The sequence below is a fragment of the Eumetopias jubatus genome, unplaced genomic scaffold (assembly GCF_037043125.1).
Source record: "Eumetopias jubatus isolate StellerSeaLion01/CBP00866 unplaced genomic scaffold, mEumJub1_p1.0 scaffold_11, whole genome shotgun sequence".
Lineage (NCBI taxonomy): Eukaryota > Metazoa > Chordata > Mammalia > Carnivora > Otariidae > Eumetopias > Eumetopias jubatus.
Genome location: NW_028274817.1, coordinates 69610487 through 69750074, shown reverse-complemented (window position 1 = coordinate 69750074; position 139588 = coordinate 69610487). Strand labels below are relative to the sequence as shown.

Genomic DNA, 139588 nt, shown 5'->3' with positions numbered 1-139588 from the left:
TCATTTTGCAATATACACAAATATGGGATCATTATATTGTATACCTGAAACTAATATAATGTTACATGTCAATTACATCTCAATTTTAAAAATTAAATTAAATTTTAAAAAGTAATGCATTGATGCTATATGTAGCAAAATGATAAAAATGTCCAAAGTAATATTATGCAAAAGAGGAAGCTGCAAATGTGTATAAAATGTAGTTTGTGCCGTATTATAAAAATTATATAAAAATACATATATAGGCAAAATTTTGGAAGACTTACACTAAATTCTTGGCAGTGGTTATCTCAGAGTGATAGGATTACGAGAGCCTTATAATCTCTAGGTTGTAGGTTTATGTTATGAAGCAAATCTTTTATAATACACATTACTTTTAAAATAATTAGAGCACATGTTTTGGGAAAAAATGGAGGGGTTATGGATCTGAAGGGCAATTACAAAAGGACTAAGGTAGTGAGAAAACTCGGACAATCCAAAGTTGAGGACAGAGAATGAAAGAATAGAATTTTATACTTTCAGTAGAGTAATTCTGGGAAATGACCAAATCCAGTATCCGGTGGAAAAATTTTGCTGCAGGAGTAGCATGGACGAGAAGAGCACTAGCTGCTCAGGGAACCGAGAAGCTAGAGCATTGCTCGGCCAATCCAACCACAGAGCACTGTGATTGGCTAGCAGGTGAAGGGCAGGAGTTTGGGTAGAAGGGAGAAAACAAGCCAGATGCCCAAGTCCTCAAAGAATATAAGGAAATAAAGAAGAAGTTAATAAGTGACTACATCAAGAAGAAATAAAAGGTAATACTGCCAGAAGGCATGAGCCTCAAAGGAGAAACTTTTCATCTGAGGGTAAAAATGATGATGACGTCTTCTGTAAAACAAATAAAAATGACTAATGACTAAAAAAAAATTAGTAACTGCAATATTGGTGAGGTATGACTATGGGCACTCTCATTTATGGTTGGTAAGAATGCACGTAAGAACAAACTTTCTGGATAAAAATTTGGCAGTACTTAACAATTGGTTCATGCCATCTGATTCAGCAGGTCCAATTCCATAAATCTATCCTACAAATACATTAACACATACACAAACATACATGTAAGGATGTTCACTGTGGCATTGTTTGTAATAGCAAAAAAAACCTGGAAACCTAAACCTTCATCAGTAAGTAACATCGGTTAAATAAATGATGTGAGGCCCTCACTCAAGAGCCATAGCAGTAAGGGAGGCATATGTTTGGGGAAAAGTAAGGCTTCAGTTAAAAAAAAAAAACGTAGAGGGATACTTTGGGGAGGAAATCTAGGGTACAGTAGAGTTTGTTTACAATGGAATTAGTTTTCCAGGAAACAGTGCAAAGAACTGGCACGAGAGACAACAGTGGGTGGATGAATGGGCGTAAAGGAAGGCACAGAAGGGTAGCAGGAAGCCCAAAGGGGTTCAAGAAAGAGTGAATACACAGGCAAATGATCAAAGGGGCTTTGCAGGATAAACTGGCTTTCAGGTTAACTGGACCCTTCAGCCTAAAATGCCCTTCTCCCACACTTGATAGTCTAGGAAACCCCTATTCAATCATTATGTGTCAGACCAAAAATCATCTTTCTTTTTTTAAAGATTTTATTTATTTATTTGACAGAGCGAGAGAGCACAAGCAGGGGGAACAGCAGAGGGAGAGGGAAAAGCTGCAGGGAGCCTCATGCGGGGCTTGATCCCGGGGAATCTGGGAAATGAGCTGAAGGCAGATGCTTAACCATCTGAGCCACCCAGGCGCCCCCACAAATTATCTTTCAATGAGGCTTTCCTTGATACCCTGTGGTAGATTTAATGAAATCCTTCCCTCAAGTTCCATGGCAATTTATACAACCATTCCTTTTTTTTTAAGATCTTATTTTATTTATTTATTTGACAGAGAGAGACATCGAGAGAGGGAACACAAGCAGGGGGAGTGGGAAAGGGAGAAGCAGGCTCCCCGCTGAGCAGGGAGCCCAATGTGGGGCTCCATCCCAGGACCCTGGGATCATGACCTGAGCCGAAGGCAGACACTTAACCGACTGAGCCACCCAGGCACCCCTTTAAGATTTTATTTATTCATGAGAGACAGAAAGACAGAGAGAGAGAGGCAGAGGGAGAAGCAGGCTCCCCAAGGAGCAGGGAGCCCGATGTGGGACTCGATCCCAGGACCCTGGGATCATGACCTGAGCCGAAGACAGCCACTTAACCGACTGAGCCACCCAGGCACCCTTATACAACCATTCTTATAGGATTTATCACCTCTGATTAGGAGTACTTAACATGAAGTTTATGGATAGTCGTCAGGGAGAGTGTCCACATATCCCTTTGAACTTTATGTAAAATTCTGTGTATTTCTGTGCATTTGGCTGGGGGGGATGTCCACAGTTTGTTTTTTTAAGTTTTTTCTTTCCTTTTTTTTTAAAGTAATCTCTACCCACAACGTGGCACTCGAACTCACTACCCCAAGATCAACTGTACCAACTGAGCCAGCCGGGTGCCCCTCAAAGTCTGCAGTTTTTAATCAAATTCTTAAACAATTACTGTAATGTAACTTGTTCGTCATTTATTGAGCAGTCTAGTATATGCCAGGCACTATACTACAGACATGAAACAAAGGATTACAAAATAGTATGAAACATAAAAGAAGCCTAAATAAAAAGACACACACCATTAATGAAGACCTACATAAATGGAGAGATACACCATGTTCCTGGTTGGGAAAACTCAATAATGTAAAGACATCAACTCTTTCCAAATTAAGTTGAAAGTTCAATGTAATCTCAACTAAAATCTCAACAAGATCTTCTGTGGAATTTATTGACTGATTCTAGAAATTTTTGTGGAAGGAAAAATGAGCTAGATTAGCCAAGAAATATTTTAAATACAACAAGGAAAAACTTGCCCTATCACATCTAAATGTATGATAAAGCCATAGCAGAAATTTTGTTTTATTTTTTTTTAGAGACTGAGAGAGAGTGGGGAGGGGCAGAGGGAGCAGGAGAGACCAAGAATCTTAAGCAGGCTCCACACACAGCACAGAGCCCAATGCAGGACTCAGTCTCACGACCCTGAGATCATGTCCTGAGCCAAAATCAAGAGTCGAATGCTTAACCGACTGAGCCACCCAGGCACCCCCATAGTAGTAATTTTAATATTGATATGATATTAATATTGACATTGATGTAGGTACAAACACATCAGTGAAACAAAAGAGATGGTTCAGAAACAGGCTCATGTGTTTAAGGGAATTTTGTATGTGATAAAGGTATTTCAAATCACTGGAGAAAGTCAATAAATAGTGGGACAACTAGCTATCTGGGAAAAATTCAGAGCAATATCTCACACTACTCACAAAAATAAATTCTAGACAGTTTAAATAATAAAATCTTTTAAAATAACAACTCAGAAACAACCTGTGTTGGACAAAGATTTCTTAGATCTGAAACAAAAGCATGAGTCATAAAAGAAAAAATTAAGAAATTGAATTTCAACAAAATTATGAACTTCTGCTCTTCTAAAGATCCTGGTAAGAGAACAAAAAGACATGCTACAGACTGAGAGAAAATATTTGCAAACCACACATCTGATAAAGGATTTGTACTTGGAATTCTAAAAACTTGACAATAACAAAACAAACAATCCAGTTTTTTAAGTGGGCCAAAGATTTGAACAGACACTATACCAAAGATGCTCAACGTCACTAGTTACTAGGAAAATATAAATTTAAAAAATGAGATACTATTACACCTACTCCAACATCTTTTTTTTTTTAAGATTTTATTTATTTATTTGAGAGAGAACACAGAGGGGGAGTGAGCTGGAGAAGCAGACTCCCTGCTGAGTGGACAGCCGGACACGGGGCTCAATCCCAGAACTCTGGCATCATGACCTGAGCAGAAGGCAGATGCTTAACTGACTGAGCCACCCAGGCGCCGCCCTACTCCAACATCTTAAGAAAAAACTGACACTACCAAGTGCTGGGGAACTAGAAGTAACTAGATCTCTCATATGTTGCTGAAACGAATGTAAAATTGGACAGCCACTTTGGAAAACAGTTTGGCAGTTAGTGTCTTATAAAGTTAAACATACATTGACTATACAACCCAGCAATCCCAGTACTAGGCATTCACCCGAGTGAAATGAAATCTTAGCTTCACACAAGAACCTGATGCTGATGTTTAGTGACTATATTTATAATCACCAAACACTGGAAACAACCCAAATAACTGAAACCTCAACTGGGGAATGAAAAAACAAACTGTGGTACGTCCATACACTGGAATCTACTCAGCAATGAAAAGGAACAAACTATTGATACAAGCAACAACATGGATATTGTATGATTTCATTTATATGGCAGCTTTGAAGAGCAAAACTATAACATCAGGAAACAGGCAGTGAGTGCTAGGAGGTAAAGGGGAGGAGTTGACTCTAAAGAGGAACTAGTGAATTTCTTGAAGTGATGGAACTATTTTATATCTTGATTGTAGCTGTTGTTACACAACTGTATGCATTTGTCAAAACTTGCAGAAATGTACATTAAAAAGGGTGAATTTACTATATATAAATGGTAACTTAATAAAAATATGAAAAATATAATCCTAGCACACACATGCGTCCATGCACACACACACACATACAAGCTTAGAAATATATGAGAACAATAGGACACAAAGAAACTTTTGGGGGTGATGGACATATTCATTACTTTGGTGGTGGCGATAGTTTCATGGGTGTGAACATACGTCAAAACTCATCAACTTATATCCTTTAAATACGTAGAGTTTATTGTACATCAATTATACCTCAATAAAGCTGTAAAAAAAGAAGAAGAAATGTATGAGAAGAAAATATAAGTGAATATGTTTAAAACCTTGGAGTGGTGACAACCTTCTTAAATAAGACAGTAAAAGCAAAAGCCATAAAGGAAAAGAATGATATATTTGACTACATCAAAATTTTAAGTTTCTATTCTAAAGACATTGTAAATAAATATAAAAGAAGGGTAGATTAGAAGAAAATATTTGTAACATATATAGACAATGGCTAATTAATGTTAATATAAAGAACTCCTACACATCAATAAGAAAAAAACAACCCAATAGAAACAGGAGAAAAAGATATAACAAACAACCAATAATGGGAAATGCAAATTTTTAGAGATTTATTTTATTTTTAAAGATTTTCTTTATTTATTCATGAGAGACAGAGACAGAGAGAGAGAGAGAGAGAGACGCAGAGGGAGAAGCAGGTTCCCCACGGAGCAGGGAGCCTGATGCGGAACTCAATTCCAGGACCCCAGGATCACGACCCGAGCCAAAGGCAGATGCTTAACCAACCAAGCAACCCAGGCACCCCAGAGATTTATTTTATTTTAGAGAGAGAGAAGGAGAGTATGAGTGGGGGGAGGGGCAGAGGGAGAGAATCTTCAAGGAGACTCCTCACCCAACCTGGAGCCCAACGTGGGGCTCGATCCCACGACCCATGACATCATGACCTGAGCTGAAGCCAAGAGTTGACACTTAACCCACTGAGCCAGCCAGGTGCCCCAGGAAATGCAAATATTAATAAACACAGGAAAGGAGGATACATAAATTTGACTAGTAATCAAAAAACTATGAATTAAAAGATCACTTTTTGCTTAACAGATCGACAAAATGTTAAGAAGATCAATAGCAAGTGTTGGCAGGGGGCCTAGAGAAATGGGTGCTCTCACATACTATTGTTGTTGGAAGTAGTCGGTCTTTGGTGAGCAATTTTGTATGATCTGTTAAAATCTAAAATGTGCATACCCTTCAACCCAGTAGTTCTGTTCTTCATTACCCATCCTAGAGAAACACTTATGTATGTCACACAAAAAGAGTTAATGGGAAAAAAACAAAAACCTAAAAATTGTCCCTCAAGGATTCTCAAACTATATGTGGTAAAGAACCAGGATTTGGGGATTTTTTTTTTTTTTTTTTGGTAAATTTCCAATCTGTTACATACTGATACCTTTGTAAAGTAGAGAAAAAGGAATTACTAGAAAAATAACCACGTACTTGGATGTCACAGCAACATAAAACTGGAACAAATGTGGGTTTTTTAAGATTTTATTTATTTATTTGACACAGAGAGAGCACAAGCAGGGAGAGTGGCAGAGGCAGAGGGAGAAGCAGACTACCCGCTGAGCAGGGAGCTGGATGCAGGGCTTGATCCCAGGACCCTGGGATCATGACCTGAGCTGAAGGCAGTTGCTTACCTGACTAAGCCACCCAGGTGCCCTGGTATAGATGTTTTATAAATGCTTACTCTCAACTTCTGTCCTTATCTCATTGTGGACTTGTAGTGGTTCACGATCAGCACCAGTCCGTGGAATACAGTTTGAGTACTACTGACCTAAATGTCCATCAAAAGGGAAATGGGAATTGCCATGTGACCCAGCAATTCCACTCTCTCTATATATGCCCAAAAGAATCAGAGGGACTTGAACAGATATTTGTACACCCATGCTCACGGCAGCACTGTTCACAACAGCCAAAAGGTGGAAGCAACCCAAGTGTTCACTGACAGATAGCTAGATAAACAAAAGGTAGTATATACATACAATGGAATATCATTCAACCTTAAAAAGGAAGGAAACTCTGACACATGCTACAACCTGGATAAACCTTGAAGACATTATGCTAAGTGAAATAAGCCAGCCACAATAAAACAAATTCTGTATGATTCCACTAACATGACGTACCAAGAATAGTCAAATTTATAGAGACAGAAACTAGAACAGTGGTTGCCAGCGGCTGGGGAGGGGAGATAGTAGGAGTTATGGTTTAAAAGGTATGGAATTTTAGTTTGGGAAGATGAAAAAAGTCCTGCAGATGGATGGTGGTGATGATTACGCCACAGTGTACTTATTAACGCTGAACTGTACACTTAAAAATTCTTTTTTGTTTTTAGAGACAGAAAGAGAGAGAGAGAGCAAGAGAGCACAAGCAGGGGGAGGTGGAGAGAGAGAGAAAGAGAGAGAGAATCTTCAAGCACACTCCACGACCAGTGCGGAGCCTGACGCAGGGCTCAATCCCACGACCCTGAGACCATGACCTGAGCCAAAATAAAGAGTCAGCTGCTCAAGTGACTGAGCCACTCAGGTGACCCTTAAAACTTCCTAAAATGGTAAATTTTATATCATGTTTATTTTGCCACATTTATTTTTTTAAAGATTTTATTTATTTATAATTTGAGAGAGAGATTCAGAGAATGAGTGGGAAGAGGGGCAGAGGGAGAAACAGACTCCCTGTGGAGCAGGGAGCCCAATGTGGGACCTGATCCCAGGACCCCAGGATCATGAGCTGAGCTGAAGGCAGACACCGAACCGACTGAGCCACCCAGGCGCCCCTATTTTGCCACAATTTAAAAAAGGGAAATGGGAAATGGTATATGCATTCTGTAGAATACTGTGCAGCATGTTCTACGTCACAACCACTACCTCATTCTCTCAGGCATATTGCAAGCTGCAGAACAATACAGAGTACAGTATCATTTACAAGCAAAAGAAACAAACAAAAACTATATTTCTATTTTTTAAAAGATTTTATTTATTTATTTGAGAGACAGAGAGCAGAGGGGTGGGGGCAGAGGGAGAGGGAGAAGCAAGCTCCCCACTGAGCAGGGAGCCCAACGCAGAGCTCAATCCCAGGACCCCAGGATCATGACCTGAGCCGAAGGCAGACGCTTAACTGACTGAGGCACCCAGGCGCCCTTATACTTCTATTTTTAAATACAAAGAAAATGATCTGGAAGAACAAATACCAACCTGATAACATTAGTTTCCTCTCGGACAGGGACCTGCCTCAGGGGGTTGGAAAGGAGAACTGTGTTTGACTCGAGCAACAAAAAAACATACTCATGTATCGCCTGAATATTTAAAATGCTTTTTACAGAAAATTAAAAGAATGGGTCAACCACAGAAAATATGTAGTATGGTAACTAAAGGCAGCACAGGTCCTGTGGGGATACAGGGTATCCAAGAAAGTACACGTGCCAGGAACATACCATACCGAGAGGTATCTAATCCCAGCCTAGGAAAAACAAAGAGGCATCCCAGAGGAAGTAGAAAGGAAAGCCTGAAATGAGTCTTGAAAGATGAGTAGAAATTAGCCAAGAAAAATGTGAGTGGGAACAAAACAATGGGGAGCGTGTTATTTTTTTTTAAAGATTTTATTTATTTATTTGTCAGAGAGAGAGCACAAGCAGGGGGAGTGGCAGGCAGAGGGAGAAGCAGGCTCCCCGCTGAGCAAGGAGCCGGATGCTGGTCCCAGGATCCTGGGATCATGACCTAAACTGAAGACAGCTGTTTAACCGACTGAGCCACCTAGGTGTCCCTGGAGAGGGTGTTAGAGGCAGCGGGAACTGTATGTGTGAAGGCATGGAGGTACGAGAGAACATAGTTTTCTCTGAGAACCGGAAATAGTTCTCCAGGCTTGAAGCATAGAATCTACGTAGATGAGTACAGAATCCAGCTTTTACACTGAAAACAACAGGAAATTTTTAAAGCTTATAGAGGTCATCTGCCTGTATGTTTTATTTTTTTTTAAAGATTTTATTTATTTATTTATTTGAGAGAGCAAGAGAGAGAGAGAGCACATGAGAGGGGGGAGGGTCAGAGGGAGAAGCAGACTCCCTGCTGAGCAGGGAGCCCGATGTGGGACTCGATCCCGGGATTCCAGGATCATGACCTGAGCCGAAGGCAGTCGCCCAACCAAGTGAGCCACCCAGGTGCCCCTGCCTGTATGTTTTAGAAAGATCACTCTAGCTGCTGTGCAGAAAATGAATGGGTAAGTATAGGCACAAAAAGGCCACTTTGAAAGCTACTTGAGTAATCCAGAAGAGAAATGATGAAAGGGGTGGGGGCTGATGAAGGAGGGGCAGGCGAGGAACAAGAGAGGGTTAATATTGGACATTTTAAGTTTGAGAAGGATTTCCAAGTGGACATGTTCAATAGGGAGTTGGATTATACAGGTCTGGAACTTGGAAGAGATGTCCGATTAGAATCACGCATTTGGGGGATCAAGTTACTGAAACCACAAGAATTCAAAGTCTCTTCCATATCATAAACTTTACCCTCTCAACTGGCTCAACTATCGCTCAACTTTAAGGGGGGGAAAGTCCTTTCTCAAATCCATCCTGCCATTCTCTGTTCCTTCATAGAAAAATTTAGAATATTCTTTTTTTTTCCTCATAGGCTCTAGGCCCCACATGGGGCTTAAGTGGGGCTTGAACTCATGACCCCAAGATCAAGAGTCACATGCTCTACTGACTGAGCCAGCCAGGCGCCCCTAGAATATTCTTTTTTTTTTCTTTTAGAATATTCTTGTAGGAGCTGTGTACTCAGTGTTCTTCCCACTTCCCATCACTCTACAAAAATAGCTATTGCAAAGGTCACTAAATCTAACAGATGCCTTTCAGGCCTCATCTTACTTTGGTGTCTCAGCAGCATTTAATACAATATTAAATGTACTCCTTCTTTCCTTCTGTTAATACTGTTCCCTTGGCTTTCAGGATATCTCATTCTGCTTTTCCTCCTTCAACTCTTCACATTCCTCGGCTTCCTTTATGAACTTTTGCTCTTCTACCTCCTACTTCCTCTTATAATCTAACCAAAGGCAGATAGAATATTAGGAAATTATTATGGAAGAGTTACCAATTCTATTGCAAATAATCCTGCAAATGTAAAACAAAGATACTTCTCTCTCCACTGTGAATCAAGATTGAATGAATAAGCATAGCCTTCTGCTGAAGTAACCCACTGTGGTAGGCTCAACAGCAAAAGATGTCCATGTCTTAATCCCCAGAACCTGTGAATCAATATCTTACTTTGCATGGCAAAAGAGACTTTGCAGAAGAAAAATAAGACTTTGAAGAGATGATTAAGTTAAAGAACTTGCGATAGGGAGATTATCCTGGTGGACTCAACATAAGCACAAGGGTCCTTGAGAGGGAGGCAGGAGAGTCAGAGGACAAGTGAAGACAGAAGTAGATTGGAGCAGAGATTGCTGGCTTTAAGGTGGAAGGGGACTGTGAGCTAAGGAATGCAGGCAGCCTTTAGAAGCAGGAAAAGACAAGGAATAGTCTCCCCTAGAGCCTCCAGAAGGAACACGGCCCTGCCAACATGTTGATTTTAGTCCATAAGGCCTATTTTGGGCTTCTGACCACCAGAGCTGTAACATAAATATATCTGTGGGGTTTTTTTAAAAAGATTTTATTTATTTATTTGACAGAGAAAGACAGCGAGAGAGGGAACACAGCAGGGGGAGTGGGAGAGGGAGAAGCAGGCTTCCCGCCGAGCAGGGAGCCCGATGTGGGGCTCGATCCCAGGACCTTGGGATCATGACCTGAGCCAAAGGCAGACGCTTAACGACTGAGCCACCCAGGCGCCCCTTATCTGTGTTGTTTTAAGCCACTAAATTTGTGGTAATTTGTTACAGCAGCAACAGAAAACTAATATATGCACTTTAAAAGGAAAAAAAAAAAGGAGAAACAAACCAAACCTTAAGGAAAATATGGTTGGCCCCAAGAAAACTCTCAGGACTCCCCATCATAACAAGAGAGGGCTCAAGGAAGCTCTTCACCAGAGTTAAGTCTAGAGAGACCACCTAGTGATTTTTCTGCTCTCTTGCCTCAAGGGCTGTTTGTCTAGATGGGCTAGGTGATTCTCCCACTCCCACCCTCCAGAAGATAATTCCGTCAGCTTCTTCCCTTCTCCTTGATCAATCCAGTGGAGGATTTCTCTAGGAAGATATTAAGCTCACCTACAGGCCTCCTCTTCCCCACATGGGGGCGGAGGCCAAGAAAAAGCCAGCGTTATCTAGGAAATTCTTACTGATTGGTGGATGAGAGCTGGGTGTGTGGATGCTGGGCTCTGACTGGGATCCTTCTTTATAGGAAATGCGCTCCTCATCAGGTGTGTCCCATTGAATGCAGACAACTACTAAGGTCTGAAAACATCATGAACAAGACTTCAATTGAGAAGTCCCAGAGATTCACTATCCTAAGGTCTCTCTATTCTCTGCTGTGTTCCAAGACAGTCCTTTGAAAACAAAGAACCAAAAAATATAGATCACTCACACCATCCATGAAAATAAATTCTAGCTGCATTGCAAATGTAAGCAAACACACAGAAACTGCTATACAAGTATTAGAGAAGAATGCTCATGACCTTGGTATTTGGAAGACCTTATTAAATAAAATACAAAAATCAAAAGCCAAAAAAAAAGACTGATTAATCCAACCTCAAAGCTTACAACCTCTCTTCAGTAAGATATCATAAACAAAATTAAAAGGCAAGAGATAGACTAGGAGAAAATATGTGCAATATGTAAAACAAAAGACTAATATTTTCTTTTTTGAAGATTTGAGAGAGAAAGTGTGAGAGAGAGAGAGAGAGAGAGAGAGAGAGCACATGAGCAGGGGAAGAGGGAGAGGGAGAAGCAGACTGCCCTGCTGAGCGGCAGCCCAACGCGGGGGCTTGATCCCAGGACCCTGGGATCACGACCTGAGCCAAAGGCAGACGCTTAACTGACTGAGCCACCCAGGCGTCCCCAAAAGACTAATATTTTCCCTTAATTATCCTGGCTAAGAGACCACCAAGGCTAAGAGAAAAACAGGTAAAGGATATGAGCAAGCATATCACAGAAAAAACACAAATGGCCAGTAAACATATGAATGGATGCTCAACTTCTCTATTCACCAGAGTACTAAAAATGAAACAATGAGATTCTATTTTCTACCTATCATAATTGCAAAATTTAAAGTTTGATAACATTCAGTGTTGGGAAGAGTAAGGAGAAATGAGAACTTACAACCTGCTGGGGAGAACATAAACTAGTACAGCCGTGTTGGAAGGGCACTGGGCAGTACCTACTAAGATTACAAATACACAGTTTACGACACCACTCTCAGGCACATGCCCTAGAGATGTTCAGATGTTCTCGGAACGTGGTCCATAGTTTCCCGGGGGTTCCCAAGACCCTTTCAGGGGGTCCTTGAGATTCAAAACTATCTTCATAATAGTATTAAGATGTTGTTTGCCTTTTGGGGCACCTGGGTGGCTCAGTCAGTTAAGTGCCCGACTCTTGATTTCAGCTCAGGTCATGATTTCAGGGTTGTGAGACTGAGCCCCACATCGGCCTCTGCACTCAGCGGGGAGTATGTTCAAGATCCTCTCTCCCTCTGCGCCTGCCACACACCCCCTGCCCTGTGCACTTGCACTCATTCTCTCTCTAAAAATAAATGATTAAAAAAAAAAGATGTTGTTTGCCTTTTTTTTTTTTTTACTGTGTTGACATTTGCACTGTTAATGCAAAAGGAAAGGTGGAAGGGGAAAAAAACCAAAGATGTGTAAAACTGCTGGTGCCCTAAAGCTCATCAAAAGGAGTGGCACCAAACTGTACCGTGTCACTGTATTTTTTCATCATCATACACGTAAGAATGTCCTCGATAAAGCAGTAAGTTATTAAAATCTCCATGCCTAAATACATGGCTTTCTAATATTCTGTATACTAAAGTACAATGATTGTCCCAAGGAAAAACACTTGTCAGATTGAGTTGTGAGCTGAAGTCACTGTTTTCATGGAACACCATTTTTCTTGAAATAACGACTGACTGATAAACTATGGCTATTCAGACTTGGATATTCTGGCAGGCATTTTCTCAGAAATAAACAAAGTTAGCCTGTCACTTCAAGAACAACAACTGATAGTATCTGGTGCTAATGGTAAAATTTGAGCTTTCAAGCAAAAATTAGAACTTTGGAAAACTTGCACCGCCACCACAGGCTTGGCGGCTGTCCAATACTTTAAGACTTTTCTGATAAGAGCAGTGGTGATATTAATGTAATTTTGACACCGTATGAGGAACTGTGTCAACATGTGGAAGATCTGCATAACTCAGTGAACCAATATTTTCCAAATTGCCAATGCGCTATGTTATAAAATCCTGCACAGGTTAAAAAAAAAAAAACATGTTAAAGTACAAGGCAGACCAGTGGATTTTAAATGTAACAAAGCACGAAAAGTTTATTTATATGATTAATATGGTTTCTAAATTCACATTAAAAGTAATCTTTAAGAAACTACCACTTGTTGAGGACCGATGTAAAAAATATCCACAATTACCTGAAAAGGCTATTAAACTACTCCTTGTTTTTCTAATTACACATCTGTGTGACATATACTTCATCCAAAACACTGTGATAGATCAAATGCAGAAGCAGGTATGAGAACCCAGAGGTCTCCTATTAAGCCTATTAAAGAGACCTTCAGAGAATGTAATGCAATTTTACTGTTCTCACTAATATTTTTTGCTTTGGAAAAGTTATTTTTCATTTTAAAATATTATTTATGTTAACACGTAATGGGTTTACTGCTGTTACTTTTAATGAATAGCTAAATTTTTTAAAATTTCTAATACACTGAATAGTGGTAGATATAAACCTACATAAACAAATTGTCGTAGGAGTGTAAAGGGGTCCTGAGATCAAAAAGTTTGAGAACCACTGCCCTAGAGAAACTCTGATAAGGAGTTGTGATCAGGAAAATTCATAGCAGTAATGCTTATAAAAGCAAAAAACTGGAAAAATGTAGTAGTCTATCAATAAGGAATGGCTAAATAAGCCAGTTTATAGCCATACTACGGCATATTATGCCACTTACAAATGAAGTAAATTTAGATGTAGTGAAACAAAAATGTTTCCAAAATATTTAATAAAATATTTGCAGGATATGTACAGTATGGTATAGTTTTGGTAGAAATAAAAACACAACACGATGTGTTTTCTAAACAAACAACTAAGACCTGGAAAGCTACCAGGATACACAGCAAACTGTAAAGAGCAGCTACCTTTCGAAAGGGAAAGGTGGACTAGGATTGTGGGTAATGGCCAAAGTATACTTCAGCCCCATCTATGTGTAATGTTTTGAGGGTCGGTTTGTTTTTGTTTTTTGTTTTTGTTTTACAAGGACACTATACTAGTGCAATTAAAAATAATGAGGAAAAAAAAGAATAAAGCAACAAGGTCAAGCCCAGACATTGAGGAAGGATGGGGACTCGCTTTGAGTCCAGGCTGAGAGGACCCAGTGTATTTGCTGCAGCGGTTCTGCAGCTGTGGAGTCTAGGAAGGAGCCAGGAGAGGTGAAATCAGGTGATGGAGGGTATGGCTGGCTGAAAGGGTGATGGCCACCTGGATGGCACAACTTTCTGGGTCAGACACCTCCCACTTCCAACCCGGGATTTAATACAAAGAAGGCCTTCACGGCCGCAGAGGTCAGCCTTTCCCGCTTCCGCCGTAATTTATCTCGCCCAGATGCCCGCCAACTCTTACCCTATTCCCGGCCCCCGATCCCCCCACTCCCCCGGCCCTAGGACCTCAGCGGCCACATCTGGGCAGGCTAAGATGACTACAGCCTGAATCGCCGCGGCACACCCGATGACAATGAGACACCGAAAGTGTGACCGAGCGACAGGAGGCTGAGGGTAGCCAGTAGCTACGTAGCGGGAGGACGCAGTTACCAAATAATCCACAGGAGCTCCGAGACAACCGGCTGACTCTTCCAGGTGCCGTTGGGCAGGCTTCGCTTTCGAAAGCAGCGCCACAGCGATCCCATTGGTCTTCCATTCCAGCCCAACCAGCCGCTCTCCCTATGGCCTGCCCCTCGATTAAGAGGCCAATCAGAGGAGGGTTTTGTGTTTCCCATTGCATAGGACCAACAAAAAGCTTGCTCACTTCTGACTGACGTGTTGGACAGCCAACCAGAAGAGCCGAGGCCTGGTGATTCGGCCTCCTAGTGCAGTCGCCATCTCGGTCTAGGTCCCTGTCCTTGTCCCGTCCCCGGCTGGAATCTAAGCTTTTGATCTGAGAGAAATAACCAAGAAGGAGGTCCACGCTGGAGAGATGGTGGCTCAAGAGGCAAAATACTACTTCCCAGAGTTTGGTTGGCTCTGAGGTCAGATGATTTTGTAGTTGAGGTGTCAAAGCTACTCTGGGGTTGGCCTTGAGGAGTGACCACCCGAGAAAAGTATTGGTCGAGAGAGCGCCTCAGATAATGTTGCTTTGCCACCATGCTGTTTCACTTCCCCCCAGGGTCAGGTGGGAAGAAGCCTAGGAACATCAGGGCCTTTAATTAAGTGTTGGTCTATCTATAGTGAGGAGTGTTAGGGATGCTCAATTAGCAATAAATACTACTTCAAGAATGACTAAAATGAAATGTGCGGGGAAAATTTTAAAAACCTGATAGCGGCATCATTACAGCTAAAGGTATCATTAAATACCAATGCTAATTAAAACTAAGAAATAGCATTTTCACCAAATTCTTTGGATAATTATCAGTTGTTTAATATTGTGCCACTTTGGGCAAAGAAACTTGCAGGGCAGGGATGGCAATTTTTCCACTTCCGGTAAGAAAACACATTTTCATTTGCTGTATGCGGGAGCCTAAACTGCACACTTTAAGAGGGTAACTTAGTAGTACCTATCAAAATGTAATACACATCCTTTGATCCAGCAATTCCTTCTTTCAAAATCTATCCTACAGAAAGACTTAAAACACATGAATGAGCAAGGTATGTGTAGCATTACTTGTAATAGTGAAGGATTGGAGACAAACTGGAATCAATCGTTTTACAACCATACCACGAAATGTCATGCCACCATTTTTAAAAATGAGGTAAATTTCCATATACTAATGTGAAAGGAAGTCCACAATACATTGCAAAGTGTAAAAATTAAGTTGCAAAATAGTGCACATAATATCCCATTTTGTTAAAAAAAAACACCCTACATATGAGTGTGTGGGTATTCATACGTGTACATGTGTAAATGAATATGTGTATATTCATACATACATTCATGTATGTATATTCACATACACATATCTATGCATAGGAAAAGGTCTGGGAAGACACATACCAAATTAAATTATTCTTGGAGAATGGGCATAGGGAGAGGGAATAAAGAGAAATCTCTTTTTACACATTTAGGTTTTGTTTGAATTTTGTCAACTAGCATTAAGTACTTTTTGAATTTTTATCACCACAATAAAACATTTTAGCAAAATAGGCACTTTTGTAATAGGAACAATCAGCAAAACTATCATTTCTGCATTTTAAATAAGAATAATTCCAGATAGGAATGAGGTGACCATTTCATTCAAAAATTTTAGCTAGAAGACCTAGGATAAAATTGGGACAACCGTAAATCAATTCAACACTGAGCTTCAGTGTAGTACTCATGACTTGATACAACAGGATGTGGGCAAACAAAATCTAATCAGAATAAGTGAAGAGTTGTTCATTTCTGGGAGAGAAAACTACACAATGGCAAACTCCATCCAGTGGAAAAAACTTTGCTTTCACCTTTTTGGTAGCATCACCTCCAGGGTTTACTCAACTCCTTAGGGCAAGGGTTGGAAATCATAAGAATTAGAGATTTAAGATACCTCAGATATCATTCAGTCAAATCCCCTCATTTTACAGTTGAGAAAACAGGCCCAGATTGGTGAAGCAATTTGCCTGTAGGTGCTATAACCAGCTAAATAGCATAGCCAGCTCTGGAATCCAGGTTTCTATTCCAGGCCTACTATTCCTTTCTACTTCTCAGATCTTCCTGAGTCTTCACTCTGATGACATGTTAGGAAATATTTTAAAGTCTTATGAATATTAGACTCCCCTATATTTAAATTGTAGAGTAAAAATGCATAGCAAAAGAAAAATCTATTAGCACAGATGATCAAAAGTTGGCTGTATTTGGACAAAAAACATTATTGGTAAAATAACATTTTCTTGAAAAGTAATGTATAAATTTCTGCGACTCTAACTGTATTTTGCTATTCACTTAAGAACTACTGTTTTGGGGTGCCTGGGTGGCTCAGTCGGTTAAGCGTCTGCCTTTGGCTCAGGTCATGATCCCCGGGGCCTGGGATAGAGCCCAGCATTGGGCTGGGGGAGGTGGTCCTTGCTCATCAGGGAGTCTGCTTCTCCCTCTCCTCTACCCCTCCCCCCAGCTCATGCTCTCTCTCTCTCTCAAATAAATGAAATAACATCTTTAAAAAAAAAAAAGAACTACTGTTTTACCTAATTTCTGACTGATCTTCAACTGGCAGTGCCTCTTAATCCTTTACCTTCAGTTTCTCTATATCACGTAGTTGATGATCTATATACATTAAAACCACTGCAGGAAACACCTATTTAAAGAAAACCTGCTGTAATTTAAAGAATACTTTATTCTGTGTAAGGTTAATAATTACCCCAATTTGTTCTGTAAAGAATGAGTTCTGTTCTCAAGAGGATGGATGGACAGATAGGCAGGCAGGAGGCAGAGAGAAAATAAAAGTAAAATAGGGAACAATTATTTTTTTGGACAAGCAAAGCAAAAGATAAGAGGAATGAAGGGTGTTGGGTGGTCGGGAAGGGAGTGGCAGAGAACCACAAGCTAAATTAGTCACAAAGTGTTTATATTTTAAAAGTAAATGTATAAATGGACTAACAACCACCTAACCTGCAGGCTATAATTAAAGTGGTGTCCAGTTTTAGACTCTATGACTTAGGGACATGTAAGGACCTTGGAGAGATTTCAGAATAATAAAGGTAAAAGGGTAAAAAAAAAAAATGAGCCAAGTGAGGAAAAATTAGAACTGTTATTGTGCCTAAGAAGAGAAGACCAGGGGTGACTCAAAAGTCCTCAGGATATGAAGAAATATCCATTTCAGTGACAGTTGGTCTACATTTCCACAGTAGAAAGTAATTTTACTTAAATTATGACAGTATGTATTTGAAGATGAAAGTGTCTCACCTAGGACGTCTCACTAAACAAAAACTCCAGAGAAGGCTGAATGCTGTTCACCTCTCCCACCCTTTACTAGCTCAACTCCTCATCTCAAAGAATGGGTTAAAGGGTAGATAAGGCATCTCCAGAATGTGAAGATTTAGACTTCGTTGGCGTCTAGCTACTACGTTTAAAATTTTTCGTTAGCCTCTGTCCCCCAGATCCCAGTGTAAGGTTGAGCTGCTTCTGTGCTATGGGTAAAAGGGATTAATTAGTAATAAATACTTAGATGCATACATAACCTTGAACTCCTTATAAAAAAAAATGCTTCTCCTCGGTGTTGATGGGTAAGAGGGCTTGGATTTGGGGTTCTTTCGGGACCCAGTTACTGTGCTAACATGACCCACTCGACTCCAAAGAGGGAATTTACCTGACCTGATATTAAACAGAAAAAAAAAAAAAACTGGACAACTAGATGTGCCTGGACCTCTAATTTTGTCTCTAGCATTTTGTCTTATTTAGACATCTCCTGCAATAAGGAATAAGTATAAAGTCTACGAAGAAAGAGAATGTAATGTTTTATTTGTACCACGACCACCCCACCCCACCCCAGTCCAGCTTTTAGCATAAGGCTGGGCACACAGAAGGCTAAGAACCAGTGCTTGTTAAATGACTGTCATGTGTCCAAAATTTTGATATTTTACTCTATAGCTGCTTTTTCTAGTTATCCTCTAATTCATTCTCTAATGCTGCTGCCTACGAAGGCTGCATTTGTCTCCTTACTCTTCCTTCCTCTTATCTCACAGAAACTTCTATTCTTCCCTATCCCCTCAGATATCTTTAGTCATCTAATTCCTGAACTACCAAAACCTCCTAACTTCGATTCAGCCCCCACTCTTCTACTCACCCCCAAGTACATTGTTGTCACCTTAATTCATGTTTTGACATTACTTTCTATACCTTCTTTCCATGCTCAACTACATGATTAAAACAAGCTTTGACTTCCCAAATAACAAGACTCCTAGCTCCTCTTATTCCAAACTTTTACTAAATCCACTTTGTGTAGGAAGCCATTTCAGAACACATTGGTCAGATGAAAATATCCACCCATCAAAAGTTCTCAGAGTTAAGAAAAAAAAAAGTTCTCAGAGGTCAATCACCTTTCTGTCTGTATCCCATCTATTTGAAAGAAAATCCTCTCGGGGTGCCTGGGTGGCTCAGGAGGTTAAGCATCTGCCTTTGGCTCAGGTCATGATTCCAGGGTTCTGGGATGGAGCCACACATAGGGCTCCCTGCTCAGTGGGGAGTCTGCTTCTCCCTGTCCCTCTGCCCCTCCCCCTAACTCGTGCTCTCTCTCGCTCGCTCTGCTCTCTCTCTCTCTCAAATAAATAATCTTAAAAAAAGAAAATAGTCTCAGCTGAGGTATAAAAAAAAAACCTATGAAAGATATAGTGTTCACAAATGGAATGTTGGAGGATGAGCGCATGCACACACGTGTTTATGTGCACATACAGCATATGCATATACATGTACATACACACACACACTATATATTCTGCCCAAATTAGCAGAAACCCACAGGCTTAAAAACCAAATCTGCTAAATCTGACCCAAACCATAGGTATTAAGCCCTATGGCTACTTCCTGCAAGCAGATGCATTACCTCTGTGACAAAGTCAATTGGGAGTTGCAAGTATAGGTAAATATCGCTACAGGCAGCTAGGATTCTGGTTTTTTTTTTTTTATACTTAAATGTAAAACTTAACTTATCACCTCAGGACACTGACCATGTTATATGATTTCTGCACAATACCAAGAATATCCTAGACACTAAAAAATACTATATTTACAACTTAAGCAGGAAAACAGAGGCTTGCTTCACAGTGGTTTAATATGAACAGAGTTGAATATGACATTGTCTGACAGAAGAATGAACAGTTTGCTGAATAAAAGCCCCGAGTCAGGATATATACACAGCAGAAATGGGGCCTCAGGCTTTCAGCACTTGTGCACAATGAAAGAAGAACTCTTTTAAAAAAAAGTCAATAACAGAGAATACAAATCAAAAAGGCAGCAACAACACCAACACTGGGGAGGTGGGAAAGGGAGCAGAGCCTCTCTCTAGGGGCTGCTCAGCCCCTGGTACAGGCTCAGCAGCTGGAGAGCTGATCTGTCTCAGGGAACGTCAACATTTAGAAGGACTCCAAATCCCATGTCAAAATGCAATCCTAATCTCTCTGATCAGGGTCTTGTCAGACTCTATAATCCTTTTCCCCAAGACCCTGCATAGAGAATTCCAATCCTTCCATGATGGACAGTCTAAGCAAAGAGTCCCCACTTTTGACATGACAACAGTTAACTTGCTCCCATCCCACCACTGGAGATAGATTATCGGGCCCCAGCAAACAAACCACTACCTCCCAGACAGAAGCCCAGGAAAGCTGCTTCAGACTCTAAGATTTGGGACATCCATACCCAGCTGTTATCTCTAGCTGAAATTCTGGGGATAATGCTGGAATTCCATGGAAAAGGAGTGCAGGCAGTTCAAAAACCCTGTGACCAAGCTGGGGAGGGCAGCGGCAACTCTTGCCCCTGAGCCCCATTCAAAAGCTCAAAGTGCTTAGAAGTCAGAGACTGTGTGGTTTGTTCATGTGCTTCTGCCCTATGGCAGCACTAAATGGGATGGGGGGAAGGGAGGATGGAAGGGGGAGGGTAGTGATGCCCTTCCCCACCACTGGGAGGTACCTAGAAAATGATCCACTCCCACCCTTTAGGGAGTTACCTGGCAGTGGTGAGTTGCCCCCACCCCTCAAGCCATCAAACCTGCAAAGCTAACCTATAAAGTACCAAGGGCTTGGGGAGGGAGAACTGCTGGCCCATACTGGCTCACCTCCTGATGAGCAAGAACAGGCAGCCAGAGTGGGGAGCCACAAAAGAGGGGCTAGACAACAAGAGTTCTCCTACTGCCCTATGGCTTTCTTCTGACTCTGAAGCAGCCATGATGAGGGGCCCAGAAAACCCACACGCCTTGCTCCACACAACAGACTGCTTAGACTCTAGGATTTACTGCCATGAAAAGCAACAAGGGAGAGAGAAAGTAACAAAAGAAACTGTTGAGAAAACTGGGAAGCAGGCCTAGAGAAAACAAGAACGTTTGGGTCTCTACCACCTTCCCCAAAAGGAAAAAGTTCATGCAGGTAGGAAATGCAGGGCTGTTCCCTGCTCAGCGTTCCTGGTTAAACCTAAGAGTAAGAAAATCCCCTGGACTTGCAGCATCAGTATGTATCCAAGTGCCCCACCAGCACAAGACCCGCCCCCCCAAAAAGATTAGCCTTCTGGCATGGGTAAATGCCCAAGAAATTGCCTTCCAGTCCAATCCCCCCACCCGCACCCCAAGCAAAGGGCATCTGCCTGTGGTTCCCACCTCTCCTTAGAGAAGAGGATCCTAGCAGAGTGCCCACGGTGTAGTCAGGTACCAAGGAACACAATGCCAGCCAGTCTATCGGGCCAGGGGATGGGCAGCCAACTTCAGATCAAAGAGAGAGAGAGAGGCTTAGTGTAAAAACCAATGTCATTTTCAGCAGGAAAGTAGAGGGCAAGTGGTGAGAGGGGCTCCTACTGGCGCACCTTCCCGGGGACGTAGTTCCTGTCAATTGCCTCCTCCTGCAGGAACATGTGTAGGCAGCGTTCGTTCTGAGCCAGTGGGTGCCCAGCAATTCTATAAAGAGACCAAGATGGTTATCAGTAGTATTTGGGATCAGAGAGAATTTGCAGAGCAATGGGGGTGTGGACAGGGGAGAAAGGGCCAGGGTAGCTCCTCCAGGGGTTCAAGCAAGTAGAGGACAGCAACGGGGCACCATTCTAACCCTAACATTATAGAGGAGAAGGGGGAGAGAGGGGTATGGTACAGCGAAATCCCCAAACACATCCGCCATGCGGTGCTTCCTCAGGCCCTGAGGCACAGGATCAGAATTCGGCTCAAAGGAACAGAGTTTTACTGGCCAGTGTCAGCTCACCGCACAACTGGCATCACATCTCGTTCCAGAAGAAGAGACAGACAAAGCGTAGAAAGACCATGATGGCAAAAGCCGCAAGAAGAGTCCCCAGGAACTTGGCTTACTTGTTAATAAACTGTTCGAGGCCCTGCCTCCTTTCTTCAATGAAGGACTCCTCAAAGATCCCTTCATCTCCTCGAAAAGGGAGCTGACGCTTCAAGGCTTTCCCAGGCAGTGGCGGTACTACAATCTGCAGGCAGATGCAAAATAGCAGCCACGTGAGAGAGGATGAAGAGGGTATGAGAGGGTGAAGCACTGTATATCCCATTTCCTATCAGGCAGGGTCTATCTTATCCCATGGCCAGCAACCTGCAAGAACTGAGGCCATAAGAACAGTCAAGATGGCTCAGGTCAAAAACGAACCCAACTGATTTTATGGAAGGACAGGTTTACCACCTCAAAAGAAAGGAAATAAACTCCAAACATTCCTCACTTTCTTTCACAATCCACCAGCATCCAGTAATTTAGCTAGGCCTTTCCTGACACTATACTGTACATTTTCAGCACCTACAGAGTTAAGCTGTATGACTTTCCTAGCCACTAATTCAAGTGATACTTTTTCTTTAAAATTTGTCCCGGACTTACCACTTTAAAGTTTCAAAGGGTATCACCCAGATCCAGTGTGTTGGGATTGGATAGTGTTCAGCTGCTCCACTGCCTTAAAATTTTATAGATTATGATCTCATGCCCTCTAAGCCCATGTAGATCTCCTCCTCCAAGGGTCCCACACAGGGAATGGGGTCATACCTTACTATCTCGCTCCAGCTCATTTTTTAGCCACTCAAAGTCACTGTAGCGTCGCCGTACACAGGACTCCTTCAGTTTGAAGATAGGTAGGTTTGTCTACAGGGAAGGAAAAATGAGAGACGAGAGATGGTAACTAATGTTCAGCCTGTGGTAGCCACCTGTCAGAACCACTTAGACAGGGCCCAGTGAAGAAATAACTCCTGCAAACCATGTTCCTATAACTCCTTTAAAATACCACCAGGTAAATACCGATCCTTACCACATCCAGCCTTGTCACAGTTGGAGATTAGAAGTCCCTTGCTGTTTAGAGTGTATCCTATAAATAAATTTGAAGTTGTATGCAAATATGTATGCACAAGGGGTTTCACTGTACTTTATTTGTAATAATTAGTAAATGTCCATCAATAGGTAATTGGTTAAATAAATTATGGTATGCCTATACAGTAGAATTACTGTATAGCTATGAAAAGAATGTGAAATATATATGAGCCAGTCTGGAAATATATTAAGCATTAAAATTAAGGTACAGAACAGTACATAGAGCTTGCCTCTATTTGTTGTTTTTTTTTTTCTATTTGGTTTTAAAAAGGGATATGTGGGGCGCCTGGGTGGCTCAGTTGTTAAGCATCTGCCTTCGGCTAGGGTCATGATCCCAGGGTCCTGGGATCGAGCCCCGCATCGGGCTCCCTGCTCGGCAGGAGGCCTGCTTCTCCCTCTCCCACTCCCCCTGCTTGTGTTCCCTCTCTCGCTGTGTCTCTCTCTCTCTGTCAAATAAAATCTTAAAAAAAATAAAAAGGGATATGTATATTTACCTAAAGAAAATAAAAACACTAATTCAAAAAGATACATGCACCCCTTCGTTTACTGAAGCATTATTTACAATAACGAAGAAATGGAAGCAACCCAAGTGTCCATCAAAAGACAAATGGATAAAGAAGATGTGCTACACACACACACACACACACACACAGGAATATTACTCAGCCATAAAAAAGGATGAGATCTTGCCAGTTGCAACAACATGGACTGACGTAGAGGGTATTATGCTAAGTGAAATGAGTCGGACAGAGAAAGACAAACATCATTTAATTCACTTATATGTGGAATCTAAAAAACAAAACAAACAAAAAGTAGAAACAGACCCATAAATATAGAGAACAAACTGTTGGTTGCCAGAGGGGAGGTGGGTGGAGGTATGGGCAAAATGGGTGAATGGGATGGGAGATACAGGCTTCCAGTTATGGAATGAGTAAGTCAGGAGGATAACAGCATAGGGAATATAGTCAATGGTATTGTAATAGTAGTGAATGGTGACAGATGGTAGCTACACTTGTGGTGAGCACAGCGTCATGTATAATCTTGTCAAATAACTATGTTGAACACCTGAAACCAATGTAACACTGCGTGTCAACTATACTTCAACTAAAAAGGGAATATGTGGGGCGCCTGGGTGGCTCAGTGTGTTGAGCATCCGACTCTTGATCTTGGCTCAGGTCTTGATCTCATAGTTATGAGTTTGAGCCCCGTGTTGGGCTCTGTGCTGGCTGTGGAGACTGTTTTAAAAAGGGGGGGGGGGACATGTATATGTGTATATATTTATAGTTATGAATAAAATGTTTATTCATAATAACAGTGATTGACTTTAGAGTATAAGACTAAACAACGGGAATGGGAAGGCCACATTCTTCATTGAACAATTTGAATTTATCACATGCACGTATTGTATTTTCAGTTGAAAAGTGAATTTAAGTTCCTGTAAAGAATAAGAGAAAAGCACCTCCAAGGTATGCCTTCCTCAGCTTTTCCCATCCAAATCCTCTCCGTTCTGCAAGTCCCAGATCAAGTCCCATTTCATCCAGGAAATCCTTTCTGAGAACACCAGCTTAATTTACTGGTCTTCCTCTCCTCTACACTCCTATAACATTCATACTTTAGTAGTGCCTGACACACTATTGTTTTATGTATCATGTTAGTCTTGCTACTTAGCTAAACTCTAATCTCATTGAAATCAGGAGCCATGACTACTTTTGCATCGCCCTAAATGCAGACTGCGAGTTACTCAGTAAATACTCAATTGATTAATAGAGGCCCCATGTATTTGTTTACCCTCTCCTGGTCTAGAAAGTACAGCAGAAATAGCAATTACATTAAGTTGGCTTACTATCGCCCGCTCCCTGACATAAATCAGCTTATTCCCACATCTTAATCATTAGGCTCTAATGGCGACATGAACTACCAACAAACAAAATGCCCTGATCCTCACTCTTGTCTACAGATTCTAAATAGAAATGGCCGACCACATGTATTAATACTGACTCTACTTCCCACCAGCCAATTCATATCAGCAGATGGAAATAAAAGGAACTAGTTTCTCTCCTTTCCCCACAACTGCCTCAGGGCAGGAAAAGAATATCTTCGAGCTATACTAGTGCTTCACACAGTCCTCACTACATCGTGCTTTTGGAAATTGTCTTTCCAGGATCCAGTTCTAGGAAGAGGTCATCAAAAGCTAAATAACTAACCAGCTTATATTAGTTACAACTCTACCCAGGATCAAGGTCCAAGGAATGTCAATAAGTTGAAGGAGAGTGAGATACAGGTAAAGTAGTATTTCATTACAACCTGTTCTTTAGGAGAATAAATAAAAAAACTGGAAACAGTGGTTTCTTTGGAAAAGGGAACCTCTAGAAGGGCAGAGGAAGGAAGACTTAAGTTTTTACAGTGTATCTTTTGAATTTTGTACCATGTGCATGTATTAACCATTCAAAATAAAACATTAAGAGCATTCCCAGAATCCTGCAAGAAATCTGCATGAGTATCAAATCATCGCATTATACACCTTAAACTTATACAATATTATATGTCAATAACATCTCAATAAAGCTGGGGGGGAATAATCTTGCAAGAAAAAAAGTGCTTTCGTATCACGTGATTCTAGGTTTCCACCAGACTTCATTACAAATAACGTGATCCCCAAACAGCAGAACCTTAACTAGTACAGAAGCAAACAGAAGGACCAAAGAAAAGGGGGAAAAATGCTGAGTAGATTCTTCCAAGACACAGTGAAACCACCCACTACCATTTTGTGGACTTCCTCCCTTGACTCACAAAAATCCTATTCTTCCCCTACCCCCACAGGATGATGACAATAATGACCTTTTATCTCAGCACCTAGCCATCTAAGGAAGGGGCTACTGTGTACTAAGTAAGATAGTCTCCTAGCTCCAACCTATAAATCATATGAGGAAGACAGGATTGTGTAGTACAGGATACAGAGAGTCCTTTGGCTCTGATCAACACAAAGTCAAGGGAAAGGAGAGAAGGAAACAAAGTTCAAGTCCACAGGACAACTGACATTTGAAAGTTCCACACACATCATGTGAAGTCACCAGGAAACCTCTCCAGACTCCTCATTTCTTAGGAGGGTGGGAGGGGGGAATTCTTTCCTGAGCAAAATAAAAGAGAACAGCTTCAGAAATATTTAACTACTATACGAAGAAAAAAAAGTCAGTGCCATCTGCTAATACCATACATGATGCCTAACTCCCAAAGCCCATTCTTTCAGTCTCATGCTTCCTATAATGCCTACCATGATCAACCACCTAAAATAGCAATTAAAAACCAATTATTTCGACTTTTCTCCAAAACTGAATTCAATTACAATATTAAAAGCCAAGCTAGCCATACAAATTAACATAAACAATACAAATTAACTCAAACCTACAGAACTAGGAACTGCCATCAACCCCATCATCACTGTACAATTAAAAATTGTGAAAAGGACGGATTAAAAGCTTAATGGTAAAAAAAAAAAATGGTACAAAAAATTTTGCACACTAAAGTTTTGCAACTAAGCACAGCCAAAGAGACTAAAGTGTAGTGGAAAGAGTATGATGGGCTTTGGGGTCAGACAGACCTGGGTTCAAATCCCAGCCCCACTTATTAGCTCTGTGTACTTGGGAAAGTTACTCAAACTGCATTCCTCCTCAGTTTCCTACCTGTAAAATGTCATTTTTGTAAGGATTTAGAAACTAAAACCTAGTTCAGTACATGGCACATAGTAGGCACTAGATGAACAGTCTCTGTTGTTATTAGAATGCCTTAAGACGAGAGCTATTTCAGGGCGCCTGGGTGGCTCTGTTGGTTAAGTGTCTTGACTCTTCTTGGTTCCGGCTCAGGTCATGATCTCAGCGTCTTGAGATCAAGCCCCAGGTCAGGCTCTACACTCAGCGTGGAGTCTGCTTGGGACTCTCTCTCCCTCTTCCTCTGCCCCTCCCCACTGGGCACCCACATGCTCTCTCTTTCTCTCTCTCAAATAAATAAATCTAAATAAATAAAGAGAGCTATTTCATTCATAGTCCCTAAGGCTCTTGGGTAATGCATGGAGACATTGCCTCTAAAACCCCACAGTAGAGAATCCTTACACTGAACAAGTTATGCCCAGTCTTCCTCAAGTAATTAAGTTTTCTACCACTAATTAGCAGTTCCCAGCTTTTATTGTATTTTCAGGGATCTAACTTCCATCCTTCCCCAAAGAGATGGTTCCAAGTAGTTCTTATAAAGGAGAGTTTTTTTCCAATCTTTGCTTCGATTTTCTTTCTTCAGTTTGGACTTGGCCAAACTTGGAATTTGGAGAGCATCATTTCTCAATTAAATTTCAAAGCCCAGGCAGGAGACACACTCTCATTTAATTCATTCATTCATTCAAAAATGAAAGCACATACACTCTTTTACGTCTTCAAATGCTGTTTGAGCAGCATGCTGTCCATAGAGAATATTCTGGCCCTCTAGTCTGAGAAAAAAACATAAGGAAAATTAGAAAATGGTTCTCCAACTTTTTTGCCTGTAACCACTTCAACTGGGCAAAAGAACCTGCAAACCACTACTGTATCCACACATTCCATCCTTGCAGTGTGGACTAAGAACTAGAGAATAAAGTCCTCTGCAGTGCACGTCGGAAGAAGCCACTCCTGAAATGTCATATATTAAATTAACCACAGACCTCGGTCTTAACCCAAAAAGTTAATCTAGAACAGAAAGGGCAAATGACCATATGTATACAGAAGCTCAAATGGGAGCCAATACTGAAACAAACATCCTGGATACTTCAAATCTAAAGGATCAGCACAGGATGAGAGCACCGACTGACAATCCACCAATCCCGGTGCAAGGCCAGGCTTCACCATGAGACACAGCATGTGGTACCTGAGAAAACTTAAGCACAAAACATTTCTCTTTCAGATGCTAATTTTACACAAGTCTGGGGAGCACTCAATCTCAAGGAGACTCCCTTTCTTACTTCTGCTCTACCAAGCCCACTATCTCCCTTTCCTGGAGTCTATCTCCCCTTTAATCCAGGCTTTGCTTAACTCCATCATCTCAGGGAGACCTCATTAGGAAGAAATCGGGGCGTCCTGCCCTCCCTCTTCAGACACTTCCCACAACCTAGTTTAGTTATGGGACCCAGAGATGTATCACCTTGGCTTTCCATCCCCCCAGCCCTCTGCCACTTTTCCTTCCCTCCTTCTGTCGCTACAGTCAGGATTCCTATTTCCTTTTATTCCTCACCGTAATCTTCTCCATCGTCCCCACCCTTATCCAGCCATGCTTCACTTCTTGCTCATAGGTACTTATTTTCCCTCGCCCCGTTCCGATGTCCCCCTCAGGAGTTTTCCGTATCCTAGGGCCACAACCTAGTCTGGAGACCTCTCTCCAAACCTATGAAGCCCCTAACCCCCAAATGACCCCTCCAAGCGTCTCGGCCAATGTTAGTCGTCCCCATGGCAGCCCCCCCCCCCCGTCCTCCCCGCCCAGCCGCCTGGTCCTCCCTCAGCTGTCTCCCTCACCCCGTGACTCACCCGCATGCGAACCTCATAGGTGGTGAAGCGCGCGCGGCCCACGCCCACCGTCTGTGGATTAAAGATGTCGATCTCCAGGAAGTTACTTGGCGGCCCGTAAGCGTCAGTCAGGTCCTGCGGCTTCGAGTTAAGGCGCCGAGTGTCAGCCACTGCCGTGTCCGACATCTTTCCGAAGGAGAGACCGGGACCGGGGAAGGGGGTGGGGGACAGAGGCCGGAGGCAGGAGCGCGCACAGCCCCTCCCGTTTGCAAAATAACCAGCCAACCCACAGACAGCTGCGCCGCGCACGCGCGCCCACGCACGCACGCACGCACGCACGCGCACGTTCCCCTGGCCCCGGGCCCGGCACCCTGAATAGCGGCCACGCTGAGGGTTGTGAGTCCCGTATATTGGAGGCCTCATTCAGGCTTCCGGGCGGTGTTTGTGGCCGCCCCGGAACCTGCATCTCCGATACGCAGCGCCCCGTATCCTGGAAGCACCACAGGCGGAATCCGCCAATCGTTGCTCCCCAAACCCAAGAAATGGTCTTATACCGTGTATCTATCGGCTGCGGGCACTGCCCCGCAAACTGGGACCTTGCAGTGATAGGCCGAAGCCCCGTGACCTGAATAAGTCAGGGTTTTGCGCGAAAATAGAAGGGTGTTCTCCGGAGGGTGGGGTTCCAACAATAATACTAAGAATCTAGAACGCAGCCCTGCCACTTGGTGCCACTGATGGTTTCAATTCGTTCCACATGCAACGGAGCATTCAGCACCACGGTGCCAGGGGAGCAGCAAGGGTGGGGTAAACGTGATTGCTCATTCTCACTTTTCAGGAAAATTGGGGTATATCTTCATCCTGCACTTGTTACCACATAAAGCTCACCCCAGGTGTACTCAGATATATTTCTTAGAAAATTGAGGGCATTTATTTCATACTTCTGCCTCTACTCTGCAGAACTCCATACTTGACATTGCTCGGAGGTTGCTTGCAGCCCATAATGGAGATAGAATACGTGTCTAAATGAGAAAATATCTATAGACAAATTGATATTTATGTGACTAATTTACGCATGGCCCACATGAAGGGTGGTGATTTTAGGTCATCCCTTCTCCCCCCTGCACCTGCCTCTTCAGCTATTTCCGATGTCACTGATGCCTGAAATCCTTTTTTTTTTTTTTTAAGATTTTATTTATTTATTTGACAGAGAGAGACACAGCCAGAGAGGGAACACAAGCAGGGGGAGTGGGAGAGGGAGAAGCAGACTTCCCGCCCAGCAGGGAGCCCGATGTGGGACTCGATCCCAGGACCCTGGGATCATGACCTGAGCCGAAGGCAGACGCTTAACGACTGAGCCACCCAGGCGCCCTGCCTGAAATCCTTTTGACAGAGTACGAGACCCTAGAATTTCACAGTTAGGTTATTTAATTCAATTTAACTGATAGCTACTAAGCAACCACTTATGTGCCAAGCACCATGCTAAACACTAAAGACCTAGAGTTGAATAAGGGAGTCTCTGCCCTCAAAGAGTTAACATTCTTTACTAAAAGAATGGGAGACAAGTAAATAAAACTAATGACAAATACAAAATAAGTGAGTGTTCCAAGCAGCACATAGGACATGAATAATTGGAGGAATTAGGGAAGGCTTCCTGGAGGAGGAAACATCTGAGTTTGACAGAAATGAAAAGGCATTAAGGGGGGCGCCTGGGTAGCTCAGTCGTTAAGTGTCTGCCTTCTGCTCAGGTCATGATCCTGGGGTCCTGGGATTGAGCCCCACATCAGGCTCTCTGCTCTGCGGGAAGCCTGCTTCTCCCTCTCCCACTCTCCCTGCTTGTGTTCCCTCTCTTGCTGTGTCTCTCTCGGTCAAATAAATAAATAAAATATTTTTTTTAAAAAGGCATAAAGGACAAATAGAAGTGGAAATGGGAAAAGGCAATCTCTTGCAGAGGGAATAGCATAAGCAAAGTCATCATGATAAGAAAGAGCATATTTTTAGGCAGGTGTCACCAACTCAGATTGCATAAAGAAAATGCCTTGAGAAGTAGACTGGCTGGGGACAGGCAATGACGGTGATCCTTCTTTATGAAGTGAAGGATCTCTGGCTTTATGAAGTAGGTGATAGGAAGCCACAGAAGGATTTTTTAAAATATTTATTTATTTATTTGAGAGAGAGCACATGAACACAAGTGGGGGGGCAGAGGGAGAGGGACAAGCAGGCTCCCCGCTGAGCAGGGAGCCCCACGTGGGACTCCATCCCAGGACTCTGGGATGGTGACCTGAGCCGAAGGCAGACGCTTAACTGACTGAGCCACCTAGGCATCCCTGATCATGTCTTTTTTCCTGTCAATAAAAATCCTTCAGTGTAGGGACACCTGGGTGGCTCAGTCGGTTAAGCGTCTGCCTTCGGCTCAGGTCATGATTCCCAGGGTCCTGGGATCGAGTCCCACATTGAGCTCCTCGCTCATCTGGGGAGCCTGCTTCTCCCTCTGCCTGTCGCTTTCTCTCTCTCTCTCTCTGACAAATAAATAAATAAATAAAATCTTTTTTTTATAAATAAAATCTTAAAAAAATAGACATGATCATATTTGTGTGTTAGAAGGATTATTTTTCAGGCAACATGGAAGATATATTTCAATTGAATGAGGCTAATTATGAGAGTATCAACAATATGATTTGGAATCAGGTGGTGATAGTGGGAATGAATGAAGAAAAGGAAAGAGATAGGACTGAGATTGAGGAAATAGGCCAAACTTGTGTCTGATTAAATATGGTGGTAGTATAGAATAGGGCTTAAGCATGTGAGCTAGGGACTTAAGCTGCCCGGGGTTTAAATCCCTGTTTCCTAGCTGTATGGCCTTGAGCAAGTTATCCAGTTTTCCTCATCTGTAAAATAGAAATGATAAGACTAAAAGCCACCTCTGGGGCTTTTGTGAGAATTAAATGAAACAAAATATGTGCGAATAGTAAGTGTTCAGTAACTATTTGCTATTATTACTATTTGAGGGGAGGGGAAAGAAAATGAAAATGACTTCTAGGTTTCTGATTTAGGTAACTAGGTGGATGCTGGTACCACCGATCAAAACTGGAATTACAGAAAGAAGAGTAAGTTTGGGAGGGAAGACCAAGTTCCATTTAGAAAAACCTGGGGTGTCTGTAGGACACCCAGGTGGAGATGTCTAGCAGGCAGCTGGAAATACTGGCCTGGAGCTCGAGGGTGGGGCAAGAGTTAGAGATAGAGATTTGGGAGTCATTAGCATATAATGCAGAAAGAAAAATGTGAAGAGGCAAGGGCAGAAGATTTAAAAATTGGTGAAAGCGGGGGTGCCTAGGTGGCTCAGTGCGTTAAGCGTCTGCCTTCTGCTCAGGTCATGATCCCAGGGTCCTGGGATGGAGCCCCACATCAGGCTCCCTGCTCAGCAGGAAGTCTGCTTCTCCCTTTCACTCTCCCTCTGTGTTCTCTCTCTCTCTCAAGTAAATATATAAAATCTTTTTTAAAATTGGTGAAAGCAGGCAGTGTTGATGAGAGTGTAAATCCATGCAATTTTTCTGGGAGGCACATTGGCAGTAGGAATTAAAAAAAAACTTTGACCTCAAGAAACTTGTAATACTGGTTGTCTCTGGAGAACAGGAGTCAGGGACGGCAGAGAGAGTTGTTTTTCATTTTCATTGCATTTGTGTTTAAGTACTTTTGTATTTTAAAAAGTTGTAATGTTATTTACGGAAATTGTTGACTCAAAAACTTCACTTCCAATAATTTATCCTGAGAAAATAATCAGTGACATAAAGATACCAGTATATGAAGCTTATCTTTAAGAGTAAATAATTGTCCATTTTATGCAATGCAATATTTTTGTAGCCATGTATTTCCAACTTGCAAATGGGTTTATATGGCGAGTCTCACATAGGAGTAGTGGGTCCTATATTTTACAGACTTTGTGTCTCAGTCACTTCCTGCATAAAACACAGTCTTGTATAAATGGCCAAATTCAGGGTTCTCTTTTGTATCCATTTAAAATGATGTTTTATACTCATTGATATGGAATGGTGCCCACGAAAAAGTGAAGAAAACTGGTAGAATATATTGTAATGTGATACCATTTGTATTACTGGATACGATATATATAATTCTTAAAGACTGGAAGGATATAAATCAAAATGTTAGCAGTGGTTACCTCTGTGCGGTGAGGTTTCAGTTGGAATTTATGTTTTTATTTCTAATTTTCTAAAGGGTCTGATTTTTACATAATGAACATATATTCTTTTTTTAAGCAGAAAAAAGAATTTCATTTGGGAAAAATATTAAAGGGCAGGCACAGGAAGAGAAGCTCGTGAAGGAGACCAGGAAGAAGTAGTCTGAGAGGTAGAAAGAGAACCAGGAGACAATAGTGATCTGAAGGGGAGGGATAAGAAATTTTCCAAAAGGAGCAAGCAAGTAGTTACCAGCATTTAATACAGTGCAACGGTCAAATAATATAAGGCCTGGGAGCTGTCCACTAAATACGACAATTGCTTAAATGAGAGAAGTTTCAGTAGAGCACAAGGCATAGAGCCCAGATGGCTTTGGACTGAGAATCCGATCAGAGCTGGAGAAGTGGAAACATTTAGTAGAGACTCTTCTTTTGAGAAGCTGGCCTAAGAAAGAAATGTGGTAGCTAGAGGGCAATGCACTGTCAAGAAAGGGTTTGTTTAAAGGCAGAAGAGACTTGAGTATGTTTAACAGCTGGGGGATAGGGATTTCATAGTAAAGTGGGAAGTTGAAAATACAGGTAAGTGAAGGGATAAGGCTTAAAATCAAATAGCCCTAGGAGACTTGTACAAGTTCATAATGAGGTGTAAATACATGGTCTTTTTTTTTTTTTTTAAAGAAAAAGATTTGATGGCGGGGAGAGGAGAAGGTCCTGGGCTAATTAAATCCTTTGCAGTAATAACAGATAACAGCTGTTACCAGCTGGCGTGCGAGCGCACGTGAGCGCGCGCGCACACACAATTTTTTGCTTTTCGTGAGGGGCACAGAGCTTCACAGTTACCAAGTGATGTTGAACAAGGCACAGTTATCCTCTGTACCTCAATTATCACACCAAGAAAAAAAATAGCCCAGTCAAATGTCTTGGCAAACAGGTGACATGAAAACTCAATGTGAGCAATACCCATTTTTCTCTCTCTTGGGTTTCCTTGACCACACTCATTCTTTGCCAGACGGAGTCCAGAGTTGGGGGTGGGGAACACAAAAGACAGAGATTTAGGATCCTTAAATTGGAAGGAATCTCATTAGTTCATCCTCTTACCCATGAGGAATACTGTACCTTAAAACCCCTATCCATCTTCCTGCTCGGAAATTTTTCCAAAGGGAGATTGCACAATCTCCAAGTCTGTGTTATGCAATCATACTGACAAGAAGTTCTCTCTAGTCTTTATTCAGACTGTCCGGAGGAAACGGCAACTCAAAAGCCCTTATAATTCGGGGTGTTTGTGTTCTTGGGAACACGGGTCTGGAACTGCAAGGAGGGCGTAGGGGTAAGGTCTGGGTGTAAAAGAAGTAATGCAGTGAGGAAAACCAGAGAACAGCCCTCATGACGCACAATTTGTACTTCAGGGAATGTGGATCCAGAGTTTAGCCTTTCTGTAGAGCCCTGCTCTCTTTCCACACACACCTATCTAGCTGCCTACTAGCATTATTGACTTCTCCCCTTCCAGAAGTTCATTTAACCCTAAGTTCACCTGGCACCTCCCTAAGGGCTAAGTCTCTATTTTAAATCCCTTCTGAAAGTTGTCAGTTCCCTCCCTATGTTGACAAAAGAAGTGTCCTTTAAATACTCAGCTTGTCTACTTAAGTTGGTTGATTGTATTTACTTTACTAAAATCTCTCTGGATCGCCTAGGGGTGAGGGCAATTTGGGGAAAAAGTGATGAGGCCTGAGTGTGTGAGCATCTATGCAGGTTTATCCAGGGTCGCCCAAGACCTAACTCTAGCCGACATGGGTCTGTCCTCCAGCTTCTGTACAGATGCTTGTTAATTATCTAATGAATTATCCAACAACAATAAGACCTGGAAAGATCATCGTGTTGTGGCTAGTTAGCCTTCTTCCCTTAATAAAAGCTAACATTTATCGAACACTTACTGCCAGACACTCTTTTATGTACTTTAGATACCTTAACTCTTATAATCCTCAAAACAAGCTTATGACATAGGTGCTATCTTTATATCTGCATTTTATTGATGATGCACAGATTAAGGAACTTGCCCAAAATCACACAGCTAATAAGTGGTAAAGCTAGGACTTGAACCCAGACAGCCTGGTTTTGGAGCCCAGGTCTTTAACCAGCCTCTCAAAGAAGATTCTTTTAGCCCTGTATGGCACCACAAAGGGAATAATATGAAAAAAAAAAAAAAACTAGAAAAGGAAAAAGGAGAGAAAGAAAAAAAGTGCATATGGTGGGAAGGGGTAAAATGTCACTAACAACTGCTCAATAACATTCTGGTGTAAGCTGCTGCCTTACTCCTGCCTAGATGTTGTTCTTCATCTGTTTGGTCTTTAGCCTGAAACTTTTTGTGTTGAATTCTATTTTCTTAATAACTATGAGAACTTCAAGCCTATTTAATTCCTGCCCATCCTTCAAAGCCAAGTGCAGGTCCTACCTCCTCCATAAAGCCTCCTTACTGTCCAGTCTACAGTAAATTTTAAAATTTTTACAGACTTATTTTTTTTACAGACTTATTGTCTGTAATGTTCATTTGGCTCTGAGTCACATTCTTAATTAGTCTTGTGTGCATTTATGTCTCATCTTACCAACCATACTGTAAACTCCCTAAGGGAAGAGACTTCTACTTCTCTTGTATCTTGCATCCCCCATAATGTCTAGCACGGTGTCTTGCAACTAATAGACACAGTAAATATTTGTTGATTGACTGAATGATTGAAAAATGTCAGAGTCTGTATCAAATCTTGGTTAACCTATGCACCATTTAGTGAAGAGCTATGCACTTAATGTGTACTCAGTAAACATTAACAGTGATTACAAAATCATTCAAGAAGTCTTTATGGAGTTTCTACAACGTGTAGAGAACAGTGCTGTGAGGACAGAAATGAAATAAAGGAACACAGCTTCTACCTTCAAAGAGTTTAGTTTTCTCTTACTACCTCAATGCATACTATCTCCCTTCTCTGAATTCCCGCTGCATTTGAAGTCAGGATTAGTGATCACTCACTTGTTGTCTCCCCCAATTCATTTGTGAGCTCCTTGAAGGAAATGTATAGCACTGTGCTGGGAACATAATAGAATCACAGAATTGAAAGGGACATTAGAGCTTTCCTATTGTCAAACTTCCCATCCAGCACAAGAACCCCTTTTGCAACAGCCCTGATCCAGCTTTTATTTAATCATATGCTTCCAGTATCAGGAATTAACCTATATAGGAAACACAGGAGGAAGATCAGTTTCAGGGGCTAGATAATGAGTTGGATTTTTGACTACGTGCAGCCTAATGGGATTGTTAGGCAACCAGGTGGAGACAAATAGCTGAAATTCAAGTCTCAATCTCAGGAGAGAGGTCAGGGCTGAAGATAGAGATTTAGGAGTCTTGGCATGCATGTACATTGCAGTTGAAACACTAAGATTGAGTAAGACTGCCAAGGACAAGAGAAGAAAGGCACCAAGGACAAAGTCTCTGAGAATTCCTCTACCTGGAAAATGAGAGGAAAAATCAATGAGGTGGAAGAACTGGAAGACAAAGGAGAGAGTTGTAAGGAGAGGCTGGTCACCAGAGTCAACGGAGGATGGAGCAATGAAGTTGGAGAGGATAAGACTGAGATACATTTATTTGATCTGGTAATTAAGAAAAGAGACCTTTGGGGTGCCTGGGTGGCTCAGCCGGTTAAGCATCTGCCTTCGACTCAGGTCATGATCCCAGAGTCCTGGGATCAAGCCCCATGACCAGTGAGTGGCTCCTTGCTCGGCAGGGAACTTGCTTCTCCCTCTCTCTCTGCCTGCTGCTCCCCCTGCTTGTGCGCTCTCTCTCTCTCTCTGTCAAATAAATAAATAAAATCTTTAAAAAAAAATAGATAGACCTTTGATAACCCTAAAGAGAGCAGTCTTAGTGAAGTAGGTTCTATTTTTACTTACTCTTGTTGCTCCTAATGCCTGGCTTAATGCATATTTGTTGAATAACCGAATGAATAGATGGATGAGTTGTAGTTCCTGCCAAAAACAGGAGGTGATGGGAAAAAGAGAAAAAGTAAACAAGTTACCCCGTTTTTCCCTGAAGAGGAGTGATAATTTAGAGAAATGTTAAGGTGAAAAAGAGAGAAGGTGAGGGCTATGATTTTCCCCCCAAAATATGAAGTAAGCTCATCTGAGAATCACAGATTCCATTCTCAGTTTGATGGAGTAAACTCTCAACAGATAGCAACTATAAACTCTGAATAAAACACACACACACACACACACACACACACACACACACACACACACACCTGAAAATTCCAGATAGTGAGCAAAGGCAGGCAGTTATTGGAGGGAGGTTGGAACAAGGGAACAGCATAGGACAAGTTTCCCATTTTTATGGCTTTAGCCTGAGGGCAGACAGCAGTCACCAGCCACACCACTAAAACTATATTAGGAAACCCTCATTTTTCTAGCCTGAAGAACCAGAGGACTGGGCCTGGGGCAACCACAGTGTCTAGGAAGTGAGGGGATATTTCAGAAAGAGATCCTGAGAAAAGGAGCCCTAAATTATCTGTATGAATTCTTCCTAAGACTTATCCTGAACCACACATGCATAGATAGGGCAGGCTCAAAGCAACTTCTATCTACAACTAACATGAACAGAACTGATATTTGAGCTGCCACCCGTGACAGGCAAGGCAGAGTTTTCAGTTAGGATCTAACCAGGCTAATTGCCTGCTGAAACAAATATATCCACACTCTTCAGAGGAATGTAACAGAATCCAGAGTCTCCACAACATAACATTCACAAAGTCCTGGAAACCCTGTAAAATCACTCAATATATAAAGAATCAGGAAAATGTGACCCATTCTCAGGGAAAAGATAATTGATGGAAGCTCACCTGGAGATGATAATGCTTGATGAGGAGAGAAAAATACCCCAGTGATGAATGAAAAGATAGGAAACCTCAGCAGAAAAATAGAAAATATAAAAAAGGACTGAATGGAAATTCTAGAACTGAAAAACACAATATCTGAAATAAAAAACTAACTAGATGGACTTAAAAGCAGAGTTAGATAACAGAGGAAAGAGTCAGTGAACTTGAAGATATAGTAATAGAAAGTATCTAACCTGAAGATGAGAGAGGATTGAAAAAAAGTGCACGGAGCCTTACAGACCTGTGGCACAACATAAGAGGTTTCAAATATGTATGATTAGAGTCCCTGAAGAAGGGGAAAGAGAGAATGGGGTCAGAAACATTATTAGAAGAAATAATGGTTGAATACTTCCCAAATTTGGCAAAACAAAACAAAAACAAAAACACCCATATACATTTACAGATTCAAGCTCAGCAAAGCCCCAATAGGATAAATATGGAGAAAACTGCACCTATGTGTAACATAGTCAAGCTGCTGAATAACCAAAGATCATGAGAAAATCTTGAAAGCAGTGAGAGAGAAAAAATGCATACTTTAATCATTATAATGATTCCAATAGCAATGGACATAATCATTATTATGATTCCAATAGCAATGGACTTCTCAGAAACTATGGATGCTAGAAGACAGTAGAAAACATCTGTAAGTCGCTGCGGGAAAAATCACTGTCAACCACAATTCTATGTTCAGTAAAAACATTCTTCAAGGACAAAGGCAAAATAAAGACATCTTCAGGTAAAAGAGAGTCTGTCTCATGCTCATAAGCCTTTATTCTTGGTGTTCCCTGTGTCTAGAACACACAGTTTCTGCCCCAGTCCCTTCCCTATCTTCAGCTTGCCTCACAGAATCCATCCTGGTCCCCCAAGTCCAAGTTTGATGCCCCTCTTTTTTTATACACCTATAGCCCCTCATATTTCCCCAATTTTAGTATTTATCCTGCTGTACGTAATTGCTTGTTTAATTGCCTGTGAACTCCACTAGACTATGTGCTTCGTGAGGGCAAGCATTTTGTTTTTCTGTCCCTGGCATGGAATAGGCCCTCAATTAGTATTTATTGAATAAAGGGAAAAAAAAGTCTGATTCCAAAGAATTTTTTTCTACCACATGAGGCTGTTATCGTGGAGAGAAAGGTCCTGACACTACTATAAGATTCACTATTACTGTACTCTCTTAAACTTTACAGGGAAATATACTGTTCTCTGAAAAACTGCAGCTCTCATTGAACAATCATTAGCCTATGATTACATGGGCAGTTATTGTTAGGGACAATCTATATGTACTTAACATAGATCCTTGCAATAAAGAGTTGTGAAAATCCTCATTTTAATACTACTTCAACAAATGGCTGGCAATATGGAAATGATTAAACTATCGTACATCCAACTGATAGAATATTATGCAGATTCTAAAATTATATTTATCAACCTATGTAATCATTTGAAAACATCCTTATATGTTAGGTGAGGGGGAAATCCTGAAATACAAAATTATACATATAGTGTGATTATAACAATGTCTTTTAAAAAATCTACATGGGGCACCTGGGTGGCTCAGTCAGTTAAGCATCTGTCTTCGGCTCAGGTCATGATCCTGGGGTCCTGGGATCGAGCCCCGCATCAGGCTCCTTGCTCAGCGGGAGCCTGCTTCTCCCCCTCCCTCTGCCTGCTGCTCCCCCTCCCTCTGCCTGCTGCTCCCCCTGCTTGAGCTCTCTCTCTCTTTCAAATAAATAAATAAAATCTTTTTAAAGAATAAAAAATTAAAAAATCTACATAGAACAGGGACACCTGCCTGGCTCAGTCAGTAGAGCGTGCAACTCTTTATCTTGGGGTCCTGAGTTCAAGCCCCACGTTGGCGGTAGAGTTTACTTTAAAAAAAAAAACTATGTAGAAGGAAAAAAATAACACTGGAAAGAAATATAGCAAAAATTACTGTAGCTTTCACTGGGTGATGGAACCATGGGTACTTTAAATATTTTTCTCTGTATTTTACATTTTTTCTTGAATAAACAGGCATTACTTCCATAGTGGGTGGGGGAGTCTCGAGGGAGGGAGAAGTCCCCTGGTACACCAGACCGCAATCACAAGGAAAACAGGACTGTGTTTAAGCCTTCTTTCTCTTTAACTTATATCTTAATGGCCTGATACCACTTACAGATTAACTGAGTGCATGACCCTATTGAAGGATGCTATAAGACTGGCCCCAGGAAAAGCAGAAAGGGGATCAACAGTGGAAACTGCCAGAGGCAGGAGAAAGAGACTAAGCAAAGAGATCAGAGAAAGTAAACATAAAAGAACAGGAAACGGAAGGGGGAAGGGAAAGACAAGAGGCTAGGTATACTTTCATACATTGGCATCCATATGAAAAAGAGGAGTTAGTTGTGGATTTTTATGACAGGCATAGCTAGCATATTTTCATGTTATTTTATTATTGTCTGTATTAAAAATTTGTGTATTTGTGCTTTGTGCCTCACTATTCCTTCCAGGGTCAGGCTGTGTATTTCTTCACCCCACACGTGCTGTCATATCTGCCTGATGTTGCCAGGGAAGATCAGCTAGACACTAGATCTGGACATTCTGGAGCCTACTCTGGGAGCAAATTGCATAACCACGTGCCTATCTATGTGAGCTATAGATTTAGCAAGCTCTATGGGACAGTCAGGAACCTTCTGGGCGATAAAGGAGATCTGGATGGGGATTCATGGTATCCCAGAGGCATTTGTGGAAAACAAGAAAGTAGATAGTTCTCTCTGGGTCTAAACCCCGTTTATGACACACAACTCAACTAACCAAACAATGCTGGCTCATAGCCAAGACTGTTTTTGTAAGATGTTTGTAGTATTCTGTTGATTTCTATGTACTACTTCTGTCATTTTTGAAGCTTTTACTGGGCTAGTGGGATGACTGATGGGGTATTTTAGCTTATTAAATGTCAAGTGAGAGTGTTGAGATTAGAAATGAATTTCTACATGGTTTGGCATGAGTATAGTCATTCCCAGAAAGGCAGACTTTCTGGCAACCTTGTTTTTTCCGTTTGATAATCCATCTTGTAACCCATCTGGGAACTAGGAACATGGAGACTTAACCTTAAAAGAAGGACAAATACAAGATCTTAGCATCATCCATTGACCTTTGGAGGGTGGACGCGATGGTCTTAAAGCTCCTGATCATGTAATTTGTAGTGTGAAGGATTGTGGCTTCCATTATCCTATGCAAGAGTCTTGCACCATCCAATACAGTCTCCACTAGCCACATGTGACCAAGTTTAAATTAAAGTTAAATAAAATTAAAACTCAGCTCCTCAGTTTCCTGGCCACATTTCAAATATTGAATAGGCTACCATATTGGACAGTGCAGAGATAGAACATTTCTATCATCCCGGGGAGTTCTACTGGACAGCACTGTGAATCAAGGCTCCCAAAATGGTGATACCTGGGGACCAAGCATCTCTGTGTTTGCAGGTAAAGTCACTTATTTTTTCTTACTTCAGGTTGTCTCTTTGTATTGATATGCTCAGAGTAACTAGGGAAGTTGAGGCAGTTTAGCAGACTTGTTAGCCCTCTTCACACACACACACACACACACACACACAGATGAGAATTCTCCTTTAGGGAATGGCTAAATAAATGGGGCACAGTCATTAAATGGAATATCATACAACTGTTAAAAGGAATGAACTCCATGTATCAATAAGGATAAATCTCAAAAACCTTTTTCATGTGAAAAAAGCCAGTTGCCAAACATAACCATTTACTGCACACAAAACAATACTACATTTTTCCTACATAAGAGCATTTTTTTTTAAGATCTGGAAGAATACCTATCAAACTCATGACAGTGGTAACTTCAGGGAGGAGTAAGAGTAAATGGAATAAGGGACCAAAGGGACTTTTAACTGTTTCTGTAATGTTCTAAATTTTTTTTGAAGATTGTAAGTAATCTCTACAGGCAACATGGGGCTCAAACTTACAACCTCAAGATCAAGAGTCCCATGCTCTACTGACAGCCAGCCAGGTGCCCCTTTAATGTTCTAAATTTTTAAAGGAAAACATTCATGTATTACTTGTATAATTACAATTATTAAGAGAGGACACAAATTTATATACAAATACAAATGTAAATATGTAAAAATACAGTCGTGAAAAAAATAAGGGAAGTACACAAAACTCTAATGATAATTGTGTTGAGATGGTGGGTTCATGGGTAGTTATTTTCTTCTATTTCTCTATTTTCACAAGTTTGTTTGTCTTGTGGCTGTAATGTTAATACAATAAAAATTTTAAGATAAAAAATGAGTCCACCCTTACGCTGCAGACAGAGTATTATCACATATCAGGTGTAGCTCTTAAGAGGCAACTGGCTCTTGTACATAATTAGAGCCAGAAATAACAGCTCAACATCATTTATGTAAAGAAATTTAATTATCCTTGGTGGCAGCCTCCAAAATTCAATTGGTCAATGTAAAACCCCATTCTGCAGCAAATTCACAGTGGTAGGCACCCTGGGACCCTTCAGTTCCTCAAACCAGAGGTTCCACTGGAATATTTATGAGGCTTCCCTTCGTATGCCCAGGCCACCTGACTGGTTATAGGCTTTGAAAATTGCTCAAATCAAAAATCCCTCCTCTGTGGTGTGCAACTCAGATCAAAAAGCTGCTTCCGGCAAAAAATCCGGCTTCACCCGCACCCTACCTCCATGAGGACGTGAGGTAAACTTCCATGCAACAACAATGCTGGCCAAGCTTCTCGACTTTCAAGCCAGAATGTAAACCCTGTCACCCAAACACCTGTTCATCTGGCTTCCAAAACATATGGATCCTGCCTCAATTGACAACAGAGCATACTAACACTTCTGGCCTTCACCAGAGAAGTGTAGTCAGCCTCTGAGGTCCTGTCAAAAGTCTGGCTGTGAGAAGAGATATTTATGGAATATATTGTAAGGGACATTTTATCCATCCACTCCTTTAGGTGGCATTTTAAGTTGTGTCCCCAGATCAAGTTAAGGCACCAGAAGGTTACATGCCTGAACCATATTAGCTCAGCCCCTGCAGAAATGCTTTAATGTTACACCCTTGGCTTTTAGCCAGGGTAGTTATGAGCAAGTAATATGAAAATCTCTTGTGTGTGTGTTATGAAACTGTTACTGAGGACATTGTCCTTTATGTTAATCCCACATGAGAGATTTCTTATGGAATTTAGTGTCAGCAGTGAACCATTATGTAGCTGTTAAAAATTATAATTCTGGAAGACTAAATATGAAAGTGTGTTTATGATATGTTCATTGTAAAAAAACAAGAACACAAAATGGCATATAGACTCTCATTGCAGCCATGTAAAAATTATTTGTGTCTGTAGAAGAGGACTAAAAGCTGCTAGGCAAAGATGAAAATTGTATGAGGGCAATGGGATTGTAAAAATGTTTTGTATTTTCAAAAATTTTTGTTTGCTGTACGGGCGCCTGGGTGGCTCAGTCGTTAAGTGTCTGCCTTCCGGTCAGGTCATGATCCCAGGGTCCTGGGATCGAGCCCCACATCAGGCTCCCTGCTCAGCGGGAAGCCTGCTTCTCCCTCTCCCACTGCCCCTGCTTGTGTTCCCTCTCTTGCTGTGTCTCTCTCTGTCAAATAAATAAATAAAATCTTTCAAAAAAAATTGTCTGCTATAGCCCTGTCTTTTCAACTGGGAGAAAAAAAAGAATTTAGTGACAGGGAAATCTCTGTCCCTCCTGAGGAGTTGCTATGTGTCTTTCCAATAATGAGAATTGTCACATTCCCCCTTTCCCCTGGCTGCCCCCAAAAGGTGGACTTCACGTTTGGTCATTGCACGTTAGCTCCTCCTTCCTTTCTATGCCTCTGATGTTCTATTTCTATAATCTTATGACATTTGTACTTTTGGCGGGGGGTAAAGTGCTCCACATCCCTTATAGAAAGCGGCAAAATGGGGCACCTGGGTGGCTCAGTGGTTGAGCATCTGCCTTCGGCTCAGGTCATGATACCGAGGTCCTGGGATCAAGCCCCGCATCGGGCTCCCTGCTTGGCGGGAGGCCTGCTTCTCCCTCTCGCATCCCCCTGCTTGAGTTCCCTCTCTCACTGTGTCTCTCTCTGTCAAATAAATAAATAAAATCTTTAAAAAAAAAAAGAAAGCAGCAAAATATAAAGCATTTTTCCCATTTTAAAAGTTATCCACAGTCATAATAAACTGGAAATATGTGAGAAAGTAAAAACAAAAAAGATAACCACTGTTAACAGTTTTTGGCATTTCTTCCTATTTTTTCTCAATGTATTTTAAACAAAATTATGAGCATATAGCATGTAAAGTATCACATCCTGCTCTTTTCATGTAACTTTAAATTATAAGCATGTAAAAGATAAATAAAATAAAATATAAGCATGTTTCCTATACTGGAAACTCTTCTGGTTGAAAACCCCGGTAAATATCATGCCAGGAGGACTTTCTTTTTTTTCCAGTAGGACTTTCAAAGGTTGAAACCACTGAGACCTGCAGGAAGGGTTAAAGACGAAGCTGGAAAGTCAGTTCAGGTGAGCCCAAAAGCTAAGAGATGAAGCTTTGTGGACCTTATTCCAACCGGGGGGGGGGTGGTTTGGGGGGGGTGGGCAGAACCGAATTGCATGGGTGTGAAGTGTAAGCTCAGGGAAGCCTAAGGCCAGAAGGGCAATCTGGGGTCTTATATCCAGATTGGAGATCACAAGAAATAGGATTTTAGAGCTGGGACAGACGTTAGCTATCATCTAATATAATATGCTCATTTACAACTGCAGAAACCAAAGCCAGAGGAGGCAAATTGACTTGTGTAGGCTCTGGAGTCAGAATGCCTGGATTTGTCTCTCTGCTCTGCTACTTAGTAACACCGGACCGTAAGTAGATGCCTTACCCACTCCAAGTCTCATTTTCCTCTCTGAAAGGGAAAAACAGCATTTAACTTACATGCTTCTTGTGTGGATCAAATCAGATAATCCACATAAAGCACCTAGCACAGTACTTAACACATAATAAAAGCTCAATAAATGTTACTTTTTGATAGTACTGTAATTATTATTATGACTGAACTAGTTAGTGACAGAGCTATGACAAGGTCTCAGATCTCCTGACTCAAGCTAGTGCTCTTTTCACTGTATTGGACTAACTTTCAGGGTCCAGAAAGACTGAGAGTTGCCTTGAACTTAGTAGGGGTAACAACTCAAATCTACTTGGGGCTAAACCTAAAGACTTTAGTCTGGGGTCCACTTTATGTAAAAGCACCCAGCCCGGTGTCTGGAAAACAGTAGGCTCTTTTTTTTTTTTTTCTTTTAAGATTTTATTTATTTGACAGAGAGAGAGAGAACGAGAGCACAAGCAGGGGGAGCTGCAGAGGAAGAGAGAGAAGCCGACTCCCCACTGAGCAGGGAGCCTGCCACACCACGGGGCTCGCTCCGGGGCTCCATCCCAGGACCCTGGGATCATAACCTGAGCCGAAGGCAGATGCTTAACCTACTGAGCCCCCCAGGTGCCCCTAAAACAGTAGGCTCCTAAGAAAGGTTTATTAACTGAGAAGATTTTTAAAAACCAACGACAGGATTGGGAGGGTGGTGCTGGCTTCTAAGAGAAGGACTAGAAATCTTTCACAGAGTCACATAAAGAAGGACTTAAGGAAGAGGGCTACCAAAACTATGTACATTCCATGCATGTCTGTGAAGACCAGAGACAAGTAGAGGTGGTGCTCTCTGAGATTCCTGGAACTTTCTCATTGTCATTTTTGTTAACCCTTTCTTCTTTCCCCGTAGTTACTGGCAAAAACTCCTATACAGACACTAGGGAGGGTTGGGTGATTTTTCAGAGCTGGGCAGGATAAGAAAAAAGTGGGGAAATAGCTATCCCGATTCAAATTAATAAAGCCGATTTGGCAGCAGGGTTGGGGGGGTGGCACCCAGGTAGAAAAGTGGGTGGTGGCAGTGAAGGAGGCAAGAGAGTCAGACCCCTCTACGGTCTTGAAGAGGAAAAAAAGAAAAACATGTTGTGAATGGGAAGCCAGTTAAGACCATGAACTCTGGGGTTGCAACTGGGGAAAAAGCCTGCCTCCCCACCCCACCCATATCTTGCCATATCTGTTCATAATTTATTACTACAGTCTGTTTTTTGGGGGCCTCCTGTTAGTCCTTTTTTCTGACCAATATCTTTTTTATTTTCCAAGGCTACCTTGCTAACTCTGTCCCTTGACTAATGTATATTCTAACACGCCCACAGTAATAAAGTGAATAACCTTGACCTCTCCGGATACGTGTTTTAAAGTAGCAGTGTTTTTACTATTCCACAGATCCTTTAACTCACCCTCCTAAATCATCTGGTCCTATGGGTTATGGTCATTTTCGTCTTTCTAGGATTTCAAGGTATACTCTCATCTCAACACTAAAGACTCAATAAGTATTTGTTGATTGATTTCAGAGTTTGTAATCTAGTTGGGGAGACAATATGCCCTCATGAAATGAAAAGCTATGTAACCGCCAGCACAAAATTAAAGAATACAAACTGAGTTCATAGAGGTTCAAGAGACGGAAAGCAGATGAGTGATCTGTCAGGTTGGGCTAGTCAGGGAAAGCTTCCAAGAGCACCTAAGATTCGAGCTTTGAATTGGAAATTTAAGGAGGTGATGGACATGAGTTGGTGGAGAGGTGGACCTTTTGAAAGAAATGCACAAGGGAGACAATGCAAGATATCATTCAAGCCAGGACAGGTGCCTGCCCCACCCTGCCATTTCTCTGCCTCAGCAGCTCTGCATGATCTGTCACCACACCTATTTCAGTTCAAAGAGAGCTCCTTGTGACCTAGTGCCCACCAGGCGCTCTCTTGTATCAGATTCACTTACCATGCACACCAGGCTGTGCTGCAGGACGAAGAGGCATATATGCAGGAAATGTTTGTAGGCATTGTGAGCAACGATGCCCCATCTCTCAAGTCTGGACCTCAGGTAGGAATACATGGTCTTCTATTTACCCTCTTCATGACAGATGGAGCACACATGCAGTCTGGAGGAGAAGGAGGCAGGAATGTGTAGCACCAAGATGGTTATGTTACCATGAGCAGACTAATATCACTTTGAAGGCCCAGTGTCCTGCCACCTCTGAAAAATGCCGAGTTGTATAGCTGTCCTTCCTGACAAGGAGGAAGGCATCACCATCACGTAGCACATATCAAGCCACACTGCTAGGCACTATACAGAGAAGTTAAATTATAGTCCCTGCCCCTAGGAGTTCGCTGTCTAACAGGAAAACCGAGGCACGGCCAGACAGAAAGTACCCACCATACGTTTACTAAAAAGTTGTCAAATGTACAAATGTAATGCCATTCAATTCCTGATCCCATTCATTCTACCAGCATTTCTCGAGTCGGACCTCAGGCTAGGGTCACAGAGATACGTAAACCTTGCCCCTGTCCCCAAGGAGTTCGGTTTAGTGGAGGAGACATACATGTAAAGAAATCATTACAGTACCATATGGTTTATGCTGTATAACACAAGCCTGCACAAAGTTCTTGGAAACGCAGAAAAGGGAGAAGTCCACCTAAGGGGAACAAGAAAGGCTGAATAGGAATGTTCCAAGATAAGAGGCTTGGGGAGGGGATGATGAGAGGGAGGACATCCCAGGAGGTGGAGGGAAAGGTAGAAAAGGGCACGACATTTCCCGGAAATAGTACAAAACTCTGACTGGTTGGAATTTAGTGTGCCTAGTGAAAGATGAAGCAGGAAAGGTGGGAAGTGGCCTGAACCTGAAGAGATGCGTGTACCTTGCTAGAGAGTCTGAACTTTATCACATAGGCAATAGGGAAAATCAAAGGACGTTTCAAGCAGGGAAATTCTCTGGTCACATGTAAGTGATATGATCCCAGTTCTCCTGCCTCCTAGCTGTGACTCTGGGAATGGCACTGAATTTCTGAGCATTCGTGTTTTCATGCATAAAATGGGGTTGATAGCAGTACCTACCGTACCCGGTTGATTTGAGGAGTAAATGAGCTAATGTATGTAAGGCAATCGGCACAGCGCCGGGCACATAATAAGTGCTCCATACGTTTTAGCCTCTATTACCAGGAGTGTTTCTTAGAAGGGTAACTTTGTTGGCAGCACGGAACATAAACCACGGTGAGGAAAAGACTGATGGCAGGAGGTCCGACTAAGATGATATTGCAACTTAATCCAGTGATAAATAAAGTCTGGACTGGGATCTGGACGGGAGAAGCTAAAGAGATGAAAAGGCGAGGGGGAAGTCTAGCTTGGAGGACTGGGCAGATCAGGACAACTGGTAACCAAAATCAAGATAAGGATAGCCAGAGTATAGGGGTGTGGGTGCAAGAGCAGATAATGCGCTCCGTTTGGGACCTGTTGAATGAGAAGCGAAGCCGCCCAAGATGGGAACCTGGAGAATATCAGTATTTCAGGGGAGGCCAGAGGAGCCAGTGGAGAAAACTGATTGGTCAGCGATCGCACTGTCACCGTGAATTGCGTACGGGGGCTTGAGGTGGGTAGAGGAGACACTATCGCCAGCATTTGTTTATGTTGCACAAGCCCTTCACCCAACTCCCGAACCTGCATACAGCCTATTTTCTAGTCCGTTCTCGGCTTCTTGCCTCTCGGTTTTCTGCTTCTTGTAAGAGACCGCATTTTCCCCTCCTGCCCGCCGTTCACGGAAAGACGGAGAAAGGTCTAGCGCCTCTCAACACGGTCACCGAGGCGTCCCGGAGTCACACGGGAGGAGGTGGGAAAGGGGGGGGGAAGGAGGAAAATGACTTTTAAAGAAAAGAAAAAGTCCGCGACGACCTCTAATAATTAAAGTTCCACCTCCCTATATCCTGCCACGCCGCTCTCCAGCCGCCCTTATCGGGCTCCTGGCCGCGAAGTAGGACGGGAAATGTAGTCCCCTAAGGCGGACCAGGGTGGCACGACTGAAGAACTCGGTTTCCCAACTGGCTCTCCAGGCGCGTGCGCAGATGGCTGCCCCGGCGAGTGGTAAACAGAGACGTCAGGCGGGGGCTGCTGCTCGGAGCAAAACAAAAAGGGAACCCGGGGGTGGGGGGTGGGGGGGGGCCGATAGGGGAATTGGTGCGGGAATAAGGGAGGCTGGGGCCGCGGGGCCGCGGGGCCTATTAAGAGTGGAGTGCAGGGAAGAGGCGGGGGGAGGGGCAGCTAGGGGAGGGGCAAGTGACGCGGGGGAGCGGGGCGTGGGGGAGGGCAGTGATCCGGGTGGAGGAAATTTGGGAGGAGTGTCCGGGGGGCAGCAACTTAAAAGGGGGAGGGAACTGCGGCTAAGGAGACGTTCGGTGATGGGAGCGCAATGTATGAGGGGATACCGTGCCTCAGGTTTAAAAGAGCAGGAAGCTGAGTGAGAGGTTGGAGAAAAAGTGTCTTCGCTAGGCGGAGGTTACAGGTGGTGTCTCGGAAAGAGCTCCGAGGCTGTCCGCTTGTAGTCGAGAAGAGGATCAGAGAACTGTGTGGAAGGGACAGCCTGGGGGCTAGCGTCCTGGGGCGAGGGGGAAGTTCGCGACTTTCTGAGGACTGGCAGGAATGTGCCTCCTGGCCCTCGGTGCTTCCCCCCTGGGGGGAGGCATCGCGAGGGACGGTGGCAGGCTCCTCTGAAAGCTGAGCGGCGGAGGTCCAACTCCACGTATGGATCCAAGGAATGAGAATTCAGCCACAGAGGCTGCCGCGATCATAGACCTCGATCCCGACTTCGAACCCCAGAGCCGTCCCCGCTCCTGCACCTGGCCCCTTCCCCGACCAGAGCTCGCTACTGAGCCGTCTGAGCCGCCCGAGCCGCCCGAGGTGGAGCCAGGTCTGGGAGAGAAGGTACACACGGAGGGGCACTCAGAGCCGACCCTGTTGCCCTCCCAGCTCCCAGAGCCGGCAGGGGGCCCCCAGCCCGGGATCCTGGGGGCTGTAACAGGTCCTCGGAAGGGAGGCTCCCGCCGGAATGCCTGGGGAAATCAGTCATATGCAGAACTCATCAGCCAGGCCATTGAAAGCGCCCCCGAGAAGCGACTGACACTCGCCCAGATCTATGAGTGGATGGTCCGCACTGTGCCCTACTTCAAGGACAAGGGTGACAGCAACAGCTCAGCAGGATGGAAGGTAACTATGACCCCCTTACCTCTGTCCCAATACCATCTGCCCCTTGGGCCCCCTAGCCTCCTTACTGCCGTTCTGGGGCCACCTTTTATGCCCCTACCCCAGAGATCCACCTTCAAATCATCAATTACACAAACATTTACTTAGGACATAGTATATGCCACTGCTCAGTGCTTGATGCTGGAGGATCACAGATGAATAAGACACTGTCCTTGCCTTGGAGAAAATTGAATTCTCTGCTCACTGCTCAACACTCCCAGCACTTTGGCTTGAGCTGCCCCAGACACTTATTTCCACAGAGAGGTCTTTATCCTATGTACAGCAGGAACTGTGTGGATTCCCCACATGAACCTAGCCTTCCTTCCTCCCCCACCTCCCACCCCAACACCTTTTCTCCCATTCCTGTGGGATTACTTGGATTCCCCACTTGCCTCTCAATACCTCAGGGTAGAGGTACTGTGCTAGAACGGCTCTACCCAAGAAGAGGGGGTAGAGTGGCAGAGGTGAGAAAAGGTGATATTCCTGGGGTAAAGTAGCTGCTCTTATGGACCAGGAGGAAAAAAAGGGCCATGAGCTGCTACCTGCCTCAGTTTACCCTGTAGTGCTAGGAAACTCTCCCTAGCAAGGGGCTATCTAAGTCTGGGGTGGCAGGGGCCAGGGGAGAGTTTTCATTTACTGTTGAGGAATAATAGTTACGAAAAAAAGAGCTAGGGATCTGACTTTGGAGCACAAGGTTGGGAGTTCCCTTTGCCTTCCATGAAGAAACTGGGAAGAAAGATCTTGCTAGATGCTCTGAAAACTTGTCCTGAGGAATATGGAACTCTAATCACAAAATGGGGAGCTTCAGCCCCTTGGCATCTTGCACCCCCGTGGGTGGTGAGATCAGCGTACAAGGAAGTAGAGAGGGTTGAATGAGCAGAGGGTCCTCCCCTAGGTCTAGGAGATCGAGTGATCAGATCTGCAGTATCCCCAGGAGCTGGGCCGGACCGAAAACAGGACAGCTGACTGAGACCCTTGGCACTATTTCTGGGTAGACTGCCACGCCACAGTCTCAGCTCATAAAGAGCTCCCCTCCTTGGACCCAGCCTACACAGCTGTTTTTTTCTTTTGCCTTAGGTTCATTTTCCAGGGTAGAAGAAATAATCGTGAGTTGTTAGTTATGCAGTGGGAGTGTAGTCCCTCCTTATAATTTACACTTATTTGCGGAGTTTTTGTCTACAAAGTAGTTTTTAAGTTTTGTTTTGTTTTGTTTTATTAATCGTCACAGCAATTGTGAGACTTCACATTTTACGTGTTGGGAAATTAAGGTACAGAAAGGACAGGAAACTCTCCTGGTATCTGTAGAGCAAGGACCTGAACTCAGGTCTACCTAGAAATCATATCCTCTTTCTGCTAGTCCATGCTGCCAAATTCTCTTCACTTGAATGATGGCGAAGCCAAATCAAGCTGAGCTTAGGGCCTCCCAGCCTCTCATCCCCCATCCCCACCCCCGCCCCACTCCAAGGGGTAAGCCTTGGGGGGCCCTGAACTGGCTCCTCTGGTGGTGGGCCAGAAGTACTCCCACCCCACCAGGGGGTGGCACTCACTAAGAACAAGAAAGCTTTGTTTTAGGTGGCTTGGGGGGACAATTAGGAGTCACCCCCCCCCCCGGCTTCCAACAGGTAGGCATTATAGGCTTCTAGGGAGCTGACCTCTCCAGGTAGGACGTTGTACTATGTACTAGTTCTGAGGTCTAAAGAAGAGGGGTTAACCAAATGGGCCCCTTGGGGTATTGAGTGTAGAGAGAGGAATGGAGCTTCTCAGTAGAGCCAGAGCTGACGGATGAACGGGGGTGGGGGGGTGGGGGGGTGGGAATCTCAGTGCCAGAAGTCACGGGGGCGCTCAGTTACTGAGGTTGGACAGTTACTGTCTAGATGGACAAGTTTCCATTCCCTTCAAGGAACGAGGAGTACCAATGCAGCCAGGGTAGTAGCCGTTACTGAAGGGTCCCAGGGAGACAAGGAATTCTCTGGCTAAAGAACTCTGGAACAAGAAGCTACTTGAGCATCTTTCCCCAGGCAGAGGGTCTCCTTATCTGGAGCACCAGTCAGAGCCTCAGCCAAGTAGTTCCGAGCCCTCCTGGGCTCCTCCCAAGTTTCTAAACACCAAAGAGCTCCTTGTGGGAGGTCAAATGCCCCTAAGGTTGGAGATCTTAGGCACAAATTCCTGAGGGGAAGTAGGGGAAAGGAGGTAGGACAGGGAAGGGATGTGGGGGGGGGACGACACAAAAGGATGGTGTAACTAGCCTGGGGCAACCAGTAGAAAGAAGCTGCTCTGGGGGCTCAAGAAGCTGCCAATCTCAGCTCCTTGGGCCCCTGGGAAAAAACTTATCTCTAGCGGAATATCAGCAATGAGGGAGGAAGGGAGAACAGAGGGAGGGAAGGAGGAAGGGAGGGAGGACACGGAGTTTCCAATACCCAAGGCGCTTCAAAGCTGATAGAGCCTCAAGGGCAGGCTCACTATTGTCACCCCAGGGCCACTCACCAATAAGGCGACAAAGTACTGATTATGTCCTGGGAGCTTGGCACTCCGAGGGGGCGCCGTTGAGGGCTGCCTGACTGGACAACATGATCTGTGCCATGGGCGCTTATACTCGATGAGACCAATTACGTGAAATTGTAAATAATACAATATAGATTGGGTCAGATTGTGTGGAACAGATTAAAAATACCATATGAGAGATTTGGCCGCAGAAGTCAGGCAACCACTTAATAGAAGGGAGGGAACTTACGCTTGGTCTTGAGGAACTAGCAGAATTTACAGAAGGGAGACCCTTCCTAGGACGAGGAGGGAGGGAGAAAGGAACGTGCCTTGTGTATCTGAGGCACAGCGAGGCACCTGGCCTGAATGTAGTTGAGCGTGTCTGCCCAAGGACTGGGAGGAATCAGGAAAAAAAAAAAGAGAGAGATCTTCAAATCCTCCGGAGAGCTGGGGCTCAAATGCCCCATGCGGAGTAGAGCGCTCTCTCTGCTGAGGTTCCAGCCCCTCAGCCTAGTCAGAGAACTGGCTCAAGACAGGGTGGGCCAGTCTTGGGCTGGCGTCATACCACTGTCCCGTAAACTCCACCCAAGCCTACACTCAAGGAAAGAGGCTGGAGCCATGGAATTCTTTCCCACCTAATCCTAGTTCTTGTGGAATCAGGAGTGTGTCTCCCCAGTAAATGCCCACCAGCCCCAGACAGCCCCCCAGAGACCTGGGAGGAGTGCAGTGCTGTGAGCTTTTCCAGAACGGGCCCAGTGCCCTCGGCAGTAGGTTGTTACTCGGCTTGTGTCCTGGGCCCTTGTGCAGAGACGTCTGGAGCAGCAGAGGCTGAGCATCTCGTCTTTGGGTGGGAACTGTGTATGGTCTTTCCCCCCACACCCCGCTCCAATCCCCACCCCTACCTTTGCCTGTTACCCCCCCCCGGGGGGGTTGATAGCTCTGGGTTTCTAGGAATGCCCCTGCTCTGTCCCAGCGTCCTTCGAGGTGGGGCTGCTGGCCACTGGCCTCCCCTGCACGGAGCTCATGCCCCTTTCCCACTGCCTCTGCCCCCTCCAGAACTCCATCCGCCACAACCTGTCCCTGCACAGCAAGTTCATCAAGGTTCACAACGAAGCTACTGGCAAGAGCTCTTGGTGGATGCTGAATCCTGAAGGAGGCAAGAGTGGCAAGGCTCCCCGCCGCCGGGCAGCCTCCATGGATAGCAGCAGCAAGCTGCTTCGGGGCCGCAGCAAGGCCCCCAAGAAGAAACCTGCCGTGCTGCCGGCTCCACCCGAAGGCGCCACTCCAACGAGCCCGGTGGGCCACTTTCCCAAGTGGCCAGGCAGCCCTTGCTCGCGAAACCGCGAAGAGGCCGATGTGTGGACCACGTTCCGTCCACGAAGCAGTTCTAACGCCAGCACCATCAGCACTCGGCACTCCCCCATGAGGCCAGAGTCTGAGGTGCTGGCCGAGGAAGAGATGCCAGCCTCAGTCAGCAGCTATGCAGGGGGTGTCCCTCCCACCCTAAACGAAGATCTCGAGCTGTTAGATGGGCTCAATCTCACCTCGTCCCATTCCCTGCTCTCTCGGAGTAGTCTCTCTGGCTTCTCTTTGCAGCATCCTGGGGTCCCGGGTCCCTTACACACCTACAGCACCTCCCTCTTCAGCTCAGCAGAGGGGTCCCTGGCAGCAGGAGAAGGGTGCTTTGCTAGCCCCCAGTCTCTGGAGGCCCTGCTCACCTCTGATACGCCACCACCCCCTGCCGATGTGCTCATGACCCAGGTAGACCCCATTCTGTCCCAGGCTCCAACACTTCTGTTGCTGGGGGGGCTACCTTCCTCCAGCAAGCTAGCCACAGGAGTCGGCCTCTGTCCCAAGCCGCTAGAGGCCCCGGGCCCCAGCAGTCTGGTCCCCACCCTTTCTATGATAGCACCACCTCCAGTCATGGCAGGGGCTCCCATCCCCAAGCCCCTGGGGGCTCCTGTGCTCACACCTGGTACTGAAGCTGCAAGCCAAGACCGAATGCCTCAGGATCTGGATCTTGACATGTATATGGAGAACCTGGAGTGTGACGTGGATAACATCATCAGCGACCTCATGGATGGGGGCGAGGGACTGGACTTCAACTTCGAGCCAGGTAGGACACCTCTTCATCCACAGTAGCATCTCACAACTTACAGCCACTCCTAGGTGCCCAGCTGGTGCCATGATCTGAGCAAGAGGGAGCTTTAGAACTGGAGGCCAGGGAGGAGGGCGGTGGCTGGAGCCCCTGGGGAATGGGAGGGAGGGCGTCGTATTAGAGGGGCGTAGCTCCCCGATGGGACCTCCAGGCCCCTCAGCAGTGCCCGCCCCTAGCAGCAGCACAGGCAAGGTAGGGGGAAGGGCTGTCTCTGTTTTTTGTGGGGGGTTTTTTGGGGCGGGTGGACCTTAATGGTGGAAAGTTGTCATGCCCCAGATGAGCCTCTTACTTTGTCTTCCATTTCTTCTTCCCACAGATCCCTGAGCCATGGCTGGAAGCTTTGTCCCCTGCTTCAGCGGTGGAGCCAGGCGTGCCCATATCCACTCTTTACCCTTGACCCCTCCCTGGGAATTCAGGACCCTGCTTTAGAGCTAGGGTGGGGTCTGCTCACACGGGGGCTTTGAGGAAATTCTAAAGATAAAGCTGCCCCATATGGGAACTGTGGAGGGAGGGAGGGAAAGGGGTGGGGGGAAAGGGAAAGGGTTTCTTCTCACTGTGCCAATTAGGGGGTGAGGCCCCCTCTTGGGAGCCATCCTTGGCTCTCTCCATTCCCGCCCCCTGGGTTTCAGAGCAGGGGTGGGCAATGCTGTTGGAAATGTGAAGTCACCAGTGGCCTTACCCCTGCCTTTGGGAGCAGGATCTTTTGTAGTCTTACCTGAGCTGGTCCGGGCTAGCTTGAGCCTGGGATTTTTATGCAGTGGCCCCCTAGGCCAGTGGGGTGGGGTGGGTAGGGTGGGGTAGTAGGGACCTGGAAGGGCCAAGGTCTGAGCACTGGAGGGGCTCACCAGGCCAAATCACCCTTGGAAGGCTGCAGATAACAGAAAGGCTTTTTATAAACTTTTAAAGAGATATAAACACAAATATAGAGATTTTTAACAGTGGCAAGGTGCTAGTGATGGGGAGAATGCTTTTTTTTTTCTTTCTGAAGGCTTTGTCATAGTGACATGATGCAAACACTACAGACATTACCTGGGGAAACATGGGGGGGGGGGGAGAGAGAGCGAGCTCCAGGCCGCCAGAGAGCAGGGGGCAGGGGAGCAGCAGTGGAGAGTTGTACTGAGCAAGGGGGAAAGCTCTGCCGTGGAGATGTCTGGAACAAGGTCTGCGCCGACCTAGCTTAGAGTTTCCCTACGGAAAAAGCTAAGCCAGGCCCCCTGGTTCACCTTGTGTCTGGGAGTGTGTGGTGTTGGGGGTGCAGCCACACTCTCGCATGACCCACTGCGGGTTAGCGCTATGGTGGGAGAGTGCACTGAAGGCCTGGAATTAGCTTGTGGCCTGCAAAGGGGTGGGAGGGGGTGGGGGAGAAGAGGAGGGAAGGATTTAGGGTGGTAAAGTTAGGCACAGAGACCTCCCTGTTCCAGGCCCCTGACAGCTGTCCCTGCCCTTCTTCCCCTTGCCTGACTACAGGGGTTATGTGGAAGTGTGTGTGGTGGCAAGCAGGGGGGGAGGGGTGGAACAGGGCAGGGGGAGCTGGGGAGCTTGGCCGAGGGTCTGGGAAACAAGCGGGGATGGAGGGGAATGTGGATCAGGTTTACTAGCACCTGCCAGGGTGGCCATCTGGGGCTCCTTCCCCACCCCAGCCCCCAGAGCAGCCCCTCCCCCAGTCCCCTTTGCATTGTCCCCTCCCCCGCCCCTGCTGTGGGTTCCCATCATTTCCTGTGTCAGCGCCTGGCCTACCCAGATTGTATCATGTGCTAGATTGGAGTGGGGAAGTGTGTCAAATCAATAAATGAATAAATTCAATAAATGCCTATAACCAGCTCCGGTTTCTGCCGCCTTGCTGCTCCCCTCAGATAAGGGGTGGGGGAGGCAGAGGACTGGCGGGAGGGACTACTCCGAGGCGGAGGAGAGGTGGGGGGCTGGGGGAATTTCAGCAGAGGGAGTTGGTGGATCATCGTGGTGGGGGGGGAGGGAAGATGCCCATCCTTCACGGAACCTCAGCAGTAGTGGGCGGGCTGTGATAGGCCTCTCAAGGGGAGGTAGTCTGGTTGGAGAGGACCCCACCCCCTACTCTGTCCCTCAAAGGCTCATTGTACCAGACTTCACAGTCTTGCCTCACTCCCACCCATGCGCTCACCCCAGCCCTCTCCTGCCACTCCTACCCACCCTCAGAGCCTCCATGGTGCCCAGGGCACACTTAGGCCTTGGTGCAGATATTGGGAGAAGGAGTCTTTCTTGAAGAAGGGACCTCACGTTGAATTCCAGTAATTTCATACCTCGTATTATTGCTCTCACCTGGGCACTTTATTTAGTTAGCAATGTTTATCTCTTCTACTGAGAAAGTCCGCTCTGGTCCTAAAGATCGGACCCCTGCGAGTGGACCCCTCTTCATCTGATCGTCCCATTGATTTGGACTGGAAAAGGAAAGGATCCATAAGTAGATAAAGAGGCCCCTGCAGGGAAGCTTTCTACAAACTAGGGCCCGTGGCAGGCCAAGAGAGGTTGGAGGCAGGTCTTGGGCATGGATATTGGATTTGGAAAGGAAATTCATCCCGGGGGTGGGGGACAGGGGGCAGGAGCCTCGGGTTGGGTGGTAGGAAAGGGGGGTGCAGGAACAGACTACATTTGGGGAGTCTTACTGGGAGGTTCACAGAGGATTCAATTGGAATGACTTTCTTGGCTTCTGGGCTTCTAAGCAATCTCACTCGGCTCCTCTCCAGAAGATCACATTGTGTGCACAAGGTGTCTGAGAACTAGGAAAAGGCACCCCTACCCCGACCTCTGAGGATCAGAGACCTTTACCTACCCACCCCATCCGTCCCATCATTCCAGCAATCACTTGGAATAACTGGGCCCAAAGCTAGGCTGAGGAGTGATCTGAAGGTGCCTAAGTTTTGCTCTTTTCGGTGGGAATTGGGACACCGAGACTCCAAGAGAAAAGGATAAAGGGAAAGATGGGAACGATGGGGTGGTGATAGGGAGATTATATCAAGACAGTGCCCGAGAAATGGGGGTGAGGAGTAGGGGTGAGTGACACACGCCACTCCAGCCGGTTGGAGTGAAACACCCATCCTAAAGTGGACCTAGGCCGTAGTCCCCTTTTCCTAGGATCCTGCCTCATTCCACAATTCTCACTCCATATAGAGAATGTACTCTATCACCTGGCTATGTACAGTCCTCTCCATGTTCCTCCTTCCTCCATCGCGCTCCTTACCAATTAGCTCGGGTTCTGGATTCTTCAGGAGAGGCACAAAAGCTCTGTGGGCATTCTCCAGTCAGGTTCCTGTGAACACAGCAGTGTGCTATCTCCAGCCCCTGTCACCCCGTCTCCCCCCTTCCAAAGCCCAAGATTTCAGGAACCTAACCCCCGATGCTACTGTGAGCTGATATTCCTGATTTCATCCCCCTCAGGTCCAACCCTAGGATCAGGTGGGGGGAGCATAATATGCATAAACCTACCCTATTGTTGTAGAGGCGGTGCCCTTTCTTAGGCTGACTGGAGATGGTCAGTTTGGACCTGGTTGAGGGTCAAGGTTCACAATCCATTTTGAGGGCCCTGCCCTATCTTTCAGGAATGCTCCCAAGCCTCTACCTGGTGCTCCAGGCTCCACCTTACAAATATAGTAGGTGTTTCGAGCAGTAAGGAATTTGCTGGCATAGTCTCCAGGGGTCTTCGTCAGGAAAAGCAACTTCGTTGTCCCCGTTTCGTCACACACATCGATGGTGTCTGGAGGGAGGCCAGGGGTTATTGGGGCAGCTAAGGAAGGAGAGTGGGAGCAAAAGGGGCAGTGATCCTATCCTGAAGGGATTGGAGGAAGCTGTTGGATTCAAAGAGCTCTCTTCTTGCCTGTCAGAGGGCTTGGAGTCTCGAAATGACCCCGCGGACTTCCAACCCTTGGCCTTTACTCCCCTCCGCCTAACTCCTCACCTGTTTTAGGCAACCCTACTTTATTGCGGGTGTAATGCGGCAACAGAAGGACAGAGCAATTGGTATTGACCAGAAACTGGTGATTATCTGAGAAGACATGGGATGGGGCATGTGGCCCTTCTGTAGGTATACCATCCCTGTGACCACCTCCCCCCCACTGCCCTCAAACCTCCCCAGCCCTACATACAGACTCCAGTTCTGTGATGCCCCTCACCTCCATGTTTGATGAAAATGAACATGCTCTCAAGATCTTCTCACTCTTCAGATGAAGGCCTGATGAGTCATTCGGAAGGAGAATGTTCTAGAGGTCCGGGGCGGGGGGGGGGGGGTGAGCAGAAGTGGGCTCATAGGATTGGGGGTCTGGAGAGGTCAGCGGATCTCATAGGCTGAAGAGGCCCAGACAGGGCAGATGGGAGAGAGCTACCAGCAGTGGATAGCCAACATCCCTAGGGGTGGGGCCTGAAGCTGAGGTTGAGGGATTATGAGGTCAGAAGTGGTATATGCAGCAGAAGGTGGAGTATGGATAAGGAGAGAAGAACCCGGGTGGGAGTCTGTGAAAGATTTGCTGGGGATGGGGGCAACACGGTAAATCTAATTCTAAAATGCATCCTGTGGGGCGCCTGCGTGGCTCAGTGGGTTAAGCCTCTGGCTCTTGGTTTTGGCTCAGGTCGTGATCTCAGGGTCCTGGGATTGATCCCTGCACGTCGGGCTCCTCCACGTTAAGTGCAGAGTCTGCTTGTCCTCTCCCTCTGCTCCTCCCCGCCCAATAAATAAATAAAATCTTGTAAAAAATAAAATAAGGGGCACAGGGGTGGCTCAGTCAGTTGGGGGTCTGCCTTCGGCTGGGTCCTAATTCCGGGGGCCTGGGATCAAGCCCTGCGTCGGGCTCCCTGCTCAGCAGGGACCCTGCTTCTCCCTCTCCCTCTGCCATTCCCCCTGCTTGTGCTCTCTATCTCTCTGTCAAATAAATAAATAAAATCTTTAAAAAAAATAAAATAAAATGCATGCTGGTAGGAGTGCAGGGCACCTAGAGAAAAGCCAAGTTTCTCGAACGCTGCTCTTCTCTAGTTAATTTGTGGTACTACTCCTTGCACATCATGAGTCTACTACTCCTTTTTCCTCCTGTCAGCACCATGATTCGCACCCTCCTTGCACCCCACATTTCCCTTGCTCCCCGCCCCAACAACAGACATTCTTGATGATCATCAACAGAAGCTTTATTTCTCATTGCTTGGAGCATAATTGAAGGATAGATGGAAGGAGGGAGGGAAGGACGGAGGGACTGCGGGAGAAGGAATCCTGCAAGGAGGAAGAGGGGCTGGATCTGGGAAGATGAGCCGCGTGCTCAGGGCAAAGGGGCAATTGGACGATAGCAGATATTGAATGGGGGGGCGTGGAGGGGGAGGGAAGTTACAGGGGGCATAAAATTCAGAATCAGCCACAGGGGGGCGAGGTGAGCATGGGACCCAGGCTGGGTAGAGGGGAAGTTAGTTCAACTTAGGAATACAGGGCTCTGGGATTCTGTCAGGGTATCAGGGCTCCAGTTTCAGGTTTCAGGGTGTAGCATGGGGGAGCCCAGTAGGGGCTATGCTGGCTGCAGGGGGAGCCCCCAGGCCCCTCCCCTGGAGCCCCTCCTTTTGGGGGAATCTCACTGACGTGGCAGAGCCATTCACTGTAGTCTGGCTGCAAACTCTCGGCCAGGCCCTTAGACACTCCGCTCCAGGCCTAAAGACAGATATCTCCAGGTCAGGGGTCAATTAGGCGCAGGGAGTAAAAGACCCGGGCTCTGTACCAAGGGAGCTCTTACAAGGTCTGCAGCGCCTGTGATTACAGAAGGGACACACAGACTCCCGGGGCCCCCCATACCGCTGTTGCCATCTGCCCCACCTGATCTATATAATCAGTTCTTCGGTGTGTTACTCTCCATCTAGCCCAACCTCCCACTGGCCAGCCACATCCTGACAGTTAGTGCAGGCCCCCTCCCCTTCCCCTCTGGCCCCCACACTCTGGCTGACTTTCGGGCAGAGGCAGTCAGTGGTCGACAAACTGCAGTCTGCCTGTGACAATGTTCTCACCGAAAAGTTCCCGTGGTATTCGGTGACCAGATCCTCGAGGTTCTTGAGGGTAGGAATGCGGGGCAACATCCTGAACGGAGGAGAAAGAGGGAGCAGGAGCATGTTGGTTACACTCGTCTAGTACCCTTCTCCCAGTTCTCCCAGACGGAATGAAGGGATTCTGCTGTCTGTGTGCCTGCAGCTTCCTTCCGTCACCATGCCCCCCTTGAGTGATCCCTCATTCCTTACTGTCCCGCTCTCTACTCCTGGAGACCCTGTGATAATCCTCCTCTACTATTTCTTCCCAGCCACCCCACTTCATTTTCCCAGGATATCTGAAATCTCACCGTTCCAGCCAGCAGTACACACAGATAAGGGTAATAATCAATCCCATGGAGCCAAGGGGGATAAGCACAGCTTCCCAAGCAAACAACAAAGGATTCTCTACAAAAAAAAAGAAGAAGAAGAAGAAAGAGAAAGTGACCTAACATCTATAGTGCCCCAACTTTGGTGCCAGGCACCGTGCTAGACACTTCCCATACCCTTAATCCTCACAACTCCTGAGAGTGGCGGGGGGTGGGGGGGACAATCATTATCTCCATCTTACAGATGAGGAAACAGAATCAAAGAGGTTAGCGATGTGCCCGAGGTCAAAGAGGTGGGGAGTAAGCAGCAGAGCCAGTTTTAAAACCCTACATCGGTCTGGTTCCAAAGCTATCTTTGCCATGCAGGCTTTCCGGAAATGCTGTAGGGGAATCTTAAACATTCTATCTCCCCTCTGCCTCCTTCTCGACCACCCCCCCCGCCCACTCTAACAACATACTGACCTAACCCAACACAGAAAAACCCTGCAACCTGGGGGTTGAGGTTGAACAGTGAGGGGAGATGGGCCACCAAGTCTGGGGGACTTAGGGGTCGAGAGGTAGAGCAAAAGAGAGCAATGCTTGAAAGGGTTGGGGTGCCGGGCTCATGGGTCACGGTGAGGTCTTAGGCCCATTTTACCCTTGGAAGTATTGCTGCCCCAGTAGATAGGGCGGCTCCATTCACTCCAAAGCTGAGCGCTTCCACAGAGTGGGTTATAGCGGCTCCGGACACGGAACGTGTAGAATTTCTGCCCATCCACGCTCGGCAGAGAGAAGCTATTTCGGTGGTCCACTGATTGTTCCTTGGGGAGAAAGAGAGTGAGGGAGAGATGGGTGTCTAAAGAAGAAGGGAGAATTAAAACCGCGGCCCCTCCCCCCCATCATCCAGTCCTTCCCAGCTCTTCCCTCCTCTCTTGACCACTCAAGCCACCCTGCTCCCTTCACCAACTAGAATCTAATGCCTCCTCACCAGATCCCCTGGAAGGCTCCCTTTTGTTTACTTGGCTATCAGGTATTGGGAAGAGTACGGGTAGGGAAACGTTAATGGGAAGTCCACTGGTCATTATAGGCAAAGGAGCTGGATGAGGGGAGAGACAGAGCAGAGGAACCAGGAAGCAGAGAACAGGAGCTTGAGATCAGGCCCTCCTACTTGGCCGATTGAATCCTCTATCCCCATTTGCTTGGCCTTAGAGCTGCTACATTCATGACCCCGGTCACTCACAGTCCAGCTGCGGTCCCAGTCACTCCGGTACTGCACAAGGTGCTCCAAACAGTGGTCCAAGTGTCTGTTGCTCCAGCTCAGTTCTAGCTGCGATTCGCTCAGGTTTCGAAGGGTCAGGTTCTCCGGAGCCCAGGGGATCACTGGAGATATGTGTGTTTGTGTGTGTGTGTGTGTGTGTGTGTGTGTGTGTGTGTGTGTGGTCATTGCCCTGGCCTAGATGAATTAGGATCCTGAAGGTAGTGCCCCTAATCCCTCTGCCCCTCCCGATCCCGATCCCTCACCTCGTCCTTCCTGCCTAAGTACCCTCAAGGTGAAAGAACACCACTCCCTATACTCCAGTGCCCCACAATATATTCCAGGACTCTTGGCGCCCTTTCCAAATTACCCAGATTCTGCAGTTTTAGCATCTGTATGGACCGCCTCCTGGGCTCCCCCGGGTCCTGGAGCTGGACAACAAATGTTTCGTAGAGATGGATCTCCTCCTTTTGCAGCCAACAGCCCGCAGTGGTCTCTCTGGAGAATAGATAGTGGCCACACTCCTGGACTTTATCATCATTGGAGTTCTTGTACCTGGAGAAGGGTTGGGAGGAAGAGGAACGGAGGCATAAACTTGGGTACTACGGATACCACAGCCCAGCCCCATCTCCTCTGAACTGACTTACCCCATGAGAAAATGGTGGGGAGGCTCGGATGCTGGCTTACCCTCTTTCTTGGTCCAGCCCACCCCCCTCTTACTCCCTTGTGCTGTCCCCTCTTCCTTTTTCATACCAGTAGTGCAGAGTCAGGTTGGTGGGCTGGGGCTCAGAGCTGCTGTTCCAAGTGCAATTCATGTACTCAACATTGAACACAAAGCACTGGACCTCTGGGAGGGGCAGGGTGGGAACGCTGATGGTCCCAGGGGGTGTAGCGGTCAGGGAGAAATCTAGGTTGGAGAGAAGACGAGGGGGGGGGAGGGGAAGACCAGAAATGATGGTCAGAAGAAGCAGCGGCAGGGGGCAGAGAACCCTTCCCCTTTTCCTTCTCCACAGTACTCTTCAGTTCTGCCCGCATCCTTCCAATGCCCCGTGGCAGGTTCGAGATTTCTGTACGGCCCCTTCCCACAGGCTCCCCTCTCACCAACCCCCTTCAGTCCCACGTTTCCCACCAGCTGCGACGTCTTCATTCCCATTGGGCATGGGGACCGTCAAGTCCAGCCCCACCCCCAGCAGAGGCAGCTGCAGGAATAAGAGGGATCTGAGTGGCAAGGGTGGCCTCAACATGGCGCTTGCTCTTCGTTCCCTGGGTGTAGACTGTCAGGAACCTGGGCCCCTCACCCATTACCCCTCCCCACCCACGCATTTCCTTCTGTCATAGCTTCCGGTGGAAAGAACCTTAGAAGCCAGGGCTTTACAGAGGGTGTGGCAAAAGTGTGCTATGACACAGGCTAAATCCTCCGGGAGATTAAGTGTTAATCTAATCTGTAGGTGTAATACCACCACTGTAAAGTGCTGTTAAGTGGAGACCGAGGCTGGGCACACGATACTGTCACAGACTCAAGAATCTTCAGGCCACCCGGATCCTGGGAAGGATCTGTTCGCCGCCACCACCACCAAAACTCCCAACCACCCACCTTCTCATCTAAGTCATTTTATCCTGTGGAGTGGAGGGTCTGGAACTCCCTCCCCATCCTGTGCTATGCTTCTTCCTGGGCTCAGTCACCCTGAAACCTCTGTCAAAGCCCTACTCTCTTGGGTGGAAAGTACAATCTTGACGCCTGTGGGCACACGTATAGCCATCTTCCTTCCGACCTAATCCAAACCAGAATATCCATCCACCCTTAGCTGCTGCCTGAGCTGGGTCCCTGTTGAGACAGGTTAGGAGGTCTGACTTAGAAGTAGATTCTGGAAAAGGAGGAACAACAATACTGGCTTCAAACTCCTCGTCTTCCCGTAAATCTGCTTCTCTTCCTGTGTTCCCTATCTCAGTTAATGTATCACCACCCTCTCAGTCACCCAGACTTGAAACCTCAAAGTCATCATCAATTCCTCCCTCTCTCTCATTCCTGAGAATCCAATCAGCTCTACGTCTGTGGTGTTTTCTCTCAGCAGTGTCCTCCTTTCCACGAGCACAGCCACTGTGCTAAATCAGCCTTTCATTCCCTCTAGTCATGATTATTCCTCGAACCCACTAACTGGCCTCCCTTTCTTTTTCTTTCTTACTTTCTTTTCTTTCCTTTTGTCTTTCTTTCTTTTCTTTCTTTCTTTCTTTCTTTCTTTCTTTCTTTCTTTCTTTCTTTCTTTCTTTCTCTTTCTTTCTTTCTTTTTCTTCCTTCCTTCCTTCCTTCCTTTCTTCTTTCTTTCTTTTTTCTTTTTCTTTCTTTCTTTCTTTCTTTCTTTCTTTCTTTCTTTCTTTCTTTCTTTCTTTTCTTTCTTTCTCTCTTTCTCTCTTTCTCTCTTTCTTTCTATGGGGGCTGCAGAGAGAATTTTAAGTTGGCTCTACCCCCAGCACAGAGCCCCCCGCGTGGCTTGATCTCAGGACCCTGAGATCATGACCTGAGCCAAAATCAAGAGTCAGATGCTCAACTGACTGAGCCACCCAAGTGTCCCCTGGCCTCACTTTCTTTCCTTCTTTCTTTCTTTCTTTTTTTTTCTTTCTTTCTTTCTTTCTTTTTCTTTCTTTCTTTCTTTCTTTCTTTCTTTCTTTCTTTCTTTCTTTCTTCCTTTCTTTCTTCCTTTCTTTCAAATATTTTATTTCTTTATTTGAGAGAGAGGGAGAGCAAGAGTGGGCGGGAGGGGGGAGAGGGGGAAGGGGCAGAGGGAGAAGAAGACTCCCCGCTGAGCAGGGAGCCCAACTCAGGGCCCGATCCCAGGACCCTGAGATCAAGACCTGAGCCGAAAGCAGATGCTTAACCTACTGAGCCACCCAGGTGCCCCTGACCTTCCTTTCCGAAGGCCCGGGCTCTCTAACCTACGTTCTTCATCTTACTGCCAGATTTGTCTTCCCCCAAACACAGAGCTGATTGGTGACACTTTGTAGAAATTGTTTATTCAGCAGACATTTATTGAGCCTTAAATATGTGCCAGGTGCTGTGCTTACGTTCTAACCCACCCTAATGTTCTGTGGGTTACAATTTCTTAGGGTTAGCTCAAATGTTACCTTCTCCAATATGTTTTCCTCTCCCCAATCAGAATTAATTTGTCTTCCTATTGTGATTCAATAGCATTTTGTTAGTGTTATTTTTGCTATTTGCTATTTTTATTAGTTTTTGTTATTTACTGTTATCTGTTACTCTTATTATAGCACTCCATCTTTTCTCTAAAGAGCAATCTGCCATCATAGAAAGGCCCAAGAGTCCAGAAAAAAATCTTAACCTCAGCTCTGTTTCTCAGTACCTGAATGACATCGGGCAAGTAAGTGAACTTTCACTCTTTGAAAATCAGCTTCCTCATCCACAAAATGGAGACAATTATAATCTCGAACTCATGGGGCTGTTTGCAGGTTAAAGGAGATGCTGTCTGGAAAGCATCTGACACAGTAGGTGCCTCTTTCTCAAGCTGGAGTTCAGGAACACTTAGGGGATACATTGTTGACCTTTAGGGGCTCTAAGAATTTCCCTGGAAAGTATGTAACATTTCGTTTGCTTCTGTAACTTTCCTGGGAAGGCCCATAGCGCCCATCAGCATCTTAAAGGGGCTGCGAATCAAAAAAGGTTAAGAACCTCAGGGCCAGACCATAAAGACCTTGAGGGATTAGAGCTGGCCTTTCAGGGGTTTAATAGGTGCTTTCTTATGCAGACAGTTTCTAATCTTCACAACAGCCCTTTGAAGGAGGTAACAGTACACCCATTTTTCAGATGCAGAAACTCAGAAAGGAAGAAGTGGTTTAGGGTAAAAGACAGAGTTCCTAACCGAGGCAAATACCCTTGAGCACCGATTCCAGGCCGAGAACCGAGCGAGGCACTGCGGACCCGGTTTCAGCTTAGAGCTCGGCGCCGCGGCTGCCTCCCGCCTCGCGGGGTCGCACCCCCCGCCTCCCCCGGGCACCCCGGACCGCTCGAGGACGTTTCGCAGATACTTGGGGAGTGAGATCCGTCTTCAGCCGCGCGGGCCCGAAAGCTCCGCGGCCGCGGAGCTCCGCCCCACGCCGGGCTGGGCCCCGCCCCCGCTGCGGTCGGTATTGTCCGACGGTTCCCGGCGTCCCTCGGTTCCCCTCGGTAGTTTCCGGCAACGATCGAGAGTTTCTAACGTGCCCCTTGTTGTCTCTCGGCTGCCGTCCTCGCAACCGCCGCCCCCCTTTTCGGTTCCCTCTCCCCCTCCCCCCCTCAGCCGGCCCCGGCTGGCGCCTCTGGCGCTACGGGCTGGGCAAGATGGCGGCCTTCGGGATCTTGAGCTACGAACACCGGCCCCTGAAGCGGCCGCGGCTGGGCCCTCCCGATGTGTACCCTCAAGATCCCAAACAGAAGGAGGTGCGTTCAAAAATCGGGGCTCCCAAGGGGCCTGAGGCAAGCGATCGGCAGAGGAGGAAGCATTGATGGTTTGGGGAGGGGGGGCGGGGCGGTTTGGTGGGAGCCAAAGTCCCAAAAGGGTAAGAGTAAAGTGGGCTGGTGTCCGAGAGTGGGACCTGGGGGCGGGGGGCTCCCGGGTGTGAATAGGGAATGATGTAGGGGCCACGCTGGAGGCGCCCCCCCCTCCACACACACACACACACACACACACACCTCAGAAAGTTGTCGAGGCAGCTTGGTGAGCTACGGCTGCTTGCAAGCTTGCAAGGAAGAGTGATGTTGAGCGAGCGCTGGCTGATTGGAAATCTTAGTGACTGTGGGGGTGAGGGTGGGGTCCAAATGAATATAAGGGCCTAGCTTTAAATAACAATCTGTTCTACTCAGAATCCTCCTCCAACCTCCCCCCCCCCGTTTGTTCCCTTCTCTTCTCCTGCCCTCCTCCCCCACCACCACCACCCCCAGGGGAGGGGGGGGAAAGCTAAAATATCGTTTTTCTGCCTCAGGATGAACTGACGGCCTTGAATGTAAAACAAGGTTTCAATAACCAGCCTGCTGTCTCTGGGGATGAACATGGCAGTGCCAAGAACGTCAACTTCAATCCTGCCAAGGTGAGACAACCCTGCCAGGCTAAAGGAAAAGCCTGGAAGAATCTGAGAAGGAGCAAAGGCCCTGGGTTGGGAAGACCTAAAGGGACAACCTGAATGGCTGAGTTTTCCGTCATAACCTAATGCTACCACATTGGTATTAGCCCATCAGAGGCATGACCACCTCTCTGCCTCGTCTTCCCATCCTGAGGGGTAGTTTTCTTCCCTCAGATCAGTTCCAACTTCAGCAGCATCATTGCAGAGAAGTTACGTTGTAACACCCTCCCTGACACTGGTCGAAGAAAGCCCCAAGTGAACCAGAAGGACAACTTCTGGCTGGTGACTGCACGATCCCAGAGTGCCATTAACACCTGGTTCACTGACCTGGCTGGCACCAAGCCACTCACGCAACTAGCCAAAAAGGTGAGGTGCTCATTCCTGGTCTCCAGGCCAAGGTGGGGAGCATGGGTGTGAAGTACTCTCCTATCCCCAGATTAAGCTACGTGGGTGCCAGCTTGTAGGGGTGATAGAGGTCTCATTATTTGTGATGTCCGTCCAGGTCCCCATTTTCAGTAAAAAGGAAGAAGTGTTTGGGTACTTAGCCAAATACACAGTGCCTGTGATGCGGGCCGCCTGGCTCATTAAGATGACCTGTGCCTACTATGCAGCAATCAGTGAGACCAAGGTGAAGAAGAGACATGTCATTGACCCCTTCATGGGTGAGTAACTCCTCATACCAGGGGTCCCACCACTGATCGCATCAAGGAGTGATGACAGAGAGACCCTTGGACTTATTCTCCTTCCTCGTCTGTATTCCTTGCTTCTGCATGTGTCTTGCATTCACTCCGTTGGTAAACATTGAGTGTCTTCAGTATCTACTGTGTGCATGTACCGGGCTGTCAAGGGGACTGGTCCCTTTTTCCCGCCCTTGGGATGCTTGTAATCTGCTAGGGATGCTAAGGCATATGTACGAATCACGTAATTAGAGAAAGTATGTGTACGCATGCGTACGTGTGTGTGTGTGTGTGTCTCAAAAGAGAAAGTGAAAGGTTTTCTGAGACTTCAGTGGACAGAAAGATTACTTTCTTTGGGGGACACCCGGGAAGGCTTTGAGCAGGTGTTATTATAGGACCAGAGCCTGAGAGGATGAATAGGGTTTAGAAGTATGGTGACTGGGGGTGTGGGCGTGGGGCGGGGACAGAAGATGTTCTAAGCAGAGGGACGGTGTGAAATAGCCCTCTCTCCACCTTTCTCCTAGAATGGACTCAGATCATCACCAAATACTTATGGGAGCAGTTGCAAAAGATGGCTGAGTACTACCGGCCAGGGCCTGCAGGCAGCGGGGGCTGTGGGTCCACTATAGGGCCCTTGCCCCATGACGTAGAGGTGGCAATCCGGCAGTGGGACTACAACGAGAAGCTGGCCATGTTCATGTTTCAGGTAGGAAGAAGGGCATGTCACGTGGCACCTCGGTGGAGCGTGGCGTCACATTCTGCCAGGACAGGACAGGACAGAATCTGCCTGCCAGCTTGCTCCAGCTGCGGTTCTCTTCCTCCTTCCATTTACTTTATCTGCCTTATTAATAGTCTCCGGGGAAACTAATAACTCTTCCCGCCCCTTGGACCCATAGGATGGAATGCTGGACAGACATGAGTTCCTGACCTGGGTCCTTGAGTGTTTTGAGAAAATCCGCCCTGGAGAGGATGAATTGCTTAAACTGCTGCTGCCCCTGCTGCTTCGAGTAAGACCTAGGATTTGGCGGGGGTGGGAGGTGGGGTTGTCTAGGGAGGATCTGGGGAGGAATAAGACGTGAGTGCCCTGTCCCTCGGGGAGACCTGGGGCTTTTGATGGGCATGTCTTCACAGTACTCGGGGGAATTCGTTCAGTCTGCGTACCTCTCCCGCCGCCTTGCCTACTTCTGTACCCGGAGACTGGCCTTGCAACTGGATGGCGTGAGCAGTCACTCATCTCACGTTATGTCTGCTCAGTCGACAAGCACACTGCCCGCCACCCCTGCTCCTCAGCCCCCAACCAGCAGCGCACCCTCTACGCCCTTTAGCGACCTGCTGATGTGCCCTCAGCACCGGCCCCTGGTTTTTGGCCTCAGCTGTATCCTTCAGGTAGGTACCAGGTGGGCCCAAGGAAGCATGAAGAAGCATCGCGAGACAACTTGGATGCCCGTCCTGGAGAATGGGGGTGATTCTCAGTGGGAGGTGGGAGCAGGCACTGAGTACTTGCTTGGAGATTGTTGCTTCTCGTTCCTGGGACGTTAGTTCCTTTCCAGGACTGAATGGTAGGCCCAGAGCCTTTTAGGAGAGGGGATGAGGGGAGGGGCTTAGAGACGGAGAGGTGCTACGCCAGGGACTCAGAATAACGTTGGACCAGAAAGCTCAAGCTGGGGTCTTATAATGGGGTTCTAGAGAGGTAGCCATGGGAACTGAGCCTGACTTAGCTCTTCCTGTCTGGCAGACCATCCTCCTGTGCTGCCCTAGTGCCCTGGTTTGGCACTACTCGCTGACTGATAGCCGCATAAAGACTGGCTCACCACTTGACCACCTGCCTATTGCCCCCTCCAACCTGCCCATGCCAGAGGGCAACAGTGCCTTTACTCAGCAGGTAAGTCCCACCAGAAGCCAGCCTGGTGGGCTCTGGATTGAGATGGGAAGCTGAGTTGCTCTTTCAGAAGTAGTGACTTTAGAGGGGCGCCTGGGTGGCTCAGTCGGTTATGCGTCTGTCTTTGGTTCAGGTCATGATCACAGGGTTCCTTCATCGAGCTCCACACCGGGCACCCTGCTCAGCAAGGAGTCTGCTTCTCCCTCTCCCTCTGCCTCTCCCCCTGGCTCATGCTCTCTCCCTCTCCCTCTCTCTCTCTTTCTGTCAAATAAGTAAATAAAATCTTAAAAAAAAAAAAAGAAATAGTGCCTTGGAGTCTGGTACTGTCCTTTGCGCCTAGGCCCTGGCCTTCTGTACACCTTGGTGCATCTTTAATCAAAGCCCTCCTTTTCCCATACTGCAGGTCCGTGCAAAATTGCGCGAGATTGAGCAGCAGATCAAGGAGCGAGGACAGGCGGTTGAGGTTCGCTGGTCTTTCGATAAGTGCCAGGAAGCCACTGCAGGTGGGTGCCAGAGGACAGAGAGTAAGAAGGATGTTCGAGGAAGGGATGGTAAGGACCTAGCAACCTGAGAGTCGGAACACGTTGGGCCTCTTGTTAAGTCCCCTTTACCGCTTTTACCTCCCAAGGCTTCACCATTGGACGGGTGCTCCATACTTTGGAAGTGTTGGACAGCCACAGTTTTGAGCGCTCTGACTTCAGCAACTCTCTCGACTCCCTTTGTAACCGAATCTTTGGGTTGGGCCCTAGCAAGGATGGGCACGAGGTAAGCAAGAAGGGGAACAGAAGGAGCAAAACACGTGGCAAGAGCAACAGTATGCCTGAGGGGAAGGCATGGCGAGGCACAGACCCCGGGGATGTGTGAAGAGATGATCTTCCTGGGCCTGGGATGTTTTAAGATGGGGCCCGGTCTTGAAGAAATTGGAGCTCGGTACTCTACCCTGCTCACCCCGTCTTCCTTTGGTCTCCAGATCTCCTCGGATGACGACGCTGTAGTATCATTACTGTGTGAATGGGCTGTCAGCTGCAAGCGTTCTGGTCGGCATCGTGCTATGGTGGTAGCCAAGCTGCTGGAGAAGAGACAGGCCGAGATTGAGGCCGAGGTCAGGGGGCAGAGATAAGAGAACGCGGTTGGCCGATGGGGCAGTGGCATCTGGGGCTGGAGACAGATGGAGCTGAGTAGCGGAACCCAAGTTCAAGTTGTGAGAATACAGAAGGGGTACGGAACCGAAAGGGAAAGTTGAGGACCTAAGGCAACAGTAGGAAGGAGTAGATGGATCTTGGAGTTAGGGAAGCGGGCAGGGCTTCAGTTGGGAGGCGGTAAAGAAAACGGAGGTCAGTGGGGCGCCTGGGTGTCTCAGTCAGTAAGCGTCTGCCTTCGGCTCAGGTCATGATCCCAGGGTCATGGGATCGAGCCCCACCTTGGGCTCCCTGCCCAGTGGGGGGCCTGCTTCTCCCTCTGCCTGCCACTCCCCCTGCTTGTGCGCACTCTTGCTCTGTGTCAGATAAATAGTTTTTTTTAAAAAAAGAAAACGGAGGTTAAAGCAGGGATGGAGGCGAAGAGCTTGGGGGTGGAGGTGAAACGGGTGACAGTTCAAGCATTGTGCGTGGAGAGGTGAAGAAGCAGGGCAAAACCGATGTTAGGGTTTCTTCTCTCGTCTTACAGCGTTGTGGAGAATCAGAAGCCGCAGATGAGAAGGGTTCCATTGCCTCTGGCTCCCTTTCTGCTCCCAGTGCTCCCATTTTCCAGGATGTCCTCCTGCAGTTTCTGGATACCCAGGCTCCCATGCTGAGTATGGACCCCTGCCACCCTCCGCTTACCTCTGCCTAGACTCAGTTACCCACCGCTGTCGCTGGGAAGCATAGCGAAGGGCCTTCTGGTGTCTCGTTCTGTCTTGGGCTTTGTGCAGACTGGGTTTTGGGTATGATTCTAGCCTCTGATCATCTTACGGTTGAGCAGAATAAAGGAATAAAAAGAAGGATAAAAACAAGACCTCACGCCGGAAGCATTTGCACACACAGAGAGCCTCAAGGATGCTCTCTTCCTTTCCGAGATGGTGTGTGGGGCAGGAGGGGGGGCGGCAAAACAACCACACTTTGTCCCGCAGCGGTTTGGTGGGGGGTCGCTCCTTGTCTAGCCTACCTCAGGTACTGTAGGAGCACTGCGCCTCAGGTGTGCTTCCCTCCCTTGCTGCCCGTGTCTTGTGCTCTCCCTAAGCCCTCTTTTCTCATTCCCTCCATGCAGCGGACCCCCGAAGTGAGAGTGAGCGAGTGGAGTTCTTTAACCTGGTCCTGCTCTTCTGTGAACTGATTCGACACGATGTTTTCTCCCACAACATGTACACTTGCACCCTCATCTCCCGGGGGGACCTCGCCTTTGGAGCTCCTGGCCCCCGGCCTCCGTCTCCTTTTGACGACCCTGCTGATGACTCGGAGCGCAAGGAGGCTGAGGGCAGCAGCAGTAGCAAGCTGGAGGTGAGCGGGCTTTGTCTTGCCCTCGCTGTTTCCTTCAGACGGCCCCATCTTCCTGGCTCGCAGAGTCCTCTGGGTACCCCTTCCCTAATAAGGAGAGTGGTATTGGCTCGGTGCTCCGGGGCCGGCCCAGCCCTGTCACATCCGAGGTCGGCATTTGCTCCTCACAGTGGGGTGAAGTGTTCCGATTCCCCACTTTGAAGCTGAAGGGAATGAGGCGCGAGGTAGGTACGTGACCTGTCAAAGCTCGACTCCAGATCCGGTGCTTTGCCCAACATGGTCTCCTCCCTCCAGCTTCGACCTTTCCAGGTGGTGGGGAGCAACTCCCTGGGGCTAAAGCCACTTGGCTTATGTTCTGTGTCCTCAGGACCCAGGGCTCTCGGAGTCGATGGACATTGACCCTAGTTCCAGTGTGCTCTTCGAGGACATGGAGAAGCCTGATTTCTCAGTAAGTCAGATCCCGGTGTGGAAGAATCCAGCTCCCAAGGTCCTCCCGTTATGCTTCTTTGGGGAATTTCTTTGTGCCCCTGACCCCCTTTTCACCCTCTAAATGTTCTGCCCTTTCGCCTTTTCTTAGTTGTTCTCCCCTACCATGCCCTGTGAGGGGAAGGGCAGTCCATCCCCCGAGAAACCAGATGTTGAGAAGGAGGTGAAGCCCCCACCCAAGGAGAAGATAGAAGGGACCCTTGGGGTTCTTTATGACCAGCCGCGGCATGTGCAGTATGCCACGCACTTTCCCATCCCCCAGGTACTGTTCCGCGAGCTCCTCAAGACCTCGGTTTTGGGCCGAGGTTTCTGTCCAAGGACTGTGCTGAGGGGTTGGAGCTGTTCTTGCGGGTGTGGCACGCTGGGAAGGGCTTGAGCCCTGGGATGCTGAGGGGCATGGAGCATGCTTTTGAGAGGAGGGAGCGAGACCCGGGCCGGAGTCTGATGGTGCTGCTGGGATGCAGGAGGAGTCATGCAGCCATGAGTGCAACCAGCGGTTGGTCGTACTGTTTGGGGTGGGAAAGCAGCGAGATGATGCCCGCCATGCCATCAAGAAAATTACCAAGGATATCCTGAAGGTTCTGAACCGCAAGGGGACAGCGGAAACTGGTGGGTTTGAGGCTCCTGAAACAGATCTCCCCCTAGGAGTGCCCTAGTCAGTGTCCCCTTCCCCAGCACAGGGAACCCCCAGTCATGTCCCCATGTCCTGTCTCTTGGAGTCTCCTGAGAGCTCTAGTCCTTTTGAAACTTCCCCCCTCATTCCCCCCCTCTGCAGACCAGCTTGCTCCTATTGTGCCTCTGAATCCTGGAGACCTGACATTCTTAGGTACCTCACAGTAAGCCCCATACTGCCCGCCCTCCCCCCTCCCCTCCCTCGACCTAGCACCTCCCTGTATGTATTCCTCTAAGGTCCACGTAGTCTGTGGTCCTCCAAACCTTTGCTTCACTGACCCCTTCCCTTCATCCCTCCCCCACCCCCTCCTCGACCCTCCCTTCCCTTCTCCCTTTCTCCCTCCCACCCTTCCTCCCTGCCTTCCTTCCCCGGTCCCTCCCTCCCTCCCCCCCCACCCATAGCCTTCTCTCCATACCCCCCTCCTGACCCCTCAGACAACTAGTTCTCTTCCCCATCCCGACTGCTCCCTTTCCACTGTCCCCTTAGGTGGGGAGGACGGGCAGAAGCGGCGACGCAACCGGCCTGAAGCCTTCCCCACTGCTGAGGATATCTTTGCTAAGTTCCAGCACCTTTCACATTATGACCAGCACCAGGTCACAGCTCAGGTGTGGGCCTAAGTCCTGTCCCTTCCCCAACGTTCTGCCGTCCTGCCCTGTTTTCCTTTCCTCCTTATCTTTTTTTTCTGCCCCCACCCCCCCTTGGCAGGCTAAGCCTCCCGGTCTCATCCCTGTCCGCCATCCTCCTTTTCTTCCCTGGTTTGTCCTGCCTCTCTCCACTCCCGTCTCACTCCCACTGCCCTTATCAGGTCTCCCGGAATGTTCTGGAGCAGATCACGAGCTTTGCGCTTGGCATGTCATACCACTTGCCTCTGGTGCAGCATGTGCAGTTCATCTTCGACCTCATGGAATATTCCCTCAGCATCAGTGGCCTCATCGACTTTGCCATTCAGGTGGGGAAGTTGGGGAAATGAGGGTGGAGGAAGGCATTTGTGCTGTATAGGGTCACGAGGTCGAGACTTGGGGCTCAAGCCCGTGTCCCGGGCTGCTTGGGCTGGGCAGGAAGGCTAGCCCAGTGGGGGCCAGAGGGTCAAGTGGAACACGAGCTAAGAAGGCCAGACTAGAGGCTCACGTGCTCCGCAGGGAGGCCCAAGAGATAGATGAGAGCGCTGGGTACGGACTGTGCTCCCGCTGTGGAGTTCATAGAATTGTATCCTAGAGACGGGTTAGATCGTCAACGTGGCTTGTGGCATTAATAGAATAAAGGACGGTGGCGTATGGCAACAGGGCCCTTCTAGACTGAGGCGGCGCCAGCGGGAAGGGGCTCGGGCCTGCCTCGCGGGAAGGGGGGTTATATAGAACACGCGGGCCTTTTCTCATGTCTCACCTCCCCCGCCCAACACACACGCTTGCTCTGCTAGCTCCTGAATGAACTGAGCGTAGTCGAGGCCGAGCTGCTCCTCAAGTCCTCGGACCTGGTGGGCAGCTACACTACCAGCCTGTGCCTGTGCATCGTGGCCGTCCTGAGGCACTACCACGCCTGCCTCATCCTCAACCAGGACCAGATGGCCCAGGTCTTTGAGGGGTAAGCGGGGGCTGCGGAATAAGCGGACGGCCCGGGACTCCGGCGAATGCCGGGGGAAGTGGGCCCCTGAAGGACACCGGGGGTTCTCACCGTGGGAAAGAGCCTGCCATCTGGGTGGGAAGGGGAGACTAGTGCCAAGAGTCATAAGCCTGTGTCTGGGGACCTCTGTGCCTTGGCCCACGCATGGCACCCACTGACTGTCTCGACCTTGGCCCCTCGGGACAGGCTGTGTGGCGTAGTGAAGCATGGGATGAACCGGTCGGACGGCTCCTCTGCGGAACGCTGTATCCTTGCTTATCTCTATGATCTGTACACCTCCTGTAGCCATTTAAAGAGCAAATTTGGGGAGCTCTTCAGGTGAGAGAGGTGGGAGGTACGGGTAGAGAGTGGGACCTCGGCCCATCTCCTTCCCATTACCACTCAACTCAGGAGCAGAGCACAGCCCAGGACCCTGTTGTCTCTGCCTGGCCATCTGGGAGCTCTGGCCTTCGTGTGTTCTTGGTTCCAGAGAGTAGGCCTGCCTGCTTCTCTTCCTCATCAGCTTGGCCTCCAGCCCATCTCTACAGGGGCCCACACTCCTCCTCCTCCTCCCGGCCTCCAGAGGCCCCCGCGCCTTGTTCTCACTGGGTCCCTGTCCCGCCCACTCTGCTTGGTCCCATCTCCCTTTCGCTTGTCCCAAGGTCCCCGGGGCCTCCCTTTTTTTCTCCTCTCCCCCTTCCCAACCACTCCTCCGCCTCACCAGATCCTCTCCAACACTACCATGTCCCTTTTCCCACCCCTGCAGCGACTTCTGCTCCAAGGTGAAAAACACCATCTACTGCAACGTGGAGCCCTCAGAATCCAACATGCGCTGGGCGCCCGAGTTCATGATTGACACTCTGGAGAACCCCGCAGCTCACACCTTCACCTACACGGGGCTAGGCAAGAGTCTTAGTGAGAACCCCGCTAACCGCTACAGCTTTGTCTGCAATGCCCTTATGCACGTCTGTGTGGGGCACCATGATCCCGATAGGTATGGGGCGTACTGAGTGGGGAACGGGCACCACGCTCCTGCCTGAGTTTGGGAGGGATGAGATGCCCGGGAGGTACGGCAACCTTGGTTATTTTTGGGGTGGAGATGAGAAGTTAATGAGTCTGAGGTTTTGTGGAACGAGGTTTTTCCTGAGGGCGCTTGTACTTCTCCCCAGGGTGAATGACATCGCCATCCTGTGTGCGGAGCTGACCGGCTACTGCAAGTCACTGAGCGCTGAGTGGCTGGGGGTCCTGAAGGCCTTGTGCTGCTCCTCTAACAATGGCACTTGTGGCTTCAACGACCTTCTTTGCAATGTAGATGTGAGACTTGGGCCGGGGTCCTGCTGGGCCATGGGGCAGTTCCCAGGGCCCAGGGGTGGGGGGTGGGGGGGTGGGGGGTGGGGGTGGGGTGGGGCAGGGGCTGGTCCCGGTGGTCGAGGTAGCAGGACAGAGGCCTGTGGAGCGAGGGCCTACCGCTTTGCGTTGGCAGCCTCTTTGCACACTGAGGCGGGGATGTCTTGTCTGCTTTTTCCTCCAGGTCAGTGACCTGTCTTTTCACGACTCCCTGGCTACTTTTGTTGCCATCCTCATCGCTCGGCAGTGTCTGCTCCTCGAGGACCTGATTCGCTGTGCCGCCATCCCTTCGCTCCTTAATGCCGGTGAACCGCCAATCCGTAACCCCTCAAATTTCTGGATCCCAAGTTTGACTAGACACCCGATGGCCACACTCTCACTGTTCAGTGCGGGGCTCCCTGGTACCGCCAGAGGCCAGTCTGGTGGCATGCCTCGGGCTGGGAGCGGCCTCTTTCTAACCCGGCATTGACCGCCCCAATTTTTCCTGTCTTTCTGTGTTTTGACCCTCTGAGGGACTCCCCTCGCCCTGCAAGACAGTTGGCTGCCCCACCTCTCCTCCAGCATTATCTTGTCATTTCTCCTTTTCCCTGACCTCGCTGTCCCTTGCAGCCCTTCGCCACCCACAAACCCACATACAGCCTCCTTTGGTCCTGTCCAATTTGCTTCCTTTTCCTTTTTTTTTTTTTTTTTTTTTCAGCTTGCAGTGAACAGGACTCTGAGCCGGGGGCCCGGCTTACCTGTCGCATCCTCCTCCACCTTTTCAAGACACCTCAGCTCAATCCTTGCCAGTCGGATGGAAGTAAGTGACCCCGATGTGAGCCAGCCAGCAGTAGAAAGTGTGGCTGACCCCTTCCCCACCCCACCCCACCCCCCCCCCGCGCCCGCCGTTTCTACTTTTGCTTCCCCTGACTTCAGCTCCTTCCCCAGACAAGCCTACAGTAGGAATCCGTTCCTCCTGTGACCGCCACCTGCTGGCTGCCTCCCAGAACCGCATAGTGGATGGAGCTGTGTTTGCTGTTCTCAAGGCTGTGTTTGTCCTTGGTATGGGGGTAGGAAGGGAGTGGTGCCAGAAGTGTGTGTGGGGTGGAGTGCCGGCTAAACTACAAGGGACAGTCTTTCTCCCTCCCGAAGGTGGTCTCTCTGACCTCTGGGGAGGAGAGGAGGGAGGGAAGTATATTTCTGTCCTGTAGGGCAGGATTTAGGGAGTTGCTGCCTCTGTGGGTCCGGGCTGGGTCTCTACACTGTGTTCAGATCTCACTCTGCCCTCCCTATCTCCCGCCCGTGAACCACAGGGGATGCGGAACTGAAGGGTTCGGGCTTCACTGTGACAGGAGGAACAGAAGAACTTCCAGAGGAGGAGGGAGGAGGTGGCAGTGGCGGTCGGAGGCAGGGTGGCCGCAACATCTCTGTGGAGACAGCCAGTCTGGATGTCTATGCCAAGTACGTGCTACGCAGCATCTGCCAACAGGTCAGTCTCACCTTCCCCCCACACCTCCTAAATGCCTTTATATAATATAGTCCTGTTTCCAGCCACGATCACGCCACCTTCCTCCTATACATCATGTCCCTCATCAACCCCCAGCCCATCCCCCTTATTCCTTACTCCCCTCACTGGTTGCCCCAGTGCCCTGATGATCAGCTTCCTCAGGAATGGGTAGGAGAGCGTTGCCTTAAATCACTGTGTGAGGACAGCAACGACCTGCAAGACCCAGTGTTGAGTAGCGCCCAGGCCCAGCGCCTCATGCAGCTCATCTGCTACCCATATCGATTGCTGGACAATGAGGATGGGGAAAACCCCCAGCGGCAGCGCATTAAGCGCATTCTCCAGGTAGGCCACGGTGATGGAGGTCTTGGAGGAAGCGGGGCGGGGGGGGGGTGGTGGTGCCCAGGCCCGGGGTGAAACAATGGGGACCCTGAGAGAAAAAGAGGGGGGTGGTCAAGTAGGAAGACGGACAAGGATGTGGGCAAAAGGTGGTGAGAGAAACAGCTCCAACGTAGGTTTAGAAGTCAAGCCAACATGGTCTAGACCCTAGAGTCAACTGTTGGGTGAGGGCACGGCTATCGGGAGTGGGACTGTAGCTTATCAGTGGGAGGCACAACCTCTGGGAAGCCTAGGTTGGGGTCTTGCTTGTTTGGCGTTTGCTCCTGGCCCAGTAACGAACAGCGGGACTACCGAATAGCTCCCAGCTACTGAGCGTCTGCTTTGTGCCGAGTGTTGCGCTCAGCACTCTGTGTACGTCTCCTCATTTAATCTGTCCAACCCCGTAAAGTAGGTGGGGGTGTCTGTGTTTGACCAACAAGGACTTCAAGCCTTGAAGAGCTTAAGTAATTTGCCCAAGGTCACACAGCTAGTAAGTTTAGAGTCAGCGTGTGAACCCAGGCAGGCCCGTGCCCTCCCCCCACTCCCTGCTTCACCATGCTGCTGCAGACATTCGGGTAACTGGAGGGAGGGTGGAGAAAGAAAGCCATTAGGAAGAGGTACAGGAATGAGGTCTCTTCAGCCCGGAGGAGGTAATGTCACAGAGAGATTAACTCACAGAGTAGCCTTCAGGTCCGTGAAGGACTTTGAGCAGCTGGTTTCAAACAGGAGAAGCAGGCTTCGACTTTAACATCAAGGATTTAGGGTAGGCGTTAAGGAGAACGTCCCCTTGCGAAGGAATGTGAGGCTCTGGAACAGGAGACTGGGGAAAGGTGAAGTTTGCCTGAACCACTTTTAAAATAGGGTAGATTTTTCAACCATTTGGGGTCATGTCGGTGGAGTCTTGCCTAAAGTGAGAGACACGGAGGTTCCTTTCAGACCTGTAGTCATAGGTGTTTCAAGGTTGTGAGAGATCAGGAACTGGCCTTGGGGTGGTAAGTGGCTGGGGACGGGGGACATGATGATGACGAGCTTGGGGGCGGCATCTCTATCACAGAACTTGGACCAGTGGACCATGCGCCAGTCTTCTTTGGAGCTGCAGCTCATGATCAAGCAAACCCCTAACAATGTGAGTGGTGCCCGGCCCTCTCTTTCCCATACTCATTTCCAGCTCCATGCCTCAGGAGGGCGGGTCACCATAGAAGAACCTGCGTCCTCCCTTCGGGTTCTTGAGCTGAGAGAGATAAGAGAGGATGGGAAGATGGCAGATGTGTGGGGCTGAGGAATAGGGAGGTGGGCCAGGAGTGTTGGGGCTCTGTGGCTTGAGGGAAGATTGGCGGCGGCAGCAGAGGCTGTTTCTGTGTTCACAACGGTAAGGAGCTGTGTGAGGAGAAGACAGTGGGGAATTGGAGAAATAGGGAGGTGCTGGAGGACGCGGCTCCCAGCAGAGTTGTGTCTCTCCCCTCTCATTACCCTCCAGATGCCTTTCTCCACCCTCATCTCCTGTGACCCCTACCGTCTGTTTTCCTTCACCCCCAGTTACCTAGTTAGCACCCTGTGTGCCTTTCATACCCCGCCCCCCACCCAGGAGATGAACTCCCTCTTAGAGAACATCGCCAAGGCCACAATCGAGGTTTTCCAACAGTCAGCGGAGACGGGGTCATCTTCTGGAAGCACTGCCAGCAACATGCCCAGCAGCAGCAAGACCAAGCCAGTGCTCAGGTTGGGTAGAAACGTGTTTGGACCCCTCCCCTTATGAGTTGCTCTTCTGCTAGTGTAAATGATTTCAGCCTCGCGGAGATGCTAGGCCTGTCCATCAGGCAAGGAGCAGAGGGATTGTTCTACCTTTGCCTGGCTCCTCTGGAACCCTGTGTACTCCATCTGTCCTCCAGCTCTCTAGAGCGCTCTGGTGTGTGGCTGGTGGCCCCCCTCATTGCTAAACTGCCCACCTCAGTCCAGGGGCATGTGTTAAAGGCGGCTGGGGAGGAACTGGAGAAGGGCCAGCACCTGGGTTCCTCTTCCCGCAAAGAACGGGACCGACAAAAGCAGAAGAGGTAAAGCGGCTGTGGGGGGACCAGGATTGAGGGGTAGAAGGGAGAGGTGGCAGGGCCGGGAAAGAAGAAAAGTTGGGACAGAGGGGTGGGGATAAAAAATTCACAGGAAAAAAAATCACAGGAAAGTGGAAAATCGGAGGTTAGGCGTGGGCACAGTTGAGCAAGAGGCTAGATCTTTTTTTTTTCTTGTTAATTTTATTTATTTATTTGAGAGAGCGAGCATGCCCATGGGCAGGGGGAGGGGTAGAGGGAGAAGCAGACTCCCCGCTGAGCAGGGAGCCCGATGCGGGGCTCGATCCCAGGACCCCGGGATCACGACCTGAGCCCAAGGCAGACGCTTAACCGACTGAGCCACGCAGGCGCCCCAAGAGGCTAGATCTTGAGGGAGTAGAGTCTGGGGCTTGGAATAATGAGGTTGGAAGCTGCCTGACTCGCATCCCATGGTCCCGTTCTTGTTTTTTTCCTCTTTCTCCCTTCTCTAGCATGTCCCTGTTGAGCCAGCAGCCGTTCTTATCCCTGGTGCTGACGTGTCTGAAAGGGCAGGACGAACAGCGTGAGGGCCTTCTCACCTCCCTCTACAGCCAGGTGCACCAGGTACAGGTCTCTGGGCCACCGAGCGGGGCCGGAGGGCAGAGACGGGTGCCCCCGAGGCCACTGCTTCCCCCAGAACCTTCGGTACTTTCCGGTCAGCACCTTGGGTGTTCGGGGATGGACATGAGAAGATGCCCCGAGCTGTGTGTTACGCTTGTTTCTATCTCAGATTGTGAATAACTGGCGTGACAACCAGTACTTGGATGACTGCAAACCAAAGCAGCTCATGCACGAGGCTCTCAAGCTGCGGCTCAACCTGGTGAGAGGGGGACCCGGGGAGAAGAAAGATGTGGGTGGGACTAGAACTGTGCCACAGAGAAGCCCGTGCCCACCCCCCGCCCCCGCCCCGTGGGCCGGGGCGGGTGGGGGGCCGAGACGGAGGGCCCAATTTCCACTGGTCTTCAAGTACGGACCCGGCTCTCCTCCACAAGATGCAGGACCTAAAAGTGGTTGAGGGCCTGGATCCTTGCAGAGACCCTGCCTCAGTATCCTAGATTCTGGCTGGGCCCTCAGAGCCCTAGAAACCTGCTGTGGAACATTGAGTGGAATCCTGGACATCCCTTAGTCCAGCTCCCATCAGTTCCTAATTCAGGAAACCGAGGCCCAGAGGTGCCAAGAATTAAGTCATTGGCCTGGAATCACATAGTAGATCATGGGTCCGACTGGCGCGTGGCCTGAGCTGTGCGAGGCGGCAGCCAGGCCGGGTTCTACTGTAAGCTTTCCCAAGCTGCTAGACTTGGCCCCCGAGCCATCTGACGGGCTCGTTGTGGCCGTGGCAGGTCGGGGGCATGTTTGACACGGTGCAGCGCAGCACCCAGCAGACCACTGAGTGGGCCATGCTCCTCCTGGAGATCATCATCAGCGGCACCGTCGACATGCAGTCCAACAAGTAAAGCACCCCCACTCCTTCCTTTCTGTTTTGTACCCGAGAGGAACCCCCTCCCCCACACTGGGTGCGCAACCCCCTGTGGCTGGCCTGGCCCCACCCTGAGGCCGGCATCTGTCCTAGCCTCTTTCCTCTCTGGTTTCCGCCCCCCCCCCGGGCTCCTCCTCGCAGCGAGCTCTTCACCACCGTGCTCGACATGCTGAGCGTGCTCATCAACGGGACCCTGGCCGCGGACATGTCTAGCATCTCTCAGGGCAGCATGGAGGAGAATAAGCGCGCCTACATGAACTTGGTGAAGAAGCTGCGGGTGAGCAGAGGAGGCGAGGGCGTGGCTCGGGGGGGCGGCGGTGGGGGGCACCGGCCCCTCTGCTCCCTCTCCCCTGACCTTGCTCACGCTGTCCAGCCTCAGGGACTTCGTTCCGGCCAGAGCTGCCTCCCCTCCCCGTCCACGTCCGCTTCTTCTTTGATTTTGTACAGTGAGGGTTTACCGAGTGTCGTCTTCGTGCCCGGTTCTCTGCTGTCCCCTGAGACTTCCCATCCCTCCTTTGCTGTGTCCTTGAACCCTTGCCCCATCTTCCTGTGCCCACAGAAAGAGCTGGGGGAGCGCCAGTCAGACAGTCTGGAAAAAGTTCTCCAGCTGCTGCCACTGCCCAAGCCGACCCGAGATGTCATCACATGTGAGCCGCAGGGCTCCCTCATTGACACCAAGGGCAACAAGATTGCAGGCTTCGATTCCATCTTCAAGAAGGAGGCACGTCCCCTTTCCTTCCCATCCCCCGTTCCTATCAAGGCACCGATCCCCCCCCCGACCCACCCAGCTTTTCCCCCCCTTGGGCAGGAACTTTCTCTGCATGAACCTTGTGGCTACGACAGGGCTCAGCAGGCCGGGGAACCCATGGGACTCTGCTGGTGAGAGCCGTCTCTGGGGTGTGGAGCTGATCGCTGAACTTTTTTTTTTTTTACATTTCGGCTCCCCATTTTGGGAGTCTCATCCTTTTTCCTTGGTCTGTCCTTCCACCTCTCCCCACCTCTCCCCCCCTTCCCCCACCCACACCCACCTTCAAACAGACCACCCGGTTCTCAGCACCCTGTCCTCCTCCACCCTGGCCGGTACCCCACCCATCTGTTTGGCTGACTGCTGGATCTCTGTTATCCCCGCATTCCTCTGCCCCAGCGCACCCATCTCTACGAAGCTTTCTCTGCGCTTTGTCTCTGTCAGCTGCCGTATTTGTTGAGTAACCCGAGTCACTGTGGAGAGCGGAGGGAGGGGAGGGAAAAGACCAGGCCGAGTCTAAGATCTAGAGTCCAACCCAGTCGTACATACGTTGTCTTCACTTCTTTGCCTGGCCCATCTGTCTGTCTGCTGAATCTCTCTCTCTCTCTGCCTGACTCTCACTTGGCCTTTCTCTGTGTCTCTCCGCTGGCCTCTTTGTCTCTGTCTTCCTGTTTTTCTCGCTCTCCCTGTGTCTGTCCCGCTCTCTGTGTCTTTGCCGGTCTTCAGTCTCTCCCCACCTTCCTGTTTCTGTCTGTGTCTGTCTCTGCTCCCCCTGCCCGTCACCCTCTCCCCTCTGAACCGTGTCTGCTCTGTGTGTATGTGTGGCGGCATGCACGTGTGTTCGCGTCCGTCTGTCTCCCTCTCACCGTCTCCCTGGAACCTACCCGGGCCTGGTTTTTGTTTTTTCTTTTCTTTTTCTTTTCTTGCCAACAGCTCCTTCCCCCCACCCCCACCCCCAACAAGTCCTCGAGGTCTGTCTTCTGTTTTCCCAATCTCAGCGGCTCACTGCATCTCGTTTTCTGGAGCAGGGTCTGCAGGTTTCCACCAAACAAAAGATCTCTCCCTGGGATCTTTTTGAGGGCTTGAAGCCATCTGCACCACTCTCTTGGGGCTGGTTTGGAACAGTCCGGGTCGACCGGCGAGTGGCCCGAGGAGAGGAACAACAGAGGTTGCTGCTCTATCACACGCACCTGCGGCCCCGGCCCCGGGCCTATTACCTGGAGCCGCTCCCGCTGCCCCCGGAAGATGAGGAGCCCCCTGCTCCCACCCTGCTAGAGCCTGAGAAAAAGGCTCCAGAGCCCCCGAAAACTGACAAACCTGGGGCCGCTCCACCCAGTACCGAGGAGCGCAAGAAGAAGTCCACCAAGGGCAAGAAACGCAGCCAGCCAGCCACCAAGACAGAGGTCAGTGTTGCCCCCAGCACCCGCCCCCCGCCCCCATGATTCTGTGCGGTCTCTGGTTTCCGGGGGAGGGGGTGGGGAAAAGGTACCGTTTGGATTACAAGAATGAGCCACATAGGTCTAGCTCCTCTGCAGCCCTTGTAGCCCACCTCACTGCAGCGCACCCCACCGAGCTACGGTCCGCTCACCTTCCTCCTCCGCTCTTCACACAGGACTATGGAATGGGCCCGGGAAGGAGTGGCCCCTATGGCGTGACGGTGCCTCCAGACCTCCTGCACCATACTAACCCCAGTTCCATATCCCATCTTAGCTACAGGCAGGGCTCCATAGGCCTGTACACCCAGAACCAGCCACTACCTGCAGGTGAGAGCCCGCCCCCCGGAAGGAGAGTTACCTGAACGTCCCTCCTGCCCGAGGGCCAATGCCCCATCTCTGAGGATCTGTGGATGAGGGGGACACTGAGCAGGGATGGGGGGTGGGAGGGGGACAAGGAGAGGTCAGCCCGCTCCCCTTTCCAGGGGGCCCTCGCGTGGACTCGTACCGCCCCGTGCGGTTACCGATGCAGAAGCTGCCCACCCGACCACCTTACCCTGGAGTGCTGCCCACGACCATGACTGGAGTCATGGGACTAGAACCTTCCTACAAGACCTCTGTGTACCGACAGCAGCAGCCCGCGGTGCCCCAAGGACAGCGCCTTCGCCAACAGCTCCAGGCAAAGATAGTGAGAGGGGCAGTAGGGAGGGCCGTCAGGGAGAGGGGCTCTGGAGGGTCACGGGACTGAGGAGACACTTGGGATCCTCGCAAGGACTTGAAGAGCGGGAGATGTGAGAACCGGGATGGCAGAAAGCGTTTTCCCGAGTTTGAGTTTGTCTCCTTTTTCTCTCTAGCAGAGTCAGGGGATGTTGGGACAGTCATCTGTCCATCAGATGACTCCCAGCTCTTCCTACGGTTTGCAGACCTCCCAGGTGAGGGCACGAGAGGGTGAGAATTGGTGGGGGGCGGGGGCAGCTTGAGGCCAGCTGCCCTGCACAGCCTTGGCCCTGACCCCCTCTGTCCTCCTTTCCAGGGCTATACTCCTTATGTTTCTCATGTGGGATTGCAGCAACACACAGGCCCCGCAGGTACCATGGTGCCCCCCAGCTACTCCAGCCAGCCTTACCAGAGCACCCACCCTTCTACCAATCCTACTCTTGTAGATCCTACTCGCCACCTGCAACAGCGGCCCAGTGGCTATGTGCACCAGCAGGCCCCAACCTACGGACATGGGCTGGCCTCCACTCAAAGGTACCCAAGGCATCTGGGGGGCTGTGAAGACACGCTGGGCTGCGAGGGCGCATCTGGTGGGGGAAAACCCGTGCCAGGAGGTGATGGCACTAGTCAGAACTTTTGGAGAGGTGAAGAACGCTTAGCTGGCCGCAAAATGCCAGAGCCGGGAGGGACCCCGGTGACCGGTAGTCTTCCGTCCGCTTGTCTGACATTTCTTCGAGGCCCAGGGAGGGGAAAATCCCTCCTACAGCTACGCTAAGGAAAGCGCTGGGGTTCTTTTTTTTTTTTTCTTTAAAGATTTTTATTTATTTCTTTGACAGAGAGATAGAGTACAGGTAGGCAGAGCGGCAGGCAGAGGCAGAGGGAGAAGCAGACTCCCCGCTGAGCAGGGAGCCCGATGCGGGGCCCGATCCCAGCACCCTGGGATCATGACCTGAGCCGAAGGCAGACACTTAACGACTGAGCCACCCAGGTGCCCCAAGAGCCGGGGTTCTTAGATGTACTGTGTGGTAAGGAGTCATCCAGCCGGTCGTAGAGCAGTTGCATGCTGGAGCGGACTAGCCACCGAGCCGTCCTACCATGCCGAATGCTAGTCAGGCCTCCGTAAGACTCGGGAACCATGTCTTGAGGCTCTGCAGTTTAGGTTTCAGAACGCTGGGGAGTGAACCAGAGGAAAAGCCTTTCCTTAGACGTATGGGTCAGCTGCTAATTGTGTGGCCAGCACTACACTAGCACGGGGTAGGGTGAGGAGAGATTTTAGAAAATACGGAGTCCCCCGCCACAGAGAATTTTTCGTCCGGTTGGGGAGATGAAGAGACTTACACAGAAAAACATTTAAAGAACAGGGTGAGGAGAGGTACAATCAGGTGTGCAGTTGTGCAGCGTGAAGTAAATGGGAATTCAGAAAAAGTATGGGATGATGTCATCGTGGGCCTGAGTCAGCAGAGGAAGTTTCCCGAAGGAGGTGAGATTTGAGGTGGCCTTCGAAGGATAGCTGTAATTTGAATTTGTGGAGTGGAGGATGAGAGAGGGGAGTCCGGGTAGACGACATAGCGTGAATGAAGACGTAGGGACCAGAGTGAGGAGGGTGACTGGTGGGGGGCGGGGGAGGGGGGAGAAGAGCGTGGACAGCAGCGTGTAAAATTCACCCCGGGGCAGTAGCCGGAGACAGGCCAGGGTTGGGCGGGCTGGCACGGGGCTTTGAGCCCTCGGTGCAGAGTTGAGACACAGCCCCACAAAGAGCTCTTTTGATCAGGAAAGCCATGTATGGCGAGTTGACATGTTGACAGATGAATATGGGGTGCAGGGATAAGGGTGCATGGGGAAGGAGAAGGAAGACTTGAGACAGAGGGTCCGGCCGGGAGCTAGCCTGTGGCTGTGCCCTACGTGGGAAGGCGGAAGAGCGGGAGAACTCCGTGAAATGTTCCCCGGGGACCACCACCCCCAACAGCAGAAAGCACCTCAGTGGGTGTTCCTAGAACGCCTCTCCTGTGCTAAGACTCGTTTTCGTTCTCGTAAGAGCAAAACGGCGAAAACAGGATTGGAAGATGCCTCGCCATGAAGGTTATGAGCCACTAAAATGGGGTGTCATCTTTGCCCCTTATTCCCCAACCGAGAAATCTGTCAGAACCCAGAAGGGCCCTTCTGGTTATAGTGCCAGGAGGAATGAGTGAAGCGACTTGTCCAGGTTTCCTTCAGGTCAGGGACCGGGGACCTCTCCTCCCCACCCCCCATGCCGCCCCCCATCCCCCCTCCTCCCTCCCTCCCCCGCGCCCCCACCTCTCCACCCTCCCACCCCCACCCCAGGGGCCGTGCCTTGACCTTCGCACGGCTGGCCTTCGCAGGTTTTCCCAGCAGACCCTGCAGCAGGCACCCATGATAGGTGCCATGACCCCACTGGGCGCGCAGGGCGTCCAGGCAGGTGGTGTGCGGTCGGCGTCCATCCTGCCCGAGCAGCAGCAGCAGCAACAGCAGCAGCAGCAGCAGCAGCAACAGCAGCAGCAGCAGCAACAGCAGCAGCAGCAGCAGCAGCAGTACCACATCCGGCAGCAGCAGCAGCAGCAGATCCTGCGGGTGAGGCCCCAGGCCCTCTCACGGGACCCTGGTGTCTCTGGAGGGGCGGGCGCCAGCCCTGGGGAGCACCCCGTGGCGCACAGCAGGGGCCCCAGAAGTTCCTGCTCTCCGGGTGGCCGGTGGGAGTGTGGTGGGCGGGGGGCGGACGGGGCCCCTCCGTCGGGGCCACCACGGCTGAGGCCCGGCGCCCTTGTCCGCAGCAGCAGCAGCAGCAGCAGCAGCAACAACAGCAGCAACAGCAGCAGCAGGCGCACCAGCAGCAGCAGCAGCAGCAGGCGGCTCCCCCCCAAGCCCAGCCCCAGTCCCAGCCCCAGGTAGCTGCCGGGCCACAGCCCCTGGCTCAGGGACGGCTGCCCAGGTTGTGCACACAGCCAGCGAAGTGGGTTGGGCAGAGGTGGGAGGCACGGCACGGCACTCCAGAAAGGGGGTCAGGAGCCGAGGATGCGGAAGGAAGCGGAAAGTTCGGGGTCAGTGTTCCACTTCTGGTTTCCGCCTCAGTTCCAGCGCCAGGGGCTTCAGCAGACGCAGCAGCAGCAACAGACGGCAGCTTTGGTCCGGCAGCTCCAACAGCAGCTCTCCAGTAAGCCTGCCTTCCTGCCAGGGGAGAGCCCCCCGACCCAGGGGACTTCATGGTGGTGGGTGTGGCGGGGAGGTGGCGGGGGGGGGGGAGCTCAGGCGATTGCTTTGGGGCGGGGGGGGGGAAGCCTGGCATCCCATCCCTTCCCTTGGTGACCTGAATAGCCTTCCTCGTGCAAACCCACCTCCCTGCTTGGTCTGCCAGCCCTGATCATCTCTGGTTTTCCACAGATACCCAGCCACAGCCCAGCACCAACATATTTGGACGCTACTGAGCCACCTGGAAGAACCTGGAAGAACCGCTTGTGCACTGGATGTGGCCCCACCCTTTCCTCTTGATTCCCGGTCCCCTTCCCGGGCTAGCACCAGTAGTGGTTGGGGCTCTTCCCTCAGGCTCCGTTTTTAATAAGTTTTTAGTATTTTTGTTAATGTGAGGCATTGAGCTGTTGGGTTTTGTATATTATTTATATAGAGACCCCAGAGCTGTTGCACCCAATACACAGAGCTTCTTTGCAAAGGGAGTGTGTGAGTTCTGCATGGCCGGCAAGGGCGGGCTCTGGGCAGAGTGCTGGGGGCTGGACCAAGCAGGCAGAGCCTCCGTCCCCCTTCCGATCAACTCCCCTTAGTTTACCTTCCTTCCCCTCAGTTTCTAAATTACAGCTGGATTGCTACTCTTTCCTCTCCTCTCCAACCTGGCAACATTTTATACAGGTTTGGGCCGTTAGTTTCTTAAGAAGGGCAGCTTACCCTCTCCGCTAGATGTTGCGGGTTCTTTGTAGCTTCTCTGGACCAGGGATGTCTAGACCGCTGGGACAGGGGAGGGGCCGTGAGGCCGGAGGGGGAAAAGTCCGGGGAACCTGATTCTTCTCCCTGCCCATACCACACACTGGGGCTTTGAACAGGCTTCGGGGTGGAGGGTGTGTCAGACACTGCCTCCCTTTTTTTTTTTTTTTGCCACCTCAAGTGCTCCCCGTCATGCACCAAGAGGCATCTTAAGAGAACTTTCCCTGAGAGTCACATTTCTGGGATGAAAACTAGCCCCCCATTGGCAAGTGCCCCCATCGAACTGGTGGTGGTGGAAGGACGGGTATGGTTCTAGGAGGAAGAGAGACCCCGTAAAAGAAAGGACCCCTTTTTTTCTCTCTCTCCGCTCTATCGCTGGAACCGTTGGTTTTCACATGACCCACCTTGGCAGTGACCCAGGATGAACTGTTGTTCCCTCCCAATTTACAGTAGAGAAAACTCCAAACTGTTGCTCCAGAGTCACATCTGGAACTGTGGCAGGGTCATTCGCGGCCCCTTTGCCTTCGGGTTTGGGGCCCTAGATCTAAGGCTACTCAGGAGAGCCAACTGGTTTACTACAAGGGAGTCTTCTGGTATGCCCAGCTGGGGCTGGAAGAGGACCAGCCTCAGCCTTGTGGGTGGGTGGAACCAGATGATTTGACAACTTCAGGGGAGCATCCAAGCCATAGTTGCACTGGGTCACTGGCAAGTGGCAAGTGTGCTGGTAAAACCAGGAGCACCGATCATCAATACCCAAGTTCTAAAAAATAAAAAAGAATAAATAAAACAGAATCCCGCTTCGAGGTCCATGGCGCCCTCGCTCATGTGCGACTCAGCAAGTTTCAGAGCCGTGTGCACAAGGAATGAAACTCCGGACATGGCCCGGGGAAGCCGTGACCGTGACCGAAGCTCGCTTCTGACCTGCTCTGTCCTGACATAAACATTCTGAGGAACCGCAGGGTTAGGGGGCTCTGCTGGGGTAAGGGACACTCGGAGGGACTCGGGGTGGGGGGTAGGGGCTAAACAAACGGGACAGGTGCACTACAGAGGGCAACGTGAGACACAAAGACAGCGGGATCTGAAGGGGAGAGCCTGCAACCGTGGGGGCAACTGGCATGCCGACAGTCTCAGTCTGACATGCCCCAGCAGCAGCAGCGGCGGCGGAAAGGAACAACGTTGACCTTTGGGCGGGTGACAGGATGAGAGCCAAGTGCCCCCACCCTCCCCGGCTTGCTGCTTGAGTCGCGCGGGTGCTGAGGAGGGGAGAGGCGAGGGAAGCTGAGCAAGCTGGAGGCTTGTCTTTTGTAGAGTATGACCGGGGGGGGGGGGGGGCTCCTGCAGACGGTGCCTCAGTTTCTCCCTTTGTTTCAAGGTTTCAAGCTTTGCAGGTAAAGTTTGAGCTAGCTGCCGTGGAAGATCGCCTGTTTTGATTTGAGGGGTGTGTGTGTGAGAGGGAGAGAGGGTGAGCCGAGCGAGCGTGCTTGAGCATGGGAGGAATTGGGCCATGCCCCAGGACTTGAGCCATCTCTGGCACAAAAGGAGTTAATGGCAGGGACCGCGCCCCCCCGTGTCCGGGCACGCGCAGCGCGCCCCCTCGGTGCGCGGGCACAGCAGCCAGGCTGCCGGAGAGCAGATCTCGGGGATTCAGGTGCGGAGCCCTTGGCCTGGAGGCGATATGGGTGGTCCGCGGCCCGGTTCAGTCGCTCGCAACAGCCCGGGGAACAGGTGAGGCCGCCTGCCCCGGTCTCTCATCCTCTAGCTGCCCATACCTTGCCCCGATCCTATCCCCTCCCAATCCCGGGCTCCTCTGCTCCCCAGCCGATGCTCCCCATCCTTCCCAACCCCATGTTCTCCATCGGCACCCCTGACCCTCCAATCCTCCCCCGCTTCGCTTCTCTCTTCCACCCCCTCCCTGAATCCCGCATCCCTATCATCCTCCCACCCATCGTCCCTCTATTTCCACAGCCTGGCCGCATGCTCATCAAAATACCCCTACTAAGGGCCCCCGGCCCTATTCCTGTATTGCACATTGCCAGTCCCCCCTCCCCCGCAGTGCAGCCCCGTCCCTCTTCCATCATAGCATCTCACAGCCAGGCTCCCTCCCCCACTCTCTGCAGCCCCCCTCCCCCCCAGGCCTTTATCCTATCCTCCCCCATTCCAATGCAGATCTGTCCCCCAATACCATTCCGGACCCGCGTAGCCCCCAATACTGCAGTTCTCGATACCAGTCCATTCCTGCACAATGCCCCTCGCCCAAATACTGCTCCAGCCCCCAAAGTATCCCAGATGCCACTCTAATCCCCGGCATTGCCGCCTCCCCTTGTCTTCTCCCAAATTGCAAGTTGGACCAGGATGGAGATCTCGGCCTTGGGGACTCACAGTGGGCCCTAGGGTACAGAGGGCGTTTGGGGGTCGGCCGATTTGTCTAGGTGTTCCGGGGGGAGGGGCTGCAGGGAACTGACTCAAAGGGGACTGGCATTTGGCACCGAAGGGTTACTGGAGAGGGAGGCATCCCGAAGGGGTTAATGGAATTCGTGGGGAGGGGCGGTGCCGAGGGGGTTAATGGTGTGGGGGGGTTGCTGGCGGGGAAGCCGTGTGAATGAGCGGTCTGTGCCCCAGAGTTGCCATGGAGACGGTGAATGGGGGGATTGTGTGAACTCAGCTGCGGACTATCCCCCCCCATACACACACACACACACACACACACACACACACACACACACACCCACTCCCTCCTGCCCCACCTCCCTACTCCTACCCCTTCCTTTCCCTTTCCTCTCCTCCCCACCCCACCCCGGGTGCATTCTGGGCAATGTCTGGGACCTAACCCCCCCACCCTGTACTTTGCTCCCCATTTCCTCTGGGCCCCCACCCCTTTAGTCGCTTTGCCCGCCCGCCCTCTTTCTTCCCTCCCTCCCTTTCTCCTTCTCTCTCTCTAGCTCTCCCTTTCCTTCTATCTCTCTCGCCCTCCCTCTCCCTCCTTTTCCTTCCCTCTCCCTCCCTCTCTCTTCCTTGCTCTCTCTATCTCTTTCTCTCTCTCTCTCTCTCTCTCTCTCTCTTTCTCTCTCACACACACATTCTCATTCCCCTCTCGTGGTGGCCGATCGCCGGGCGTTCCCAATCTCCCTCCCCCACCCCTTCAGCCAGTTCTTAAAGGAGCAGGCCGGCAATCTTGGAAGGCGGGAGAAATAGGGAAAACTAAATTTGTGTGTGTGTGTGTGTGTGTGTGTGTGTCCATGCAGCAGCGTCTGTGTGCGCCTGTATGTATGTGTTGGCTCTATAATGGTGTGTCAGAAAGCCTGTGTGTGTTGAGTGTGCTGCTATTTCTGATTCTGTCTCCACCTAGGTGTCACCATTATGCTGCATGTGTCTCTGGATGGTTACCTATGTGGTGTGTGTGTGTGATTATATTTCAGTAAGTCTCTGTTTGTGTCTCTGAATGTATTTCTCTGTGAGTCTCTGGCTCGGGGAGGCTCTCCGTCTCAGAATATGGGACTATATGAGGGATCTCTATGGGTTTAGAATATATGTCTCCCTGAGCGAATATCGCAGGGTCTGTGATCCTGGCTTGGTCTCTCTCGCTCCCTTTTTTGAGTCTTTGTGACTTTATCTCCATGAGTCCCTGAGTGTGTGTCCCCCACACTCCGTTGTTTATTTTACACTGGCTGAGCATCAACAATGCCTGGGGTCCTCTGCAGACGGGTCTCTGCCTCAGTTCTGGCACTCAGTGCGAATTAGAGACAGCCGACAGAAAGGACCAAGGCTTAAGAATTTGGGAGCAGTGAGGGCTGAGGAGAAATGTACAGGAGGGGCACAGGAGGGTCTGGGGGCTCTGGTGAGTGGCCGTCCTGCCCTCCCCCCACCCCACCCTGGTGGACCGGTGAGGGTGAGGGGATCTCCATGGGGGACGCTCTGCCTATCTGCTGCTTTTCCTGCTTATGCCTTTGAACCCCAGAGTGAGGTTAACAATCCCACCCTCTCCTGGTGTGGGCTTAGCGGGGCCAGGGGTCTAGAGAGTTCGCTGTTCGCGTCCAGCATGCTCAGGGCCCTGAGCTCCTTCGCCAGCACTCCCCACCCCCCTGCGACTACGTGCCCCTCTGGCTCCGGGGCTGACCCCAGTGAGCTCCACTGGCTGAGGAGTCGGAGCTGGGGATGGGGCAACTTGCAGGGGCAACGACTGATCACTGGGTCGATCCCCTAGGATTTTCCAATCGTGGCCAGGTGCTCGCGGGCCGGTCCCTGGAGCCCCGGGCACTGAGACCTCTCCTACCTGTGGGAGAACAGCCCCCCCCCCCCGTGCCCAGCAGGGCCCCCAAAGACCGAGACTGCTGAGCTGGCCCCGACCCCCCTAGATGACGCATACTTCCCTCTTTCCACAGGCCTGTCTGGCCCTGAGGGAGTCCCCTTTCTGAAGCTGTGGTGCCTGGACGACCTCTCTGCATTGCCGGGCACCTGTAGGTGTCCCTCGAGAGCTCAGTCTTGAGGTTCAAGTCAGTGTGGCCATGAAGGGGCTGCCTGTCGGGCTGATGCTGTGACCCTGGAGTCTGCCTTTCCTGCCAGTCCCCCTGCCCGGAACATGTGGCTGCGGCTTGGCCCGCCCTCGCTGTCCCTGAGCCCCAAGTCCACGATTGGCCGGAGCCTGTGCCTCACCCTGTGGTTCCTCAGCTTGGTGCTGAGGGCCAGTACCCAGGCCCCAGCGCCCACGGTCAATACTCACTTTGGGAAGCTAAGGGGTGCCCGGGTGCCACTGCCCAGTGAGATCCTGGGGCCTGTGGACCAGTACCTGGGGGTGCCCTACGCAGCTCCCCCCATCGGCGAGAAACGTTTCCTGCCCCCTGAGCCACCCCCATCCTGGTCGGGCATCCGGAACGCCACACACTTTCCCCCAGTGTGCCCCCAGAACATCCACACAGCTGTGCCCGAAGTCATGCTGCCCGTCTGGTTCACTGCCAACTTGGATATTGTCGCTACTTACATCCAGGAGCCCAACGAAGACTGCCTCTACCTGAATGTCTATGTGCCCACGGAGGATGGTGAGTGCTGCGGCCAGGCACCGTGCCCTCCCCGCCAACCCCAGCCCCTGCCCTGTGGTGTTTGTGGCTTGCATGTGGTTGTGCGCCCTGCAGCAGCATGCCTCCGTCCGTCCGTCCGTCCGTCCGTGAAGATGCTTCTAACCATCACTCTGCTTGGCCTCCCCCCACCTCCTCCCCTCCCCGTTCTTCCCTCCCCCAGCATTGTCTGAGCTCCCATGTGTGAGTGACACTGTTACCAGGAGGGGCCTGGCCAGGCCTGAGAGCTTTGACAGGTCTAGGGCCAGAGTGCTGGATGGGGGTTCCCTGGGGGAGAATGGGTCACTGCAGGCAGCCGCCCGCGGGAGGACGCTGGCTCCACCAGGCCCCCCTGTTGCCATCCTGCCTGCTTTGAAAGGTGGTAGGTGTGTGCGGCCAAGGGAGCTGGGCGCGTGCGGGGGGCGGGGGGGGGCCAGCCTGGTGGGCATTGCTTAGGTGCCTCCTCTTTGGCTAGCCGCTGCCTCCTCCCGCGGGGCTCACACCAAGGTAAGTGACAGAAACAAGGAGATGGTGGGACAGGCTCTCTGCCATGTGCCACCTGCAGAGCAGCTCTTGGGGCCTGGGAGGGTGGGGGGTGCATGCCCCTGGGCAGAGGCCTCCTGTTATTTTTTAGTTTTTTATTCATTTTACAGTAAAGCGGATTTCCAAGGAATGCGCCCGAAAGCCCAACAAGAAAATTTGTAGGAAAGGAGGTAGGTAGCGAGCCGGCGGGGAGGGAGAGAGAGAGAGAGGGAGGGCTGCCTGCCCACCTGCCCTTGCCCCTGAGGACCCAGCCTTCCTTCAAGTAGCCCAGGCTCAGGGGGCGGTCGGTGAGCAGGCCTAAGCTCCACCTTAGCCAAGGGCCCTGGCTGCTCGTCAGGGAGGATTCGGTGGCCTAAGGCAGGTTCAGAGCAGAAGCTGCAACAACCCCATTTCTTCCGCTCTTCCCAGCCCCGGATTCCACACTAACATATGTGCCAAAGATAGCCAGCGGTTCTCTCTTGAGCCACCTGCGGGGGTAGGGGGCGGGTGTGGAGCTCTAGGCAGCCAGGATGGAGCCAGGGGCTCTGTCCTCTTTCTGGTGGGGGGGGGGCGCGGGGAGCCACCAGCTCATCCCTCTGTGCTCTTCCCTGGGTGCGAAGTCTAGACTCAACTCTCCGGCCCTGAAGTCACCCTGCCAACCGCCCCCACCCCTTCTGGCCGGAGCATAGCTGTGTAACCCGAACCCCTCCCCGCCCCCCCACCCCGCCCCCCGGCCCCGGCTAGTCCGGTGGCAGACCTCGGGGGTCTCGGAAACACAGACTCTACAGGAGGCACAAGATCCTGAATTTTGCATTTACCCTCTTGCTGGGAGGAATGTGCTCCCCCTGTAGAAATAATTCTTCCTATTCGAATAGCGCACGTCATGTTTTTCTGCAAAGCGCTTTCATACTTAGCTCGTAAAATCCTCCCCATGTCTCTGGAAGCTTGTAAGGCAGGAATCAGTTTCCCAATTTTACCGATGAGGAAACAGGCCCAGGGGAGTGACTTGCTGCTGCTCGAGGCCCTGTCACTGGTCTGTGGCAGAGCTGGGACCCAAACCCGGGTCTCTTGACCCTCAGGGCCATGTTCTTTCCACTGTAGCACGTGTACGTTGAGGCAGCTCCCATCTGGTCATTCCCACCTCCCCGACTCTGAAAACAATGGTGAAAGGTGGATGGGCTGGGCCAAATTGGAAACAGTAACAGCTTAAGGAACAGGTGGAAAATCACAGCCTGATCCCCACAACCTTTTGGCAAGCTCGGAGTTTGTTTTCCTTTGAAATCCTAGGGCAGGGTTCCCCCACCCCCACCCCCAGCCCCGGCCCCCTACCCCAGTGGGGCTGTCAGGATTCCTGGGCCCGGATGCTCCCTGCTGAGCAGGAATCTCTGGGGGCAGATTCTGGGAATCCACATGTTGAGCGTGTGCGCGCACCCGCGCGCCAGGCGTTGAGTGCTCTTGACGCACCCTGGAGTGCCGAGTGGGGCCTGCTGCTCTAGGGACAGTGTTCCGCCACATCCCCACGCCCAGCCCAGGACCTCACACCCAGTAGGCGATCAGCAAACGCTTTTTCCGCACAAGTGAAGAAGCACTGTAGCATTGCAAAAAGAGTGCTGGGCTGGGAGCCACAAAGCCGGGCTGAGCCCCAGCTCTCCTGCTAAATCACAGTGAGACTTTAGGCAAGTCTTTTCCTGGAGGGACCTCTGCTTCCGCCTCCGAAGGTCGTAGGGGGACCATTCGGGCCTTAACATTCCACTAGCCTGTGAATGAATTCAGGAAGAGGGTCTCTTAAACCTGCTCCCATGGGTTACTTGCTTGGGTGGGGGGTGGGGTGGGGGTCCGGGGAGAGAGGATGATGTGAACATGAACCATTAACCGTTTCCTACGAGGAATGATCTCCCCAGGGTGCCAGTGAGAGTCCAGGGCCATCCAGTCCTGAGAGGTTGGCTAGAGAGCTGACTGGAAGCTCCAGTCGAGTGCAAACACTTACCCATCAGGACCATTGACTGTGGGCAAGGCCATGGGCTAGGCGCCACGGGCTAGGCGCTGTGGGCTAGGCGCTGTTGGGCTGTGGAGGGCTAGGAGGTAGGGGCAAGATTTAGACGTAACGAAAGGCTTCATCACTACTCTGACGAAGCTTCTATCCTAGGATTGAAACCCAGCCGGTTCAGCTAAGCCCCACAGGCCAAGCTGGGAAGTGAGTTCCAGACAGCGTGGGGGAGGGCATTTGGTCATTTCGCTGCTCAAATTAGTTCCCTATCCAGGGCCCGCTGGCCATTTGGAACGGAATTTACAGACCCCGCTTCTTGGGGGAGAGACATCCGCAGAGGTCGTTAGGCTTGTGGTGTGCATAGTGTAGGCAGGATGGGCCCGGCTGGGACCCCGTGGCAGCCCAGTGTTGGGACAGGGGGATGGTTGGTGGAGCTGGCCAGGGTGACAGGCATGACAAGGAGTTGTTCTGCAAGTGCTAAGCTGAAGGAGTGAAGGCATCTGTGCAGAGCAGGCTGGGACGATGCAGCAACCCCAGGGATGCTTCTGGCGGGCGGGCGGGCGGGCGGGCGGGCGGGTGGGGGGGGCGGGGCGGGCGGGGACAATAGGCCCCACCTTCTAAGTCGGTGCCCATTGGAAGTGAGGGATTTCTGGCGGGGGTGGGGGGGAGGACCTGCCCCCTCCCCCCACTTCTGCCTCCATCAGGTTGGAGGGAATTCATGCTTCGGGATGAGTAAGTCCCTTCCGCTTGGGGGCCTGTCCGCTGTGTGGGTGATGATGCGCGGTGCCCCACAGGGTGTCTGAGCGCAGTCCTGGCAGGTGTTAAGACGGTAGGTGCCACTGGAAGTTCGGGAAGCTGCAGGCCATTTCTGCCCCTTGGGGCCCTGGCTCTTGCCCTAGTTGAAAAGCCATTTTGTAATATGAAGGCGGTTCCTGTTTTGATTAATAGCTGTAAGGGAATTCAGTCACCAGAGCCCGGACCAGCTGGGAAAGAGGGCTATCTGCTGCCTCTAGGCTGAGAGTATCTGGTGTCACAGACAAGAGGGTAAGCCCTGGGGTGCTGGCAGAACGACCTCTGTCTCTCCACTCTGCCCAGCATCCAGGCAGTAGGTCCTTTCTCCACAGCCGTGCTCAAGATGCACTTCTCATCTCCTTAGAACAGGAAGGAGAGTTGGTGCCAACTTACCCACAGGTCCTAAGTGTCTCTCTTCTCTCCTCTGGGCCCTTCTTTTCTCTCCTTCCCTTCCGTCCCCTCTCCCTGCCCCCCACGCTCCACCTCTTTTCTCGCTGATTTTTTCCTTCCCTCTCCCCCATCCCCAGAAAGGTGGCATGGTGCAGTGGAAAGACCATGGGCTTTGGAGTCGAGCAGACCTGGGTTTGAATCTTACCTCTAGGGCTTCCCTAGCTGTGTGATCTTGAGCAAGTCACTTTACCTCTCTGAACCTCAGTTTCCCCATCAGTGAAACCGGAATAGAAACAGTACCTACCTCATTGGGGTGTGAGGATCAAACAGTATGGCAGAAGTAGAGGGTCTGGCACACGGTAAATATTCGGTCTATGGTAGGAGCTGTTATCATTATTCCTCTGTCTCCCTCCCTCTCTCTCTCTCTCTCCATCTCTCTCATGTCCCTCTCTCCTTCCCCCATTCCTCCTTTCCCTCCCTCCCTCTCTGGCTCTCTCTAGATCTCAGAGCACTGCTTGCTGCTCTTAGGCCTGGGTCCTGTTCACAGGAACCCCATTTGCTGTTAGCCAGAGCAGGGGGCCCCGACGAGGAAGACCAGAGGGAAAGCTTCATCTCCCATTTCCTCCTCTGGGAATCAGGGTCAGCTGAGGCCCAGCTTGAGCCCATCCACCGGGCCCAGGTAGCCGAGGGCTGGGGGCCCCAGGACCCGACTCTGCCCTAATAGCTCGCATCCGTATCCAACATTCTGGCCACCTGTCACCCTCAGCGCCTGTCCCTGCTCTCCAGCTCAGCCTGCCTGTGTACACACGCACAGCCCCTGCCCCCCGGGAGAGATCCTTTCCCTGAGTGGGTCTCTGGCTCTCTGCCCTGGCCCGTATGCTGCTCCCGCCTTCCTAACTGGGAAGGTAGTTGGTTGAGACGGGCTGTTGGGGACAGGGAGGCGGGGTAGGGAGGCAGCAGGGAGACCAGCGCGGCAGGGGCCTGCAACACCATCATCCTGATGAAGGTCTGGGCCTCAGCCCACCCATTCCCTCGGTTCTTGCCATCCCTCCTGCCTGTCCTGGGCCCAAGCCCAGAGCTGGCTTGCAGGGCCACACTGCAGTCATGCTGTTTTTGAATTCTCTCTCTGTTTTGTTCTCTGTTCTGTGCTGTTGTGTCTCCCCGTGTCTGGTCCCCAGGATCCGGCGCTAAGAAACAGGGCGAGGACTTAGCGGATAATGACGGGGATGAAGATGAAGGTATTTGGGGGCTGCAGGGCGCGGCGGCTGGTGCATGGCACAGAGCCCCTCCCCCTCTTGATGGGGAGAAGCCCCGTCTGTCTGTCTGTCCGTCCGTTGGTGTGTTTCTGTTCCTATACGAGGCTGTTGGGCTGCTCATCCATCTTTGGCCCGGTTGGCCGCTGGGAGGTCCAAGGTGATGGACACGGCTGGCTGGCGGGAGCAGGGGACCACAAGCAGGGCCATGGGGAGGGCGGCCTCCTCGCCCTGGTCCCCTATCCCCGTCCTCAGTCCCACAGCACAGAAGCGGGCACTGCCAGAGACAGCTTCCTCCTCCCCCATCTTCCGTGGCTCACGGGCACCTGCCCCTACCGATCAGCAGGGAGAGCGGAGAGAAAGCAGGGCAGAGGAAGGGCGGGGAGAGGCGAAAAGGAGACCGGATGGCGAGGACATAACCTGGGTTTCACTGCGGAGACACCTGTGTTTTGCGGGGAGACTGGCTCCTGGGAGAGGGGCCCGGCAGGATGTTGAGCTGAGGAGCGAGGCAGTGACAACCAAAGGGGCCGGAGATTAGTACCATCTAGAATCCCCACCCACCCACCCACCCCGGCCTCCTCCCAGAAAAAGAGACATGGCCTTGGGGCCACGGGCTGCAATAGGCTCAGGACAGGGCCAGGAAGGCCGTGGGCTAAAATGCCAGGCTGAGGCCAGGACGCCACAGCCCAGTCAGTAGATGGCATAAGATCCTTGCGTGATGGTTGAACCGGTCTGCCTTCCTCCTTGGGAAAACAGGTTGTGTTTGCTTGGCAGCAGAGAGCATTCCCTTCTACCTCCCTGCTCTGGCCCTGCCTCTCCACCCCTGGAGGAGCCAAACAGCTGGGGGGGGGGGCGGTCCGCTGGTGGCTGGTAGGGCTGTGCTGTTGTGGCAGAGTGTTGGTCCAGCTCACACTGAGAGGCTGCAGGTCAAAGTGGTCAGGCCGGGAGCCTTCTCTTGACTGCCCAGCCCCAACGCCACGCCACCGCTGTGCTGCCTGGGCTTGGGAGCAGCCGCTTGAAGGTCTCTCACTGAATGGCCTCTGGGGAGGCTCCATCTTCATCCTAATGCTGATGGGGGAGGGCGGTGGGGAGAGGGGCGGCGGGGCAGGGCAGGGAGGGGGTCTCTCTCATTCTTAGTTCTGCCCCTCTCCTCTCTCCCATCCCCAGTGCTTCCAGTTAAGTCTGCCTGACGCCCCGGGGGACAATGGGGTAAATGAGCACATGGCTGAGAAACCATGTCACTAAGGTTCCCTCCACCCCATCGCTGCCATTCACTCCCTTTTACCCACACCCTTCCTTGTTCTCTCCCTGTGCCACCCCTTCTTCCCACCCCTCTTGTCTCTGTCTGCACTGGGGGGCCGGCTGCTGCCAATGGCCGTATTTCCATGTAACTGGTCTAGTCTTGGGGGTTTCAGGGCTTCCCAGCCCCTGCTCTCGGAAGCCATGGCAGGTCCCAGGACTCCCGGGTGCCCCGGGGCAGGGACTCACTTGAGCCAGCTAGGACACCAGCCCTGCCTCTTCTCCCCCCACCGCTCCCCGTCCCCAGGGGCCCAGCCATGGCCTACCTAGGCCCAGCCGTAGCAGGCGTGGCTGACTGCCCTCAGCTGGGAGGCTGGAACCAGCGTCTTTAAAACCGTCGCGGAAGTCCACCTCCAGCCAAGTCTCTGGCCGATGCTCGGGTTCCAGGCCGAGCGGCCCCATGAGTCCTGCCCTCAGAGTTGGCGGTGGTGTCCTGGCACCTGGGATAGCTTTGCCGCCCACACACCCCCCCCCCAGGGCTGGCGGGGGTGGGGGAGGAAGGGCATCCTACCCAGCCTTTGTCTCACCCCTTCTCCTTGCAGACATCCGGGACAGTGGCGCTAAGCCCGTCATGGTCTACATCCATGGAGGCTCTTACATGGAAGGGACGGGCAACATGATTGACGGCAGCGTCCTCGCCAGCTATGGCAACGTCATCGTCATCACCCTCAACTATCGGGTTGGGGTGCTAGGTATGGTTCTCTGCTAGCTGCCTTGAAGGAAGCCTGGGTTCTCAAGGAAGGAGGAGAGAATGCTGGGGATTTAATGCTGGCCTCGGGTCCCGAGCGGGTGCCAACGACCAGAGTCAAATGGTGGTATCACACAGTCCCTACCCAAGTGCTGGGAGCTTCCCCATGTCCCTCGGCCCTTTCCAGAATGTTTAGCTGCCGCTGGAAATTCAATTCAACCTCCACACTTTCTCTTGTCTCAAGCCAGGTCGCTGCTTTTTCAGACCGTTGCTTGGCTGAGCTTCACAGGGTCCGTGAACTTTCTAGTGTCCTTCCCCCAACCCTACCCACCCAGGCCCACATCCCTAAAAGCCCCACACATACACAGATACTCCTTCTAGCCAGTCGCATATCCACACGGTTACATACCCTCACATGTCCACACATCCACACCGCCCACCGCCCACCCCAATGCATACGATTAATTCTCACTCACCCCACAAAGACACACATACACCCGTGCACAGAGACCCCCACATCCACATCTACAGGCCGCCTCTCACATACACACATTCCCCCACCACTCCATAAACACTCCACACATACAGGGTTCCCCTCACACATATCCACATACCATATGCCTCTGTCCACTCCACATCCATACCCTGTATGGTCACAGATCTCTCGGACTCCCCCCTCATTCCCGTATATCTCTCCCTCCACATCTACACCCATACACTCTACACTTCCTTCTACCCCCATGTATATGCTCTACACAAAGACCCACACCCTTCACATCCACATCTACACACAAATCCCACATGCGTATACCTTGAATGTACATAAATATTCCCTCCACGTATACACGCACATACCCTCATCCCCCTGTGCACCCCACTTCTACATCCACTCGAACACCCACACGCACACATATGTCCCTCACCTCCCCCACCTAAACGCAAACCAATATTCCCCCTCCCTACGCATACATACCCACCTCCTCACGCCACACATCCACAGATACTACCCACACCCCCCCTCATATCCCTGCTTCCACGTCTCCATACACGTCCCAGGCCCTTACATATCTCTCCACCATGTGCACACACTCATAGACCTCCCACATTCCCATGTATACACACACGCACACACGCACGCACATAGACGCTCCTCCCGTACGTACCCTGCATGTATACGTGCAATACACATATGTACATATTCCCTCATCCACCCTACCCGACAAACACATACACACCCATGTACCCCCGTTTGGCCTCCAGATCCATGCACGTGCGCACACCTGTCCTTAGCCCCACCCGTGTGCACACCCCATGCTTGCAGACCCCGTATATACACACATACGCATTTCTACTACTCTCTCCACGCCTACATCCCCCTGTACTCCCACCTCATCATACAAACGCACTCCCACACACACACTTCCTTCCCAAATGCCTCCTCATTTGCACCCCTGGGCCCTGCCCCCCACATCCTCTGCCGTCGGCCCGCCGGTTTTGGTGATGTAGGCTGCCCCTCTGTGCTGTCTCTTCCTTGCTGTTACTGCCCACCCGCGGCCAGGGTCCTGAGGCAGACAAGTACCTCGGACAGGGTCTTGCTCCCTATCAGACGTTCACCCAGGCCTCCGAGGGCACGTGCAGCCGCGCAGCCCTGTAATGGTGGGAGGGAGACAACTCCTTGCCTGAAGCGCTGCTGTCTTCCAAGTTCCAGTGGGGGCCTAGGCCGTGCATCAGGTCTGGAGGCCTGGATGCCGGACCAGCCGCGGCATGACCTCTTCCCTGGCCACTTGGCTGACACGACCTGATTTTAATTTGCTTCGGACTGTATCGTTGTTGCCGGTTCTAATCCCAGAGGGCCCGGGGCTGTGCGTCACTTCTGGTAGAGTTTATGAGCCCTGAAAGGCAACCTTTTCTTGACTGACCCTTGACACTCGGTGGGCTAGCAAGACACCTTTTTGGGGTTCAGACTGGAGAAATGATATTCCCTGAAAACAGTGGAGCCCGTGTGCCTTCGAGTGGCCTCTGGATCCCGGGGATGAGGCACGCAAGGCGTCTCCCTTGGTCTCTCGGCGGTCTGGTGGGCTTGGCTGTCATGGTTCGGCCGCTCTGCTCCTCTGTCTTCCCGAGTTGCCCCAGACATCCCGGCGAGGCTCTCTTGAGTGTTCTGTCCTGTTGAGGAAGGGGGATCTGAGTCTCTGACAGTAAAGGGGAAGTGAAGGTGGCTATTGAGCCACACGCAAGGGCTGCACAGTTCCTGAAGAGTCCGGAATTTACAGAAGTAAGCTCACACAGATGTCCAGCCACGCCCACACAGTAGTTGAAGGCCAGAACGAGTTTTGCCACCTTATTTTCTTAGTGAGAGTGATAGAAAATGTTCAACTCGGCTGCTTTTAAAAATTAGACGCACAGAGAGTACAAAGAATGTGCCTCGGTTCTGTATGATTGGACCCGACCAGCTAGGGGATGCAGGAAAAGAAAGAGTGGAGGAGCGGGGCGGGGGGGGGGGGGGCGGGCAGGAACTGAGGAAGAGAAGAAAAGGACGGGGGGAGAGAAAAGAGGACAAGAGTGACACCGAGCAAGGCGACAGGAAGGAGAGATTCAGGATTTGAAGCGTCATTCGACAGCTGGGGGCTGCGCGGGGCATGTCGCCGGTGAGTGCTCCCTATGGTGTCCTGGTTTGCAGATTACTTGACAACCCTCCCGCTTCTCTACTCTCGAAGCTTCTACATCAGGAGTTCCTAACTTTTGGGGGCATCTTGGACCCCTTTTGAGGTTCTAACAAAAGCTATGGACCCTCCCCCCCCCGGGGGGGGGAACGTGCACACACATACACAAACCTATAGAAATGGTTCCAAGGACCCCACCAAAACTCATCCGGGGAAACTCTGGTTAAGAACACGCCCCCCCCCACTTTACAACCCCCTCTCATTCGGATAACCAGAACAGCACATCTGGGGGCACGTATAGCATTCTTGGGGCCTTCAGCTGTTAATGATCAACATAATATGACCCAAACCTCGGAAGGAGTCACAAACTGAGATTTGGTCCGAAGTTTCCCCACCGCTTCCTGTGTCTCCTTCACAGCCTGCTCTGCAACACAGATGTAATCAATAAGCCACTGATTGGATTCTGGGTACATACAAGATGTTTCTGTCTCTTGGTGCCAGATGTAGAACTTAGGCCTGTCCCTGACACTTGGGGATTTTGCTGTGTAGCTGAGACTTGGGTGTTTTGTGTCTTCAAGCATCCCTGATCCGGCGGGCCGGTTTGGGACCCCCAACTGCACGCACGCATTCACCCTCCCTTCAGCTTCTCTGGAAGCACTGAGCCCAGAAAGATGCTTTACTCTGAGGTGCTTCTTTGGACATCTCGGGTGATTCATCTATATGGAGACTGTCACAGGCCGGTCCATGGATCCCATCTAATTATTTGAGGAGCCCCCAGGGGGCTCGAGACCAGCACAAGAAAGGGACCCCAGCAGGATATCGGGTGTGGATATCCCTGGGGCTGAGGAAGTAAGGGCTTGCCAGGTTTTAGTCTGGGTTCCAGAATCTAATCGTACATCTCTGTTCGGGTACCCTTCGGGCAAAGCGAAAACCTGGTAAATGTCAAGCCTTGAGGGACAGAGATACGTGGTTTGGGTACGATGTGCTGGGTTCCCTCATCCTCTGCTGACAGGCGGCTTACCATGGACTGCAGTGTCAACCTGGGGTCCAGGGAGACGGTCTCAGATTTATTCTGACAGTTTATGGAGTGCGTGGTGTTTCAGCGCTCCTTCTCGCGTTGCTTCTGTGGAGGGCTGAGTTACTGGGGACCTAGCAGCGAGCCACTTGCTCTCCCACACCGCCAGGCTTTGCGTGCTCACGGTTGGGCACGTTTGCTGGATCATCTGCCTCAGCCCCGTGGATGTAGCACTTCACCCAGGACTCTTGTAGTGGAGATGGTTGACGTGGCATCATCCACATGCTCCGGCGCCTCTCATCCCGGGGTTGGTGGGAGCCAAGGGAGCAGAAACGGATGGTTGGCTCCTCCACCCAGCCCTGTCAGGCCTTTGTTCCCAACCCAGGGAATCGAGACACGCTGGCGAAATCTACTTTACTCCATTCAAAGAGCGGGCTCTTCCCGCTGGTAGGACAGATGCACTGACACATTTCACGGAACGCTACCTCGAGCCGAGGCTGAAGCCAAGTCCACCGAGGCTTAAATAAGAGGACAAGGAAAGAAAATATGGAGGAAGGAGAAAGACAGGGAGAGAGGACAGGAGGGCTAAGAGAAGCACAGAGTGGTTCTTGCCGGAGGGTCTCGGGCTTGGACAGCTGGGTTGGATCTTGGTCAGCAGACTTTTTACGACTCCCAGCAGCGGCTTCAGTGTGCGAATGGGCCAGGCAGAGGAGAAGCTGGTTCCCTTGTCTGGAGGAACAAGGGCTCCTCCGTTCATCTTCATTCAGGCTTTTTCTAATTCCTTCACGTTTCCTCGCTGGGAACCTGGGGCTAAAGAGGGCTTGTGACTAGGCCCTGAGAGGAATAACTAAGTACTTTACATCCTTAATTGTACCAAATGTAAATTAATAACGCCCTTGAAGAGGGTGAAATGAGCTCTTTCCCAGAAGCTAGAAACACGAGGACCCGAGAAAGACAGGGATGAGGTCTTGCGCCTGCTTGAGTCTATTTGAATTCAGCCTCTGTCCATGGCCTGCCAGGACCACCAGGGAGCTCCCTGTGAGCTGAGGAGGGGGGGCTCCTCAAACGTGGCCTCTCGCAAAGTTGATCCCAGGTGCTGCAAAGGGAGCTTTTAAACGGGGAGTCCAAAAAGACCGATCCAGGTATAGGGTGTCCACAACTACCCACCTGGAAAGAACCCTTCCAAAAGCCTAGGGCAGGAGAAGATAGAGCCTTCCAGGGAGCCCAGGGATCAAGGAAGAGAGAGGAAATGAGGCAGCACGATCAGTCTGAAATGGAAGCGGCGGTGGGGGGGGGGATATAGGACATCTCTGTGGGATAGCCAGCAGGTGGGCGGGAAGGTAGTCTCCATGGCAACAAGTCTCCACAGCAGCAAATCCCAGCAGGTGGGTGGGAAGGTAGTCTCCATGGTGACATGTCTCCTCAGCAGCAAATCCCAGTGGGTGGGCGGGCGGGAAGACCTGTTTCTGTGGTAACACGCTGCACTGACTTCCCCATTTCTCCACCAGATGAAAAAGATGGTCTCACCCAGTGGTTTTCTAACTTTAGCAGGCCCCAGAGTCACCTGGAGAGCTTGTGAAAAACACACATTGCTGGGCCTCCTCCCCAGTTTCTGATTCATTAGGTCTTGGGAGGAGGGGAAATGAGAACCCGCCCTGAGAATGATGGGAGGGGCCACCTGAGGCCCTGGAATGAGGTGCAGATGGACTAACCCGTCCGGGAAGGGCCAAGCAGAGCTTAGGCATCCTTGCCTCTTGGGATCCTCACTTCCTTCGGAGAGAGGAGGAAGGGGAAAGAGAAGTAATTATAGACTTACAGAGTGCGGAGCGTATTAGGGATGCTTAGGTTCGTTTTATCCCGCCTACAACCCTTTGAAGTATTTTTACCTCCATTTTGCAGAAGAGGAAACTGTAGCCCAGATATTTTAAATAACTTGCCCAAGGCTATACGGCCAGTAAGTGGTAGAGCCAGGACACGAACCGAGGACCATCTGATTCCAGGGTCCCTGCTCGTTCCACTCTATCTCAAGGGGGGCTAGGGTAATGTCCTGGAGAGCACGTCAGGGGCCCGGCCATCTGCGGTTCTTGCAGCTTAAGTCTCCCAGCTGGAGGCGTCCCCTCAAATAGTCTGGAGATCCCTCCCTCCACACTGGAGAATGGGGGTGGGAGGCAAGGAGCCGATCGATCCTTCCTACACTGATGGTGCTGGAGCTTGCAGAAAGGAGCAATGGTACATGGTAGCTAGGTGGAAAGAACCATGCTGCATGCCCCTCCTCTGTCCTCATGCCCCCTCCCTGTCTCCTGCCTGCCGTTATAACCCCGATCCCCCCATCCCTCTGCCTTCACCATCCTCATGCCCTTTGTTGAATCCAGGTTTCCTCAGCACTGGCGATCAGGCTGCCAAGGGCAACTATGGGCTCCTTGACCAAATCCAGGCCCTCCGCTGGGTGAGCGAGAACATTGCCTTCTTTGGTGGCGATCCCCGCCGTATTACTGTCTTCGGCTCGGGCATCGGCGCGTCCTGTGTCAGCCTCCTCACGCTGTCGCATCACTCTGAGGGTGAGTAGCACTTGGGGCAAAACCTCAACTAGCAAAGTGCCGGCTGCCCACCCTGAGCCTCAGGCCTCCCGGGGTTCAGAGTGCCCAGAGGAATCAGCCGGCTCTCTTCTATCAGCTTGGCATCCTTTTGGGGAGAAGTGGAATGGAAATGTTCCTCTCGGGGAAGAAGTCCTTCTCCCAGTGTGAGAGAGGGAAAGAGAGAATCCCGTTTCTCTCTTGAGAAAGTAAGATCCTCCTTCTGTGTGGGAGTCGGGTTTGGGTGAGTGTGAGGAGGATGTCTATCTGAAGGGACAGTGGGGTTTATTTTGGGGTTTTTTTGGTGTTTTTTGGGGGGCAAGGGAAATCTGTCAGTTTGGGAAGGACATGTGACTTCAGGTTGGAGATCTAGAGTGGGAATTAGTTTTTAGGTGTAAGAAACACTCATTCTCTGCCTTTCTCTCTGAAGAACAAGTCTGTACAGGAGGGGAGTTGTCCTTAAGCGGAGAGATGGGTCTGAACAGTGAGGAAAGCTAACCTGTGGGGTGGGCTTTTTCTGAGGGGCGGTGATCCAGTAGCCCACACCAGACCTCCTCCTGGGCTGGGCAACCCCAAGGGAGACTCCCACTCTTAGCCCAGAGGAAAGCCTCTCTCCTTGCTCTGCTAGTGACTCTTCAAGCGAGCCAAACAGGCCCTTTTTGGCTCAGCAGGAAAAGTTCTCTTCACCTCTGGGCTGTAGAGCACATTCTACCTCTGAGAGGCAAAGACGAGCTTCTCATGAAGAAGAGATCTTCCTGAAATAAGTTCCTTTCCTCCCTCTGAAGGAAGGAAATCTGTGAGAGAGGACAAGGATTTTGTTGTTGTTGTTGTTGTTGTTGTTGTTGTTGTTGGAATCGACCCCGTGAGTGAGTGATATTCTCACAGGAAGACTCTCGGTCCCTGTTGGAATCGACCCCGTGAGTGAGTGATATTCTCACAGGAAGACTCTCGGTCCCTCTTTGAAGAAGACCTGTCTGTCTGAGAGCGAAAAATCACCTTCTCTGATCTCGACATTCTGCCCCTGTCCCTCCAGGGACAACCCCGATGAGGGAAGACCAGGGTGGGATCTGCATCACACCTTAGAATGTGTTTCTAGGTGACAGTAGTGGGAACAGGGATCCCTTTCTCCACAAAGGAGGGTGAGGTGACCGGCTGTGAGGGTGGCCCTGTCTGAAGCGAGGAATGGTGCCTCCTCTGATCCAGAACTATTTCCCTGGGAGGAGAAGGCCTTTCTTGGAGTGGTGCTACATTCTGTCTCCTGAGGGGCCTGGCTGCACTAAAGAGTTGTCCTCTCGGTCTTTCTGCAACTGATTCATGGAGAATCCCTTTTTGAAAAGGGGGGGTTCTCTCTTAAGTAGTGATCTATATTTCTCTCCCTCTCTTTCTACCCATGCCAACTGCCTTTCTCTTAGAGGAAAGGAACCGTGTGCCTGAGGGCCAGATTATCCCTCGCTTGGGAATGTTGGGGCCAGGGAGAGCATGATACCCCCCCTTTTCTTCCAGGGGTGGGGGGAAAGAATCATCCACTTTTTGAGTTTGGAGGACTGGCTCCATCTTGGGTAGGGGAGAAACTGGATCTGAGGCATCAATAGCTTCAGGAAAAGGAAAGTCTCTGTGGAGACTACATGCTGGGAGGGCACGTTCCCTGGAGACTTTGAGATCCCAAGGCCTTTGCCCTCAGGAATCTTTCCCCAGACTCCCAGAATGTGAGGCTCTCCCCTGCCTGTATTTCTCATCTCTCATGAAAAAGACCCCTTTGTGGTGGAAGCGCCAGCTCCCTGGTGGTGCGCTGGCACAGAGCTGGGCCCAGCTGGGCAGGAAGCAAGAAGGGAAGACAAGGAGAGATAAAGAGAGGGAGCATAAGGAAGCTGATGTCTGGGACCCAAGGGGTTAATTCTTGCTGGCATTTCCTTAACCCCCAAGTTACCAGCCCTCATCCCAGAACAAGGAAGCAAGAAGCAGGCAGGGGGTCAGTCAGCGCAGGGGCCCAGCAACCCCTCCTCTGGTCCTAATCCATCATCCAGCCGAAAGGTCTCGTCTTCCTTCATAGCTCATTGCACCCATAGGGCAGCGTCAGTGACAGAGGAGTGAGGGGGTGTTTAATTTGTCCCTCAGGGACAAGCAAGGGAGGCCTAGGCTGTGGGGGACATGGCAGATCTGACCTGGTGCCTCCTGTCTTCCGTAGGGCTTTTCCAGAGGGCCATCATCCAAAGTGGTTCTGCCCTGTCCAGCTGGGCTGTGAACTACCAGCCGGTGAAGTACACCAGCCTGTTGGCAGACAAGGTAGGCTGTAACGTGCTAGACACGGTGGACATGGTGGACTGTCTTCGTCAAAAGAGTGCCAAGGAGCTGGTAGAGCAGGACATCCAGCCAGCCCGCTACCATGTGGCCTTTGGCCCTGTGATTGATGGTGATGTCATCCCTGATGACCCTGAGATTCTCATGGAGCAGGGCGAGTTCCTCAACTATGACATTATGCTAGGTGTCAACCAGGGCGAGGGGCTCAAGTTCGTGGAAGGGGTGGTGGACCCTGAGGATGGCGTCTCTGGCACTGACTTTGACTACTCAGTCTCCAACTTTGTGGACAATCTGTATGGCTATCCTGAGGGTAAGGACACCCTACGGGAGACCATCAAGTTCATGTACACAGACTGGGCAGACCGTGACAATCCAGAGACCCGCCGCAAAACGCTGGTGGCGCTTTTCACTGACCACCAGTGGGTGGAGCCCTCGGTGGTGACTGCTGATCTGCATGCCCGCTATGGCTCACCTACCTACTTCTACGCCTTCTACCATCACTGCCAGAGCCTCATGAAGCCTGCTTGGTCAGATGCAGCTCATGGGGACGAAGTACCTTACGTTTTTGGTGTCCCTATGGTAGGCCCCACTGACCTCTTCCCCTGCAATTTCTCCAAGAATGACGTTATGCTCAGTGCCGTCGTCATGACTTACTGGACCAACTTTGCCAAGACCGGGTAAGGAGAAAGTGGGGGTTGTTCTCCTTTGGGACCCCAGCATGCCTTCCCTTCTGCTCCTCTATCATTAAGCCTCTTCTGTCATCTCCTTTTTAAAAGATATTCCCCCAAGTTTTGCTTGCTAACCTCTTCACCCCCTCCTTCCTCCTTTTGAGTCTTTCGTGCCATTTCTTCCCTCCAAAATGTCACCGAGGCTCAGAACTCAGCTAACATTAGGACCGAGCAGCAGGGGGAGTTACTGGCAGAACGACAGGATTCAAGGTTAGATGGTCAGAGGCCGAGTGAAGTGGGAATAAAGTATATTCATAAAGAGCCTTTCAAGGGTTCTTGGAAAAACTGGGCAGCTGGAAAGATTGGTGGATGCTCGGTAGCACATGAGAAGAAAAAGCATCTATAGCATGACCTTACAGGACGGGCACAGGGAAGGATGAGACAGTTTCCGTGATACAGTGAGCAATAGGAATTCAAGGCCCTGGGGAAGAGGAGGGGCATGGACAGAGAGAGGGACCCTGCAAAAGTTGGAAACGTGGGAAGTTATAGACCAGGGAAGAAGTTCAGAAGTGGGTGTGAGAGGAGGCATTCTGGGCCCTTTGTGCACCTAGGTAGAGTGGTGACCCCGGATTTCCATGTGGTATTTCAGGGATCCCAACAAGCCGGTCCCCCAGGACACCAAGTTCATTCACACCAAGGCCAACCGCTTTGAGGAAGTGGCCTGGTCCAAATACAATCCCCGAGACCAGCTCTACCTTCACATCGGGCTGAAACCAAGGGTCCGCGATCATTACCGGGCCACCAAGGTGGCCTTCTGGAAACACTTGGTGCCCCACCTCTACAACCTGCATGACATGTTCCACTATACGTCCACAACCACCAAAGTGCCGCCCCCGGATACCACCCACAGCTCCCACATCACCCGCAGGCCCAACGGCAAGACCTGGAGCACCAAGCGGCCGGCCATCTCCCCTGCCTACAGCAATGAGAATGCCCAAGGGTCCTGGAACGGGGACCAGGATGCAGGGCCGCTCCTGGTGGAGAACCCTCGTGACTACTCCACTGAATTAAGTGTCACCATCGCTGTGGGGGCCTCCCTCCTATTCCTTAACGTTCTGGCCTTCGCTGCCCTCTACTACCGCAAGGACAAACGGCGCCAGGAGCCTCTGCGGCAGCCCAGCCCTCAGAGGGGAGCTGGGGCCCCCGAATTGGGAGCTGCTCCTGAGGAGGAGCTGGCAGCATTACAGCTGGGCCCCACCCACCACGAATGTGAGGCTGGTCCCCCCCACGACACATTGCGCCTCACTGCGCTACCCGACTACACGCTGACCCTGCGTCGCTCCCCTGATGACATCCCACTCATGACACCCAACACCATCACTATGATTCCCAACTCCCTGGTAGGGCTGCAGACATTGCACCCCTATAACACCTTTGCCGCAGGGTTCAACAGTACTGGGCTGCCCCACTCACACTCCACTACCCGGGTATAGCTCCAGCCCAGAGCACAGCCTCTCTCCTGGCTCCCTCCCTCCCAGATCCACGGACACACATGCACATAGACACACACAGACAGACAGACAGACACACACACACACACACACACACACACAGACATATATGTATACACACGCACCCACACCCGACAGCAGACCCACCTGCACAAACATAGACAGATGTGGACATGCACCCGCATGTACAAGAACACAAATAAAGAAGTAAACCTGAACAAACCCTTCAAATGGGGACGCAAGTGAGTCCTTGGGAAACCGAGGACCTGTGCAACAGCAGCTGAAGCCAGCTCCCTGAGCCTGATCACAGACACTCCTGGGGGCCCGAAAGCACCAGCTGGACACCCCCTTGGTGCTCACCTTCCGCCTCTCTTGGAACTGCACCACCCACCAACTCCAGACTTGGGAGCTTTACAGAGCAGAGTAGCTCTTTCTCCCCCAGACTTGGTCTTTTTTCTGGGTCTTGTTTTTGTTGATTTTTTAAAATAATTTTGGAACACATGCCTCTCCAACCCATGAGTGCAAAGAGGCTCCGGAAGGGAGGCTCCAGGCCCATGTCTGTCTGGCTCTGGCACCCCCAGCGCTAACACAATCCGGGCGAGGAACATGACCCCCAAGAAAGAAACAGATTCAAGCAAGACCATGGGGTGGAAGGAGGAAGGGGCTACCGCTGGTTGGGGTTGGAGGGCCATAGGGGAGAACTCTCCAGCCACCTCTGTGTCCCTGTGGAGGGCTATAGAGACTGCAGGGTGACCTGCTTTCCCCTAAAGGCCAGGAACATCGGCCTGGCTAGACCAGGGGACCCTAGATTTGGTGAATGAGGTTCTGGTGGAGGCCGTTGTTATCAGGGCCCCTGGGTGTAATCTGGGTTCTGCCTCTGCCCTTGGGGTAATGGTATCAGAAATTTGCCCCATTTTCTTTACAGAGTCTCTTTTGTGTCTGTCATTTCTCTTTCAAAAAGGCGGTGTTTTTTTGTTGTTGTTGGCTTTTTTTTTTTTTTTAAAGAAAAGTTCTTAAAACACTAACGGAAACCCATGGAGTTTGTCCTTTGTAAAAATTTTAAACACAGTGTCTTGATATAAAAATAAAAAATCCAGTTAGCACTCCCAACCTGCCTCCCTTGCACAGGCCTTGCCCCAACAGATCTCCCAGCAGGGCGCCCCTGCAGGCTGGGAATCCAGCCTGCCTCTGCATCCTGTGCCTTTAAGCTGAGACAAGTCTGGGCTACACTCCGCTGGGCCCCGCATGCAGGCCCGTCCAATCTTAAGCAGGTTGCTGTTCCCCCCCTTGCCCCCCTGCACAACGCTCTGGGTTCCTGTGGCTGAAGCCTTCTCTCAGCACCACAGGGCCTCTTAATGAAACGGCAAAAAATAACTCCTCCTCCTCCTCCTTCTCGCCCCGCCCCCACCGCAGCCAGCCTCTGCCTCCGCCCGCCCGCAAGCCACCTCTGCCGCCACCCCACCCACTGCTGCCACTATCACCATCACCACCATCCTGCCTCCATCCTGGACTGGGGGCTGGGAGGAGGTGTGACCTCTAACAGGCTGAAATTCTTTCTCATATCTGAATCCAGTGCGGCATCAGATACGCGGACCCCCTGGCCTCGGGGGACTGACAGAGCAGGGCCCCCTCTCCTCCCCAGGGATACTTGTTTCTGGTTCTGTGAATTACAGTCAGAGAACTCACTGGAGCCCTGGCACTGATTTCTCTCCAGGATTGCGATCAGGGGCTCGCCAGGGACTTGCCTGCCTGTCAACCCCCCCGGGGGGGGGATTCAATGGGGGCTCCACAGGGTTAGCATTATAGGGGTTCACATCTTTCTCAGTGACTTGAAGGACCAAGTCCAGGATTCTCCTCATCAAGTGTGACAGTTGGACGGCCTTGCTGACACCTCAGAAACCAAGAAGAGAATCCTTCAAAGTGACCCTGACAAAGTGAGGGAGATGAACCAACACAACAGGATGATGTTCAGATGGGATGAGCACAAGATAGTGCAAAGACCAAAACTGAGAACTAATATACTAATATGGTACGTGGGGACGAGAGAGTTGGCCAATGACTGGCTGGACACAGTTTGGTCAAAAAAGAAAAAAAGAAGTGGGGGGAGGGTGACAGGGTGGGTCACAAGTTGAATGAGTCCATAGTGTAGAAATGGTGTTCTCCCTCCTCCCTCCCTCCCTCCCTCCTCCTTCTTACTCTCCTCCTTCACTCTCTCCCTTTCTTCTTTCTTTTTTTTTTAAAGATTTTTTAAAAATTTATTTATTTGAGAGAGAGAGAGAGCACACGAGAGGGGGGAGGGTCAGAGGGAGAAGCAGACTCCCTGCTGAGCAGGGAGCCCGATGCGGGTCTCGATCCCGGGACTCCAGGATCATGACTTGAGCCGAAGGCAGTTGCCCAACCAACTGAGCCACCCAGGCGCCCCCCTTTCTTCTTTCTAAAACTAACATGAATATTAGCATATAATAACAAAAATATAGCATAGAGTTGCTGGGAAGTAATCCGAGTCTGAGTTTTAGCATTAGAAGTAACCTCAAGGGCATGTATTCCAACCCACTTATTTTTTATAACCAGGGAAACGGGCCCAGAGAAGCCCAACATTTTCTTTTCTTTTTTTTTTAAGATTTTATTTATTTATTTGACAGAGAGAGACAGAGAGAGACAGCGAGAGAGGGAACACAAGCAGGGGGAGTGGGAGAGGGAAAAGGAGGCTTCCCGCGGAGCAGGGAGCCCGATGCAGGGCTCGATCCCAGGACCCTGGGATCATGACCTGAGTCGAAGGCAGCCACTTAACTGACTGAGCCACTCAGGCACCACAAGCCCAACATTTTCTAACGCCCAGTTAGCATTAGAAACAGACCCAGGATGCTGTCCAATCGTATATGACATTTTCCTTGGTCCCTTTCTTTCTTTCTAAAGATTTTATTTATTTATTTGAGAGAGAGAATGAGAGAGCACAATTGAGGGGAGGGGCAGAGGGAGAGGGAGAAGCAGGCTTCCCGCTGAGCAGGGAGCCCGATGCGGGGCTTGATCCAAGGACCCCGGGATCATGACCTGAGCCGAAGGCAGATGCTTAACGACTGAGACACCCAGGCACCCCGGTCCATTTCTTTTCAGGCCTTGTCAAACATTCATGTGTTGGTCAACACATTTTCAGCGTATGTGGGAAAGCTGGAGAGGGTCTGGAGTAGAGCAAAAACAATGTGCCAAAGGACTAGGTCTTTTTAAATTCTTATTATCATTATTATTTAAAAAGGAGGAAGCTGATAAGGTAACATTCAATAATTGTGGAGACCTACTGTGTGCCAAGTGTGTTATATCATCCTCAAAAATTTACCTCGTAAGCAAGGGCAGAGCTGATGATCTATTCTCCATTTCTTCTGAAAATGACAGAGGGGAAAAGACTAAATAAGACACGAGGAAAGATTTTGCTCCACACTCAGTAAGTCCTCAATAACCGTTGCCGAGTTGAGTACCTGGCTACTTAAGGAAAGCCCTGCTGTTCATCTTCCTGAAAACAGACCCGCTGGATTGCATGACATTTTCAGGTCGATTCAGAGTGTTGGTTGTTATGATCCTGTGATTGTTCCATCTCAGATATTACCAAACTGGGCCTCCTCTTCTGGGGTGTGTGTGTACACCTCCGAATTAGGAGGCTCTCTATTTGGGGAGGATTTAGACATCGCCTCTCCTCTAGGAACGCAAAGTGCTGTAGCAAACCCAGATTTGAGGAGCCATCAATGAGAGATTACAGTCGGTCTTTCACACCTTTGAAAGGCCTAGGTGGGAAGAGGTAGCTTGCAAGACAGGCAATCTAACTGACGGGGGGGGGGGGGGAGGCGACTGGGTGGCTTAGATAAGCATCTGCCTTCAGCTCAGGTCATGATCCGAGAGTCCCAGGATCCAGCCCCCGCCCCGCCCCCGCCCCACGTTAGGCTCCCTGCTCAGCGGGGAGTCTACGTCTCCCTCTGCCCCTCCCCCTGCTCATTCTCTCTCTCTCTCTCTCTCTCTCTCTCTCTCTCTCACAAATAAATAAATAAATAAATAAAATCGAAAAAAAAAATAATTTACAGTCCGTCCTGTGCTCAGCTAGCTTGAGTGCTCTCAACCCCATTACAGCCTAGCCGCTCTGAGCCCCAGCTCCTTGTTTGAAGAGGGGCAGAGGAGACCCTTGGATTTTCTTTCACACTGCGAAAATCATTCGTGCCTAGACTGGGTCCAGCCTGAGTCCCTAGATTTATCCAGTTTCTATCGTAGTCCTTTGGGGAGCTAGATGCAGCTATCTTGGGATCTTTGGGGGTGTGTGAAGGGCTGGAGGTTGGTCATTGTGGAAATCTCCATTGGAAATGAGTATGATGGTCAGGACTGCCGGCCTGGCCCTATGCTAGTTTATATACTATGAGGGATAGAAGACAGCCCCTTTGGGGTGCACACTGTCGGGAATACAAAACTGAACTATGTTGAAAAGGAACGAAGTGCAGAATCTAGCATGTGACTTCAAGTGTATGGTAAAGGTTAAAGAAGGTGGAGACATCGCAAGAAAGGCTACAGTGGAATTTGAGTGGGTGGCTGGTGGAGTGGGCATTTCAAATTGGGAGACAAGCCTCAGGCTGAGCATGGTGATGAGAGGGTCTTGGCATGCTCGAGGAGCAGCAAGGGGACTGACTTGACCAAAGCAGAGGGTTCAAGTTAAAGGGCGGGAGATCAAGATCAAGATTAAAGGGCAGGTTGTGGAGGTCTTCATGACAGACTCGGAGTGTTTACCGCACATGTGATAGGACCACCCTGCCTTTTTCTTTTGCTAAATGGCTTGAGAGCGAGAAAATAAAACCCCCCTCAGCTGCTCTTTTGTTCCTTCTCCTCTGCAAGGAGAAGGATATTCAGAATAGAGAGGACAAAGTTGAGCACCACAGAGAGACTCCTAAAGGCAGTCCAAGCCAAGAGAGCCTTCAGCTGCTCTGAGTAACTCCATCTCAGGGTCTGGGTCGGTAACAGCCCTGGGGCATTGCAAGGACTTGCGGCTCAAGTTTGAAAACCCCATGGAGAGCGAAGAAGATGCACACTGCGACTTAGAGATGGGCAAACGTGACTCCACACTCTTAGAAATGGGAAGAGATGACTCCCCCAAGTTACAGATCAATACGTTTAGTATTGATTGAGGTCAAGATTCTAGAACAGATGATTAAAAGGATGGCTGGTGAGCACTTAGAAAAGGAAGTCCCTGCATGGGATTGGGACAAACAAAGAACTCCCCGCTCAGCTCATTTCCTTTGCCAAGGTGCTTGCATGGGCAGATGAGGAGAATGCTACACCTATAACGTCTCTGGAGTTCAGAAAAACATCCTCTCATGATACTCTTGGGGCAACATGGAGAAATGTGGGGCAAGTGAAGATAAACCTAGGCGGGTGATTAGCCTTTTGAACGACGACACACGACAGAGTTCTGTCATGTCACCAGATCAAACTCGAAAATTACATACAGCTGGGAGACAGAATCAGGATTCAGAGAAATGTCAAGAAGGTGGTGTGATGGACTCACCATAGGAAAATGGAAGTTCATAGGGACAAAGATAAGGTCACTTATTTCAAGTCCCACATTTAACATTGCAAATGTAGGATGTGAAGGATGTGGCTTAAAGGGTTTTAGAGTAAATGAAAACTCATCGTGAGCCATAAGTCAAAAGCATGGTTTGGTTGCTACCGTAAGTATTGTGAACCTTGGGCTGTATTAATAAGGGTATAATGTCCAGAATGAAGGAGGTAATCATCTTGTGCTACTCTGCACTGCTCAGACCACGCTTGAAGAGCTCTCTGTTCAGGGCAGGCATTACACTCCAAGGGAGATGTCAATGAAAGTACATGCAGAGAAAAAGTGGTGAGAACAGTGAGGGAACTGGCAAATCCCGAGAGATGTGTCCACTGTCAGCAAATAATGACTGGGCTCATGGGGAAGAGGAAGCTGCAGATATGTTCTGTGCATGACTCCAAGGGCTCTTAGATCTAATGGGTGAAAGTGAGAGGAAAGCAGACTTGGGTTCGACAGAAGGAAGATGCTTTTTTATAATGAAAAAATGATAATAAAAGTTTCAGCTTATGACTCCAGCCTCTTGAAGTCCTTGTAGAATTTTTTTTATTATTTATTATTTATTTGACAGAGAGAGAGAGAGAGAGAGAGAAGGAGAGAGCACAAGCAGGGGGAGTGGAAGGCAGAGGGAGAGGGAGAAGCAGACTCCCCGCTGAGCAGGGGGCCCGAGGTGGGGCTCGATCCCAGGACCCCGGGATCAGGACCTGAGCCGAAGGCAGACGCTTAACCGACTGAGCTACCCAGGCACCGCCTCCCCTTTGTAGAATTTATTACCAACAGTTTTAAAAACAGAGGAGAAAAAAGATCCTAAGCTCAGCATCCTAATATAAGCACATTGCTGTTTTTAGTAAGAAATTTTTAATGATTAGTAATAGTCTCTGGAATTGGAATGGGCTGCCCCGAAATGTAGGCAGCTCCAGAGATAATCAAGCAGCCACTGGACAACCACTCCATATGGATGATGCAAAGGCAATGGAAGTATCTGATAAAGGTTCAAACCAGATGACAGGGTTACTGAGATTTTATGATACTTGAGCTGGTAGGTCTCATGGTAAGGTATCCAGGAAAATATTTCTGGAGCCCAGGTGCAGGGCTGGCTGGAGGAGGAGAGACTAGAAACAGAGATAAGACCAGGTTAAGAGGTACCTACTCTGAAGGCTAAGACTATTTTCACCTCCAGCACCCACCCCCCAATCTCAAAATTACAGTGTCAAAGGCAGCCTTAATGGTTGCCTAATTCCCCTCCCTTATGATCTGATGTTTGATTCCCTTCTGCAACCTCCTTGCCAAATAGTTATCTTGCCTCTGCTTAAATACCTCCAGTGATGCGAAAATCTTGTTCTTTCAAAGCAGACCATTGCACAATATTTGAGCATCTCAAACCCCTTATAAAATTCTTCCTTGGGGTGAGTCCGAATATGTTTTTCCATGGCAGTTACCCTTTTGCTCCTAATGATAATCCTCTTCCAAAGCAAAACAAGGTGGATCCCTCTTCTATATTACAAACTGTCCAATATTTGAAAACTGGTTCCTGAACCACTGCCATCATCCTGGGGATCCCTTCTCCAGGTTAAACGCCTCCAGTAGTTCCCATGTGACGATTTTCAATCCTCCCACCCTCCTGGTGTCCGTCTCTCGTGCATGCTCCAGGCTGCTAATGCCCCTGTTCGTATGTAGTGTCTGAGGCCGAAGACCATCTTCCACTGTAGTCTAATAAGCAGCAAAGAAAGCACAACTGTGAGCTTCTGCATCCTGGCCTCCAGTGCATGAGCATTTGGGGCAGTTGTTGTCAAAAATAATGAGCTTGACAGGTGCCACCAACTCTTGAAACCTTTTCACACAGATTATTCTTAAGGCAAGTCTCTCCTACTTTGCACTGAAGCATTTGGTTGTGACAAACTAGACTGTGAAACTTTACATTTCATTTTCCTGGTTCATTATGGCCTCCTGGGATGTTCCAGAATCCAGCTTCCTGTCATTTACAAATTTGATCAGCATGCCATTGATGTCCTGACCCAAGTTGTTAATTAAATTATCGGACAGACCAGGGACCTCCCTCCAGGCTGACAAAGATCCATTAGTCACTGGCTGCAAATACACCTTACTGCCCAGTCTTCACCCCACATTTTCCACAAGGACATCTCACACCAGGACATTCTCAAACAAAATAAGATCGATTTCAGAAATCCTCTTTGGGAACAAGGGAGTGAGGAGAAAAGGGAGCAGAAAGCAAATAAGAGGAGCCTGACCTTTAGATCTCCTATTTCCCCAGTCCCCACGATGAGCCCCATGGCTTCAGTCTCCATGAAGCAATTTCCAGCTAACAGCTCAGATACAGGAAGTTGAAGGCTGAATTTAGGGTCAGAAAATGTGCATTCAGGGACTCCTGGGTGGCTCAGTCGGTTAAACAGCCGCCTTCGGCTCAGGTCATGATCCCGGGGTCCTGGGATGAGCCCCGCGTCGGGCTCCCTGCTCAGCAGGGAGCCTGCTTCTCCCTCAGCCTGCTGCTCCCCCTGCTGGTGCGCGCTCTCTCTCTGACACATAAATCAATAAAAATTTTAAAAAAAGAAAACGTGCATTCAGACCCATCTCTGCCTCTGCCTAGCTGTATGACCTTGGGAAAGTTGTTTAACTTCCCTGAGTCTGTTTGCTCATTTGTAAAATAGGGATGGTAACATCTACCTCACAGGGCCGTTGTGAGGATTAAATGGGAAAATGGATATAAATGTGCTTTGTAAACGGTAAGCACCATACGAATGTAAGACACTATAATAATAATTATTATTAATTGAGTGCCTACCGTGTTCGTCAATACAGGGTTTAAAAAAAAGACAAAAATAAAAAAATAAAAAATAAGTAAACAAAGACAAGATATAGCCCTTGCCCTTGGGGAGCTCACGATTTTGTAGGGGAGATATGTTTGGGGTTTTTTTGTTTTTTTTTTTTAAGATTTTATTTATTTATTCATGAGAGACAGAGAGAGAGAGAGAAGCAGAGGGAGAAGCAGGCTCCCCGCCGAGCAGGGAGCCCGATGCAGGACTCGATCCCAGGACCCTGGGATCACGACCTGAGCCGAAGGCAGACACTTAACCATCTGAGCCACCCAGGTGCCCTGTAGGGGAGATATGTTCACAGATATCTATAATATAAAGTAGAAGAATAAGGCAAATGGAACAACTTGTTATGGCGGCTTAGCAGAGCAGGAGGTCCCTTCAGACTGGAGGAAATCAAGGAAGGCTTCTTGGAGGTCTCTGCACTTCGACAAGTGGGATGGATCAGACCAACAGGAATGGCTGAGAGAGGACAGCATTTTGGGTGGAGGAGCCTAGGAGTGGGAAGTTATGGAATGTGTTTGAGGTGCCGGAAGCAGTCCTGTTTGCCTGTAAGAAGCAGTGAAGCTGGTCTGGTCGGCAACATGGTTAACTTCGATAGACACGCTCATTCCCAGCGTACCCACAACAGAGCATGTAGCCCTTCCGAGCGGGGATCAGCATTTGAGCAGAGCCTTCTAGGTCTCACGTGTTATTCTTCAGCTATGACTTCCTTGGAGAAAACAACTCTTCTGCAGAAGGGTGGAGGCATCTGGAAAGATTCCAGGAAAATCACCTTTTTCCTTCTCTGCGCTGAGTGAGACATAGGTTTCCAGGAAGGGCAGAGACCAAGGCCACGACTAAATCCTAGAAATCTTTACGTGGCAGTGGCTCTAGCTTAGAACCTCGAGCGTCTTCACTGAGGGAGAGCTAGCCACCGTATCGGAAAGGCTTCTTCTTCTTCCATTCCATGTGGGGAGCAGAGAGGGAGAGGAAAATAGTTCAAGGGCTCTCAAGGTCCAGTTCCTGACGGTTTCTTCAGAGTTATGGTTATAATTTGGTGCCACCTGGTGTCAGAGACAGAATATAGCACACTGGCATAGCAGCCTCCTTCCTAAGCTTAGAGCACTGTACTGCCGCCTGGCATCCAGGGATAGGGCTAGCTTCCTTCCCTTAGGGTAGAACTAGCCGTCGGGGGGCACTCGGGGGGTCCGTAAGGGCAAAGGAGAGGGAGAAAGGGCAAGTGCTACTCCAGGCCTCATGGCCGTCCCTTCCTCTGCCACCAAAGTTGCTCTTGTCCTCAGAGTACCCCTAGGAATGTGTATTTTGCCATGTCCCCACTCCTTCCACCCACCGCCCACTCACACACACTCTCATGATGGCTTGAATATCTGTAATAGATGATAGAAGCTCTCTTTCAGACCTGACCACGAGAAATTGTTGTGTGTCCCTAGGGTGACCAAGGGAGTCATGGTGAAAGTGTCGGCTTCCTCCACGCGCTCAGGTTTGCCTGTTGTTTCCCCCCAGTGGGCTCTACTGTTCTAGAATGACTAAGCGCAAGCTCCTCCAAAACAAATCCACTCCCTGAGGCTACACTTAGGCTTCCTACAGCCCTTCTGAAAGGGGAAGGGAGGGAGAACCAGGGCCTCAGACAATAGAAGAGATGGTGGCCCCTTTTCCCCTCAAACCCAGTTCTTGAATCGATTCCAAGCCATCAGTACAACTGAAACCAGATTAGTTTGATGATGCCTCACAATGGGGCAATAGCAGAGGGTAGACCAAGGAGGGCGGCTTGAATTGGGATGGCCAGAGCTGGGCAAGGACAAGACGGAGCTAATGAGAAAAAAAACAACAATCCATCTCAGGTCTCCCTGAAGTCTGATTTTGTGTGCTACCCTCAGGGCATTGCCTTTGCAGGCTCTTCTGAGTGCTGACGAATCCTGGGCCAGCTCTCAGTTTGGAGTTTGGATTGGATTGTGGGTGGGAGTGTGAAGCATCGTGGGCCTAAGCGCAATGGGAAGGAATCAGACTGGAATGATCCCATTCTTGGGTCACTACTTTTATATGCCCCAGCTCTTCCCAGGTCTCTACAATACAGGGCGACAGGAGTGGCAGCCCCCTATCCGGACAGGCCCAGAATTTAACGAATCCCTTTTATCCTGCCGTGTAGCTGCAACAGTTAACAGCTGCTAGGAGACTAAGGGAGAAGAATACGAACAAAAGAACACACAAACAGCTGAGTTTATGGGTTAACTCGCATTTCTTATCCTATCCTGGCTCAACTAAAGCCCAACTGTTGGTGAACTTCTCTGGTGCAATGTTCAAGGCAACCTCTCAAAAAACAGGTGAGAAGTCAGAGGTTAGCCCAAGCTGCTCAGCCTTTAGCCCAACATAGATCTGGTGAGATTGGCCGTCCCCGGGGAGAGCACAGGTGCTGCCTTCTGGTTCTGCAGTCATCCCGGGCCTCCCCTGGGCTCCCCCCGCCGTTTCCCGCTCCTAGAGGGAGGCGAGCCCCAGGGAAACTCCACATCTCGTTTTGATGTTTTGTATTTTAGGACATGTCTTCCGACAAACACGAGCATGCTTCGGAGTCGACTAGGGGGAAAATCTGCATTTGCGACTGCTTCTGAAAATCTGGATGCTCCGGGGGCCGCGCCTGTTATTCTCAGCTGGTATTTCCTTTAGTCCCCTAAGGTGGCCATGTGACCTTGATGGCAAACGCCATGTTTCCAAGAAGCCCGCCTGTGCCGCACCAGACTCCCCTGCCGGCCGCCGGCGCTCGGTCTTTTCCGATTTCAAAGCCGTTAGACCGCCCACCGAGAGGCGATTTCCGGTCCGGGAGGCCCCCCGAAGGCTCTCAGGGCATTTGCGGAGCCAACGTGATTGACAGCGCGCGCGGCTAATGAATGCTCGGCTCCTTCCCAGCTCCGATGACTAGTTCCGCTCTCTTGCCCGGATTCTTTTTGATGACTCATCCCTCAGCTTCTTCGCTCAGTCGCCTTCCTGCTCCCTGCCCCGCCCGTCCTTTCTTCCTTGGCTCCTCGTCGGCCCCCACCCCTGGGGGAATGGTTTTGGCGAATCCTGGCGGGGATCGTTTTGTGCAGTGTACCTTAAAACATACAGAAGCTCCAAACGACGGCCGTACAGGAGGAGAGAGGAGGTTCACTTCCTTATAAGGAGCTTAACCCGTCACTGTTCTTTCAGCTTTTCCTTTCACATGATGGGGGTGGGTGAGGGAGAGACGCCAGCAGGGCTTGTGCCTCTGTTTCCGTTCAATTTCTAAACGTCAGGCAGCTCCGAGTTCCTAGCAAAGGTTAAGCTGCCCGGCTCCCAAGAGCCGGCCTTGGCGAGGGAGCAGTCCAGGGAGGCGCAGTTAGGATGGGGGGTTTTCAGGCATTTCTGTGGGGTCTTGGGCGTCTGTGCTGGGCACCTGTGACAACTTCGCTGGGGACCGCAGCCCTAAAGAGGAAGCAGACCAGGAGCCGTTAATGAGCGGGGAGAGGGAAGTGGGGAGCTGAGACTGAACTAAGGAGCTCTCCCGGACCCGGTGCACTTAAATAGGTGAATGAATGGACTTTCACCTGGGCAAGGGCCCCTAGCCATGCTGTGCCCATGCCCGTCCTCACCGCATGCTTTCCTGGGTAAGGTCAAGCGAAGCCAGTACATCTCTAGCAGGAAGTTGGCAAGGAACTGGCTAAATTTGTCCCCTTTGGGCGCTCGTGGGCTCAATTGCTCTTTCATGCTCACACAGCCATCACCACTTCTCTGTCGTGTCTCTCCTGCCACAGCGAGAGCCTGTGATTGAAAGCTTCCAGTTCCGCCCAGGTTTTACACCGCCTTGTACGGGGCTTTGTGCATAGTGGGTACACAGCAAATCCCCCGGGGCCCGAGTCTCATACCAAAGGCTAGACACTCAGGGACCACCCAGTCTGCGAAGTGCTCTGAGACTCGGGCATCTATTCCGGAGGGAGCTTTTGCACTTTGGTATTGTTGTGTCTCTAGGAGAAAAGAGGAGTTTGCCGCTTGGGGAAACAAAGAAGGTGCTGAGAAATACGGAGGCACCTTCCTTTTCTAGTCCCTCCTAGCCAGCCCCTCTGCTCTCCCTTTGGAGGCCCCTTGGCTAAGTCCCATCCACGGCTCATTTGCATTGTCCAGGCTTGCCCCACTGGCCTCTGAGAGGAATGTAGCCAATGAACAGGAAAGAGGCGGCATGCTTTCTGCTCCTGCTGGGGTGAAAAGTAAGTGGGTACACAAATCCCATCCCCTCCCCAGCTTCTGCTTCCACCTTCCCTCCATCACGAAACAGTTCTGAAGCATTTCTCTGCGCAAGGTTCTGGCTGTTCTCATTCATTTATACGCGGTCCTCGCCCTCACAATCAGAGGCAACAGGCGCTGACTGACGCGGAAAATGCAGAAAGCACGGACACGTGGGGGAGGGAGGGACGTGGGCTAAGATGGGGCACAATGATGATGAACAGAGATGTTCACGCCCGTGATCCACCTTGGGGGCAGTGCAATCGGAGGCTGCTAAGGCGTCGGGATAAATGCGTGTAATTGCGGGGAAAAGTGGGAGTGGGCAATTGTGAGAGTTTTAGAGCGAGGCAGGTGGGGACGCACAGAGCTGTTGGCTCTCAACTGCAAAGGGTTCCTGGAGAAGGGGGGGACTTCAGAAAGAGCCAAGTAACAGAACCAAATGGCCATAATGTATTTACATCGTGAGGTGGGAGATGAATTAGCCGACTTTGATTAGGAAACCTGGAAGAGCCTGTGATTGTTCTTTCTCCTCCTTCCCTCTCCACACACGTTGGATGAGTGCCAACTCTGTCCCAGATACTGGAAACATACAAATAATAATGAGACCAAATGGTCATTTAGTATTTACTATGTGCCAGGTGCCACATTAATCACATCATCCTATTTAAATCTCACATTGACCTGGGGCGCCTGGGGGGTGCGATTGATTAAAGGGTCTGACTCTTGGTTTTGGCTCGGGCTGTGGATTTCATGGTCCGTCAGTGGTGGGATCAAGCCTCGCGTGGCGCTCTCTCAGCACGGAGTCTGCTTCAGATTCTCTCTTTCTCCCTCCTTCCCTCTCTCTCTCTCAAATAAATAAAACCTTTAAAAAAATCTCACGTTGACCTTATGATGTAGCTATTGTTATCATGCCCATTTTGCAGGTGAGCCAACTGTGGTTCAAGAAGAAGTGACTTGCCCCGAGATTACACAACTGGCTGTAAGTGGAAGAGGTGAGATTTGAATCTAGGTAGTTAGAGTCTGGAGCCCATGAATTTAATCAGCCTGCACTCCCTAATCTTCTGGTTGGACAGTGATAAAAAAAAAAAAATGGGACTCCATTTTTATGCAGGGGAAGCAAGAAAAGAGCTGGCCAAAGCTTTGAGGGCAGATCGGGGGAAAGCAGAAGACCCCAGGGCAGCAGCTGCACAGCTCCCAGCCAGCTGTTTAGACAGGCAGGTAGAGCAAGCATCTGGAATGCAGCAGACGCTAGAAGGAAGTCCAGGCAGGCAGGTAGTTGGCAACCAGTGAAAGAGGCTTTGCCATAGGGCCTGGGCTTCCAGAGCACTCGGATGCCAGACGTCAAAAGGTTTGGCAAGAGCTGGATAAAGCAGGAGTCTTGTGAAGACTAAGGTGTCACACAGGGCACCAAGGTAGGAATGAGAAGCTGGGAGCACCAGAGTAGGGCCTTAAGGTTGGGGCCTTTACACAACAAACCAGGAAACGGCCCAGTTCTTAGGGCTAGGAATCAACTCCATTCATTCACCTTCCCATCCATTCTTTCAACGTTTTTGGCGTTCTCACTATGTTGTAAGCGCTGTGCGGGTTTCTGGGGGAAGACACAATATAGTGAGGGGCCAGACCTATAAAACAGGTAGTGACAACCGTGTGTGATTAGTTCTATATTAGAGGCACAAAGAGACTGTGTGTGTGGTGGGAGGGGGAGACCGACTTTTTTGGGGAGAATTCACCAAGAATATTAACTCTGAGCTGGATCTTTTTTTTAAAAAAAGATTTTATTTATTATTTATTTGACAAAGAGAGAGAGAGCACAAGCAGGGGGAGTGGCAGGCAGAGGGAGAGGGAGAAGCAGGCTCCCCGCTGAGCAGGGAGCCCAAAGCGGGGCTCGATCCCAGGACCCCGGGATCCTGACCAGAGCCGAAGACAGCCGCTTAACCAAATGAACCACCCAGGTGTCCTTCTGAGCTGGATCTTTAAAGAAGAGGAGAAATTCCCCAAGCTCTGAGTGGTGCAGAGGATTTCAGAGAGAAGGGATAACATAGGCCAAAACATAAAGTGTTGAAAAAATAGGCCACACTGGGGAGAACGAGAAGCAATTCATACTGGACCATGGGGTATATCGTAGGGAGGGGTGGGAATATGAGTGTGAAGAAGACCGTGGCCACATTACACAGGCTTTTGTGGGTGCTGCTGAAGATCCCAGACATTCTCCCACAGTTAAAGGAGAACCACCTGTAGGCTTTATGATGGCAAGTGCCTGGATTGCACTGGGATGTTTTGGGAAGATTACATGGGAATTAGTGTCCAGATGCACTGGGGGTCAGCAGATCCCTCAAGAGGTTACTGCAGTTGTGAAGGCAAGAGATGATGAGAGTGTGAACTGAGATACTGACAGAGAGGATTAGTGCAGGAACACATTCCTGAGGGGGAGTTGACAAGACTCAGTGATTGATAGGCTGAGCAATGTGGGGAGAAAGGAGCCATGGACAACTCCAGAGATGTCTTATTTGACAACTGGGTCTATGGTGACATCATTCACATTCACATTGGGGATTTAGGATGAGAAGCAGATTTTACAGGAGGAGATAGGGAGCTCACTCTGGGACAAACTGAGTTGGAAGTGTCCAGTGCTGTTCTGATAAAGGTTTAACTACCAGATCTGGGTGGTGAGGGGAGACTTTATTTGCTGATTCCTGTGGTGTAAATATGCCCACTCTGGCCAATTTTCAGGTTTACCAATGTGATGGCCACCCACTCACAAAATTCCTGAAAATTTTACAGTCTCAAAAACCCATGGAAAGTACTGTCCCAGGTAGTCTGGGACACATTTTTCTAAATGGCATTGCTTCAGTGATTTTGAGACCACACCACTGGACTGAGTCAAGATTTTCAGAACTCGGGGCACCTGGCTGGGTCAGTTGGTGGAGCGTGCGACTCTTGGTCTCAAGGTTGTAAGTTCAAGCCCCACGTTGCGTGTAGAGATAACTTAAAAAAAAAAAAAAAAGACGTTCAGAACTCCAGTGGAGAAGCGAATGGGTTCATAGAACTGCCAACCTGAGATCAAGCAGATCAAGAATGAATTCCATGGGACTGAGTGAACTGATGAAGGATAATTATGGTTTTTGTTTGGAATATGGCTGCTGGATTTAAGGAACACTTTTGTCTTCTAAGTTATCTATACTCGTAACAACTGGTAGATTATTCTTTTGTAAACAGAAATGAAACGTTTATCTTTTCTCCCTAACTAATCTCTCCAGAATTTGAAAACTCTTACTGAGCATTTTTATTTCCATGGCAATATAATTATTGGCATAAGTTCAATAAGAATCCATCCTCTTCCTAATAGGACATAATTGGAAACATTGCCTATATAACCAAAACTTTGATCGGAATGTCATATTTGAGAATGATGTGCACAGAATCAGATATGACCAGTTTCAAGGAACTAAGGTTGACTTTATGGAACCAATGCTTGCAAAGCCCTCTTGAGAAAACTGTCTGGTACCTGGCTTACAGGGTTCCTAGCCTTACAGGTGAATAAGGAGGGTCACTTCCGGGTAGGCCCAGGAATCTTAGATTTGGGGGGATCTCGAGAAGAGAGGAATTCACCCAAATCTATAGGTATTGCAGGTGAAATCTGGTGGCAAGTTCTTGGCTTGACTCCAGAAGACTTTTAAAGGTCTAATGTGAAATTCCTTATGAGAAGTTCCAGCAGGGGCGGCTGGGTGGCTCAATTGGTTAAGCGTCTGGATTTCGACTCAGGTCATGATCTCAGGGTTGTGAGACTGAGCCCCATGTTGGGCTCTGCTTTGGGCTCTGCACTGAGCATGGAGCCAGCTTAAGATTCTCTCTCTCCCTCTCCCTTGGCCCCTCCCCACCTAAAAAAAAAAAAGTTCCAGCAAAGCAAACTTAAAAAGGCCTATGTGGTCACTTACCATTCTTGCCACATTTATGTTAATGATCAGGCCAAATCTAATGAGACCAGACTTATTTTGTAAAGCTAGAATCAAAAAGGTAGGGGTGACTATAGAGAGAAATTTTATGTCTCAATCAAAAACCATAGCATGCCTTTGTGGCTTATTAGATTCTACTCCCATTCATTGTCTTTGAGCTATTTTTCAACTCTTAGTAAACTCATTTTACTTAGGACTTTGTTATCTATCTGTAAATTGGACTGGATCTTGTCATCCTACACATTATGTCAGTCCTTACCAATTCTTTTTTTTTAATTTTTTAAATTTATTTATTAGAGAGAGAGAGAATGAGAGATAGAGAGCACGAGAGGGAAGAGGGTCAGAGGGAGAAGCAGACTCCCTGCTGAGCAGGGAGCCCGATGTGGGACTCGATCCCGGGACTCCAGGATCATGACCTGAGCTGAAGGCAGTCGCTTAACCAACTGAGCCACCCAGGCGCCCAGTCCTTACCAATTCTTAATTCTTTTCGTTTCCTACAACTCTCCAACTTGACATTTCCAATTTTCTCCCACTCTCCTGATTTGGTACCACTGAGAACTAAAACCTGACTGCCCAGAACCTTATTAGGACTCCAGGTTGTCTTGTAGCTGACCTTTCCCCCAGAATCTAAAGAAGCCCTGTAAGCTGAAGCTAGACAATTTAATATGAACTTCAAAGGAGTCATCACCACGGCAGATCACATATGGGCAACCCATGCCTGCTGCTGTGTGGGCCCTGTAGGATGCTCACTGGGAGATCTGCATCTTCCATGCTCTCTTCCAGGAAATAAATATGCAAACTGCAAATCAGAAAATCTGTCAGATTGCCACTATTGTCCTCATTCCACCATCAAAAGATGCTCTGAGCCCAGTGTATAGACATTTTCTGACTAGGTGCCCTCCAGGCTCAGGAACTGGATTCATAACCTTCTCTAACCATTAATCTTTGTTTTTCTTTTGTTTTCACAGAAATTCCCTTTATTGAATGCCTGATGGCTCACACCATCCAACAGATATCTTCTACTACCAAATCTCAACAACTGTTCCTTATTGAACAAAAGGGTGATGAGACGATAAATGGACTTAAATTGTTTAGAGGGAAGAAGACGGTCTCTTCTTTCTTTGAACAGGAGGAGAGATTGACAAAGACTCCCCCCTTGACCACATTTTGGGCTTCTGTGAGTCCTCTTTTCAGTAGGCCTCAACTGTGGCCCTCATTCTGTCTTTGGCCTGCCCAGCCCAGTCTTAGCAAAGACTCCTGCTAAATTATCCTCCCACCGTTAGTATCTGATCAAGTTCTTCAGTCCCCACATTTGATGTCTAAATCTTTGGCCTGCCTCTAGCAAGACTGTTAGGTTAGTTTAGCAAGAATCCTCCATCTCTGACATCTCCTCTTGGTAATTTTCCATCCACTGACCCCCTCCTTCTTCTCACTGGCTACGAATCCCCATTTCTCTTTTTTTGTATTCAGAGTTAAGCCTGATCTCTCTCCCCTATCTTGAAAACGTCTTCCTTATCATTATGTGAGGCAAAATTTGATAAAACTTCAAGGAGAAATAGATGAAGCCACTATTACAGCTGGAGACTTCAACACCCCTCTGTCAGAAATGGACAGATCCAATAGGCAGAAAATCTGTAAGAACATAGTTGAACTCACCAGCACCATCAATCCACTGGATACAGTCGACATCCATAGACCACTTTGTCCAACAAGAACAGAACACACATTCTTCTCAAGCTCATATGGAAGATTCACCAGGAGAGATCACATTCTGGGCCAAAAAACCCCCCACATTTTAACAAATTCAAAAAATAGGAACCATACAATGTCTGCCCTCAGATCACAGAATTAAAATAGAAATCAGTAACAGAAAAATAACTGAAAAATCACATACATGGAGATTAAACCACACAGTTCTAAATAACACATAGGTCAAAGAAAAAATTCAAGAGAAATTTTTAAATATTTTGAACTAAAAGAAAACCTAAATATAAAAATTTATCAAAATGCATGGGATGCAACAAAAGCAGTGCTTGGAGAAAAATGTATAGCATTAAATGCTTGTATTAGAAAAGAATAAAAGGTCTAAAATCAATAATCTAAGTTCCCACCTTAAGAAACTAGAAAAAAAAAGCAAATTAAATCCAAAGTAAGCAGAAGAAAATTAAGAAGAAGAATTAGAGCAGAAATCAAAGAAATTGCAAACATGAAATCAATGGAGAAAAATCAATGAAACAAAAGCTGAATCTTTGAAAAGATCGATAACATTGATAAGCCTCTACCCAGGCTAACAGAAAAAAAAAAAAAAGAAAGAAAGAGGACACTAATTACTAATATCATAAATTAAAAGAGGGGTAATCACTATAGATCCATGAACATTAAGAGGATAATAATGGAATACCACAGACAACTCTATGCTCACAAAGTTGATAACTTAGATGAAATGGATCAATTCTTTGAAACACTCAAGTAGCTGAAAGAAGAAATAGAAAATCTGAATAGGCCTATATCTATTAATGAAGTTGAATCAATAATCTTTCCAAAACAGAAAGCACTGGCCCTAGAGGGACTCACTGGTGAACTCTACCAAAAATTTAAGGAAGAAATTATATCAATTCTCTATAATCTCTTTCAGAGGATAAAAGCAAAAGGAATACTTTCTAACTCATTCTATGAGGCCAGCATTACCCTAATACTCAAACCAGACAAAGACATTATAAGAAAACTACAGACCAATATTTCTCATGAACATAGATCCAAAAATCCTCAACAAAATATTAGCAAGTCAACTCCAACAATGTATAAAAAGAATTATATGCTATGACCAAGTGGGGTTTATTCCAGATATGCAAGGCTGGTACAACATTCAAAAATCAATTAATGTAATCAATCACATCAATAGGCTAACAAAGAAAAATCATATGATCATATCAATGGATGGAGAAAAAGCATTTGATAAAATCCAACACCCATTCATGAAAAAACTCTCAGTAAACTAGGAATCGAGGGGGATTTCCTCTACTTGACTAATAACCTCTAAAAAAAACAAAAACAAAAACAAAAAAACCCACCAACTACAGCTAATGTCATACTTAATGGTGACAAACTCAAAGCTTTCCCATTAAGATCAGGAATAAGGCAAAGATGTCCCCTTCACACCACTCCTTTCAACATTCTAGGGGAAGATCTAGCTAATGCAAATGAGACAAGAAAGGGGAAAAAAGTTATACAGATTGAGGAGGAATAAATAAAACTGTCTTTGTTTGCAAATGACATGATTGTCTATAAAATCTGAAAGAATTGACCAAAAGACTCCTGGAAATAATAAGTAATTATAGCTAAGGTTGCAGAATACAAGGTTAATATACAAAAGTCAATCACTTTCCTAAATTCCAATAATGAACAAGTGAAATTTGAAATTAAAAATACAATACTAATTTACATTAGCACTCCCCCAAAATGAAATACTTGGGTATGAATCTACCTAATTATGTGCAAGATATATATGAGGATAACAAAACCACAGAAGAATTAGATAGATAAAGAGATACTCCATGTTCACGGACTGGATGACTCAATATTGTCAAGGTGTCAGTTCTTCCCCACTTGACCTAGAGATTCAAAGCAACCCCACTCAAAATCCCTACAAGTTATTTTGTAGATATCAGCAGACTGACTTTATAGAGTTTAAATGGAGAGGCAAAAGACCAGAATAGCTAACACAATACTGAAGAAGAACAAATTTGGAGGACTGACACCACCCAATGTCAAGACTTACTATAAAGCTAGAGTAATCAAGACTTGTGGCATTGGCAAAGCAACAGACAAAGAGATCAATGGAACAGAATAGGAAGCCCCCAAATAGACCCACATAAATATAGTCAGCTGACCTTTGACACAGGAACAAAGGCAATGCAATGGAGCAAAGATAGTGTTTTCAACAAATGGTGCTGGAACAAGTGAACATCTATATGCAAAACAAAACAAAAAAAGAATCTAGAAAGAGACCTTACACCTTTCACAAAAATTAACTCATGATGGATCATAGAACTAAATGTAAACACCAAACTCTCAAACTCCTAGGAGATAACATGGGAGAAAACTTAGATGACCTTGGGTAAGGCAATGACTTTTTAGATACAACAGCAAAGGCACGATCCATGAAAGAAAAAGTTGATAAGCTAAATACTAAAATTAAAAACTTGTCAGTGAAAGACAGTGCCAAGAAAATGAGAACACAAACCACCGACTGGGAGAAAATATTTGCAAAAGACACATCTGATCAGGAACTATTATCCAAAGTATACAAAGAACACTTAAAACTCAATAATTAGAAAACAAACAACCTGATTTAAAAATGGGCCAAAGACCTGGTGCCTGGGTGGCTCAGCTGGTTAAGCGACTGCCTTCGGTTCAAGTCATGATCCTGGAGTCCCGGGATCGAGCCCCGCATCGGGCTCCCTGCTCAGTGGGGAGTCTGCTTCTCCTTCTGACCCTCATGCTCTCTCTATATATATCTCATTCTGTCTCTCAAATAAATAAATAAATAAAATCTTTAAAAAAAATGGGCCAAAGACCTTAACAGATACCTCATCAAAGAAGATATACAAATGGCAAATAAGAACATGAAAAGACACTCCACATCATGTGCCATCAGGGAAATGCGAATTAAAACAACAAAGAGATACCACCACACACTTACTAGAATGCCCCAAATCCAGAGCACTGACAACACCAAATAGTGGGGAGAATATGGAGCAACAGGAACTGTCGTTCATTGCTGGCAGACACGCAAAATGGAAGACACTTTGGAAGACAGTCTGGTGATTGTTTATAAAACACGTTCTTGCCATATGATCCAGAAATCGCACTCCTTTCAACCCAAAGGAGTTGAGAACTTATGTCTACTAAAAAACCTGCACAAGTATGTTTACAGCAGCTTATTCATAATTGCCAAAACTTGGAAGTAACCAAGATGTCCTTCAGTAGGTGAATGGATAAGCTGTGGTACATCCAAATAATAGAATAGTATTCATTGCTAAAAAGAAATCAGGGGCGCCTGGGTGGCTCAGCTGGTTAAGCATCTGCCTTCAGCTCAGTTCATGATCCCAGAATCCTGGGATTGAGCCCTGCTTCGGGCTCCCCACTCATGGAAAGCCTGCTCCTCCCTCTCCCTCTGCCGCTCCCCCTGCTTGTGTGCTCTCTCTCTCCCTGTCTCTCTCTCAAATAAATAAAGTCTTTAAAAAATAAAAATAAATGAGCTATCAAGACTAGAAGAGACATGGAGGAAACTTAAATGCTTATTACACAGTGAGAGAAGCCAATCTGAAAAGGCTACCTACTGTATGATTCTGACTATATAACATTCTGGAAAAGGCAAAACTATGGAGAGAGTAAAAAGATCAGTGGTTGCCAGGAGTTGCCAAATACAGAGGATTTGGAGGACAGTGAAAATACTCAGTATAATACTATAATGGCGGATATATGTCATTATACATTTGTTTAAACCCATAGAATGTACAACGCCAAGAATGAATCCTAAGGTAAACTATGGATTTTGGGGGGTGCCTGGGTGGCTCAGTGGGTTAAGCGTCTGCCTTCAGCTCAGGTCATGATCTCAGGGCCCTGGATTCAAGCCCCGCATCAGGCTCCCTGCTCGGCGGGAAGCCTGCTTCTCCTCCCTCTCTCACTCCTCCTGCTTGTGTTCCCTCTCTCACTGTCTCTCTCTGTGTCAAATAAATAAATGAAATCTAAAAAAAAACCAAAACTATGGATTTTGGATGATTATGATGTGTCAATGTATGGTCATCAATTATAACAAATATACCACTCTGGTGGGGGATATTGATAATGAAGTAGGGCAGAGGTACATGGGAAATCTCTCTACCTCCCTCTCAATTTGACTGTGAACCTAAAATTTTTCTAAAAAATTAAGTCTTTAAAAAAAAATTAACAATCCACTCCCCGTACAAGCTGACTCTCGCATACCAATAGAGGTGCCTGAGGAACATCCATGAGTTGTTTAGAAGGCCACTGGAACCACAGGTCTCGAGCTATCAAGGTCGGGGTTGCTCTGCCCTTGTCTCAGTTCTTGCCCCGACCCAGCCTCTCCTGATGGGCCTGCCCACATACCTGCCCTCTCGGAAGAGGCTCCCTCAGCCCTCTACTAGAGACCAGCAAGTCAGGACCAGGAATCCAGCCTCCACAAACCCGTTAGACTGTAGTGTAATCTCTGCCAGCCAGTGCAAGAGTGTCTTGCTGGACTCTCCAAGGACACACTTCAGCCCAGTTCTCACATGAGTGGCAGTATTTCCCAAACTTAATCGTCCAAGAATGACCTTCACAATTTTTGCCAGATCCATGTGACCACTTGTACTGTTATTTAATCAACATTTTTCTTTAAATTGCCTTTCAATCAACTGTTCCTGCCTTTTGTGCTTTTGCTTCCTCCCAAGAAACAATAGTTTACCTCACCCCACGCCCCCCCCCGAATAAAAAACCTGAGGAAAATGTCATGCTGGAGACCAACATACTTTCTCTAAAGGAAGTCTACATAATCAGGTCATGACAGATAGCTATCTCATAAGTTGAGTCCCTGATGAGTCATGGAAATGCAGTTAGGACCGATGTTGTTAAAAAATCCATAAATTCGAGTCCCAGTTGGTGTCATGAGAGTTCCATGGGGCTGGAGATCAATTAGGAGAAAACATTAGATCCACATTTCCTATGTACCTCACTACAGGGCACATTTTTTAAAAAGATTTTATTATTTATTTATTTGACAGAGAGAGACACAGCGAGAGAGGAAACACAAGCAGGGGGAGTAGGAGAGGGAGAAGCAGGCTCCCCGCGGAGCAGGGAGCCCGAGGCGGGGCTCCATCCCAGGACCCCGGGATCACGACCTGAGCTGAAGGCAGCCGCTTAACTGACTGAGCCACCCAGGCATCCCCAGGGCACATTAAAAAAAAAAAAATTTTTTTTAAGTACTCTGTACACCCAACATGGGGCTTGAACTCATAGTCCTGAGATCAATTATCAGATGCTCTATGGACTGAGCCAGCCAGGCGCCCAGGAGATACATGTTTATTAATGGGGAATTGTTGGGGGGGAGCAGAGGTGGGATCTGGACTGCTTAAATTTTTTTCTCTCTCTCTATAAATCTTTAGGTGAATTCATTCACCTCAGTTTAATGTGTTAATAATGGAAACTGTTATATCCACAAATGGTCACTGTCTGAGAGCACAGAGGAAGGAGCACAATGTCTGTCAGAAGAAAGCATTGGGGGGCGCCTGGGTGGCTCAGTCGTTAAGCCTCTGCCTTCGGCTCAGGTCATGATCCCGGGGTCCTGGGATCAAGCCCTGCATCGGGCTCCCTGCTCCGCGGAGAGCCTGCTTCTCCCTCTCCCACTCCCCCTGCTTGTGTTCCTTCTCTCACTGTGTCTCTCTGTCAAATAAATAAATAAAATCTTAAAAGAAAAAAAAGAGAAGAAGAAGAAAGCATTGGGAGGGATGCCTGGGGGGCTCAGGCGGTTAAGCGTCTGCCTTCGGCTCAGGTCATGATCCCGGGGTCCTGGGATCGAGTCCCACATCAGGCTCCTTGCTCGGCAGGGGAGCCTGCTTCTCCCTCTGCCTGCCACTCCCCTTCCTTGTGCTCTCTCTCTCTCTCTCTTTCTCTCTCTAGCAAATAAATAAATAAAATCTTAAAAAAAAGAAAAGAAAGTTTTGGGAATCTGAGAAATCTTGACAGAGGAAATGACATCAGAGCCGGGATTTGAAAGACTAGTGGAAGTTCTGGTGAAGGGTGGGGAGGACATTCCAGGTAGAGGGACACATAAGCGAAGGCCTGCAGGTATAAATGTTTCTGTCATGTTTGTTGATGCCTACAGGTTCAGTGCAGATAGAGTGCAGGGCTGGACTGTGAGGGGGATCTTTTGGCCATACTAACAAGTTTGGACTTCAATGTAGATAAGGGGAACTCTTCCGAATTTCTTAAAGCTAGTCACATATACAGAATCGGAAGGGGAAAACTGCAAGTGGGGAGACCAGCTGAGAAAGTTCCATAACTGTCTGAGCATCAGGGGATGAGAACCCGTTCTAAGAGAGAGGCAAGATGTTGGAGGAGAATGAGGCAGAAATAGGGAAGTAATAAGGCAGTTGAGCTAATTTAGGAAATAAAGATGATGACTTGATTTTAGACTGATCATAGTGAAATTATTAAGCTCTTGAGCTCTGGAATCAGGAAGAATCCTGGCTCTGCAACATCCCAGTTGTGTGACCTTAGACACATTATTTAACATCTCTGAGCCTCAGCTTCTTCAACCGCAAAATGTGGCTAAGAAAATACCTACCATATAGGAAGGACTAAGCAGAGTAAGTACTCAATAAACGTTAGTTATCATTTTTAGTATTATTATTTTTACAGCAAGCTAAATTTCAGTAACTGGTGGAATATCCAATAGGCAGTTGGAAATGTGAATCAAAGTGTAAAAGGAAAATTAAAGCAGAGGTTTCTGATTCACCTTGTAGAGGTAACAATCTCAGAGAGTAACTGAGCCTCTGTGAAGGGCAAAGAAAGGATTTTTGCAGAATGTTCACATTTAGAAGTGGTATAAGAAAGGGTCCAGAAAATTAGAGGCACGAGAGGGAGGTCCTTACCATGGAGAGGCTCTGCAAATTGCCAAACACAGCGGTTTCACCTAAGTCCTCAGTCCCTGACACATCTGCAGCACTGGATGCAAGTGACCTCTTAAAGCCTTCTTTTAGAAACTCTCTTGTTCAGTTTCCATGGCATTCTGTTCTTTTCTACCTTCTCTGATTATGCATAGGATGTCTCAGCCGAAAGCCCTGGAGCTTACTGGCTCCAACTCCTTCATTTTACAAAGGAGGAGACTAAAGAGCCAGAAAATGGAAGTAGCTTATTCGAGGTTCACACTCAACTGTTCCTTCCTTGTCTTCCCCCCCCTTTCTCACTTCCCACAGTTCTTTGCTTTCTGCTCTCCTATACTCACTTCCTCTTTCTATAAACTCATCTGTTTCCGTAGCTTTCAGGATTGCCTTCAGGTCTTTGGTTGCCAAACTGAAATCTCCTACCTTGCCTCTCTCCAGAGCTGCTCTCCCTCCCTTCCAACAGCTAGCTGGATGTTCCTTTAACACCTCACACTCAGCATATCTGAAACATAATCGTTCCCCACAAAGCTAGCTTCCTTCTTTGACTCAACCATCCTATTAATGGCACCTCCATTAGCTAATCCCTTACCAAATCTGATGGGTTAGTCCTGTATAAATGTCCATGTAGTGCAGTGGTTAAGCACACTGCCATTAAGGGACAAAACTGCCTGGGACCAAATCCTGGCTCTGTGATCTTGGGTAAGTGACTTGGTCTGAGCGAGAGGCCATTAGAACCAGAAGAGACCTTAATGATAGATATTTCTCGAGATGCCTGGGCAGCTCTGTTGTTTCGGCATCTGACTCTAGATTTTAGCTCAGGTCATGATCCCAGGGTCATGAGATCTAGCCCCAAGTTGGGCTCTGTGCTCAGCATGGAGTCTGCTTGGGGTTCTGTTTCTCGCTCTCCCTTTGCCCCTCCCCCTGCTCTCTCTTGCAAATAAAAATAAATAAACAAATAAATAAAATCTTTTGATTTTATTTGATTTGGCAGAAAGAGCGAGAGAGCACAAGCAGGGGGAGTGGCAGAGGGAGAGGGAGAAGCAGACTCCCCGCTGAGCAGGGAGCCCGATGCGGGGCTCGATCCCAGGACCCTGGGATCGTGGCCTGAGCCGAAGGCAGATGGGTAACCAACTGAGCCACCCAGGTGCCCCAATAAATAAAATCTTTTTTAAAAAAAGATACACATTTGTTCAAACTTCACCTTTTTCAGAAAAAAATGTGAATCCCTGAAAAGTAAATCCCCATAGTCTGCAAAAGAGTCAGGATTGGAATCCAGGGCGGTTGAAGCCCCAGGCTGGTACACTTTGTACTACACCAATATTGCCTCTTGCTACCTATTGGATCTGTCACCACTGCCACCTCCTTAAATAAGATATTTATTACCTTGTGCCTGGATTATTGACACAGTCACCTCTACCTACCCCATCCCCCATTCATCCTGCCAAGTTAATTGGCATCATTTCCATCTTGTCATTCCCCTCGGTGAGCCAAAGCTTTTAGTGGTTCCTCATTGCCTACTAAATAAAATCCAAATGTCCAAGCGAGGCATCATAACTCTTCCAAAATCTGGTGTCAGCCCACCTTGTCATGCTTCATTACCCACACTACCTTTTATACCCCATGGCCCAGCCGTGCCCAATACTCTGTGTTCCTTGAGCAGCTCACGTAACTTCATGCCCTGTTGCCTTTTTACATACTGTTCTCTGAACTTTGAGTGTCCTCGCTTTGATTTTTCTCCTGTCGAATTCTTACTTAAGGGCCAACTCAAATGTCCTAGGGCATGAACACTTTTCAGATTTCGCTAGTCAGAATTAATCTCTATGATAATATATGTGACATGAATTACCATCATAGATCAGCGTGTAGAAAACCTGAGTTTTCCTCTCCCTCTTCCTTTTTTCACCTGTGCTCCCACAACATATTGCTTGTACCTCTGTTTAACACTTATGTCACTTACTTTATATTAGAGCTGGTTATTTATTTATTTTTTTAAAGAGATTTTATTTATTTATTTGTCAGAGAGAGACCGAGAGAGAGCACACAAGCAGGGGGAGCAGCAGGCAGAGGGAGAAGCAGGATCCCTGCCGAGCGAGGAGCCTGATGTGGGGCTTGATCCCAGGACTCCGGGATCATGACCCTCAGCTGAAGGCAGACACTTAACTGACTGAGCCACCCAGGCGTCACAAAGCTGATTATTTAAACTACTAGTGAGACTCCTGTCATTCATCTTTGCATCCTCCATGGCCCCTAATAAAGTTCCTGGTATACAACAGGTACTTAACAAATATTTCATGAAATGAAACAAAAACTGTGGAGTCAAGTCTTGAGATGCCCCCTCATGAATAATTCAGCAAGACCAATTCCTGTTGCTGCACATGGAGTGACACGTTGAGAGAAGAAAATCTGGGAAAGCTTGTTGGTCTCCAACAACGTGCTTCGAAACAGCTTCGGTAACTTTCAACCTGACAGGTAATGTTCTTATTCCCACATTCTTTAAAGTAAGCTGAAGTTTAGGCAGGCCCATCACCCCAAGCCAGTGAGTGGGTTACCAATAAGTGAAAAGCAGAGACCGGTGCTGAAGAGGTGAAAGCAGGAGCTCTTTGGAGCCATTTATAAAAGGAGTCTACCATGATCCAGAAATTAATGTTTCCCTGGAAAGGAAATCTTGACTGAGGTCCTTGGATCATTTCCCTTGGAAGAGCGGGTAACTGTGATGGGTGATGTAGGCCAAGTAGCTTGGCATGTGTGACATGCCTTTATGGTTTCTCAGTGGCAGGATCTATTCCAGGCCATTCTGGACATAGCTTTTAGCTAAGGCTGTTGTGCAGCTCATTCCAATTCTGGAACTGATGCCTGGGGTATGGCCAAGATGAAAGATGACTGCATTCTCGTGATGACAACTTAAAGACAGTCCTCAAGTTCACTCCCTTGTTGGCCACCTCCATTCATTCATTCATTCAGTTGTCATTTATCAGACACCTACTGTGTGCCAGGAACATAGGTTCTGATACAGAGATGCCCTTAAAAAAGTATTATTCTAATGGAGGAGACAGACAGGGAAACAAACAATATGGTGGACTCTCATAAGGGCCCTCACAGAGAAATACAGTGCAGAGGAGAAAGAGAGAGATAGAGAAAGTGGAGGGAATAAAACCTAAACTCCTGAATGTAACACAAAAGGCCACTGGCTACCTCTTACCACTCCTCAGC

At 49.2% G+C, this 139588-nt stretch overlaps 6 protein-coding genes across 15 annotated transcripts; 3 read left to right on the top strand and 3 right to left on the bottom strand.

Moving 5' to 3' along the window:
- Positions 1-19675: 19675 nt before the first annotated feature.
- SNX12 (sorting nexin 12) lies at positions 19676-28739 on the bottom strand. 2 transcript variants are annotated; one of them, XM_028092112.2, is made up of 4 exons: positions 28463-28739; positions 22605-22700; positions 21923-22047; positions 19676-21520 (listed from the first exon to the last, which is right to left on the bottom strand). In XM_028092112.2, the coding sequence occupies exons 1-4, from the start codon at positions 28625-28627 to the stop codon at positions 21418-21420; spliced, it is 489 nt and encodes a 162-aa protein (XP_027947913.1). In that variant the 5' UTR covers positions 28628-28739; the 3' UTR covers positions 19676-21417. The 2 variants fall into 2 exon arrangements, with proteins under 2 accessions (XP_027947913.1, XP_027947914.1); XM_028092113.1 differs by having other exon boundaries at positions 28475-28739.
- Positions 28740-48765: 20026 nt separating this feature from the next.
- FOXO4 (forkhead box O4) lies at positions 48766-55372 on the top strand. The gene is made up of 3 exons (XM_028092111.2): positions 48766-49648; positions 53222-54281; positions 54640-55372. Exons 1-3 carry the CDS (start codon positions 49187-49189, stop codon positions 54645-54647), a joined length of 1530 nt encoding a protein of 509 aa, XP_027947912.1. The 5' UTR covers positions 48766-49186; the 3' UTR covers positions 54648-55372.
- Positions 55373-56500: 1128 nt separating this feature from the next.
- CUNHXorf65 (chromosome unknown CXorf65 homolog) lies at positions 56501-58471 on the bottom strand. Its single transcript, XM_088028561.1, is given in 6 exon segments — positions 56501-56737; positions 56963-57069; positions 57538-57606; positions 57916-58050; positions 58252-58408; positions 58466-58471. Coding segments are annotated over 6 exon segments (576 nt in total). The 3' UTR covers positions 56501-56635.
- Positions 58472-59443: 972 nt separating this feature from the next.
- IL2RG (interleukin 2 receptor subunit gamma) lies at positions 59444-63192 on the bottom strand. Of its 2 annotated transcripts, none has more exons than XM_028096571.2 (8): positions 63010-63192; positions 62658-62811; positions 62275-62459; positions 61890-62029; positions 61308-61470; positions 60653-60749; positions 60327-60396; positions 59444-59976 (listed from the first exon to the last, which is right to left on the bottom strand). In XM_028096571.2, exons 1-8 carry the CDS (start codon positions 63146-63148, stop codon positions 59776-59778), a joined length of 1149 nt encoding a protein of 382 aa, XP_027952372.2. In that variant the 5' UTR covers positions 63149-63192; the 3' UTR covers positions 59444-59775. The 2 variants fall into 2 exon arrangements, with proteins under 2 accessions (XP_027952372.2, XP_027952373.2); XM_028096572.2 differs by having other exon boundaries at positions 63034-63189.
- A 2876-nt stretch (positions 63193-66068) lies between these two features.
- Positions 66069-88141, top strand: MED12 (mediator complex subunit 12). 5 transcript variants are annotated; one of them, XM_088028754.1, is made up of 46 exons: positions 66069-66333; positions 66876-66980; positions 67188-67379; positions 67516-67675; positions 68215-68396; positions 68587-68697; positions 68822-69076; positions 69426-69572; positions 69973-70072; positions 70198-70334; positions 70540-70671; positions 71235-71361; positions 71814-72043; positions 72408-72488; positions 72618-72788; positions 72991-73135; positions 73302-73352; positions 73686-73804; positions 74005-74148; positions 74617-74780; positions 75006-75137; positions 75565-75792; positions 75968-76112; positions 76330-76450; positions 76843-76944; positions 77073-77186; positions 77438-77613; positions 77794-77973; positions 79061-79132; positions 79592-79725; positions 79896-80057; positions 80540-80651; positions 80818-80907; positions 81428-81537; positions 81706-81841; positions 82124-82285; positions 83338-83712; positions 83922-84072; positions 84228-84430; positions 84597-84674; positions 84776-84830; positions 84906-84993; positions 86820-87048; positions 87249-87362; positions 87547-87628; positions 87856-88141. In XM_088028754.1, the coding sequence occupies exons 1-46, from the start codon at positions 66235-66237 to the stop codon at positions 87897-87899; spliced, it is 6447 nt and encodes a 2148-aa protein (XP_087884880.1). In that variant the 5' UTR covers positions 66069-66234; the 3' UTR covers positions 87900-88141. The 5 variants fall into 5 exon arrangements, with proteins under 5 accessions (XP_087884880.1, XP_087884879.1, XP_087884878.1 ...); XM_088028753.1 differs by having other exon boundaries at positions 84228-84421; positions 84776-84993; XM_088028752.1 differs by having other exon boundaries at positions 84600-84674; positions 84776-84993.
- Positions 88142-92983: 4842 nt separating this feature from the next.
- On the top strand, positions 92984-111096 carry NLGN3 (neuroligin 3). 4 transcript variants are annotated; one of them, XM_088028749.1, is made up of 8 exons: positions 93320-93440; positions 95972-95982; positions 98985-98997; positions 99179-99205; positions 100241-100390; positions 106437-106622; positions 108823-109612; positions 110253-111096. In XM_088028749.1, exons 1-8 carry the CDS (start codon positions 93335-93337, stop codon positions 111094-111096), a joined length of 2127 nt encoding a protein of 708 aa, XP_087884875.1. In that variant the 5' UTR covers positions 93320-93334. The 4 variants fall into 4 exon arrangements, with proteins under 4 accessions (XP_087884872.1, XP_087884873.1, XP_087884874.1 ...); XM_088028746.1 differs by lacking the exons at positions 95972-95982; positions 98985-98997; positions 99179-99205 and adding exons at positions 94109-94168; positions 98325-98384 and having other exon boundaries at positions 92984-93440; XM_088028747.1 differs by lacking the exons at positions 95972-95982; positions 98985-98997; positions 99179-99205 and adding an exon at positions 98325-98384 and having other exon boundaries at positions 92984-93440.
- The last annotated feature ends 28492 nt before the right edge of the window (positions 111097-139588 follow it).

What these genes read in the sequence shown, in the direction of transcription:
- SNX12 (XM_028092112.2), bottom strand. Translation starts at nt 28,627, where the DNA reads ATGTCGGACACGGCAGTGGCTGACACTCGGCGCCTTAACTCGAAGCCG. An exon ending in CCTATGAGGTTCGCATGCGG is followed by an intron (nt 22,701 to 28,462) that starts GTGAGTCACGGG and finishes CCTTCCCTGTAG; the next exon opens with ACAAACCTACCTATCTTCAA. An exon ending in AGCTGGAGCGAGATAGTAAG is followed by an intron (nt 22,048 to 22,604) that starts GTATGACCCCAT and finishes ATCTGCCTGCAG; the next exon opens with ATTGTAGTACCGCCACTGCC.
- FOXO4 (XM_028092111.2), top strand. Translation starts at nt 49,187, where the DNA reads ATGGATCCAAGGAATGAGAATTCAGCCACAGAGGCTGCCGCGATCATA. An exon ending in ACAGCTCAGCAGGATGGAAG is followed by an intron (nt 49,649 to 53,221) that starts GTAACTATGACC and finishes TGCCCCCTCCAG; the next exon opens with AACTCCATCCGCCACAACCT.
- IL2RG (XM_028096571.2), bottom strand. Translation starts at nt 63,148, where the DNA reads ATGTTGAGGCCACCCTTGCCACTCAGATCCCTCTTATTCCTGCAGCTG. An exon ending in GAAACGTGGGACTGAAGGGG is followed by an intron (nt 62,812 to 63,009) that starts GTTGGTGAGAGG and finishes TCTCCAACCTAG; the next exon opens with ATTTCTCCCTGACCGCTACA. An exon ending in GTGTACTGCTGGCTGGAACG is followed by an intron (nt 60,397 to 60,652) that starts GTGAGATTTCAG and finishes TCCTCCGTTCAG; the next exon opens with GATGTTGCCCCGCATTCCTA.
- MED12 (XM_088028750.1), top strand. Translation starts at nt 66,235, where the DNA reads ATGGCGGCCTTCGGGATCTTGAGCTACGAACACCGGCCCCTGAAGCGG. An exon ending in TCAAGCAAACCCCTAACAAT is followed by an intron (nt 79,133 to 79,591) that starts GTGAGTGGTGCC and finishes CCCCCCACCCAG; the next exon opens with GAGATGAACTCCCTCTTAGA. An exon ending in AGCCCCAGTCCCAGCCCCAG is followed by an intron (nt 87,363 to 87,546) that starts GTAGCTGCCGGG and finishes TTTCCGCCTCAG; the next exon opens with TTCCAGCGCCAGGGGCTTCA.
- NLGN3 (XM_088028746.1), top strand. Translation starts at nt 92,984, where the DNA reads ATGTGGCTGCGGCTTGGCCCGCCCTCGCTGTCCCTGAGCCCCAAGTCC. An exon ending in CTATCGGGTTGGGGTGCTAG is followed by an intron (nt 100,391 to 106,436) that starts GTATGGTTCTCT and finishes TGTTGAATCCAG; the next exon opens with GTTTCCTCAGCACTGGCGAT. An exon ending in ACCAACTTTGCCAAGACCGG is followed by an intron (nt 109,613 to 110,252) that starts GTAAGGAGAAAG and finishes GTGGTATTTCAG; the next exon opens with GGATCCCAACAAGCCGGTCC.